General features: G+C 43.6%; 5 protein-coding genes across 21 annotated transcripts in view; 4 read left to right on the top strand and 1 right to left on the bottom strand.

The window, feature by feature from the left end:
- The window catches only part of DLK2 (delta like non-canonical Notch ligand 2), a 25144-nt gene extending 15405 nt beyond the window's left edge, over positions 1–9739 (top strand). The window contains exons 4-6 of the mRNA XM_035110518.3: positions 4455–4585; positions 5585–5729; positions 6621–9739. Of these exons, the coding sequence (XP_034966409.2) occupies positions 4455–4585; positions 5585–5729; positions 6621–7389 (1045 nt within the window). The 3' untranslated portion in view covers positions 7390–9739. The remainder of the gene's footprint in view (positions 1–4454; positions 4586–5584; positions 5730–6620) is intronic.
- Positions 9740–15133: 5394 nt separating this feature from the next.
- On the top strand, positions 15134–54245 carry LOC118082703 (zinc finger protein 318). 5 transcript variants are annotated; one of them, XM_060272915.2, is made up of 7 exons: positions 15134–15420; positions 19382–19554; positions 28708–29260; positions 31941–33470; positions 34897–34996; positions 35285–35557; positions 54111–54245. In XM_060272915.2, the coding sequence occupies exons 1-6, from the start codon at positions 15211–15213 to the stop codon at positions 35530–35532; spliced, it is 2814 nt and encodes a 937-aa protein (XP_060128898.2). In that variant the 5' UTR covers positions 15134–15210; the 3' UTR covers positions 35533–35557; positions 54111–54245. The 5 variants fall into 5 exon arrangements, 4 of the variants coding, with proteins under 4 accessions (XP_060128898.2, XP_060128896.2, XP_060128895.2 ...); XM_060272913.2 differs by lacking the exon at positions 54111–54245 and adding an exon at positions 53640–53770; XM_060272912.2 differs by lacking the exon at positions 54111–54245 and adding an exon at positions 40657–41613.
- Positions 45572–51055, top strand: LOC118081792 (uncharacterized). The gene is made up of 2 exons (XM_088666559.1): positions 45572–49077; positions 50129–51055. The coding sequence occupies exon 1, from the start codon at positions 45992–45994 to the stop codon at positions 47390–47392; it is 1401 nt and encodes a 466-aa protein (XP_088522685.1). The 5' UTR covers positions 45572–45991; the 3' UTR covers positions 47393–49077; positions 50129–51055.
- ABCC10 (ATP binding cassette subfamily C member 10) lies at positions 53120–77019 on the bottom strand. Of its 10 annotated transcripts, none has more exons than XM_088666557.1 (22): positions 76946–77019; positions 72625–72832; positions 70678–72058; positions 69759–69986; positions 68363–68519; positions 67501–67640; positions 67237–67316; positions 66548–66719; positions 65520–65618; positions 65128–65317; positions 64173–64250; positions 63210–63401; positions 62696–62828; positions 61821–62004; positions 60247–60590; positions 59927–60096; positions 58456–58616; positions 57480–57733; positions 57169–57314; positions 56514–56611; positions 55120–55232; positions 53120–54251 (listed from the first exon to the last, which is right to left on the bottom strand). In XM_088666557.1, the coding sequence occupies exons 2-22, from the start codon at positions 72795–72797 to the stop codon at positions 54116–54118; spliced, it is 4629 nt and encodes a 1542-aa protein (XP_088522683.1). In that variant the 5' UTR covers positions 72798–72832; positions 76946–77019; the 3' UTR covers positions 53120–54115. The 10 variants fall into 10 exon arrangements, with proteins under 10 accessions (XP_088522683.1, XP_034964114.2, XP_060128894.2 ...); XM_035108223.3 differs by lacking the exon at positions 76946–77019 and adding an exon at positions 76130–76255; XM_060272911.2 differs by lacking the exon at positions 76946–77019 and adding an exon at positions 76130–76255 and having other exon boundaries at positions 72637–72832.
- Positions 77020–77079: 60 nt separating this feature from the next.
- On the top strand, positions 77080–100534 carry LOC118081789 (zinc finger protein 318). Of its 4 annotated transcripts, XR_015949100.1 has the most exons (12): positions 77080–77423; positions 81477–81706; positions 85901–86504; positions 86820–88166; positions 89359–89458; positions 89762–90060; positions 92167–92367; positions 93038–93137; positions 93563–93681; positions 94331–99133; positions 99888–100191; positions 100307–100534. XR_015949100.1 is itself a non-coding variant. In XM_088666553.1 (11 exons), the coding sequence occupies exons 1-11, from the start codon at positions 77208–77210 to the stop codon at positions 100391–100393; spliced, it is 8106 nt and encodes a 2701-aa protein (XP_088522679.1). In that variant the 5' UTR covers positions 77080–77207; the 3' UTR covers positions 100394–100534. The 4 variants fall into 4 exon arrangements, 3 of the variants coding, with proteins under 3 accessions (XP_088522679.1, XP_034964112.3, XP_088522680.1); XM_088666553.1 differs by lacking the exon at positions 99888–100191; XM_035108221.3 differs by having other exon boundaries at positions 99888–100534.
- Positions 100535–109148: the final 8614 nt, after the last annotated feature.

Here is a 109148-nt window from a genome sequence, read left to right as displayed (position 1 = left end):
TTGACTTGTTTTGCAAAGAAATCTCCCTTGAACAGTGAACATCCTTCTTAATTTGATAGGTTGTTCTTTTGGTCCATGGAGAACAGATTATTTAAGCAATCTATTTGCATCTGGGCAGGGAGATCAGCCACCTTGCTATAGGCATAGCTGCCAAGTTTCCCCTTTTCTCGCGAGGAAGCCTATTCAGCATAAGGGAAAATCCCTGTAAAAAAGGGATAACTTGGCAGCTATGGCTATAGGATACTGCAGCCTCAAACAGCTGCTGAAGAGCAGTGTCAAAGGGCATTGCCTGTTCAGCACCTGCTTACACTACTGAGGCTTTGTATTGTTTTTATGGCATTTTACAGTGCAATAAAACATCCCACATACGACACTCCCCAGAATAGGTGGATAATAGCATTTCAAAAAGTTTTATAACTTTATATGACTGTTCTGTGTTACCAGCCAACATTGCACAAGCTTTCGGATAACATATGTTGAATCTCTAGAAGTTGCAGCTAGGAAATAACCTGAGCTGCTAGGCTGTTTTTGTCATTTATTAAATTTATTTTGAATTGCCTAAATAAAGGCCGTGTCTGGAAACCAGTGTTTTCAGCTGAAGACGGGAGAGGCTTTTGCATAGATTCTATTTTAGATCCTCCCAAATCCCAGGATTTCAAATGGGCTCATTTCCTACAGAACAGCTTAACAGTATCAAAGAAACATGGGTAAGATAACTTGCTACAACACCGCAATAAGTTTCAGACATTATTTTGAGAGTTTTACAGTTGTGATACAGTACTGTTGCCATCCCTGGGTTGCATGCTAGGAGCAGGCCTCCTTTTCCAACCCAGCGCTGGATTTGGCAGTAGGAAACACATCCACGCTGCATGTGTCTTGCCCTGGCACACCGTCACTAATACAACAATTTTCAAAGCAAAAAAAAGCAGTCATTTACGGAGCAACCCTATATGCACATTATGCTGGGGCTGGCAATTTGCCACTGCTGTGTTGGTGCTACAGCCACTTCTATCTAATGAAATGCTCAGCCCAGGAAGGGAAAACCACAGCAAATGTATGGTGTTGGTGAGAGAGGGAGAGAAAATAGGGAGTTGTGCCATCTGAGGGCTCTGCCAGGGCTCATAGCCTCTCTCTCTCCCCGCTGCCAAGCCATTCACCTTTGGGAGTTGTAGCAGAACTCTGTGTTTGCGGTGGCTGTTTGTTATTCTCCTTGCATATGAGCTATGTTGCTACAAAGCAGCTGCAATGCATGCAGAAACACACTTGACATTCTGACAACTGTCGACTGCCATCAAGCACAGGTGCTCCTCAGGGCTGCGCAACCTCCCAGATCTTTCCAGATGCCGTTGGATACCAACTCCCATCAGCCCCAGCCAGTAGCCAGAGAGGATGTAAGTTGCAGTCCAACAACATCTGGAAGGCTATAGGTCCCTCATTTCTGCATTATGAGATGTGTCCCTCTTTCTCTCGCTTACCTGTTCAGAATGCTCTCTCCCTCAATTGTTGGAGAGGAGGTTGGGTGTTTGAACATGGTTCCCTGAGGCAAGGTACCTGTTAGGGGTCTGGAAGGAGAAGTGTGAGCAAGTTCCCTCACATGCTCAGGAGATGACGTTTGTGCAAAGTGCCCCTTTTGTGGTGTACCAGCCAATTTTATCTAGCATCTGCTGGCTGTTGGGATTGTAACCAAAGAATGGCACCATAGGTGGCCCCAGCAAAGTCATTTCTTATGTTCTTTGACAAGAGCACATACTTAGGATCACAGACCAGTTGTATCATGGCTGTTAATAGATACTAGGCACACCCTTGTGCCATGCAATTTAACACACATTAGCTGATGAAAGGGTTTCTATGTTATATACATTTTTTTTAAGGTAGACCAAAAAAGACTGAAGTCAGCCCACCCCTGCCCCACCTGAAGACATCAGAGACTGGTAGAAAAAGCCTGTGATTGTGTAGTTCAAGATGTACCTCTTCTAAGAAACAAAAAATAAAAAAAATCCTTCCAGTAGCACCTTAGAGACCAACTAAGTTTGTGATTGGTATGAGCTTTCGTGTGCATGCACACTTCTTCAGATACACTGAAACAGAAGTCACCAGACCCTTATGTATAGTCAGAGTGTGGGGAGGGGTATTACTCAGAAGGGTAGTGGGAATGGGTGATTGGCTGATAGGAGTGGTAAACCTGTTGACTACTGTTAACGACTGTCAACGACTGCAATTGGTCTTGCAGGAAAAAGCAAGGGGTGAGATGGCTAAAGAAAGCTTTATCATGTATAATGAGATAAGAATCCAATGTCTTTATTCAGACCAGGTCTCTCCATGGTTTTAAGCTTAGGGATGAGTTGCAATTCAGCAACTTCTCTTTCCAGTCCGTTTCTGAATTTTTTCTGTAATAAGACAGCTACTTTGAGATCTTGTATTGAATATCCTGGGAGATTGAAGTGTTCTCCTACTGGTTTCTCTGTCTTGTGATTCCTGATGTCCGATTTATGCCCATTTATCCTTTGGCATAGGGTTTGGCCTGTTTGTCCAATATAGAGAGCTGAAGGGCACTGTTGGCATTTGATGGCATACACAATGTATGTGTATGCCATCTTTCTCCACTGCATCTGAAGGATGGGGGCAGACGTTGATCATTCCATTGGTCAACAGAGTTGTCCTGTGTAGACCAAGTTGGTTTTTTTGTGGGGGCCTCACCCTTGACTTTATGTTTTCTGATTTTTATCCCTTCGGCACACCCAAGGTGGATTTTTTAAAAATATAACACAGATACCATTTTTTAATGCTGTATTTTCCCCACTTGGTTTGTGGTTTGTGAGGGGTATACGTCTTGTTTCAGTGGTTCCTTTTTTGCAGCTATGCAAATGGGAGCCTGAGCCTGTGCCTCTGCACCACTCCTTCAGAGTGGCAGGAATGTGCAGCTGTGCATTTATCTGCCATTAAAAGAAAAGAACTCTGTAGGGGAGGCGCAGACGAGCAAAATCCCCACCCACAGGTATGGCGCGAAAAAGAAACTACGCCCACAAAACCTGGGCTCAGTCTTTTTGGCACTGACTCACTGATTGCAGAGTAAACACAGGACTTGCATCTAATTAGTTGCAAGGAACAGAGAGGCACGAGCATAGTATGAATCCCATGTCACTGCTTGATCTTTGGTAAGCTGCAGCACTGGGGAAACCCAGCCAGATGGGCGGGGTATAAATAAATTATTATGATGTTCTAGCTATAAGTGTGGTGAACAAGGCTTCTTGCCGTGAGCCATGTCTTGGCACATCCTTCCATTTTAGTTTTATCTTCCAATCTTTTCTCAATATACTTTAAAATATGGGGGGGGTGCTTGATATGTGTGCATTTGCTTAATTTCACAAAGAAAAAGTAGTCTGCGACATGCAATTGCCAGCAGCCCAATCTTAGGCAGGTTTATTCAAAAACAGGTCGCCTTAGTTCAGGGCGATGCACTCCTGAGTAAGGGTGTATAGCAGGGGGGGGGGGGCAATGTGATGCCTTTGGAAGTTGCTGGACTCCAACTCCCATCAGTTCAAGCCAGCATGGCTAGTGGACAGGGATGATGGGAGGTGTAGTCCAGCAACATCCTAAGGGCACCACATTGCCTACTCTCCTGGACCGCAGCCTTAAGGTTTGGCACCGGCGCGTTCCTATTCTCTCTGAAAACAGGTCAGGTGTTACTGGGATGGAAAAGGAACAGTGGTAGAAGCAGGGTTTCCTGCCGATCTTGCACATCTGGTGTACAGCCCAGATTGTCCCTCCTGACCTATGGCAAAACCCCAAGGCAAATACCAAGGCTAGAGATTCCTCTGCTGTGTCCACACCCACACATTTCTTAAAATCAAGATAATTTTCTCACTGTCCCCAGGCAATCATTAGACAGGCGGCAGTCTTGGCTGGTTGATGCTCTTCACCAAAACTTTGTGGTACTCATAAGCCCCACCCCTCCTCTTGCCTCCTGCCCAAAGTGCCTCCATTTTGCCTCACCCTTGGCTCCATCCTGCTGCTGCTGCTGCTTCCTTCAAGAATTCCCCTCACATTCTTGTGCGAGGTACTTGTTCCTATCATGCCATTGAGACCAAAAAGGATCCTGGATCCTGCCTCCACCCATCACCAGGAACAGAGACCATTGGTGGATCTACACAGGGGGGGGGGGGGACTGCTATAAATAAGTCAGAAATTAAATCATTAACCACACACACAAAAAACCTGCTATGTAAAAATCACATAGATTTTTGATATTTTTTTTTTGCTCTCTGGCACCATCTGGTGTTGCATCTTATAACGCATTCAAAACGTTGTTTTTTGACTAATGCAGCTGAGTCCCATGACTATTAAACGCCGGTCTAATGCCTTGCGATGTTTACTGCACATGGCTTGGTTAGTGCCTTTGCTTGGTGCCTGCGGTGGTGTTCTCCTGCTCTGACTTTATGGTTTTCCTTCTGCAGGTGTGACAAAGGCTGGGAAGGGGAATACTGTGAACAGTGCGTGAGGATGCCAGGCTGCAAGCATGGGACGTGCCACCAACCCTGGCAATGCATCTGCCAAAGTGGCTGGGCTGGCAAGCTGTGCAAGAAAGGTGCGTCACTCCACTTGGAACAGGGTGGGGACTTATTGAGGAGAAAGGAAGGCACTGGAGTAGAAGCTTATTGGGAAGCTGCCTTATACCAAGCCAGAAGACATGGGCTGGTACCAGCTCTCCAGAGTTTCAGACAATAGTTTCTGCTGCTGCCGCCTTGAAAGGCTGAAACTCGGGTCCTCTGCATGCACAACAAGTTCACTACCGACAAATGATGCCGTTTCCAAACAACAGCAATTCAGCTTTAACAGAAGAACCACACAGCCTTATTAGCAGCAGTAATTCGGGCGTTATCCCATTTTCTGCTTTGAGGCCTCCCAGGAGAAAACAACCACTTTTGCTATTGACTCCAATACTTCCCAGCTACATAAAGTTGTCCTAAGGCAGGCACCCCCAAACTGCGGCCCTCCAGATGTTTTGGCCTACAACTCCCATGATCCCTAGCTAACAGTGGTCAGGGATGATGGGAATTGTAGTCCAAAACATCTGGAGGGCCGAAGTTTGGGGATGCCTGTCCTAAGGCCTTGGAGAACCACTGCTAGTCAGAATACCTTGGAAGTCGAACAGAATCCGTTCTGGAAGTCCAAAATGTTCAGAAACCAAAGCGCGGCTTCTGATTGGCTGCAGGAAGCTCCTGCAGCCAATTGGGAGCTGCGGAAGCCCCATCAGACGTTTGGGTTCCAAAGAATGTTCACAAACCAGAACACTCACTTCCGGGTTTGCGGCATTCGGGAGCCAAAGTGTCTGAGTACCAAGGTACGACTGTACGCAGTGCTGGGCTAGGAGGAAGGAAGGCAGCTTCTTCTGCTCCGATACAGGATCCCACTTCCACCTTCAGAATCAGTGGCCACCTTTTCTTTGTACAGCCTCCAGTATCACAGTGAATTAAAAAGGAGAGGGAACTTTTGTGGGGGTGGGGTGGGGGTGTCTGGCATGAAAAACCAGCCCTGAATACTTTTGACCTGCATTTTCTCCTCCTCTTTCCCCCATCTCTTTCAGACGTACATGTCTGTGAGCACCAGACCCCGTGCCAGAATGGAGCCCAGTGCATTTATGACCGAGATGGGGAATATTCTTGCCTGTGCCTTGAAGGATTCCATGGAAAGAACTGTGAGCTGAAGACGGGGCCATGTGATAAGGCAGGGTGAGAGATCCTAGCAGAAATAGATGGGAGGAAAGGCAGGCACAAGGAGCAAAACCGTTTAAAGGCTCCAGCTCCTGCAGCCAATCGGAAGCTGCGGAAGCCCCATCAGACATTTGGGTTCCAAAGAATGTTCACAAACCAGAACACTCACTTCCGGGTTTGTGGCATTCGGGAGCCAAAGTGTCTGAGTACCAAGGTACGACTGTACGCAGTGCTGGGCTAGGAGGAAGGAAGGCAGCGTCTTCTGCTCCGATGGGAGTAAGTCCCATTAAACTCAGTAGGGCTTACCTCTGAGTGAACGCGTATAGGATCAGCTGTAAAAGGCTTTAAAATGCACCATTTCACAAACAAGGATTTCAAGTTTTATGACGACTTTTTGTTGTTATTTCTTCCTGTGCGGTTTATTTTTACATGCACCTTTTACGTGCACATAGAAACCCCCCAGAGTGGCTGGGGTACAAATAATAAAATAAAAATAATGACTGTTATTAGAAATGCTAATGGTTAAAGGTAAAGGTAAAGGTACCCTTGACTGTTAGGTCTAGTCGCGGACGACTCTGGGGTTGCAGCATTCATCTCACTCTGTAGGCCAAGGGAGCTGGCATTTGTCCGTAGACAGCTTCTGGGTCATGTGGCCAGCATGACTAAACCGCTTCTGGCGAACCAGAGCAGCGCACGGAAACGCCGTTTACCTTCCTTACCTATTCATCTACTTGCACTTCGACGTGCTTTCGAACTGCTAGGTGGGCAGAAGCTGGGACAGAGCAACGGGAGCTCACCCTGTTGTGGGGATTCGAACTGCCGACCTTCCGATCGGTAAGCCCTAGGCTCTGTGGTTTAGAAGGGCGGCACATATGGGTGTTGTGATCGGTCCCCATTCTCTCCTTTCAGGTCCCCCTGCAAGAATGGGGGAGAGTGCCTGGACCAGAATGGCTTTGCTAACAACTACACCTGCAAGTGCCTGGCAGGATTCATTGGCACCCACTGCGAGATTGATGTTGACGACTGCCTGATGCGCCCCTGTGCCAACGGTGCCACCTGCCTGGACGGCATCAACCGCTTCTCCTGCCAATGCCACACTGGCTTTGAAGGGCGTTTCTGCAGCATCAATGTTGACGACTGTGCCAGCCAACCGTGCAGAAATGGGGCAAAGTGCTACGACCGCATCAACGATTTTGATTGCCTGTGTCCCGAGGGCTTTGCCGGCAAAACCTGTGAGCTCCTTGCTCCGGAGCCGACGTGGGTCACCGCGTTTCACCCTGATCCCAAGGGGCATGGCAACGACGCCGTGAGAAGCACGGCCAGCAGCAACCCTTGGACAACCCAGTCTGAGCCCGTCCGGGTTGCGGTGACTGGGAAGCGGGTCACTAGCTACAGTGAGAAATCAAACGGGGGAGGGCTCTTGATCTCCGTGAAAGAGGTGGTGACTCAGCAGGACTCGGGGCTGAGTCAGTCGCAGCTGATATTAGTGCTGGTGTTTGGGCTGCTCACAGCCATCCTAGTCTTGGTAACTGTGTTGGTGCTGCTGAAGAACTGGCAGAGGGGGCGCCGGAGGTGCCAAAGCCCCTCGCAGTCTGCAAGGAAACTCCAGGACCAAGAGTGCCAAGTGGGCATGTTGAGTACGGTCTTGATAGAACCCAGGAAAACAACTGAGCTGTAAGGACCCCCTCGAGTCGGAGCCTGGCCGACCTCTATACACCCACCAGATGAGTCAAGGAATTCTCTGAGCCGCGTCCAGGGGGATGCTCTGGCCGTCCGCCTCCAAAGCACTGCGGGCTCTGATCGAACTCAAGGCCGTGCATCACCAGGGAAGAGGATGTCCATGAGGCAGCAAGGGCTTTGCTTGAAAGTGGAGTCCTTGAATGCATACAGCTTAAAGCCACTGGCTTGGTGGCAGCAACGTCTTAAGGGCAGCCAAGGAAGTGCTGGGTCATGATAAAGCCAGTGCTGGAAAGAGCAAGCAAGATGGGTGGATGTCATCCAACAAGCGCTCCAAGGGAGTTGCTAGAATGAGGCTAAACATGCCAGAACAGGTTGTAGTATTTGGCTAAGCCCTTAAGCATCTGGTAACTCTTGGTCAGAGTCATTGGGGGTATCCTATGGCCTGTCTGTTTACTCAAGGGGGCCCAGGAACTGCTCTATGTATGCCCCACCACCCTCTAGAACAGGTGATATGGGACCCCCACTCTGCCTAGAGGCCTTTCAGTCTGTTTTCAAATCCCATAAGCTCTCCTAAGGACCTTGTGGTGCCATGAGCCACTTTGCTGCCTACATTGACCATTCTAGATCATTGTCTTGCCCATTGTGTCCTGTACTATGTCTAGTTGTGATCTGGCTGCAAATGTTTGTTTAGAACCTCTGAAACAAAACCCTTCTCTTTCCCCCCTCCCTGAAAGGTTTATTCAGACCCTGATTTCACACATCGTGCTCCCTAGAACCTCATTTTCTCAGCTCTGGTGTCAGGAAAGGTCAAAAGCAAGCACCAAGCCAACTTCCCCTTCTCAGTCTCAGATTGTTGGCCTGAGACTCTTCACTTGCCGGAAAAGAAATGGCTGTGTATGAAGCTGGAAATATGAGGTCTGTGAGAGATCAAACTTGGGAGTGAACCAGAAGTAACCATAATAGCACTTTTCAGTAGCACATGTTGAACCATACTGGTGCCTTAAGGCAAAAAAGTATACTTCCGAGGATGTATCCCAAAACATTGGTCAATCAAGCTTGGTAGTGTCTGCACTGACTGGCAGCAGCTCTTCAGGGTTTCAAATTGGGGGTCTTTCTCAGCCCTTCCTGAAGTTGGTAATGATGGAGCCTGAGATCTTTTGCACGCAAAGGTTCTGATCTGTTACTACAAACAGTTATTCTCCTTCCCTAAGTGGAAGTAAAGGCTGTGGGTGATCTCATAAAACAATTCATATTCAGCTACATAGTGACAGCAATGAAGGCAGTACACATGTTTGGGAAAGGGTTGGAAAACTCATTCAAAGACCCATTTGCTGGAGGGCAAGATAGTCTGTATAGACACTGTCTTGGGTGCATGTTCTTGATGCACGTCAAAATGCAGGTGGCGTCTATGCACACTGTTGCTCACATCTCGATGCACCCTTATGTTTGTGTAGGTAGAGATGCTCATCTGGAGAGGGGTGCTTGGGATGCTCTGTTAGCCCTGCCTCCGACTCCCTCCTCTGACTTCCGCCATCCTAACTTCTGCAGAGAATCTGCGTACATACAGATCCAGCATTTTTAGGATCACACCACACAAAAACGGAAGGTACAAACTGCACATTCAGAGTCTATTTGCATCGAGCTGTGTGCACGCAGTCCCCTGCGCAGTATACCAACAAACAGAGGTCACAGGTAGGATCAGTAAGCAGAATAACATTTCGACCCAGGGTTGGGCTTCAGACTGGGGGTAATGCAGCTTCATAGTCACGACAGATACCAGCCTGGTTGCCAAGGCAACCGAGGCCTGTTCCTCCTGCTGCCTTAAAACGTTTCTGTTCCCTTTTGAGGGAACACTCCCTGGTTAAAACAATAACAATAAATCCTCCCAAAATGGCAGGTGCATAAAAATGATCATAGAACTTTTATTCCCACCCCCATTTTCAGCTCAGCCTTCAAATCTCCTGTTTTAGTAAGAAACACAACTGAGTCAGAAGGAGGTATGGTAAACAGTCCCCTTACCTTCAGTGGCAAAGTGCACTCTATTCAGTAGGGCCAGTTCCACTTCAGATATGCCAGAGACAGTGGTCTCTCTGTGAGGGTCGTCCCTGAGGCTGTGGCTTAGGTAAGCCATGCAGGTTTTCCTCATTGACCTCCCTTGTTCTTTCCCCTCTCACCCCAAAATAAGAATACATGAGCACCCTAGTTTCATGGTCAAGGTTGCTATAGGTTACGTGTCTGGAAATGCAATTTGAGTAAAGCAAAAAAAAGGGGGGGTTCACCAGAAATATTATTTTTGTAATACGCAGTTGATGAATGGTTGTAACTTTATAAAATAAATTCAGGAAATTGAATATATGAAGCAGCACCTTCCTGCTCCCCTCCATAGACTTCCCCTCTCTTGGATGATGTCATTCCATGCCTTGTCCCATCACGTACCACTGGGCCCATCTCCAAACCACAATGGTTACCCTCTAACCACAGGTCCTGACCTGCCAGAATTGCTATCATCTTTGGCTCACTGTCAGCCCTAAAAGAAAGAGGGTTACCTCCTTTGCAAAAGAATTCCGAAATCCCTACAGAGGGGTAACAAGTGCTTGAAAATCTCTCATGTCCAGATTTCAAGAAAGTACGGTACTGCCAATTTGAACTGCTCTAAAAAGTCCAGAGGGAGGAGGTGTCCAACCAAGAAGGTAAGAGTAGAATCATAGAATCTTTCTTGTAGCTTGAATCCATTGCTCCGTGTCCGCTTCTCTGGAGCGGCAGAAAACAACCTTTCACCCTCTTCTATATGACATCCTTTATATATTTGAACATGGCTATCATATCACCCCTTAACCTTCTCTTCTCCAGGCTAAACATACCCAGCTCCCTAAGCCGTTCCTCATAAGGCATCGTTTCCAGGCCTTTGACCATTTTGGTTGCCCTCTTCTGGACACGTTCCAGCTTGTCAGTATCCTTCTTGAACTGTGGTGCCCAGAACTGGACACGGTATTTCAGGTGAGGTCTGACCAGAGCAGAATACAGTGGTACTATTACTTCCCTTGATCTAGATGCTATATGCCTATTGATGCAGCCCAGAATTGCATTGGCTTTTTTAGCTTCTGCATCACACTGTTGACTCATGTCAAGTTTGTGGTCTACCAAGACTCCTAGATCCTAAAACTAAAAACCATATGCAGTAGAGTAATTTCCACTATACTTTTCCATGTACAACTTGCTTTAGAATTATTATTTTTAATCAACTGTATCTCTGTCATGTGCTGTAGGTTAAGCAGGGAAATGGAGTGACTTACCCAAAACTATCCAGTATGAAGCATGACTTAAATGCAGAATGTGAAACTGTGTACCTCCCACCCCTAACTGCTCAAACGCAACAAAGCTTTCATGTGTAGATGGCAAAGGGAGCAGCGAGGAAAGATCCCAGTTACAAATTGTACGGAATGAACAGCTGCTTCGTGCTGCCTGGGTGTCATATGTTCAAAGCTTGCTTCATTCAGAGGGGAGAGCAGCTATTCAGGCCCTGCGGAAACAAGCCTACTACCCATGAGCAGCAAATTTAGAAAGGTGGGGTCCCTTCATGATAGTCGCAACCACACCCCTTCTAAGATTATACAACCTAAGATTACACAATTTTATAATTTTAGAATAGTAATAATTAGGGACGTATTCCAACAATCTATACACCTAGATCTTGTTTTTTTCTGTGCACATATATGGGCAAATGATTTGGAGTCATGTTTACCATGAAGTTCCATTGTACATAACCAAACTCGCACACCATTCTCTTAAAAATGAAACACCTTGTGTTTCCAGCATTCCTAAATGCTTAAAAGCCCCCCTTTCATTCTGACTGGGTGGTGCTAAGATGCTGGAGACAGGGACCCCACTGCACACACTGAGAAAAGTAAAAGTTTGGGAATGACCAAAACAAGCACTCCCAGGCAACCGGCTTATTGAGCATTCCTTCTGATTTGTTTGTAAGGAGGTCAGAAGACACGGCATCAAAGCAAAGTGTTGTCTCACATTTTCCAGTCTGTTCTCCTGTCATTTTCCATATCGCAAAGAGTCCAGCCTTTGGGAGAAATAGTTGCGCAAGACCGCCACATCAACTCTAGCTGTGCAACCTGAATTTGCCAGTATGTGGTTGAATACCACCTGGAAATACCAACAGCCTGGAAGCGTCGCAAGTGAGAATTGCATCAAGTAACACGGTGAAGTTGAAACTGCGTCAAGAGAAAGCTGGTTTCTGTAACCTGTCCATACCCTGCAAAATTGCCTCGGCCTTTTTGCATGCTTTATTTTTCTTCTGCTAGATGTGGGACAGGCATAGAAGCTATATCAGGCAGTGTCATCCATCCTAGGAATCCTGCCCTCCCCCTGGTTTTTTGAGACTTCACCAGTTATTGCCTCCATGCTTTCAAGCTCATCCTTGCAGGTTTTACTAAAAAGCTGCTTAACACTATCCTCGCCCCTAGCTGAAGTCCTGAGCAAAGGTGCTAGAATCTGCACCCAGTACCAATGTCCTTACTTTTGCTCTGAAAGCATGTAAGAAGTGGCTTTCCTATGGAGACTGAGAACAAGTCTTTCTGAAATTGGGATTTGAGGGGAAATGTACAGAATTAAGAAGCAGACAAAGGGAGATTGTTACAAGCATAGGAAGTGGCAGAAAATAAAGTGAGACTGGAGAAGGGAAGAAAAACAGCTGATGGCAGATGGGGCAGAGCAGAGGGGAGGATGCAATGAAGCAAACAAGCAAAGCATCCTTTGAATATGCCAGTTTGCTGTAGGGCTTTGTTGTTTGCTAGCTTCAGATAATAAGTAACGCACAAAGGGAGAAGAGCTGTTGCATGCTGGTCTTGCTGGTGGGCTTCCTGTATGAACAAGGTGCTGGACTTGATAGGCTTTTGGCCTGATGCATCAAATGTCTTCCTATGTTCTTAGCCACTTTTACCTGTGGAGTACATATTTTGTGCAAATTAACTGATGAGATGCACAGTCTGCAGACAAAATGGATAGCCAATGTTTCCAGAAATCCATTTGGAAGTTGAGGGCAGCGGGGAGAGAAGTCCCGGGTTCATGGAATAGTAGGCAGTGGTGACAGAAGAGTGATGATTCTTAAGGGGGAAAGGCAAAATTTTAATGTTTTAAAAGCATAATCTTGTTACAGGAAAATATTTATTTCTTTATGCAAACACCACCATTCTCCATACACATACTATTCCCAACCCAGAAAGGAATACCCCTCTTTACAGGTCCCACCTTTTTCAACATGAGGCGTGGCATGAATCTACCTCTGCCAAGCTCTTTCCAGATTCCAGCTGCACAGCAACTTCCCTGATTATTCTGCAACACCCACTGCTGAACATGTCAGGTTACGTACACACAATCTCTTACTTGCTCTTTAAAAACGTCGTGGAATTCCAAACATTACTTCAAACGTTCCATTAAAGGGTACTTCCTGATGGTGATTTTGCAAGCGGATCTAGTGCACCTCCATTGGTTTCAGTTTGTACACAATTCCATCCCCTACTGATTCCTGCCTCTCTGCCTATTTACACTGCAGATTGCAGTGAAGATAGGATCCAGAGTGGACATCACAAGTGTGTGTGCATACACACACACAGACACACAACAATGTAAAACAAGTACAGGGAATGTGTGACCCTCCAATGTTGTTGGACTACAGTTCCCATTATTCCTGACCATTAACCAAGCTGGCTAGTGCCAATGGGAGCTGGAGTCCAACAACATCTGAAAGGCCACGTATTTCCTATCTATGATGTTTCCTATCACAAGTGTGAATTCCCCCAGTGTTTCCCGTATGTAAAATGAACTTGTTCTTTTCCACAATGTATCCATGCTTTACCCCTTAAGATTATGTTGCATATATTTGTGTTCATACATGAAACTTGGTACATGCAAGCTGCATTGGTGCTCAACTAGTTGAGTGGTGCACTTTTAGTTCTTTCTTTCTGCATGTGAAACAGCAGAAATTGAATCTGAAGCCATTTGCATGCAACACGTGTGCTCTACCGCTGTTTATAATACTGGTGTCTTTCATAAGATGATATGCTTGGGTTCCATTTCCTTCCAACAAGTTACAAAGAATCAACAGAGGGAGAATCTGCCAAAAAAGCACTTGAACATATTGCCAAGGTGTGCTTGAATGCAGCAGAAGAGTTGTCGGCCAACTTCCTGCATTACTACTCCCAAACATCATTTCACTGGAGTAGCTATCCTTTGTCAGAGGCATAAATCTTGCATTTGCATGTCACTGCAAGCCCTCCTTCTGATGTGTTTTGTTCTGACTTTGTGTAGGTCTAAATGTCTTCATAGTTATGTTAATTCATATTAATATTTGGTTTCTATAAAGTTAGCTATTCCAGGAAATGTACTCTTTAAGGGTGCATTCCTGTACAGCCAGGCGGCTTGAATTTCATCTACAAAACTACACAGCATTGCAGCTTAAGTTAATAGATCAGGGGTAAAGGTAAAGGTAAGGGACCCCTGACTATTAGGTCTAGTCGCGGACAACTCTGGGGTTGCGGCGTTCATCTTGCTTTACTGGCCAAGGGATCCGGCGTACAGCTTCCGGGTCATGTGGCCAGCATGACTAAGCCACTTCTGGCAAACCAGAGCAGCGCACGAAAACACCGTTTACCTTCCCGCCAGAGTGGTACCTATTTATCTACTTGCACTTTGACGTGATTTTGAACTGCTAGGTTGGCAAGAACAGGGACCGAGAAATGGGAGCTCACCCCTTCACGGGGATTTGAACCGCCAACCTTCTGATCGGCAAGCCCTAGGCTCTGTGGTTTAACCCCCAGCGCCACCTGCATCCCTAGATCAGGGGTACCACCCTGCATAAACTGGAGTGGTACCTCTACTTACGAATAACTCTATTTACGAATGTTTCTACTTACGAACAGAGCTCCGTCCGCCATCTTGAATGAGGTTTAGATAGGATTTTTTCTACTTACGAATTTTTAGATAGGGTTGCTTCGACTTACGAATTTTTTCTCCCAATGCATTCCTATGGGATTCGACTTACAATTTTTTTCTACTTACGAATGTGCGTTCGGAACGCATTAAATTCGTAAAGTAGAGGTACCACTGTACTGTAATTCGTGTCCTCAATTGCACTTTGCATTCCTTCTGGACAGATGGTCCGGAGAATAGGTTCAACCGTTCAACATATTTCAAGTTTAATATGGCAATGGCAGACTCAAACCAAAAGAGTACCATAATGTTTTAAATTCCTTTCTGTTTATCTACTGTATCTGTATCAGAACGGCTCAAGATAGGTAACTCCTGAGCCAACAACTGCAACAATTAAACTGCACTCATCTCATCCTACTTCTCTGTAGGAGCTTCTGCACTACTTGCAGACAAAAGTCAGGTCTAAAACTGTACAGGAACTGTACAGACCCCTGTTGAATACAGAGCACAGCAAAAGGAGAACGGGAAACTCGGGGTATATTGCTCTACACGTTTTTTCTCTCTATAAATTCTTAGTTACCAGGCCGGACGGAGCCCATTGATATTTTTTTCCCCACCAGCGGCTTCTAGCGTCTGGGAGGATGCCTTACAGCCCCGGGCGGGCGCAAAGGCCACGTGACTCGAGTTCCGCCGCCGCCATTTTATAAGGACGTCGGAAGGAAGCGTCTCCCCCGCCCGCCGACCCCGGCGCAATCAGCGTTTGCGTCCGGTGCTACATGCGCGCGCAAAGTTGATGTGTGCGCAGAGCGGGAGGGGGCGGGCGCTGGGAAAGGAGTTGGTGAGAGCGGCCTTGCGCAGCGGAGGCGCTGCTGTGATCGTGATGCCCCGCGCCAGCAGCAGCCGTTCAAGCAAGCCGTCTTCCAGCCGGTACAAAACCAGCGGATCCAGCTCCCGTTCATCTAGACGCCGCAGCTCGCACCGCTCGCGCTCGCGTTCCCGCTCCCGGTCTCCGCGGAGCCGCCGCCGGCACCGCTCGCCCTCCAGCGGACGCTCTTCGCGCCGGTCGACGCCTTCGCGACGCAGTAGTCGGGTACGCTCTCCCCGTGGCGGCGGAGGCTGAGGGAGTTGCGGGTTGGGGAATTGGCCGGGCCTGAACGAATTTAGGCCGCCTCCGCCTCCCCAACGTCCAGGGGTAACGTCCGCTCGCTTGCCTCAGTACGTTCCCCAGGGAGCATCCCCCACCTCTCGCACCTAACTGCCACTTAACGGAATAGCCGGCCGTTTTCCTGCCCCCAGCTTAGTTATATACAGGTGATATTCGGAAAATTAGAATATCGTCGAAAAGTGCATTTATTTCAGTAATGCAACTTTTTATTTTAATTTTAAGTTTTACATACGCTTTCATTTGGAAATTCCACAGTAATAAAAACAAATAGTTGCAATAATACAAAAATAAACATCGCTATTACATTTCATTAATTACATTCCATTTATAATTGACCCGCCTAATTACAATTACAACAAATAAAGGCTTGACATATCTTGCTTTGCATGTCATGCACCTATCTCATATATTGGTTTCACCTTTTAAGTTGTGTTACTGAAATAAATGCACTTTTCAACAATATTCTAATTTTCCGAGTTTCACCTGTATAACATCATGGCCCACATTTCTGGGCGTGGGCCCAGCAACCTTGAGCATCTCCAAGCAATCTTACCTGCGATCCCAGCCTTGGCTCTCTGGTAATGCGAAGGAGGTCCAAAGGCTTGGTGACAGCTGGAGGGGAAGCTTTGCCTCAAAGTAGAGAATCATGAAAGTTGCAGCAGCCCTGTGCATCCTACATCTGGGAGGAAATCCCCTTAGATTTAGTAAGACTTCTGAGTAGACCCGTCTCAGGTTGAGCTGCACGCTCCTTTCTTTCCTTCATTTCTACATTAAGGAAAATGGCTGGTGGTTTTTGTGCGCGCACAAAATAACTAAACAGGTTAAGGCAATACCTGTAGACTTGGCTTGTGGTGGGGAGGAGCTTAGGTTTATTTTTACCAAAGGTTCATGGATTGTTGAATTGTTACAGACAACTTAAAGAATTCAACAGCAACACCAATCCTACTGATTGATCCCTGGCAATTCACATAATAATAATAATAATAATAATAATAATAATAATAATAATAATAATTTATTATTTATACCCCGCCCATCTGGCCGGGTTCCCCCAGCCACTCACATAAACACACAAATTCACACAATCTATAGAATAAGGAACCCATAGAGAAGGACCCCGTCACACAAGCACACACCCAGTAGAAGGAACCCATAGAAGGACCCTGTAAGCAGTCACACACCCAGTAGAAGGAATCCCATAGAAGTACCCCATCACACAAGCACACACCCAGTAGAAGGAATCCATAGAGGACCCCGTCACACAAGCACACACCCAGTAGAAGGCCATCACACAAGCACACACCCAGTAGAAGGAACCTATAGAAGGACCCCGTCGCACAAGCACACACCCAGTAGAAGGCCATCATACAAGCACATACCCAGTAGAAGGAACCCATAGAAGGACCCCATCACACAAGCACACACCCAGTAGAAGGAACCCATAGAAGGACCCCGTCGCACAAGCACACACCCAGTAGAAGGCCATCACACAAGCACACACGCAGTCACACAAAAAATGTTTTAGAACTTACTGGAAGATTATTTCAAATCTCAAGTCTTTACACAGCAACAAAGTTTCAAATTCTTACTTCAGCTAAATCTAGTTAGCCCCGCAACCCTCAATTTCCCTCTTGGTTTACTATTTGGCCCACTAGCAGTACCTTACTGCCCTCTGTGACCTTTCCAAGGTGGATCAGACCTTGCTTCTCCTTTTAAAAAGGAGGTTCCCATACACCAAGAATTTCATACCTTTCTTATCTGTTGGCCGTTTGTTGCCGGGACTCCGTCTCCTCCTCAGTTAGTTGAAACGCAGGTTGGGCCTTCTTTTTCCACCACTGCTCCTCCGGGTTTTCCAGGATTCTTCCCTTGGCACGCGCTTTGAAGAAAAATCCTCCGACTCGGCCGAAGTAGTAGAAGAGAAAAATGTCCCAAATCGTCCTGCTTCAACCTTGGTACATCCGAGTCACGGCACCAAATGTTGTAAGCCAAAAATGGCTTATCTTCTGAGTTAGCCAATAAAACTCAGAGACAAGAGGAGTTAGGAGTCCATTATGTTTATTGCAAAGCAATAAGGTTACAGTCGAATCATTTCGGAATACTGGAACCCCGCCCAAAGGCCAGGCAGGGGTATTTATAACATTTCAGACAAAGGATCTCAATTTAACCAATCACATAAATCATTACATTTTATATTTAATATTCATCATCTCATTTCATATTTAATACGTACGTCATTACCTAATCTAATACGCATGCGCAATAAGCGTTGCTAACTAAACTTTGATTCTTACTGTGATCTGTTACATATTGTTAGTTTGCATGTATGGGAACCTGTGTTACGTGTGGATGTAACAATTTATGTTCTAGTTTATGAATTGCTTCTTTGTGATTTACGTATTAGCTGACCTTCTATCCCAGTAGGGACGGCTTCTTGCTGAATCATCAGTTTCTCTAAAGCAACAGGTTACCATAATTCACTAATATAAGCATATTCCAGGATTTATAGGGAATTACATTATTAACTTAATTGGGGCCCTTTGGGCCCCTGCTACAGAATGAATTTGAAAAAATAGGATGGCTGCTAAGGCATACTGGGCGCCTAAAACGTAGTTAGATTACTTGAAAATTATTTCAACTGAAATCAACACAGCTAATAATGGATAGTCATGGTTAGGATCAAACTGTGAATTTCAGAGATTAGCTTTTGGAAATGATTGTGCTTCACTTTTCTTATTTGTCAATAACCAAATACTTAAAGATCTTAAAGGCTGGGGGAGCGATGAAGAAGTAAAGAGGCTGCATTTGGATGATCAGATCTTGGCTTAATGAGCTGAGATATGCATAAATTTACTGAACCCACATGCAATTTCTTTGGTCCCTGCGCCCTTTGTTCAAGTAGGAAACATGCCAGGAAACCAGTTAACCATAGTTATTCTGTTAACGAAGAATTTGAAAGCTGGTTAATGGCTTCCAAGGAGGCTAGAAAATGAAGCCATTGAAATAAAATTTGCTTCCAGTTCCTGTCTTGTTTGGAAGCCAGTGTTTGGATGTAACAGTACACTGCTATTAGCTTTGATGCCTGGCTTGGGGAACAGGGAGCTGAGCAAGCTGCATGTGGATTTGTAACTTTGCACATATCTTGGCTTAATAAACAGAGATTTGATTCTAGATAGCAGGAGGAAGCAGAGTGAGGAGATAAAAGCTTCCAAGAGATAAGTTCACCTATCTAAAAGTGTCTATTCCAACTTGGAAGTGCCCTATTTGACTGATGGGCTTATCCCCCTGTTCAATTATTAATTAATTTTAAGAAACAACCCATTCCTAGAATTGACCGTTTTTCTGTGAAATGGTTTTTTGGTGGTCTGTATCATTGGCAATAAATCGAGAGACTTCCTATTCTTCTAAATCAGGCATCCCCAAACTTCGGCCCTCCAGATGTTTTGGACTACAATTCCCATCTTCCCCGACCACTGGTCCTGTTAGCTAGGGATCATGGGAGTTGTAGGCCAAAACATCTGGAGGGCCGCAGTTTGGGGGTGCCTGTTCTAAATGGTACAATTGTCAATTTAGCTTACATTGTCTCATTACATTCTTGGTGTACATATTATCAGATGTCTTCACTGCAGATTATAAACATTACCGGTAGATACATGTAATAATAATAATAATAATAATAATAATAATAATAATAATAATAATAATAATTTATTTATACCCCGCCCATCTGGCCGGGTTCCCCTGGGTGTTTTCAAATCCACATCAATTGAAGTAAAATTTGCATACTGCCTTAATATTGGCTTATTTATTAAATAGCATCATGAACCCCCTCCCCCATAGTAACTTACTTGGCTATGAGGATTCTGATGTCTTTTTATTTTAATTGTAGAGACGCTCTCCAGCCAAGCGCTCTCGGTCTCCAGCCAAGCGCTCTCGGTCTCCAGCCAAGCGCTCTCGGTCTCCAGCCAAGCGCTCTCGGTCTCCAGCCAAGCGCTCTCAGTCTCCAGCCAAGCGCTCTCAGTCTCTTGACAAACACTCTTCAAGTTTGAGTGATGAGAACAGGTAAGGCTTCTCTGAAGGCCAGTCTCTCATAATTATCCTTGGTTATCTTTCTTGGTTCTTGTCCCATGGGTAATGTAAAACCCCACAACCTGGTTGTAAGATGTTGTAGGAAATGTATAGGACATGCTGGGAATCTCACATATAGGACAGACATATTTAGCTCTCTTAACTGTATTTTAATTATCTCCCTTGGTATGGATTTAAAATGTTAGGAATTAAAGAGAGGTATTGAAAACATGTCTCCATTTAATTTCATACAGCCTTTTTACAAATAAGAGCAGGATGGAGATAGATAAAAAGCACATAGCTCAGTTTTGAAACCCTTTTGTTTGATTGAAATCATTAGTTTTTACATCTACTTCTTTGAATTTTTTATTTGAATGTGGCTAGTGTCCGCTCCCGGTTCCCGTCCCCAGGCTATAGGGAGTTTGTCCTTTTGCAAATTTAACAGAGTTTCTTGCAGGTTCCAATTATATATGCTTTCTTCCCTTAGTCCTGCCACTAAGGGAGGTCAAATGTTCTTTTTGAAAGTTATAAAGTTCAATCCGTGGTAATGGCTGCCGGCAAGATAGCTGCGTCATAAACCACTCGGTGAGGAAGGGACCGACCTCCGTTTTAAAATCCACTTCCTTTCGCCAAATTTATTCCAAATAAAATGATTCTTGAAATTACTTACAGGCAAATCAATGTTTTGGAGGCATCTGCTGCTCATTTACCGTCGGCACGGAGCTTTGCGACTCCGGAGGAAGCGAATCAATCCAAGGCTCCGTCCCCTCGACCTGCTCTCGGTGGCTCTAACTGGCCAACCGGGCAGTAAAGGGGACTTTAAGGGGCACTGCTGGATAACCATGCTCTCAGAAAGCCCATTCTGAGATTTTTCCGGGTAGCCACATCGCCCTTGTGGCATTACCCCCTCTCCGTAGCGCTAGGAACCTCGGAACCGAGGTGATCCTCGCCTTTCGGTAATGGCAGCAAAAGCGGAAGTGTGAATTTTTCTGCCAGTTTTGTCTTCAGTGGATTCTGAGGAAGCTGTGAGAGTAGATTTTTAAAAAAAATAATTTTTATTGGATTTTATATAAAGAAGAAAAAAGAAAAAAGCGAAAAAGAAAAAGGTACAACAATACAAAACAATATAATCACATCTTATTTCTTCATAATTCTTCACTTCCCCTTCTTGCCATCCTATTATAATTAACTCATAGCATTTCCAAATCTTAACTAAACATCATAAGATTACATCTTGACTCCCATTTCGTATTCTGTTTATAAGTAATTCTTATTCATTTTATATAACAGAGTGAAGAAAAAAATAGAAAGAAAAAACCCATAATAATAATAAAAAGACATAATCATATTTTTCAATTTCTAGTCTAAACATTTCCGGACTTCCTCATTCCCCCTTCTTGAGTTCCTTGTTATTCACTAGTTATTGCAGTTTCTAAATCTAAAATTACATTCTTTCTTCCAATTTATAACTTCTTTTTAACTAATTGCCCTTCATACTTCTCTTTACCCTTATTAACCGATATTCTCTACCCTTTTACCCAAAAATATTCAAAATTAATTTTCAAAATCTTATTTTCCCTTTTTTTATTCCCACCCTCAAAACTAAATCTACCCCCTTTCCTTGGAATCGGTGTCTCCAGAGATTTCAGCCAGCTCCTTGATACTTTCCGAGTTCAAACCATGCTTTATCGACCTGTAAAAATTACCTCAATTTCCCCTCACCCCACTCCTGCTCTGTCCCAATCTAAATTCTGCTCAACCCTTCCCCCCCTGCTGTATTCCCAACACTTTATTTTCAATCTCATTCTCTTTCTGCCCCCCTCCTGCTTCCTTCTCCCCCTCTCTCACTGGGGTAACAACCTTTTTGTTTTTCCCCTTTTTGGGGGGCTTCCGAATCAAGACCCTTCCCTGTTCCACCCCTCCCACCGGTGGAACAGTGATTTCTTCTTCGTCCTCTTCTGTCTCAAAAATCAGTTCTGTTGGTTCAGCAGACTGCTCTCCCATGATTGTTGCGTTTCCTTCAGGATTACGATTTGCCTCTGCCATTTCCAGGGTTTCCCCTAAAGTCATATCACAGTTTGCGTCGTCTTCTAGTCCTTCCTCTTCTCCCTTTTCTTCCTCTCTAGATTCGTGTAGATCGTCTGTTTCAAAATTCAGTTCTATTAGTTCATCAGCCCTCTCATCCGTGCTTTTTAGGACACCTTTAGGGTTACAAATCTCTGTCATTTCCAAAAATCAAGTTCCATAGTGTACCATTCTTCTCACAGTCCAAAACCTTCTCTTCCTTCCTAATGGTGCTCTCTGCCTCCATAATTATGGCGGAGCAGGAAATGGTGTTATTGTTGTCCATGTTTTATATTTTCCAAATATTAAAACAAATAGTGTCCCGTCTGAACTGGATCCAACCTCTAATTTTTAACTTTCTATTATTCTGTCTTAGATTCAACGCTGAGTAGCCTTTAAGTCTGTTTTTTTTAAAGCTACCTCGTTTACTTATCTACAGCTCTCAGTCTCAGAATTCACATTCTTTTCCATTATGACGTCACAAAGACGGCTAGCCGATCCTTCCTTTGACCCGACTCCAAATTCCCGGGGGGTTTCCCCTTGTCAGATCAGTCTTTTGCAGAGATTTATATACATTTTGTCTTTTTCCCTTACTCTGCATCAGGAAAAAGTTCTCAAAAGAGAAATTTCTGGGCTTTCCCCAGCTGCACTGCATCGTCCATACTCAAGTGGGGGGGGCAACTTCCTTTTTAAGCCTCCTCCCAGCGCGAGGAGCCCGAGGTTTCTGCGCCTGAAGCTGTGAGAGTAGATGTGGAACTGAAACAGCTTCTTTTCTAAAAATGAACCCCAGTTGAAAAACAAAATGATGAAATGCCCTTTTAGTAAATTTCTTTTTTTTAATAATAATAATTTTTATTAGTTTTATACAAACAATACACACAAAACATATAATATAACACTGTCCCTTCAATTTCCCTCCACCCACCCGTCCACTTCTGCCACCAGTAGGACCCGTGGGCATTGAGAATCAAAGGGGGTCCATTATAAGTTGGGTTTGACCTCCCCCCTCCCTCCTCCCCCCTATCCCCCCCCCTGCCACTGAAAGGACAAGGATGGAGGAGCTCTGAGAGTTGGTTTCCCCCCCAACTTTTTCAAAAAGAAAAACACCTTTAAACAAACACACACAACAGTAGGGAAAACATAAATTCCCAAATTCTTATTGTCTTAACATTGTAATTGTGACTTCCTCGATACTCTTCCTCCTGGTTTTCCTAACTTCTCAAATTAATTGTGGCGGATTTTCTATTCCAATTCAAAATCTTATTCTTATAATAATGACTCAATCCTCCTCCTTTTCCATGCTGCCCTCCCACAGGCCCCCCTCTGCCACAGGAGGGACCTGCAGGGCACAGCACTTCCAAGGTTCCATTTTTTGTGTCTGGGTTTCCTTCCACCCCCTCCTCTCCCCTCCGAGCACCCCCTGCCACTGGGTGTCTCCAAGTACAAAGAGAAGGGTAGGCAGCTCTCTGCCCAGACACCTATCCTCACAAAAATTAATATTAAACTACAAAATTAAATTCTTTCCTCAGCCATTCTTCTAACTCCCTCCAGAAAACTCAGGTTGTTTTTTTTTACCCTTAACATCAAATCTCTACACTAAATCTTAACCATATACTTTATTACACTCTCCTTCCCCCCTCCCTATGTCTTTTCCCCCAATTGGTTCAGCATTTCCGTTAACAAGCCAAGATTTCGAAGACCGTCGTTCTAAGCAAGAAAAAACCTTTTAACTAAAATTTTCACCCCACACCAGTTCTTTCCCAATTCCATCTCCAGGCCTTTATTCCCCCCTGCCCCTGTCCTTCCCATCCCTGAGTAACACCAATCCGCGTATTAACTCCTCCAGGATCTTCAATTCCATTAATCTTCATGTCCCTTTGCTTCTCATTTTCTTGTTTTTCTTGTTTTTCTTTCTTTTGAAATCCAAGCTTTGCTACATCCAAAATATATTTTTTGTAGTCCAAGTCGCCTTCAAAATTCTCCTCAGGTTGTTTCTCCTCGCACACAGTCTCAGAGTCAAAGATCTCAAAATCCAAATTGTCCTCTAAATCCTGAACTTGGACTTCAGCCTCTACTGATGGTAAATTAGGATGTTGCCGTTCCTTGTAAATGTCCTCCCATATTTGTAGATAGTTCAGCACAGCCTCCTGGAAGGCTCGAGAATGCTTTGTTTTCATAGTTCTCTTAACCACAGACGAACAGGAGATAGGGAGCAAAGGGTGCTGGAAATTTCCTTCCTATTTGGACGATCGACTCCATCTTGGTTGGTCTTTCCCTTTGTCTTTAACTCCATCACAAATCCATTCTTAATTTCAATTTAAATAATTCTACCTCATTTTCAATTGATTTTTACTATTCACAGCGATGTAATAAATCCACCCGGTCTTTTAACAGTTTGACAGCTTTGACAGCTGTCAAAGCACTCTTCCCCTCCACGGTGCTGTACCTCAAGGGGTGCCGGACACGGGAGCTGAGAAGGTTCCGAAAAGTCTTTCTTTCTCTCGGGTCTACCGTCCCTGAAACTTTTTCGTCTTTCGGCTTGGGTTTATTTAAGCGCCTCCCAATTTGCCATTAGGAAGAGATCGACTTCCGTTTCTTTAGAATCTCTCTTATTTTTCCAATTGATGATTTTAAAGTCCAAATAAAAATTCCACTTACTTTATGGAAATCTTTTATTTTGTTTGGAAGAACCCGCCGCTTGCCGGGTCAGGACTCGGAGCTTCACTTCTTGGAGGTAAGATGTAGCCCAAAATGGCTCCCGCGGTTCCACCCCGCCGGCTCTCGATCGCTCTACTGAGCTCTCGGGCAGCGGGGGATCCGCAAAACGGAGCAGCCGCTGGGCGCGTGAGTCACCGGGACTCTCTACCCGGTGTTTTTACGGGGAGTCCGCTCGCTCTGCGGACTCCCCCCCCCCCCCGCGAAGCCAGGGACTTCGGCACGCGAAGTCCCTGCGTCCTTCTCTCCGCCGCGACGGACCGGAAGCCCCCCTTTTAGTAAATTTCTTGTCACCCCATGACAATTTAGCTGCTGTTTTAAACTCTCATGTTCCTGCAGGTGCAGAAACAGTGTGAAGATCTATATTATAATTTGCTTTCACTGTCCAAACATCCTGTTTCCCTAATCCATTTTTAGGGGTGACTTTCTTCTGCAGATCCCCAACAGCAGGTTTCTGTTTAGAATAGGGAGATATATACAGGCATGTACATGAAAAAGGGTATATTTAGGAAAGATAATTGCATGAGTGACAGAAGTTGTAAAACACTTTCACACTGAGCAATGAAACTTCCCTGTTGCTTTTACTTCTAGAGCCGCTTCTAGAGGTAGAAGCAACGGGGAGGTTTAATTGTTCAGTGTGAAAGTGTTAAAGCTATATCAACACTAGAATAAGGAAGATCCAAATTGGACCCACAAGAAAATGTTGCCACATAGAATGTTGCTGATCAGGGTTCTCTCAGTTATTCTATTCCATTCCTCTTTGCTCCCCTACCAGTGTCCTGTGTTTTTGTCCCCAGCACACCCAATATTCCATAGTTGGAATATTACCTAGTTTCCCTTGGGCTGGTTATTTCCTTATGTCTCTCCTTATAGTTTTTGAAAATATTTTTTGTGCATATGCAAATCTTGGGATTTCCCTGAGCCAAAATATAGCCCCCCCCCTAATGTTTGGGTGGTCATTTTGGCTACAGAAGGATCCATTATTAGTTTGTTGTTAGTACAGTGGTACCTCGGGTTACAAACGCTTCAGGTTACAGACTCCGCTAATCCAGAAATAGTACCTCAGGTTAAGAACTTTGCTTCAGGATGAGAACAGAAATTGTGCTCCGGCGGCGCAGCAGCAGCAGGAGGCCCCATTAGCTAAAGTGGTGCTTCAGGTTAAGAACAGTTTCAGGTTAAGAACGGACCTCCGGAACGAATTAAGTTCTTAACCAGAGATACCACTGTATGTAGAACAGGGGCCTCCAAACTTACCGGGCTTCGGGCCGGTGCCTGCAGCGCTGATTGCGCGGCGGTATGGGGGAGCGCACGCCCATACGCGCGCACACACGCTATTTACGGCGCAATTTCAGGTTGCAGGAGCTTGTGCGCATGCAGACGGGCCTCCTCCGACCCGGAAGTGTGCTGGAAATGACACTTGTGCATGCGCGCAAGCTATTTCCAGTGCTCTTGCGACTCAGAAGTGGGCAGCTGCACTGCGCCAGTAAGAGCGGGCGGCGGGGGGGTGCCACGGGCCATATAAATGAGTCCTTTGGGCCGTATCCGGCCCACGGACCGTAGTCTGGGATCCCTGATGTTGAACATGGAAGTATAACAGCAGAGATCATTCAGTGTGTAATTATGTTGTCAGTACGTCATCTAAACAAGAGGGGGTAAGTTGCGACCAGGGAGGGTGGCATGATCTTTACTGAGATAGTAGCTGCTTTGGTAAGCTGCTTTAGAAAGCTGTCTAGCTGTGAGTGAATTTTCTTGTGGCTGTTTCATTGAATCTAAGACTGCTGTCAACAAGGCCTGTCAAAAGGAGTGCTGTGCTGGAGTTGGTTTGTTCGATAAACTTTGGCCAGTATTTTATTGCTGGGCACATTGCACAGTGTCTCTGCTAAGAGTGGTTTTAAAGATAATACAACTCTATCATGGTGATAAGAACAATGCAAATTATAACTTTTTTCCAACTGATAGCTTGATCCTATGAACTCCCCTTTTTAAAAGCTTCTAATAGCTTGAGCTGGTATAGCCCTGTGTCTTGATGGACAATTTTTTTCAGTTGAATCCAGTTTGCCATTATCTATCTTATTCTCCTGCAGTGTTCGAAAATTAGATATATAAGCTAGGCTCCCAAATGGTTCCTTAAACCAAGGTTGCTGTCGTCAAAATGGAATGCCTATTTCCATTTTGGGGCAAGACAGCTCCAGTCTTAGTTTTCAAATGATGGACTGTCCATGATAGATTAAGAGCTTTGAGAACTGAAAGAAGAAAAGCCACTTGATCCAGGGATAGTCCACATACATATATATTGACCTAAACTGACCTCTTTTTCTTAATGGTGACTGTTCTTGCTCAGGCTGCACAGAAAAAGCAATAAGGTTCCAGAAATTCATTCCGATTGTGCAGATAAAATGTAACTGATATAATTTTACAGGATGGGGTATTAGTGCGTGAAAACAGTTCAGATCTAATGATCCCCAGATGGTGATGTCAGGTGTCATCCTGGTGCCCAGGCATCTTCACTTGGTTGCAAGTAGTCAAAAGCCAGGGGCAAAATGCGCCTGGTGCATGGCTAATTTTGAACACTGCTTTGAACTGATAAGGAAGGTGTCTTCCATGTTTTGATATTTTGCTTCATACTGTTTTTGAAATATTAGGTACATGAAGATCTCTTCAAAATTATTGTTGGGAAAGCGTTCAGCAGCCTGAGTGTGATGCAAACATGTACAGTGGTGCCTCGCTTTACGAATGCCTCGCACAACGAAAAACTCGCTAGACGAAAGAGTTTTGTGTTGCGAGAGGCATTCGTAAGACGACAAAATTTTCTATGACTGCCACTTCGTCTTACGCAGCGCGGCCATAGAAAGCGGCAAAGGAAAATCAGCTGTCAGCGCGGGAAGCTGACAGCTAATCTTCCTTTGCCGGGGGGACGGAGCCGAAACGCCCCTGCCTGTCTTAAGCAGCGCCCGCTGCAATTCGGCTCCGTCCCCCGGAGCCACCGCCCCGCCCCACACCACCGGGGAAGACAAGCGGGAGGCGGCGGGGGGGGGGAGAAGCGCTTCTCTCCCCCGCCGCCACACCGCGCACCAGTGGCATGAGACGGCGCTTTGGAGAAGGTCTCCGAAGCGCCGTCTCATGTCGGGGAGGCAGGCGGGAGAAGCTCCTCCCCCGCCGCAGCCTCTCGCCGCGCACATCCGGCACGGAGCGCAACTTCGGAGACCTCCGAAGTTGTGCTCCGTGTCGGGGGAGGCGGCGGCAGGAGAAGCTCTTCCCCCGCCGCAGCCTCTCGCTGCGCACATCCGGCACAGAGTGCAACTTCGGAGACCTCTGAAGTTGCGCTCTGTGTCGGGGGAGGCAGGCGGGAGGCGGCGGCGGGGGAAGAGCTTATCCCGCCGCCGCCTCTTGCCGTGCACAGCCGGCACGGAGCGTATTTAGGTTCAGTGCTTTCAGCAATCCTCATTTAAAACATGCATGAAAGTTATTTTCAGTAGTAATTCTGAGGTTGGTTTTTTTTTTGCTAAAGTAACATGCAGAAAACAGTATGTGAAGGAAATTATTTGAGGAGTAGAGGGTGAGAAACTGCTGAATTTGGAACTACAATATTGTTGCTGATGAAAGGGGGAATTCTACTACAGTCGTCCCTCGACTTACGAACTTAATCCGTTCCGAACGCACATTCACAGGTCGAAAAGTTTGGAAGTCGAAACGCGGCTTCCCATAGGAAAAAAAAATTCGGAAAAATTCGAAAGTAAAAAAAACCCCGCATGTAAAACTTTGTAAGTCGAAAAAACTGCATTTAAAGCCGCCAACGGTTTCCGTTCGGATGTAGGAAAATTCGTAAGTGTGCAGCCATTTGTCTCGTTCGTAAGTAAAAACCTATGGATGTTGAGTAATTCGTAAGTCGAGGAACCACTGTACTGTAAAAAATACCAAAACGTTCTGTTGCTCACTTTCCCCCTAGATAGCCAGCAAGACATTTGTGTTCTTGTTTTTCATGAGACCATCTAAAAAAGCTAAACACAACCCTAAATGTATGTTTTTCAAATCCACAGTTGAAGTATGCAGGCCTTCTGTGTAAGATAAATAGACAAACTGGAACCTGAGTGCTCTCAAGTTTGGGCTATCTCCTTCTGTTCCTGTTGCATGTCTCCTATGCTCATAAATAACAAGTCTTCTGAAATGAATTATTTCACTCACTGCAGCCTAGTTTGGACTGTTGAGGGGTGAAGTTATTGCTGAGTATATAAAATCTTCAGAACCAGCCAACTTGGGTTCAAGGCAAGAAGTATTCAGTTGTCATATGTAGGGCACTTTATGCCAGTTGGAGTTCAGGGGGGGGGGTTGTTCCAAGTTGCTGATTTTGTTCTGCACCTCTTTTATTAGGGATGACTTGGCTGATGGTCCAATATTTAGCAGTGACCTTCCACGCCCTCGAAGCATTGAGCGATATTCCTTGAGCAAGGAAACTCCTTCTAGTCCTTCCAATACAGGACAAAATGAGGATTATCTCTTTAGAGACAATTTTCTCCATCAGTCAAACTATAGCACGAGCTATAACCATCTACAATATCTCCCAAGCGAAACGGAAAGGTATAATATGCTACTTGGGAAGCCATCAGAGGATACAGGGCAAGACCTAGAACTTCCTAAGCATGACACAGACGACAGACTGCTTGAGATAGGCATAGAGCCTGAGGGTTTCTTGCCTGGGTCGTGGAACTTCTGCAAACAAGATCCTAGTAGGAGCCCAAGCCTGCCATTCCACGATGTGGATTTACGTGTACTTGAATATGCTGGGACAAAAAGCAAAGAGGAGGAGCTGAGCAGAAATTTCAGTCAAGAACCTGAACTTAAATATCTGTGTAGACCTAATGAAATACCAGCAATGCCCAAAAAATCTATCCTGAAGAAACCCAGGGATAATCCTTCTGTGCAGGTTTGGCATGTATTTCTCTCTCTGGTTAAACTGTCCTTTACACTTTTTACTGCTCTTTTATTGAATCTTAAATTTTATTATATAACTTAATCTCTGTTAATTCTGAAACAAATACCCTCAGAATAATATCCAGGCTCCCCTCACAGTTGTGGAGTTTGCTTGATATAACTTGTAGGATAATTGGCATATTAGATCCCATTTTTCTTGGAATGAGGATATTTTACTAATTTTGGTATTTAGAGCATCCCACTTCATGAGCAATTCTACCTTTCAAAAGTTTTCATTCAGCTTATTCATATAGCTTTAAAATTCACACATTATCAAAATTCTTACTTATTTTTTAAAAAAGCCCAAAGTTTTCCAGAAACAGATTTCCAGGTAGTATACATAGAAATTTAAATACAGGTGATTCCCCGTTAGTGTGGAATTTGCATTCCAGGTCATTGCACATGTCAGCAATTGTGCGTAAGCCCTTTTTGCCCCGTTCCAAAGCTGAAAGTGGCGCATGAAGTGGCGCATGTCTTGGTGGTCATATGTCAGGTGGACAGGTGCAAGGTGATCGCCGGTTGAACTACAATCTAAAACATAACCAAGAATACAATAAAGTTGAGAATAGCAGCACTATTCAGCTAGATAATATAATTTGGGGTGCCTGGGTGACAAAAATATTTTTACCTGGTTCGAGCACCAGATTCACCATCCTTGGCAGTGCATTCTGTAGCTGCAATGCTACCACACAGAAGAGCCTCCAATTTGTATATGTGTAATGTTTTTCTCCTATAGATAGAACCTACGGGAAGGTGCCAGAAATGTTTTAACACCTTGACATGTGAAGGCAGCTCTGTACAGTATAGGGAAGCTCTTTAAAGTTTAACGTTTTACTATGTTTCTATATATATGCTGGAAGATGCCCAGAGTGGCTGAGGTACAAATAAATTATTATTATTATTATTAATCTGGGCATGATGGGCGGTTTTCTACAGTAGAAAAATCAGAATAGTCAAGAGCACCAAATTAAGGTGGTTCTTGGAATGGTACATCTGGGATTTGTTTTGAACTATTTAATGGTACTTGCACTGGGTTGAATGTAAACAAAACAAGGGTACTATTATTCACATCTGTGTGTAGGCTGGATTTGAAGAGTTGGCATTTTATGCAGCACATTTACCATGTTGTGCATTTTTTTAACCTGCTTGAACCTAATACAAGGATCTTAATACTAGAATTACCTAGTTGGATTGGACTGCAAACATTCTCTCAAATTGGTATGGAATGCTCTGAACAGGTGACATTTCATACTATCATGACTGGATTGTTTTTCTGTTATGTAGCTGTGGAGACTATGATGTGGCAAGTACCTTTTTGGCATCCCACTATCTCGGGGTTTCAGCATATGAAAAAATCAGTTCATTTCTGATAATAGTAACAATATGCCTGTGGGAATTTTCTTTTTGAAGCTGCCATAACCAGAGCTGCACATAATGCTTGCTTGTGAATGTTTTTGGTGCAAAAACACTTTGGGTTGGGTGGAAAATGTTGATCTCAAATCTCCAAAGGTATTGTTTTACATATGTTTGTCCCTGTCCACAGCCACTGTGTTGGGTCTCAGTTACTCATTTGACATTGTTAATCTAAGCAAATCAGGTACCACAGAATGATTCTGATGGTACTGCATAGCCCATCAGCTTTGGCTAAATGACAGTGTTATTGAGGGCAAACAATGTCCTCTCACTGCCCTCACTCTGAATGAGGGTTGGCTTGAGTAGGGGCAGGAATTGCACAGCTCTTACCAAGGTATCAAGCTGACAAACCTTACCTCGCTGTACTGGCAGTTTTATGGCTCATTAGAGCAGTGTTGCAAGCCAGGGTTGGCCTTTAGTGGGGGATAATCCGTCACTTTCTCTTCCAGTGCCCTATTAAAGACGATCAAGCAGGAGTGTTGATTGTAGGCAGTGAAAGTGACAACATGGCAAAAGTGTATAAAATTATGCACAGCATGGAGAAAGTAGCTAGAGAAAAGTTTTCTCTGTCTCATAATACTAGAATTTGTGGACATTCAAGGAAGCTGAATGTTGGAAGATTCAAGACAGACAAAAGGAAGTACTTCTTCACACTGCACATAGTTTAACTGCGGAATTCCTGCCCACAAGAGGCAGTAATAGCTGCTAACTTGGGTTGCTTTAAAAGAGGATTGACAAATTCACAGAGGTTATGGCTATGAGTGGCTACTAACCCTGATGGATATGCTCTGCCTTCACTGTTGTGTTGGAGGTGGTATGCTTCAGAATACCAGTTGCTGGAAAGTGCAGCTGGGCATAGGGCTGTTGCGCTCAGCTCTTCCTTGTGGGCTTCCCTTGGACTTCTAGTTGGCCACTATGAGAACAGGATTCTGGGCTAGGTGGGCCACTGGCTGGGTCCAGCATTCTGTTCTCACGTTCTTAAAGTATGGCCCAGCCCTAATCAAAATGGCCATCTTATGCAGAAATAACTGTGTGGTATTTTGGAACTATTTTGTCTCTTTCAATCCCACTTTTATCTTTGTCTTAACAGTTTTCTGTTAGTGTTCTGAACTACTGACTATAAACCCTTTATATTAAAATTATGTCTGTCTGAATAGATTGGGAAAGTGATTAGCCTCCTTGCAAAATGTAATAACAAATGGCAATTTCTTTCTTTTTAGCCTGAAGTCTTTTCTAGCAATTCTGCCTCTCTCAAAGAGCCCTCTCTTCTTTTAGATCATCCTCCTTTTCCCCAGAGAACCAACAGCATTGCTCCTTTTTCAACTGAGGTGGTGAAATTCCTCAAACTGTTCAATAAAAATGTAGCTGTAGAACCTGCAAATATGACTTCTGAAGGCAATGTGCATAATTGGAAGCTGTATTCTGGCCAAAAAGAAAACATTTCCCATTATAAACAGAATTTTGGGAGCTTTTTGAATCAGAGAGAGTGTCATGAGTCCACATCAGAGCCTGAAGACCAGCACAGTGACTTCTTGCTTCCTCATGAAAGAGCCAGCCAGGATGGGAACGGCTTTTCATGCATTCTGGGTATGAAAACAGATTCTACCAGTGCTCAAGAAAAGAGAAGGAACAGCTTCCTTGATGATGTTGAGGATGAAGAGAAGTTTCTTTATGGTGATAATGGGGATGACTCATTTTTTATTCAAAGGATAACATTGAGTGGTGATAAAGAACATGGAAGAAAGACAATAAACTCTCCTCCTGCTAGTCCACCTGTAAAATCAGACACTTTAGAAGAATCCAGACCAGAGCATGAGAAAATTTTTGACTTGCTCAAAACTATTGGTCTTGACATTGGGGTGGCTGAAATTGGTAGGCTTGCTGCCCGCACTCAGGAACGACTCCATGGGAAGAAAGTATCTCGTTCTCCTGATCGTCATTCAGTGGCTTCTCGTAAACCTAGGAAAGAATCTAGGGAGTCTAAGGAAAGGCACTGCAGTCAAAGTGACACTCATTCTCCAGAGTCAAGGCGGAACCACTCTCCCTCTCCTCCTGATTCTTTCCCACCATCTAAAGAGATGTCTCCTGCTTCACATTCTAAGGACACTAAAAGCAAAACTGCATCACAAGATTATTTCCCACAAGAGCCTGTTCCCATGGCATCTCCAATTCCGTCTGCCCCACCTTGTCTTCCTCATATGTTTCCTTCTCCTATAAATCCCCAGTATAGCGTTCCATCCTTCTTACCATTTGGTGCAACTCATCTGCCACAAAACTATCCACAAAACTATCCACAAAACTATCCACAGAACTATCCACAAAACTATCTACAAAACTATCCACAAAATTATCCACAAAACTATCCACAAAACTATCCACCTAACTATCCACCTCCCACAATGCCCCCTCCTAACTATAATCCATATGGACAGTATTTCACTTATGCAGCTTCTGGCTGGTCCGTGTATGCTCCTCCCCAGCAGGCTGCTCCTCCCCAGCAGGCTGCTCCTGAATTTCCAAATGAACTTGGGTGTGGTATTCCAACAGTGCCACCAGATCCTTCACTTTCCAACCTCGGAGTTATTCCAACAGTTACCACAATACGAAGGAAAAATAAATCTACGGTTGTTCAAATCCCTCATTCCAAATTGCCTCCTCAGCCTACCCACACATTGCCTCCTCAGCCTACCCTCAAAGGTGCTAAGGAAAAAATATATGATGAAAGAAAGCGAGCTATTCAGAAACAAAAGGTGAGAATGTTTATCTTACAAGCAAACTTATCTCTCCCCCCTTCTACCACATTTCCTTTTCCTATTGAGAAGTGGGTAGTATCCTTATAGACTTACTTGTGAATGCCTTACAGCAGGCACCCCCAAATTGTGGCCCTCCAGATGTTTTGGCCTACAACTCCCATGATCCCTAGCTAACAGGACCAGTGGTCGGAGAAGATGGGAATTGTAGTCCAAAACATCTGGAGGGCCGAAGTTTGGGGATGCCTGCCTTATGGTTTAAAAATATATAATACTTTTTCTACTGCACATATTTTCCTAACACATAATGAAATGTGAAACCAAGTGCAGAATTGATTCCTTATTTAAGATTATATTCTTGGATTTAATGTCTGTTGTTTTACAGAAGTTCAAAGCACATAAATTTTATTAAGTTTTTTTCTGCACTTTTTATTTGACATTGGATGGATTATAGGTTTTTTTTAAACAGGATGTACCTCTAATGTCTTGGGCTATCTAACGGCTGTTTTTATGGTACTGTGGCAAGACATACCTTGTTAATTGTTTTTGTTGTTTATTACCTGCCCTTCACCCTAAGGTCTTAAACAGTCTCTCTTTAAGGATGCAATCTACATGCAGGTTCTGCTATTGGAACACTTGGTAACTGAAATCTCAGCCAAACATGAGCAGCAGATTCAGATACCCAAACAGATGGGGTTTGCCTTCTTCATCTTTTGCTGGTCAGCAGCAGCCATTTTGGGCAGAAACCAGGGAGGGAGGGGGAGAGATCAAACAAATTACGAAATAGAAGTGTTCCCATAGGAAATAATGGAAATCTAAGCTCATTATGTGAACATACTCCTAACAAACAATTTCCTGGGAACACCTTTTGTTCAGAAAGCAGGAGCTGCACGCATTTAAACTATTAAGCTTTAGTAAGTTTTGGTATGTTTCATGTTTAGTGGCATTTAGTATGTTAGGAACTAGGTGCAATGAATCACAGGCTGAGTTAGCAAGCATTCCACTTCTCCCCCCTCTTCCCGTGCTACAGCCCTTTGTGTTCTGCCGGTTGCCCCTCACCGGCAGAGACCAGCGGAACACAAAGGGGAACCAGCTGCAGCGCAGGAAGAAGCCAAAGGAAGATCAGCTGATCTTCCTTTGTCTACTTCCCTTGCTACAGCTGGTTCCCCTTTTGCTAGGTTTTGTGATCGGAGGTTTTTATGGCCACGCTTCGCAAGACGAAGCGGCGGCCATAGAAAACCTTGTTGTCTTGCGAGGCTACCTCCAATCGCAAAACCTATTCGTATAGCGGAAAATTCGTCTTACAGGGCATTTGTCTAGTGAGGCACCACTGTACTTCCTTTCAATGATTGTTGTCGTTTTAGTTTGGTTGTAATCCATGAAAGAGGGATTTTTAATACCTTCCTTCCCTTCACAAACTTTCCAGGTATTGGAGGAAATAGGGAAATTGAAGGCTGAACAAGAACCACGACAGAAGAAACTGCATTATATGACAGTTGAGTTAAACAGACTTACAAAACTGGAAGGTACTGCACTCATTTTATGCTTCCTTTTCCCCCCACAATCCTCTTTAGTGGTGATGCTGGACATTGCATAATTTGTTTTTATCTCTCGGTATTATCTTAAACATGGAATTAATTAGGGTGCAACCCAAATCATTGCAAGGTACTGTCAGTTCTTCATACAGTAATGCAAACACTGCTTCTGGCTTTTGGGTACACCAAAACGGTACCTTATAATTGATTACCCAAAATAATTTTGCATGTATTAATGATTTTCTTATGCTTCCCACTCCACCACTTTGACTGGCTTAGGGGAAATGTCGCGGAAGATGCGTAAGGCAGAAGATCCCTTGCTGGCGGAAGTGAGCCAACTACGACAGAAGATAGCAAATGAAGTTGTTGAGCTGGAGATACTTTCTGATTTGGCAGAGAAAAAACAATCTGAGCTTGACAAGGTAGCTCTGATCCTGGGGATTGACATTTTTGAGAAAGCTGGGAAGCAGTCTTCTGAAAATAAAGACAAGTCAGAAAAATCCAAGTCAGAAAATGGAAAAAAATAAGGAGAAAACTTGCAACTCAATCCAGGTAAAATAACCAGGCGAGCTCATATAATAATTACTTAATTAGCCTGGATATAAACGAGCCTTTTGCCCACGCATGTATCACCTTCGCTTCTCCCTTTTTACAAGCTAATAAACAAACCAGGAAGTCTTCAATTAACTTCCTATTTTTTGAGTCCTATGTTGTGAATTACTGTTTTATGTCTAAAGGAAAGTAAAATAGTTGTTAAGAAGTTTTGTCTCTTGGGTTTGGTTTAAGTTAAATGCCGAAACAATATAAAACAATATAATAACTCCACCAAATAGAAGGTAAGATATCTCTAAATTTTCTAAGCCGCTCAAGGTTAATCCTAAATCATTATCTACAGTTCCTCCCCTCCTTAATGGCTCTGTTTTCAGACTACAATGATGGGAGAAACTTTTTTCACTCCCAGCACTGGGCTGTCAAAACTCAGAAGTCTTTCAGAGGTAGGAGACTTTCACATGTAAAAGGTAGCAACAGAGAGTTCTCTCCCCCGCACCACCCCTTTTTATAAATAGTTTTTACTGTCATTGCAAATCAACAGTGATGTTTTGTTTTGTTTATTAAATTTGCATACTGCCCTAAATCTATAGATCTCAGGGTTGTTCACAACATAAAAACTTGACTAGGGGATGGGAGAGAAATTTGATCAGTTCTCATTGAATGCTGAATCTATCAAATTCTCACTTTTCAAAACAATATGAGAACTGAAACACAGCCATCCTTTAAAGTTCATCCTTACCCAGATTTTGCATTGCAGTTCTCCAGCCAAACAACCAAATGCATATATTTACAAAAATGCCTCTGTTGGGGGAAAGTGCATAAAAATTAATATATTAGTAAAAATAGCATACACATGATATTAGAGGAAATTGCAAAAATGTGTCCATTAGTCAGAACTGCATACAAAAATCTCTTAATTAGAAGAAATTCACACTAAAGTGCTGGTGTATTTTTATTATTTTTATAATTTTATTTTAATAGCAAATCTTTGTAGAAACTGCATTTCAGATTAGAAAAATGGGAACAGAGAGAACCAAAATGGATAGATCCTTCTATCCCAACTCTTCTCTCTAGGGCTATATCACTTACATGCATCTGAGAAAGGATGTTATGTTATGATGTAGCATCCCTCAATAAACATTGTGAGGAGAAAACATGGCTTCCTACTTCACCCTCCCCTCCAGTGCACTTGGAAGGATTATAAGTTGTACTGTAACTTTATTGTAGGGTGGTATAGCCCCATAGAGGATTCAGAGTACCAGCGCTGCTTTGCTTTGCTCTGGCTTTGCTATAGCAGCAAATACAGTGGTGCCTCGCTTAACGAATGCCCTGCTTAACGAAATTTCCGCTTAACGAAAGGATTTTTTGAGCGGAGGTTGCCTCGCTAGACGAATTCGTTTTATGAAAAATTCGTCTAGCGAATTGCGGTTTCCCATAGGAATGCATTGAAATTCAATTAATGCGTTCCTATTGGCAAAAAAAAAATCAATGCATTCCTATGGGATTCGCTAGACGAATTTTTCGTTATAAGAAAAGACCCGTGGAACGAATTAAATTCGTCTAGCGAGCCACCACTGTACTTTAAAAAGAAAAAGCCCTCTGCTGCAAACCTTTATCCAATTATGTCCCCACTACTGAAAGATCTCAGAAAGACTTGTCAACCCAGATGTAATTCTGTCACCTTCTTTCCCATTTCCTCTTTGACCTCTTCAGTGCTTAAGGCTCATATTAATTCTACTAAATTGGACTTCTATTCAGAATAGCAATGTATATGCGTGTGCACAATGTATATGTGTGTGACCAGGAGGATGGCACCTATTATGGGTAGGATGGAAACGATCATGGCAGTTTCAAGTACAATAGTTGCTATAAAATAAATGGTAATAATATATAAATTGTACATGGCAGTACTAGAACATTTAGACCATTCTCATATATCTATAAAGAAGTTGGGAGGCGGATTCTTTAAAAGAAAAATATCGAAACTCCACTGGTTTGTGTTTCAGTTGCCCTTTGGATATTCAAGAACTGACTAATAACAAACTGATCATTCAACATTAATAGAATGCAAAAGACAGATTAAGAAAAGTCTTATTGCAAAGCACAGTTTTTACAAGTGTTATGAGAACCAAATGACAGTGAGACATCATTCACATTGTTACGAGGAATTTGCATCATAGAAGGCAAAAGCAATAAAATGTGACTCTTGCAGCCATTCCAAGTATTCAGACAATTGTTAATTACAAGTGGCGCTGTGGTCTAAACCACTGAGCCTCTTGGGCTTGCTGATCAAAAGGTCAGCGGTTTGAATCCGCCTGACGGGGTGAGCTCCCATTGCTCTGTCCCAGCTTTTGCCAACCTAGCACTTGGAAAGCACACCAGTGCAAGTAGATAAATAGTTACCGCTGCGGCGGGAAGGTAAATGGTGGTTCCATGCGCTCTGGCTTCCATCATGGTGTTCCGTTGCACCAGAAGTAGTTTAATCATGCTGGCCACATGATCTGGAAACCTGTCTGTGAACAAATGCCGGCTCCCTCGGCTTGAAGTGAGATGAGTGTCACAACCCCATAGTCACCTTTGAGTGGACTTAACCATCCAAGGGTACTTTACCTTACCATTCTCAGTAAGGTGTTTGGGGCTGCAGTCTTAATTGTGCTGTTAGTAAAAATAAACATTATTCTAGAAGCTTTTTGTGGCTGAATATCAGTAAAAATGCTTAAAATATAAACAAGCATCATAAATATACCAATAAAAAGGACTCGATTTTGCAATCAGCAAATTGTATTACGGTATATCAAAATGCTTGGTACAGAAAGCCTTTTATAATCTGATTTCAGCTGTTAATGATTCTGCCATTGTGCATTCTAGGGCTCTAAATGTATAATTAGAAGTACATGTATAGATTACTCAAATTGCTACATTATATATTCAGAAAGATACAATTGCAGAAAGATACAATTTAATACACCAGTGTGGTGTAGTGGTTAAGAGCGTTAGACTTGTAATCTGGTGAACCGGGTTCACGTCTCCACTCCTCCACATGCAGCTGCTGGGTGACCTTGGGCTAGTCACACTTTGAAGTCTCTCAGCCCCACTCACCTCACAGAGTGTCTGTTGTGGGGGGAGGAAGGGAAAGGAGAGTGTTAGCCGCTTTGAGACTCCTTCGGGTAGTGATAAAGCGGGATATCAAATCCAAACTCTTCTTCCTCTTCTTCTAACATTTGCTTAGCCAACAACTGAAATTTTCTAAAACAAATTATTGTGCATAGTGAATTTTGCAATCCGAAAAAGTATGTATAGATTTGTGTTTTTGAAAAGATACATTTTATAGAGGATTTTGTGTACAAACAATCTGTTTTTCTACTGATCAGTAACAACCTGGTCACAGAAAAATCCGTATCTTGACAGTGAGTTACAGTGGTGCCTCGCTTTACGAATGCCTTGCACAACGAAAAACTCGCTAGACAAAAGAGTTTTGCGTTGTGCGAGGCATTCGTAAGATGACAAAATTTTATATGACCGCCGCTTCGTCTTACGAAGCACGGCCTTAGAAAGCGGCAAAGGAAGATCAGCTGTCAGCGCGGGAAGCTGACAGCTAATCTTCCTTTGCCGGGGGGATGGAGCCGAAACGCGGTGGTGCGGCAGCTGCCCCTGCCTGTCTTCTCCTTGGCTCGGGGAAAACAGGCGGGGGCAAGGAGCCACCGCACTGCTCCACACCCCGACACGGAGCACAACTTCGGAGGTCTCCGAAGTTGTGCTCCGTGCCGGGGGTGCGGAGCGAGAGGCGGGGGCAGGGGAAGACCTTCTCCCACCGCCGCCTCTCGCCTGCCTCCCCCGACATGGAGCGCAACTTCGGAGACTTCCGAAGTTGCGCTCCATGCCGGGGGTGCAGGGCGAGAGGCAGGGGCAGGGGAAGACCTCCCGCCGCCGCCTCTTGCCTGTCTCCCTTGACACGGAACACAACTTCCGAGGTCTCCGAAGTTGCGCTCCGTGTCGGGGGAGGCAGGCAAGGCGGTGGCTGGGAGAAGAGAGAGCCTCTCCCCCCGCCGCCTTGCACACAGCCGGCATCGGACGGGGCTTCGGAGACCTTCTCCAAAGCCCCGTTGCGTGGCGCTGCCAGTCCCCCGGAGCCTATAGGAATGCATTAAGTTTCAATGCATTCCTATGGGAAACTGGGACTCGCTAGTCGAAAAATTCATTACACGAATTGACCCGTGAAACGAATTTATTCCGTCTAGCAAGGCACCACTGTACTCTTAAAGGCATCTGTTTTCCACTTTGTCTAACATAATTATGACTATCACATGATTTCCTGTGCATACAATGTGTACCTATTTGAAACTTACCAATTGGATACTGTCAATGTCCACCTAGGAAACTGGCTTCTTCTGGCAACAGGTGTACTGCTGCCAGGCTCAGCCTGCCTAGAGGAGCAGCTCAGAAGACAAGAGAGCAGGCAACTGGAACAGCTGAGGAGCAAGTTTTTAAAATCCATTTAGCTTCTGCTTCTACTTACCTGCCAGGCCAATGGAAGCAGTGGAGAGTAGACCTATAGTATAAAAATGTTTGGAGGTTAGCTATAGCTGAGGAAATAACCTATACTGAAAGGAAAGTAAAAAACAGATGCCTTTTGTGCCATCTGATGGCCATGTATTTCATATACATGCAGATCCTGCTTTCCCAGTGCAATGCCGTCCTCTAAACAAGAAAATCATTTGTTACATCAGCATCCACATGACAAAGCTGATGATTTCCATTACTTCCTATGGAACATTTTTAATTTGTGATTTGTCCAATCTCGAGCCTTCCCTGGTTTTTTGCCTGAAACTCCCACAGCCAATCAGCAAAACCAAACAAAAGAAAAGCTGATTTGTTCAATTTCTCTTGCTCCCTGATTTGTCTGATCTTTCTCTGTCCCTCCATGGTTTCTGCTCAAAATGGTTGCTGGCAACAAGCAGAACATGAAAAAGTAAGGAAGTGGGCGAACTCCACAAGTGTTCCAGTAGTGGACCTGCGTGTACTAGTGAAAGGGGTCTATAAAATATGTTATCTGCATCATTACAAATCTAGATGTTGTGACCATGTATCCTTCTTGATAGTTGGATACTTCAGTTGGAGAAGATGACCTCTTTGTGGACGGATGCTGGCCTACAACCCTGAAAGAATAACGTCGGAGAATTCTGCAGAAAAACGAAAAGAGGGACAAATAGTATAGGGACATGAATACTTACCAGATATCTGGAGAGATTGCCGGGACGGTGTTACAGTTATGTTTATTTGTCTAGTTATATTTTGTTATACGTATATGAAAACCAATAAAAAGTAGTTATAGAAAAAGCAGTGGAGAAAGAGGCATTTGATAGAGTAGAATGGAGATTTTTCTTTTATGAACTGAAAGTATTTGGTATAATACCCCAATTCTTAACTTGGATTTGCTGGAAGTTGGGGAAGTGTGACCCTGTTGATTATATTGATGTGCTTCCAGAGGCAAGGCTTTTTGTGAACAAGGACATTGTTATTCCTTTTGAGACTGTGGAACTAAAAGTTACTATCCATACCATGTCAAACTTTTGTTTTCATTTTATTTGATCACACTATTTCCAGTCTATACCAGTGAGTGGATCATGCTAAGATATGTTTGGAACAAAACATTTCACCCTTTGCAACATATCCATCATCATTCCTATCATTTCCCTTTTCCACTCTTGTTTCCTGACCATGAATGCATGTATTTCATAGACCTGCATGTGCTTAAAAAAATTAAGTTGGAATGCTGGTATTTCAGAACTTTGACGTTCTGTTTGGCCATAGTCAGTTCTCCTTTTCCTACTGTACTTCATTTCTAATCACAATGTAATTTGTATAATGTGATTGAAAAACAGCCTATGTCTTCTGTACAATGACACATGCACACAATGTAACTGGCAAATACCTCTTTTTACTAAAAGTTGGAACATTTATTATGATCATTCATTATAAATTGCTAACAATTGCTGGAAACCTTAAATTGCAATTTTGCAAAAAATAAATAATAAAGCTGCAGGAATTTGTCCATATACACTGTGCGAAGGTCTTCAATAAAGAGATCTCTGGAACATTATAAAAGTAATAACATGCCTGGTAGTAATGGAAAGAAACAAAATTGCATGGATGGTGTGATCAGGTGAGAGCAGAAGAGAAGAGCTGTGATTATAGGATTGCTTTCTGGAATTTTCATTTGTTGTTGTTGTTTAGTCGTGTCCGACTCTTCGTGACCCCATTTACCCAAATCCAAACCATAGCCAAATAACCGTAAAGGGTAAAAGAGCAAAGAGGCATCCATACATAAAGTTTTTTGTGGATGAAAGGAAGAAACATCGTGGGATGTTTGCACAAGGATGACAAGATGGTGTGGATGCCCGGGGGGGGGGGCACAGGAAACTGAGGAAAACTGCACAATGTCTGTCTCAAACACCGTTGATGTTTCAGGGGCTTTCAACCATGGCAGCCTTCTGGTTAGGCCCTCTTGAGTTGGAGCTGACTCCAGATGGTGGTGTTAGTTGATGATTGCTTGATCCCTTGCCAAACGTGCTTTGGGGTCCTACAGCATTCTCTCATTTCTCCAGTACCATTATACATTTAAACAAAAATGCTGGAAAAGGGTTTTGTAATTACGGAGTGAAACAGTTTAATAATTAGTCTGTAAATGGAAACTGCAAAGTTTAAAGTACCATAGTCATGAATGATTCTGGCAAGTATATGTAGAATAGATAGAAGACAGAAACATATGGTGTGCCTGGTAATTGAGATGTAACCCATGGATGTGAAACTTGTAGCCTTCCAGGTGACGTTAGCCTTGCCATCAGCCCCAGCCACCATGGGCAATGATCAGAGATTATGGCAGTTGTAGTTCAACATCATCTGGAGGGCTAAATGTTCGGTTTGGGGGTAGCAGTTGTGCATGGGTTCCATGTTTGAAGGTATAGGAGACAGGATGGATCGCAGTAAGGAGAAATGTGATTGAGAGGAGAGAGCTACTAGCAATTCAAAGAAGGAGTTCAGATTCTAATGTTTTGTTGAGAGTCCATACACAAGTAAGAGAGGTCAATGCCCATGTTCTCAAACAACCAAAAGAAGGACTTCTCTTTTCTGGCAATCTAGGATGAAGGCACTTCTAAAGGTGATTCTTTTGAACCCCAAGATTGCTCTTCTCTCCATTTTTGCTGCGGATGCCCAGGACCTTACTCAAATGGATCTTCTTATCTGCCTTATCGTGGCAGCACAGCTTACCCATTGCTAGACACTGGATAACTTTAAATGCTGACCTGTTTGAAGTGTGGTTAATGCAAGCTTGGGACTTAATTTTAATAGAAAAGGTGGCAACAATTTCAAGACCGGAGGAACAATGCTAAATCAAATATACGACATGGTTTTGGTTTTTTTGTATGCTTTGACAACAGAACAAGGCTACAGACCGCTTACAGCTCATGAAGATTTATGGAAGGACACTTTAATTTGACTTGGGAAATATTTACATGATACTGAATTACTTTGAAATGAGACCGTGCTCTGGTGAGTCTTTATATCCTTTCTTACGTTGCTCAAATGGAGAAAAAAACAAGTCATTTTTAAAAACCCAGAACTTTTTGCATCTTTACCCTGCTCCCAGCATTGACCATGGCAATCAGTCTCACTAGAGTCGATTTTCAGTCTTTATCTCTACTGGCCAGTCGGCTGCAAGGTGTATGCGCATGATTCAATCAGCAATCACTGTGCTGCTAGGTTCCACCTTGATCTCCAGCTCACACTTTTTTTCAAGCAATTCCTTCTCTTGGAGAATGAGCTTTTAGCAATTTCCATTGAATATAGCCTGAGAGGACATTCATCCCTCACCCGGAGTTTCCTTGTGATTGGCAACATTAGCCAATAAGAAGTCATCAGGACACAGCCATTTGCATGGAAGACAGGTGTTTCTAACTGATGCCCCCAACCAATCCTGTACTTGCTGTGAAACTCCAGGTTTATCCAGTTCTTGTGTGCTGCCCACTAACTGGGTCCTGACTCAGTCACACCTCCTTGGGCTAGGGTTCAGTTTGTGGTGGAGTGAGAACAAAGCAAGAGCAAAGCTGGATTGCTCAGCTACCTCCAGAGAAGCAGGCAGCAAAGGGGAAATCCCTCTTGCTTTTACAGTCCTCATTGTAGTTACAGGTAAGTAGCCGTGTTGGTCTGAGTCGAAGCAAAATAAAAAAATTCCTTCAGTAGCACCTTAAAGACCAACTAAGTTTATATTTTGGTATGAGCTTTCGTGTGCATGCACACTTCTTCAGATATCTTCAGGTATCTGAAGAAGTGTGCATGCACACGAAAGCTCATACCAAAATATAAACTTAGTTGGTCTTTAGTCCTCATTGTAGTAAACCTTTTAAGTTCTCAGTCAGGCTGGATGTTACATAAAAAGCGAGGGGACGCCGATGAAAAAACAACAATAGTACGTTGCTACTTTCTGATGTGTCATTGGATATTTAGTTAAAGTATTACATGCGTTTAAGAGTTCTCAAAGGAGGGGACATTGGTTTCTTGATCCTCTCCTTGATATGAATATGTTGGCAGGCACATAATTTGCTGAGCTATTCCTCATTTCTGTAATGGATGTGTATATTTTGATTCGGTGTTCTCAATAAACATAATTTCTATCTTGCAAAAGACCTGTGTGAGTCACTGGGTAAATCTGCCAAGATGCATTGATAACATAATTTAATCCTAATACATGGGACTCTTGGAATATGTGTTTAGTAAAAGCATGGTTCTACTCAGGAGGTGCATCAAATATGGTAGGAGATTTTACATCCATGCCGACACAACCTGACAAGGGGCCGCTCGGGACATCGTGCAAAGCATGGCCTCCATGGGGCTGTCCCTAAATATGGTTGGCCCAACTCATAGTCACGGACATGCCTTAGACCTGGTGTTCACCTCTAGTGACATGGGTGATCTGACACTAAGTAAAAGTGAAACAAAAGAAGTGCCATGGTCAGATCATTTCCTGGTGCAACTGGACTTCTCCCCAACCCTTCCCCTCTGCAGGGAGGTGGGACCAATTCGGATGGTCCACCCCCGCCACTTAATGGATCCAAATAGTTTCCAGAGAGCGGTAGGGGATGCTTTATCCCATGTTGATGGCCTTTCAGCTGATTCCCTGGTGACCCATTGGAAGTAGGAGTTAACCAGGGCTATCAACTGTCTGGCTCCGAAGCACCTTCTCCAATTGCATGGAGCTCGGACAGCCCCATGGTTTTCCTCTGAGCTGAGGGTGATGAAACAATCGCTGAGACAGGTAGATCACCGGTGGAGGAAAACTCATTCTGAATCGGACCAGACATGGGCTAGAGCTCAACGTCGAGCCTACCAAGTGGTGATGGCGAAGAAGACTTTCTTCACCGCCTCTATTGCATCTGCAGAAAACAGCAGCAGGAGACTCTTTCAGGTGGTTCGCAATTAAACAGAACCACCTTTACCATCGGGGCCTTGTAAAGACCCCAAGATCTCCTGCAACAATTTTGCAAAGTTTTTTGCAGATAAAGTCGCTCAGATTTGAGAAGAGGTAGACTCCACCTACCTATTCCAAACCCTCCCAATCAGGATTCCCCCAACCCAACTTCACAGATGGCAGAGAAAACCACTTTTTTATCTTCTCACATAAAAAACCAAGAATAAGCACCAAATATCTGCATCTCCCCACCTCACAAGGATGATGGGGAATCCCCAACATAGAAACATATTAAAGAGCCAGCCAAATATGACATATAATCCCATATATACTGGAAGATGAGACAAAACACCTAGAGAGGGACTCAATTGAAAATATCTGCACCACAGCATACCTGTTCCTCCCAAACAAACAAAGAAAAATTCCCACAATACTTAATAGGTACACAGAAACCATGTTCAAAGCATGGAAAACAAAAATGGGCAAACTATCCTCAACCCCATCCCCACTAACCCCCCTGGCTTGCCACCCATTATTCTACCATATAGGTGATATGCCCAGTTCTTTATAGCATTGCCTTGTCAGAACCATTGATAGTTTCAGGGTGGTTGGGACGGCTTTAAAGAGTTCACAGTCTGAGAAGCTACAGAAGGGGGAGAGATTTAAAAGCCCTTCCAGCAACTCCCAGAATCTTTTGCTGATAAGACTGCAGGTTAATAATATTTCCTGAACTGAGTCTCTTCTTAGTCTCTTTATCATCGTGTTTTTGTTATAAAGGCTCTTACGTAGACGAGGCTTAGAGGGAGCTTGCCTTGACGCCATTATCCCGGAAGTCCTCGCCATGCAGCATTAATAATATTAGTTATAATTAATTGTAATTAATAATAAATAAATAAAAAGTGCTAATTTGGCCTGTGCATGGTTGTTAGCATGGTTAGCATCCAAAGGATATTGCTGACAACAGTGTAATGGCTTCTAAAAGGAAACAACAGGCACCATCTTCTGCCCCTCCCCCAAAATGCCCCAGTTCTAGCGGGTCTCATGTTCAAGATGGGGCAGGGAGGTCTGGTGCGTCTTGCAATCCTAGAGCCTTGTCTCAATTTTTCTCTGCTTTTGAAATTTTTTATCAGCAGTTTAGGCTCATGGTCACTGGAGCAGCTTCTCCCATTGAGGATACCCCTGACTGCATACCAGATACGGCATCAAGCAGTGAGGAACTTCCTCGTTTTTCTGCCACCTTATCCAGCGATTCTTGGGGGGGGGGTAACAATCTTTCTCAGCGCCCCCAAACACATTCACAGGCATCGCATTCCCGATTTGCCAATCCCCGATCCTCTGGTAGTGGGGCTCGTTCTTCCAAGTCTAACCCTTTGCCTTCTCAGTCTACCCCTGACTTTCCTAGTATTCTGGAGGACTCACAACGCCCTTCTCAGGCTCTACCCATGGAAGCTGGCTCAGAAACATCATTGGAGGACAAGACTCAGGAGCAGCCGGCGGTTGCAGGACAACATCTAGTGATTATTGAAGTACAGGATAAGAGGAAAAAGTCAAAGAAGCATTCATCTAAGAAGAACCAGAGGAGTAAGCCTTCAGATACTGAAGAGGATTCAGGTACTTCTTCCTCAGATTCTGATATTGATGCCCCCTTGGAAGGGTATTGGGGAATTGGGGAGGATGTATCTGGGCTTTCCCTATGGGCTCATGAGAGAAGGGCAAACTCTCACCATGACATTCAATGGCTAGAGGAGGTAAAGACGCCCACTAATGTTTCCACAGATATCATCCTTGGGAATCACCTGTCCCGAAGGAAAAGGGCAAAAATATTGAATGGGGATTATGTGGACATCTCTCTGCTTCCACTGGCTAGGATCTCAGGAAAAGGGGAGAAGAAGCAATCCCATGGCAGGTGCAGGTACAGGGCTTCTCATGCTGACAGGACGTTCGAGAACTGGTTAGATAGGTTCCAGGTTTCTATGGGGGTGGTCGTTGCTGCTTACCCCAAACGTGCTATGCATCTCATGGCTTATATGTCCCATGTGAGGAGGGCCTTTGCTTTGGCAGGGGAGTCAGCGGTTCTAACGTATCATGAGGATTTTCATAGAAACGCTTCTCTGCTGCCCACCACACATTGGGACCTGAGGGACCAGAACTACTGGATGGAGCATGTGGGTCCTTATGTCGAGAAGCAGCAGCCTGATGCCACAAAATTTGGGAAATTCAAGGCAAAGAGAGATCCTTGCCGTAGGGTTTGTTGGGAGTATAACAAGGGTGTGTGCCAGAGGCCAAACTGTAAGTACGCACTCGAATGTGAGAGGTGCTTAGTTAACCACCCGGCATCCTCATACTTTCAAGGAAAACAGCCTTTTTGAGGCAGTAGGGGGCATTTCCACCAGGGGTCAAGAAATGCTCCCAGCCCCTTTCAAGGATCCTCCTCAAACCATTATTAATATGTCCCTTGGTCTGGCATTCTCTCCTGTTAAGCTCCCACCCTTGAGAATCCTTCTTGACAAATACCGTAATAAAGAGGTGGCAAAATACCTTTGGGATGGGTTTTCTTATGAATTTAGGATCCCTGTCTCGTACCCCCCCTAATTCTGGGGACCCCCCCAAGCCAAACATCTGTTAGGGAAATGCCAGCTATTGCAAAAAAGAAAATAAACAAGGAAATTTCAGCTGGCAGGTTGGCCGGCCCCTTCCGGGAGCCACCTATATTAGGTTTACACATTTCTCCTTTGGGTATTGTTCCCAAAAAGACCCCAGGAGAGTATCACATGATTCACAACCTATCGTATCCTAAAGGCGGCTCGGTCAATGATGCAATACCACAGGAACTTTGTTCCGTGAAATATGCCTCCTTTGACCAGGCAATAAAGCTTATTCGCAGGTTCGGCATTGAGACATTGTGACATTGAGTCGGCCTTCCGTCTCCTACTGGTTCACCCAGAGGACTTTTGGTGGCTAGGTTTTAAGTTTGAGGGTGCTTATTTCATAGACAAAGCCATGCCGAAGGGCTGCTCTGTAGCATGTGCAGCATTTGAGACTTTTGGTCCCTTCGCTTTAGAACTGGTTCTGAGGGGGTGACCCATTATCTTGATGATTTTCTTCTCGTCGCTAGTGCTAATAGCCCTGACTGTGCTTCTCTTTTAGAGGCTTTCACATCTCTTGCTGAGGAGCTCGGAGTACCTTTGGTGGCAGACAAGATGGAGGGTCCAGTTTCAACCATGACCTACTTGGGCATTGAGTTGGACATGATCACACAGACATCTCCGCTACCAAGGGAGAAGTTAACAGCCCTTAAGGAAATAATTCTGCAACTTCTTCCTCTCAGGAAGGTCACCCACATGCAGATTCAATGCCTCCTGGGTCACCTCAGCTTTGCTTGCCGGGTAGTGTGCATGATTGGCTAAGCTTTCCGCTGGACTGCGTGCTCCTCAACACAGGGTGTGCCTCTCTAAGGTGGTCAAGTCAGACCTTGAAGTTTGGTTAAAGTTTCTGAATAAGTATAATGTGGCAGGACAATTTGAAACTGTGTTCAGATTTTCAGGTACAGTCTGATGCAGCAGGTTCTTTGGGGTTCGGTGTTTACTTTAGGGGGCGATGGTGTGCTCATCGCTGGCCTACTGGCTGGCAGGGGAAATCTATTACGCGTGACCTCACCTTAAAAATCTTTCCAATCGTAGTTGCGGTACACCTGTGGGCAGATGACTTCAGGAATCACCGGGTATGCTTCTGGACCAACAACCAAGCGGTCGTCAGTATCCTGTCGAAACAATCATTGCGCTCCCTTAGGGTGGCAAGCCTGCTCCGCTCCTTTGTGCTGTTATGCTTAGAGTTGAACATCTATTTTTCAGCAAAATTTATACCTGGGGTTAACAATGATATTGCGGATGCTCTATCTTGTTTTCAGATGGACCGCTTCCGCTTATTAGCACCAGAGGCACAGCAATTGCCGGAGCCATTCCCGGAGGACCTTTGGAGCCTTGGGAACGTGACGTCTTGAAAGGAGTGTTGGCATCAGTGGCCCCGTCCGTCCACACTTAGGTCCTATAAAAAGGTGTGGTTGGATTTTATGGAATTCTGGTGCAAATCCACTAAGGCTAGGCCGGACACCCCCCCTAATAGGGAGGAGGTTCTGCAATACTTGGTGCATTTGAGGGAGTTGGGGTGCGCTGCAAATACGCTTAACATTCAGGCTGCCGTGATTGATTTCTTTCTTTTGTAAGTCTGTTTACTCTATAGACCAGGCATCCCCAAACTGCGGCCCTCCAGATGTTTTGGCCTACAACTCCCATGATCCCTAGTTAACAGGACCAGTGGTTGGGGAAGATGGGAATTGTAGTCCAAAACATCTGGAGGGCCGAAGTTTGGGGATGCCTGCTATAGACCCTTGTGTGGACTTCTTAGTCCGCAGGTCACTTGCGGGCTGGCGCAGGCTACAGCCTCCCAGCGGCGATGGTAGAAGGCCCATAACTCCCAGCGGCGATGGTAGAAGGCCCATATACTATGCCAAATCCATAAAAAATTACGGCGTATCTGTTGGTCCAAGTATGAGGCTCAACTGTTTTCAGCTGCATACTCCATCGCCTTCTTTGGTGCTCTCCGTGTAGGTGAAGTGGTTTGTGAGGGTCAACCTGATTCAGCTACTCGTGGAATTAAAAGATTTAACCTTGTCCAGAGCTAATCTTGTTTGTTCATGTCCGACATTCCAAAACTGACCAGCAAGGAAAGGGGACCATTATTCAGCTTCAGGCAACTGGTCGCAAGAGACCATGTCCGGTAAAAGACACTAGGCTTTTTTTGTACTTGAGACCAACCATTTCAGGCCCATTCCTGATACATCTGAATGGCTCCTGCCTTGCACGGCATCAGTTCATGCGGGTTATGCGAAGGGTGATTGTGGCTTGTGGCCTCCCCCCAGCTGAATTTGCTGCTCATTCCGTTTGAATCTGTGCTGCCACCACGGCGGTGCATTTGGGACTCTCAGCTGAAAGGATAAAGGACTTGGGGCAGTGGAAGTCTGATGCCTTCAGGGGGTATATTCGTAAGACCTTGTGATTTATCTAGATGCACCTGACTCGGCTTTGTTATCTTCTTTTGCTTCCAAGAGAATTTAGGGTGCACATTTGGATCATAGTCCAGAGCATCGTTCACTGGGCTTGAGCTCGCGCCTTCGATCATGGCCTGGGGTGCAGATTGGATCTACCTCCGAATGTTAAGTTTCCTGGATCGCTCAGAGGGGAATGCACTGGGCGGAATTCCTGCCAGCAGAGAAAGCCTGATGTCCTTGTTATTCAGCTGGGAGAAAATGACTTGGCCTATTGAAAAGGCGTGGACTTGATGTGGAACATCTACAGTGACTTTGACAAGCTGATTGCCTCTTTTCCAAATTTAACCCTACTTTGGTCATCGCTGCTGGAGAGGCGTGTGTGGAGGGACTGTGGGTGTCCTATTGTGATAAACAAAGCCAGGAAACTATTGGACCGTTCAGTGGTTTGTAGAGTGGCAGTGCTGGGGGGTCAGGTAATCGACCACCCCACCATTCAGTTCAGCAAGGTGGCCCTCTACCACGAAGATGGCATGCATCTTTCCAATGTGGGAAATGATGTGTGGTTGAATGATATAATTACAGGCATTAGGGATTGGTTGCAGGTGTTGAGGGTATTGGCAGCGAGGCTTTTTGGCTCGGGTGGCGGTTAAGCATTGGAATAGTTCTGTAGATGGAAAGAGGGGAGGCAGTGCCATCACCTGTCTGGCACATTGAAGGGTAGTCTGTTAAAGGATTCCGGGGGGCGTGGCCCTGTCCAAAGCCTAGGGAGGTGAGGGCCTAAGGCACGCCCTCTATCAGTGACCCTGGGGGAGCTCCTAGTTGATGTGCATCAGCAGGACTCTCTCTACTGGTGGTTAACCCTTCCCGGACTTCCAGCACATGGGCTGGAATCAGATATAGTCGGTTAGATCCAATGCCTAAGCCAATACTGCTCATCACCTGTAAACAATAAAGTTGTGGCCTGTTTTAGCCCATTAACCTTAAATAATTGTGTCATGTGTCATTTCTACCTGGGAGGGTCGGGAACTCACCACACAAATGACACCTTTGCTTCCATACTGAAAAAAGTACCAGAGCTCTGAAATGCTTATGTACCAAGTTTAGGTTAGCCAAGGATAAAATACAAGACACCTTCCTAGGGAAATGATCTCCCTTTGTTTCATACATGAACACTAACAGTGTTCTGCAGAGCAGGGGCATACCCAGGATCAAAACTAGGGGGGGGCAAGCCATGGTCGTTCAGGGGCGGGGCCAAGGCATGGGAGGGGAGGGGCCACAAAGTGGGAATGTGGGCAGGGCTACAGGGCCAGCGGGCCCGATGACTCTGCGGCGGCTGCAGCTGCTAAATGAACCCCCTAAACTCTCACACGAAATCCCCCTGCTCTGAAGCAGGGCCGTCTCTAGGCCAGGGTCCAGTGGTGCGGGGCGCCGCTGCGCCCGCTGAGAGGCGCGGCGGAGGCCACTCCAGGCGCACCTCTCAGCTGTTCAGCGGCTTCAGGCTGCTTTCCGGAGGTGCGTGGGCCTGGGGCCGCCCCCGCCGTGCGCAGGGGCGTCGCAACGGGGCGGGCAGCACCCCCTGGCCCAGGGCTGGCCCTACGGCCAGGCTGGGTTGCGCAGGGCTCCGGCCCTCCAGGCGGCAGCTGCGCAGTGAGCTGCGCCCGCTGTGCCGGGAAACGGGGCGGGGTGGGGGCACCAGAGGGATCCGTCACACCACGGTGCCAGGGCGCCAGGTATGCTTAAAACGGCCCTGCTCTGAAAACACCGCTCCCATCCATTTACGGCTACCCACCCCCCTGAAAAACCCCTTTGGGCCCCGCTTTCCCTCCTCCAGTTCTCCCCGAAGACTTGCCAGTTCCCACCCTATATATCTGGGATGGGGAAGGAGCTCAGAGGTCTGCTAGTCCTGGGGGGGCCATCCCCCCGTGGCCTGGGAGGATAATGGGGACCCTCCCGCCAAGCTGAGATCCTCAAAGAAGAAGAAGCTGCCACCGCCGCCTCCCCATCGCAAGGGAGCAAAATATGGGAAAGGTGGGGTGGCGCAGCGCAGGCGAGCGAGCCCCCCCAGCTGCGACCCTACGGCAGCTGCGGCGGCTCCCCCGCCCTCAACGCCCCTCTCTCGGCAGGGGCAGCAAGGGAGAGCGGCTGGGTGGGCATTGCAAAGAAGGAAACAGCAGCCAATGCCCGGAGAGGGCAATGCACGCAGGGGGAGCAGAGAGCTGTGCCGCCCCCCAAGGCAGCTCCTTTCCTATTGCCGGGGCGGGGGCGGCGAGGAAGGGTCACTGCCGCTGGGCTACTCCTGCCGCCGGCAATCCGGCGCAAACGCCCGCACGCAGCTTCCTTGCAGCAGCCACGACCACCGCCTTCGGACGCCGCCCCCCACTCCTCCTTTGCGGGCTTCTGCCCACCGAGGCTGAACTGGCTCCTGTCAGTGCACTTCCTCTCCCGGCCCAGGAGGAGTCTCAGTAGCAACTCCTAACTCAGGGGGGTAGGGGGTGCGGAGGGGGGAAGGGGGCGATTCCCAGCCCGCGGCGCCGATGATCGCAGTGCAGCCTACCGGGAGGCAGAGCGCGGCAGCGGCTGCAACCAATGCAGGGAGCCACTTCTCCTTCGCTTGCCAGCCCAGCAGAACTCTTAGGCAGGAGAGGTTGCCGCCCGGCAGGGCTTTCCATTGGGAGGCGCGAAGGCTTTAGTGGGCGGGAATTGGTGCAAATGTAGGCAGGGCGGGTTGAGAGGAGGAGCCGCAGCCGAGGAGCCGCGGCACCAGCAGTGTTTCCTCCCCCCCTCCCTTCCCGTGTCAACAAGCGGGGCGCCTGCGCAGGGTATTTGCTTCCCTAGTCGGGCCCGCGGTTTGGTCTTTTAGGGGGGCAGCTGCACCCCCCTGCCCCATGCTGGGTACACCTATGCTGCAGAGGGGTTTTTTCTCTTTAGAGAGAGGTTAGATTAGAGAGAGATTTCTCTCTGATGACAACAGGAACAGAGAGTGCAGTAGAATTTGGTATGGTTGATTTTATGTACTATTGCATGAAGGAAAGGAGGTGGACATTGTAACCCAAGTTTTGAATATTGTTTATTGAGTTTGTACTTCCATTGAAGAAGTTCATTAAAAAATCTTATTTTTATTTAAAAACAACAGGACTGTGCTTCCCTGTAAACCCCTCCCCCCAATCCCTGCTGTGCTTCTATCCACATATCTATTCAGTGGATATGCCTTTCTCACTGCCCCCAGGCAAGAATTAGACAGGCATTCCCAGTTGTTTGATGCGCAAAAGCCCCACACCAAATTCTGCCTCTTCCCCACAGCTCCCTTTTGCCCCATGCTTGGCTCCATCTACTTAAACGCTTCTCACCTGCCTGCTATTGCTTTCTGCAAGAACTCTAGCATTCTTATGAGAGGCGCTTATCTACATTATGCAAGAGAAACTCCCTCCACCCCCAGCATCGTCAATAATTGAGACTGTGACTGTTAGTGCAAAGCTAATTCCCTATGGCACTGCCCACCCCTTTTCCTATTTTTGCTACTTGTGATATGGTTGTTTTCTTGTTCTGACCCTCCTGTATTCTTTTTGTAGGTGTGACACAGGCTGGGGAAAGGAATACTGCAAACAATGTGTGAGGATGCCAGACTGTAGCCATGGGACTTGCTGCCAACCCTGGTAATTCAGTTGCCAAAGTGGCTGGCCAAGCAAGTTCTGTGACTAAGGTAGGCCACACCACTTGGGACAGGGTGGGGACGTCTTGAATAAAGTCGGGAAAGGGCACAGTGTTAAATGCTCAGCTGCCTTATACTGCCCACATGGCCTTGTAGCAAGCTCTCCAGGGTCTCACACAGCGTTCTTGATGCCGAGTGATCCAACTGCAACCCTTGGTAATCCTGGACAGAGAATGTTCTGTCACCTGTTCTCAATTCGTAAGCTGGACTCTCAGCTGTGTGTGGAGTGCATATTTAGTTAAGCTGCAGATATCAGGAAAGGGGCCCACATTGCAGAGGGCAACGTTCCCAGTCGTGAGGTACCAATTGTCCAGTGTTTGTGTCTCTGCAGGGACGTCACTGCTGCCCACTGTGCAGAAGATGCTGAAACAGGGAGTCTGGCTTCTGACTGAGAACGGCAGGGGAATCAAGCTCCGCCACCTTCCCAGCATGCATCACCAGCACTCGGTCCGAGTCCAGGATAGTGTTCAACCTGAAATAAACACAGCAGCAGGGTAAGCTCTTATTTTGGAAAGAGCAGAGAACTGAAAAGTGCTGCCCTCTCTTTTATTACAGTACCTCAAAGTGGGCAAAAGGGCACTCCCTTTCAGCTTCTGCTGTAAATCTATAGGCACCTAACCACTATTAGGTGGCCATCCAGCCTCTTCCTATAAGGCAGGCATCCCCAAACTGCGGCCCTCCAGATGTTTCGGCCTACAACTCCCATGATACCTAGCTAACAGGACCAGTGGTCGGGGAGGATGGGAATTGTAGTCCAAAACATCTGGAGGGCCGAAGTTTGGGGGTGCCTGCTATAAGGGATGCTGTAGAAGTGATATTCTCTGCCTTGACTTTCTGACCGTTGAGGTCCCTTGCAACTGTGTGGCTCTCTGCATCTCTCAGGTGTCAAAGAATTTATATATTTTTTGGATGCAGAAGCCTTCAAGCATGTGAGTAACAAAGCAATTTTGAAACAGCTTTGCTAGCTTGCTTGTTGTGTGTAAGAACTAGACCTAAGCCTCAGGTTTCTTATTTGTTACTCACTATTGAAGGCCTGCAAGATATAGGCTGCAACGCTGTGCAATCTCTTACTAACATGAAAAGCAGAGCTGCTCTTCTGGGGGTATTTTGCAACATTCGTATAGAAGAGGTCAGGTTGCATACACACCACCACTGTTTGCTGTCTTACAAGTGATTGCTGTAAGTCACTCTGGGAGCCCTGTCAGCTAAATAACAGGAAAACGCTCCCAGTAAATAATACATTGATACCCATGTTAAGTGATAATTATCTTTGACTACTACGAAGTCTGTTGCTGCTTGGAAGTTGGAGAACAGAGGCTAAAGGAGAAACAAAAAGGCACCTGTGAGCTATAGTCAGTACAGTTTTGTCTGCAAATCGCTGGCGGATAGTCTGTTGGAGTAATCTGTCTGTTTTCTGATCCACACTTGCTGTGGCTTCATCAATGCACAGAACCTGTCAATGAGACAAAATAAAAACACTTAGAAGAGTGTCGCTGATGAACACAACTCTTAGTCCTGCTTATTCATACTACAAATTTAATTTAACCAGGCACTGTGGAATCTAACCGTTGTAAGAACTTGAGAGCCATGCTGGGAATCCCACAAACAGGGCATGAATGCAAGACTTTCCACTGTAGCTTGGCCCCCAGCAACTGGTATTCAGTGTCATACTGAAAAAGGACATTGTCCACTGTTGCCCCTAGACTCTGCAATGCTGTATCTTTTTGCACAAGATTTCCCTGATCCATAAGGCTGAATGCTGTACCATTGTTATGTTTGTATAGCATTTTTAGCTCTGTGTAATTATATTGTTCTGGTTTTGTACCTTTGTACTCCTCCTAGAAGTATGACAGTGCTTCTTTAGATTCTAAAAATATTAAGCAATTTAGAAATACTTTTAAATAAAGAAATAAAACACTGCCTCTGAACCTGGAGGTGCCATTTAGTTAATAAATTGTTAGCCACTAACTGTCCTGTCCTACACTGATTTGTCTAAATTGAATAAAATTGCTTTTTTCAACACAGTGTGAGCACCTTCTCACTGCTTCAGTAAACATTTGGGGAATGACTTTTGTAGCCAGCTATCCTGGGGGCCACCACCACATACTGTGGTAGAAAATTCCATAAATTAATTCTGTACAGTGTGGAGAAATATGGTATTTTGTCTGTCTATCTCAATAGGTGACTCTGAGTTCTAGAGTTTTAAGAAAAAGCCTAACCTTTCTCTATCCACTTCCCCCAACCATACAGTGGTACCTTGGTTCTTGAACTTAATACTTTCTGGGAGTCCATTCGACTCCCAAAACCTTTCAAAAACCAAGGCGCGGCTTCCGATTGACTTCAGGAGCTTCATGCACACAAGCGGAAGCTGTGGAAGCCCCGTCAGACGTTCAGCTTCCAAAAATTGGAAGGTTTGCAGCATTCGGGAGCTGATTTGTTCAACAACTAAGTCGTTCGGGAACCAAGGTACCACTCTACATACTGTTATGGTCCTCCATAGTGTTCCCCCTTAGTCACCTTTTCTCTTTGCTCAAAAGACCTGAACAATGTCACCTTTCCTCACAGGGAGAATACTCTCATTTTTTATCCAGCTTTTTCCCTTTTTGTGATTGAGCTAATACATCCTCCTCACACCTTCCAAGTCTTGCAGTATGATACTTTTCCGCAGTTGTCCCAAACAAACAAACAATATCTGGCATCTTTGTGGAACCCACTTTGAGAAGACACCACTCACCTTGGCCTGGGTCAAGAGAGCCCTTGCTAAACAAACCAGCTGCCTCTGTCCTACGGAGAGACTCTTTCCTCTCTCCCCCAGTTCACAATCCAACCCACCTGCATGGAGCAAGAGAGTGGAGGAGTTAATGTAAGTTTCAAAACTTTGCCTCTACTTAACACTAGTTCAGATGAACAAGAAAGGAAAGACCTGAATGTAGGCAAGAAGGGCTGAGATTGGAACAAGAAACAAAGATCACAAACCCTCTAACCTTTGCACTGCTATGAAATCTCCCTTCAAAGTACCACCCCCAGTCTTGGGTGCCCAGACTTAGTTGCCTTATAACCCCTTTCACCCCTGGCCATTGGCCTGCTGGCTCAAATGATGAGAGTTGTAGTCTAACGACATCTGGTGACCCAAAGATGAGGGAAACTGCTTTTAAGGGTTTTACTGAGGCCATTTTATTTATTTATTTTTAAATCACAACAGCTTCCACTGGTTCCCAGCAACCTCCAGTCCATAGGTGTTTAGTGAATTTTCCTTCCACTTACTACTCTAACCAGTATTCAAGACCAATAGGTCCTGGCCAAATCTTTTCTAGGCTCTTAATATTTTCATTTCCCTCCCAGCAAGCATAACAAGCAGTTCATTTCTGTTCTCCAAACAATGCACTCACCCATCTCTGTAATCACTGCCTGCAGATGGCATTGCTCTAGGACTTGCAGCAAGTCGGCATCTGTGTGTTGCCCCTGAGGGTCCAAGTTCTCACGGATTGTCCCACTGAACAAAAAGGGATCCTGGGGGATTATGGCTAACTTAGACCTAAGAGGAAGGACAGAGGAAGGCTCACGACTGCACAGCTTAGAGGCAAACAGGGCTAATGGGAACCTGACATTCTGAGACAGCCCCTCCCCATCACATTAAATTGAGTTTTCAAGATGCTGCAACAGCGACACTGCTGCCATTGTGGCTTACTCCTTGACCTACCTCAGTGCTTTCAAGCCTACAGAATGGCTGTCAATGTTGTCCAGGAGGATCCGGCCAGCTCTCAGCTCCACCATACGGAAAAGGGCCAAGAAGAGGGTGGACTTGCCAGATCCAGTCCGCCCAACTATCCCCACTTTCTCCCCAGAGTAGATTGTGAAAGTCACCCCATCCAAGGCATTGGGTAGGTCAGGCCGATAGGCCAGCACTACTTGCTGGAACTCTATGTGTCCCCGACTTGGCCAATCAGGTGAAACCTTGAAAGAAAAGAAAATGTGTAAGCAATAATGAAGCAGCAATACTTCCTTATCCTAAATCTTTTTTGATTTGCCATCACCATGATCAACAGTGGGAGCAGCGTAGATCCAAGGGCCCCAATGTGACAATGCTTACTGTTGTCCCAGTTGCAAAGGTGACAGTGGCTGCCATTTTGAATCTATTGGTGTCCAGGTCTGGAAGTGAGATGAAAGATGACTAAGCTTCCCTGTGCCCTTGTCTGATGAGCTTTTTGGCTTGCTGTTGACTTCAGTAGGACTCTACTGTGCATACCATTGGGGAGCTTTACCAATCCAAATCAATAAAACAAGCTGCCATTGCATCAGATTAGCGGAAGGTCTGTCCCCTTCTGGTCCTTTTTTGCTGGGCTTTTAAAAATATCTCCTCCTCTGCCTTAATCCCTGCTGACAAGCTGAATGAGGAGCGAAGAGGGAAATTCTTTGAAGGCCAGATACCTCCAAAAACTCTTGTTGTTCTGCTAAAGCAGAATAAATATGGGAGGGGAACTCTCTCACCAAAAGGGGCAGGAAGTTTGTTGACAGTAGTTACCCTCTTCAGGATGCCTACCTCCTCTAAAGAAGAATGCTCAACAGATGGAGAAATAATGCAGACCAAACAGCCTGTGCATATTGACTGTGTGGAATCAGATGTTCTGCAAGAGCACCTCCAATCATTCACATGAGACCCAGCAAGGAACCCTTACCTGGAGCAGCTCCTCTTGAGGCTCCACAGGAATCTCTGTTGCATATTCCTCGGTACGCTCCACACTCACCATCATGGTCTCTGCCTGGGTGAAGCTGTTGATGAGTCCAGACAACAAGTTTGTGACCGAAAGGGCATAGGAAAGGGCCAGGCCCACAAGTCCTGTGGGGACAAAAAGGGCTTTGTCAAAAGGCACAACTCTGAAACAAGGAAAACAACAGATAAGGGCCAGTGGCCCAGTTCCAATATGGGTAAGTAGAGGAGAAAGAGAGACGTCAGCATGTCAAGAAGGTGTCCCTTGAAAAGAATTGATGGGGTGGATTTTTCTTGCACATTCAAAACCTAACTGGTATCCTAAATGATTTTTAGGGTATGTAAGACTGGATTTCAATTCTTTTCTCTGCCCCTTGATGTCTGCACCAGCTCACTTGCTTCAGCTATCTGGATCGATCTAATTATCCCATACGTACACTGGGCAAGGTGAACATTGCTTCTCTTTCCTTCAGTGTGCTTCTGTCTGCTTTTTATGGCCTAACACATTTGGGAACAGAGAACCCTGTCAAACTATAGGGGAGTTCAGCTGGATCATTGGCTTTCAACTGGGCTGGGTTGTAAACTTAGGAAGGCTGCAGTATCCCCACCCCACCCCTTTTTCTTTTTTAAAAGAGAAAGATGGGGGAGAGAGATATGTATGCAGTGGGGGGAAATAAAAATGATCCACCGCTGGATAGTTGCTGAAGAGAGGCTGGATCTTAGAAAAGATTTTGCTGTGTATTGAGTGCCGAGAAAGAACTACAGAGGAGAATTTAATGGCAGATGTCTGGAAAGTTCACTCTATGAGATATTGATGGCTGTGGTTCGCATGTTAGCTTGATAACAGCAGAATGGAACAGAACATGACCTTGTACCACTCAGATAAACACTGCAAAGAATTGAACAATGAGAGAAAGAACTAAACACTTTCAACACTCCAGGTCTGGAAGGGCTACATACATGAAATGGATGCTATATCTACAAGATGAAATTGAGGTGAAGGTGGAAAAAGCAGGCAGCTGGAAGAATGGTTAAATGGCAAGTGAAGGACTTCAGCTGGAGACTAAATAAGAAATAAAGCAGCTATGGGGGAAATCTTGGACATATGATTGAAACGGGAGTGGGAAACCTGATTTTAAGAAATTGTATTAAATTAACTTGGTTTGATTTGTAATAATTTAGAAAATCAATAAAAAATGGGGGGGGAAATGAAAATAAAGTATAAAAAATGACAAATGAGTCCCATAGTACATGCTGGTATAAAGGTAGGTCCTGGGTGGATCAAACTACTATTTAGCTGCTTTCTAGCCCTCCCAAGAGCAGAAATCCAGGATCCATGCCAGAGAGTGGTGAAAAGAAGAAGCATTCTGAGATGTCAATGGTAAAAGATGACCACCGATGAAGATGCCTCCTTCAGAGGTCATAATCAAGTGGCTCACCAGGGTTTCCCATTTTTTTCTGGTGCTGGATGATGGCGATTCCTGCAATAGCAGTGACTACAGCAACTCCAATCATCTGCAGCCGAATGTCCAACCACTGCATTGCGGTGTTACTGGCAAAACGGCAGCGCTGATTCAGTTCAAGTCGCAGCTGGTTCTCTGTCTCAAACCTAGACTGGATACAACCCAGAGGTTAATATGAGGAAGAGATCTATTGCAGTTCTCAGTACCTCTTTTCCCCAGCGGTCACAGGACCAGTTCCTCAAGTCAGCCCTTTCTGTGCATATTTAGACCTTCCCTGCCTGAAGAGCAAAACCCACCTGCCTGTGGCCCTGGTTGCTCGGATTGTGCTGAGGCCTGTCAGGGTCTCTGAGAAGTGAGTGTAGATGGGGGACAGGGTGAGACTGTAGAGGCGTTTGAGTTCGCGGGAGGTGCGCCGATAATAGCGCTGAATTGAGTAATAGATGGCAGCCAGGGGCAGCAGAACGAGGCCGATCCAAGGCAAGCCATAGGTAATCATCACAAGCATGCCCAGCAGCCCAAAGATGTTGGCCAGGAAGATGTTGAGAATGAATGGCAAGGTGTCATCCACACAGTACAGATCCGAGGAGAAGCGATTAAGGATGCGGCCTGTTGGCGTGGTGTCAAAGAAGGTCACTGTGGCCTGGCAATGGAAGAAAGAGAGTGCAGTGAACCATTGTGTGCTGTTTCACACTTTTAGAGATTCATCTGTGTCCAAAAAAGAAACTGTGTGCAGAGACTGTTTTCTGTGGCAGCTAAGTAGTTTAGAGATTATGGCACACATCAGCTGCTTAGTTCTTGTACTCAAGACAATACACTTGTGCCACTTCTCATACAATACACACTTTTCCCCAATGTGATGATGATTTGCCTTTTACATCCGTCTCAAGGAAATTACAGGCATGGCATAACCAACGCACCCCTTTAAAAGGTAGGTTTTTTTAATTTTAAAAAATACAAAACTCCTAGGGCAGAGAGGTTTTCTACAAGCTGGAAAAGCTTGTAGAAACAAAAAAATGTCATCAGTTGTTTCAGAAAAGTACAGCTAGTGGACATATCTCAACAAGGAATGCTGTTCCAGTAAACCAGGGGCAGCCAAATTATATTCCATGATATAAAAAATCCTATCACATGAAACAGTTTTCAAGTGATAACAACACTAAACAAAACCAAGGGTTTGTTATAAAGGATTAGAACCAGTTTGCTTGATGAAATATAAAGCCTTTAGCCTAATTTTGTTTCTATCTCTGGGGCAAACCTCGCCATAAGCATTTTGATGGGCCATTGCAAGGACCTGCACCGAGGTGAGTGGACCAAAGCCCAAGAGGGAAGGAGGCTAATCAGATTTTCTTGCCACATAAACTATGGAGGAGAAACAGGGGAGAGTGCTAGTTTGGGCTTGCCCAATGGGATAAAATGCTGGCTCTTTTCCCTCCTCTTTACACAACAAACCCTTAACAAGCTCAGTACAAAGTCACCTTCAAGATCCAGCCATGAGACTTGCTGTGGGAAAGAGGAGCATCCTATCTCACCCTAACCTTGGTTTGTGTGATTATTTTTAAGACAGAGATAAGGACTGTACAACACGTTCTAAACAAAGAGGAAAAATTGTGTTTCCAAACCATAGTGATGATTATTTTCTTGAGCCGTTTCTCTCAAGAGAACTCTGGGGTTTGTGGTCAACACTTCAGCAAAGGAGTAATACCTTCTACAACTGTCAATTAAAATTAAATAGGGTCTGGACATATGAACCCCAAAGAAAAGAAAAGCAGGAAGGTGGGCTTTAAGAGCAGCTTCCCCTTCTTCTCCTGCTTGTTCCTGTCCCCAAGCAGAGCTTCCAGGACCCAGAGCTGTCCTTTCTGACAGACTTTACCTTCATCACCCTTTTGAGCAGCCTGTCGTGAATGACAATTGCAGCGTGAATGGTGCCATAGGCAAAGAGGAAGGCTCTCAGCATCGTGAAGACAGAATTGGCCCCAGCAATGCAGCCGTACACAGTCAGGTAAAAGTTCACGTCCAAAGTGCCATTTGAAGGAATGGAGGCAAAGATTGGAGAGCTGAGGAGAATGACAAGATCAGTCAGGAATGGCAGCTCATCTGATGTCCAGCTCCTTTCCCAGGTCTTGAGCAAAGTCAATAGGACCGCTCTCAAAGTGTGAGGGGAAAGGATATTCCTAATAAGGCTCCATGCTGGTCCCTCCCATTATGCTTAGGCCTGGGTGTGGCATCTGAGGCAAAGAGGTAACCCAGTGTCTCCCTGACAACACCCCAGTGAGTATGGGGGAAATGTCAGGCAGTGGCAGATCAAAGGGGCAGGGAGCTGAAGCAGCCAGCCTGCCAGCCCACTTGCCTGGTAGTCCTCCCTTCATGGCCAAACCCTTGAAACGAAAAAAAAAAGTTGTGCCAGCCTGGGTGGGATTATCACCCCACCTCCATGCTTGATAAGCTTGCCAAGGAGACCCAGGCATGGGCCAGAAGTTCCCCAATCCTTCCCTGCACCCAGGTGCCCATTTCCTCTCAGCAACCCATCTGGTAGTTGATGTTTTTTTTAGATCTTTCCACCTCTTTTTCTGCCAAGCTTCTCTTTTGTTTCTCTAAGTTTTGTTGGCTCTATCAGTAGTGTTCAGCTTTCCACTCATGCCAAGGCAAGCCTTCACAAAGGGGCTGCCAAAACAAAGCCCACGTGTTTCTGCATATTCACTGACAGACTTAGTCCTCAGACTCAGTTCATAGCTTAGACCAACATACATGAGTCCCCCATGGGAGAAGAGCAGCAACTGTGAGGAAGGCAAAGCTGACAGGTTGCTGACAGAGGTGTTTTCTGGACGGGGTAGGCTGGAAATCCAGTGTGACAACCACCAATCGGAGACATTCCTAGAAGCTGTAAGAATGCACAAGTGAGATTTAACTTTACCCAATTCAAAAGTTAGCAGCTAGTTAAGAGGCCTTTCATGTGAGTTTTGAGTTGTAAAAGTTGCCACAAGGTGAATTTATCTGTCCATTTTAACTGTCCAAACTGTTAGGGTGCGATTCACTTCACGGGTCCTGTCAAAACAAGCCCTGTGCAAGGGCTTTGGCTTGTGCAATAGGCCTCCCCTCCTTCCCCACCCCTTGGTACTCCCTGAAATTGTTTGGGAGGACCCCACAGAACAGCATGTGGTGGGGGGTGGAGAGGGAGGATAGCTCCATCTGAAGAGGATGCAGAATTTATGGGAGACAGCAAGAAACCAAGACCAGAGGAGGAAGAAAGTGAAATCCTTACCTTGCATCAGCAGCAGTGAGAGAAGGATGAACAATGCCATGCAGCTGCCCACAGCCAGCCAATATGCTTGGTAGACCTGGAAAGCCACAGCCCCTTCTTTCTTCTCTTCCTCTCGCTTGAGGAGACAATTTGCTTCATTTGGCTCATTTTCCTCAGGCTGTACCTCTTCTTCTTGGCTATATTCAGTGGGTACTTAGGAGGCAGAAAACAACGACAGGTCATGGCGTGCAGGAAGGGTTCCTTGTTGGGCAACCAGGTACCCTTGAGTTTAAAGACTTCCCATTTTGTGAAATATTTTCAGTTAAATTAAAATACCTGGCAAACCCACACTTCTATCAGCTGCATCCTACTTTGGTCTGTAGACCTGGCTGTTTAGTTTATAACTGGGAGCTGTAATCTTTTCCTTTTCAGGACAGACATGTCACTCCCAAATTTGCTTAAAGCAGAGGATAAGATCTACTGTGTCTGCCCCCCCCCCTTTACATGGAGACAAAATAAAGCTTCTGAAGAAACCTCATGCTAAGGCTAAAATGCAGTGTGTGTGTGTGTGTGTAAGGCCCTTATACTAAGAATATCTGGCCCCTGGTGTCTATTTTACTGCCTGTAGTAGGTTTAGGCAATTATTTTAACTTGATTTGACTCATTTATAGACCACCTTACACCAGCTTAGGATTCCAGGACAGTTCACAAGATAATGAAGAATAATCATGCATTAAATAAAACCAGGAGCTTATAACTCTTTGCTCAAAGTGAAACAAGGAGGCCTACATGCTCAACTGGGGAGTAAGCAATGTTCCTTCTTTGCATTAGATTTCCAAACTAGTTCACTCCTCAACCTGACCAACTAGTCCCAATGGGAGGTCTAAAAGGTCACAAACAAAAAGATTCATAAATGTTTTTGCTCAGTTACCATGTATCTGGCAGAAGCATACTAAAATCCTCCTGAAAACACCCAGAACTTACTTTTATCCTTCTTTGTCTTGTCCATCTTCCTGAGTTGAGGGGCAGCTTGCACTAGTGGCAGGATCTCATTTGGAGTTCCTAGAAAAAAATATCAATAGGGTTGCATTCGGCAGAAACTTAACTTTGTATATGTTAAGTGTGATATCATCTGCCCGAGGCTCCTCTCTTTGGTCCTGAGTTGCCTTTCTGCATAAGAAAGAGGTACTACATGGAATATTCTCTAATCCAGCGTGGTCTCCTGTTGGCTAAAGGTGTGTGTGTTTTCGGGGAGTTTCACCAGTTGGCCTTTCTTTCTGCAATCCCCACAACCACTTTCCACTCTATTCTGGGGGGTTTACCATTCCTCCACAGCAGATCCTCAGGAGCACTGAAGGGGGAATTGGCAACAATGCAAAAAATGGCCTTCCCTCTTTTTCTGCAGGTAGGAACATCCTGTGAGTGGAGGTCTGTCTCTCCACATAGAGCAGCATGCCTAGAAAGATTTCTGCTCACTCTAGCTCTGTAATCTATTTGGAAACCTCATTTGCATCCCTTAACAATTCCCTTCTCCCTAATCTCATCTGCTCACCTGCATTGTTGCACTTTACCCTATTTTGGATATTTTAGTAATACAACATATTCCTTGCAGATTCAGTTATTTACTCACATTGTGGAAGTTTCTATTTAATTATTTGATTTAGCGTCCGATAAACTTTCAGGTAGCTTACAAGATACCAAATGAACAAAACCACCTTTAAAAAAATCATAAAACAACAATAAATGAAATAATTGAATCAATAATGAAAACGTATTAAAAAGTGCAGAAAAAACCCCAAACTGCACAGGGAGAACTAAAACACTACCTGTTTGATTTTAAAAACACTGTGTGGCTCACCCTCCGAATTCCCACTTTGAGGAGGGCAGCTCAGAACCTAGGCATAGAGAAACAAAAGTAGTAGAAAACACCAGGCTATACCTGTCTTGAGTATTCTGCCGTTGTCCATTAGCAATAAGATGTCAGCCTTTTCCAAAAACTCTGTTCTGTGTGTGCAAAGAATCCTGGTCTTACATTTGAGAATTCCCAGAATGCACTTCTGCATAAGGTGTTTGGCTACATCTGCATCCACAGCTGCCAGTGGGTCATCGAGAAGGTACAAGTCTTTATCCTAAGGAAAACAGCAATATAAATCTTAAGGCTTTCTGACTTTGAAATTCTAAGGGTGGTTGAAAAAAATAGAAAACAACTGAAAATGAGCTTCATTTGTTTGTTTGTTTGTTTCACCCTAGTTCTTCTTTAGGGCAGGACCTGTCACCACTTCTGTTTCAAGTTAGTGCCATCTGATACTGGTTACCCAGCCCTTTATCTACCTGGTAAACAGCTCTTGCAAGCGCAACTCGAGCTTTCTGTCCCCCGCTGAGTGTAACTCCATTCTCCCCCACCTCTGTCTGATCGCCTGATGGCAAAATCTGAAAGTTAAACAGAGAGATGATAAGTAATTTAAGAAGTGTTAAATAGATGCACTGAGCTATAGGACCTCTGACTTTGGTTCACAGCTCTAGTGTGAAGTCCTTCTGGACAAGCAACCAGGTGCCAAAATGTCTGCACAGAAACCAAGGAGATTAAATGGCAGTTGGCAGCCACTGCCAAAATCAGACCACCTGTCGGTTCTGTTAATTTTGATCTGAATCCATTGAAAGGAAGGAAAGCAGAACCTTCCTAACGCATTGTGCTTGGGACACGGTTATATCATTAGCGTGAGCACAAAGTGGCAATTGTTGACAAGAGAATATGACAAACTTGAAGTAGAAAAATGCTGTTCCAGTTCTTTTCAGTCCAAAGGCAGAGTGAATATAACAATACACCAAAAACAGAAGCTTACCCCTCAATATTTATGACTCCCAAAAAAAACATATAATTAATAACAGTACATTGACCATAATCCTAGGGAAGTCAGTTGCACTTAAGCCATTTGAAACCATGGGCCAGGTTAATCGTTTTAAATGGGGCTTTCACTGATTTTAGTGGAAAGTAAGCATGACTAACTTTTCCTACATAGGGACAACTGTATACAAAAAAATCATATTAAGAAAATGCAACACAAGATTCAAAAAGGAGGGCTCTTGGTAATGTTGCCAATTTGACTCGGTTTTGTTTACCATTGAAACAAGAAGCTAGGAAACAGCTCTGGAACTCCACATTACTAAGACTTGCATTACTAAGCTTTAGGTGGTCTTCTTAATATATTCAATTTGAGACTACACGGTTCCATATCCAGCTTTTACATCGTGCACTGGGAATTCCCAAGGGCAAGTCATACATCAGATTGTTGAATGCACATAGAGCACCAATGGTCCCTAGGGAGCCAACCTATTTTTTTCTCTCATAGAACACTCACATTCAAGTCATCAGAGAGAGCACAGGCCTCAATGACTTCCTGGTAAAACCTGGCATCATATTCCTTCCCAAAGAGGATGTTTTCACGGATGCTGGTAAATTGGATCCAGGGCTCTTGTGTGGCCAAGCCAAAACCTTTTTCCAGATCCCAGACGTAAACTTGCTCACCTCGACTGTATGCATTCCAGAGATGGGCAGGAGAAACAGACATTTAAAAAAGGAGGGATTTTAAATTGCCATTAGAGTAGGTATGGAAAACAGGCCTTTTCAGTCATTAATTTCTATTAAGTTTGATGCTGGACCTCTGTGTGCTTAGGAGTTTTCTAATCAAGAATCCTTGTCATTATTACCTAATGGTGAGGGGTAAACACTTTGAACGGGCCCAGTGAACAGTGTTGGAGAACCTGATACTGCAAGTATTGCTGAAGCTTAGAAATTGTGGACCTTGAATGGGAGACCACTAATAATTCCATATTTAAGAGGATATAAGTATAATGAACACATCAATACTAAAGAAAATCACTGCAAATAATCAGAAGCACTCTTTTATTATTACCTTGTATGCCCTGGCAGTGAAACAGGTTTTGTGGCTACACTCTGGTGAGACCAGATTCAAATTAAGCCTTAAGTCTTGCAGGTAAAATCATGGGTTCTTAAGACACAAGAAGCAAAGCAGTATCGATTATTTACCTACTGAGTTCTCCAGTGATGGCTGCCAACAAAGAGCTTTTTCCACACCCAACTTTCCCGACGACTCCCACCAGTGTGCCCTGCAGAGGGAAAGAGGCACCAGCTGTTTCGGAGTTCATTCTGCAACCTTGCTGAAGCACTTCACAAACATTCATTCATTCAGAACACATCCTTGTTCTCCCTGCAGAATGGAAGTACAAAGACTCCCATATCACACGGCTGACCCAGCGGCATTTCCCTGGACCGTTGCTCCTTGCTGCTCACCTTCGCCACCACCAGATCTTGAATAAAGAGCTGCAAACTTCCTCTGGGCATGTGGGATTCAGCGTTTTCTTTGCTTGCTGGTGACCATGAAAAGGTGGTGTGGCGCATTTCCAGGACAGAAGATGGGTCAGAAGGGCCGTCTGCAATGGAAAAGCAGCAGCACAGCTATAGGTAAATAGGACAGGATTTAACACAATGTTGTTACATGCATGGAATGAGATCTACTCACCCAGTGGTACTTCCCCTCCTCCCTCTGTGCGGCCCCTAAATCTACTCTGGCGAGTTGGGGAGAACAGGTTTAGCAGGTATGCGATTGGAGGAGAGGAGGGAAAGTCCTGCTGTGTGAAGACCTAGTTCCTCACATGCACACCACACTCAGTGCCGTGCTGACTTCCACCCATATTCAAGAGGTACATATGGGAACTATGAACTTTTGCAAGCTCTTGCAGGAAACTGTCTTGGACCATCAGCTGCCTCCTTATGATGATCCAAAATGAAGAAGGTATCCATCTTTCCATAAAACTTGCTTACCTGCCCATGGGTTTCACAACCTTGGGTGTTGAGAGGAATCTGGAGTGTTACCACTGGAGCTCCCTGCCTCTCAAAAGGTGGAAGTAACAAGATGGGAACTCTAGATTAGCAAATGAGAGGAAACTGGCATCCAGAAAAGGAGCACTGCCATCAGGATACACTTGAACACCAAATTTTGTGGTTGAGTCCATACCCAAGCAGAATACCCAAAGAAACAAGCATCTCCCTTGCTCTTTTCACATCTATTCAAAATGACTCAAAAGCACTTCTTTCCCTACTCTGGTAGTCTTACCCAACACCACCTGTTCTCCAGTTTCCCCAGTCACCATACCTCTGCTATAGTAAGCATCCAGATCCTGGTCTGTGAGCTCGAGGAAGTGCTGGACTCGATCCAGAGATACTTTGGCTTCTAAAATCCCATTCAGCACCCAGGGGAAATTATTGAGAGGTAGAATGAGCATCCCAACAAGTGCCAAAGCTGTAAACACCTATGGGGAGAGAGAATATTTCATGGGATGAAAAAGCTCAGAGGGTTGCCCACCATGTATCTAGCCATTTAAGCAAAGAACTGAAGTATCCAAAGAGAGCCAGAGAAAAGCTATTTTATTACAGTAGTTGTGAACAGTGTGATGTGTGCTCAAATGTTCAAGGGTGTGTTTTAGGTGGACTTCCATTAGGGAGCATTATCTTGGAGTCTATGTTTGAGAAACATCGGCTCAGATTTAACCTTGCTGGGCAAGCTTTAATTCCTGAACTGTGATAGGAGCCAAGGCTACAAAAGCCTAAGAGGAGGGTAGAGATGGGAAGGAGGAAACCATCACTCTGTTTAGTTAATATTTAATACTTTAATATTGTCTGCTTTCATATTATGACTTTACTAGAGAGTAATTTTTTTTATAATAGTGGACAATTGCTTCTTTATTCATCTTGTCTTCTAACCGATTCTGCTTTTATATATCAATATTTGTAACAAAAGAGTAAAGCTTGAAAGACAATTAACCTTGCTTTGTCTAGGAAATGCTCTGTATAGAGTCTGTCTTACTTGTGAAGCCACTTACTGTACTTCTCACATTCCAGGGTAAGCTATCACTCAGGTAGGAAGCCCTTACCTCTGACACTAAAAGCAATGTTATTTCCCCCTTTTTATTGCTCTTCAATAACAGCAATGTTGAAAATTGCTGGAAGTTTGCCTGAGCAGCGATACTTTCTGAAGCCTTTTCATACACCATGACAGTTTATTCATCTGTTCATTTATTTATATAAAATAAACCTTTCTATCCCATGACAATGAACATTCATCACTAAAAAAACAAAAAGAAACCTAAGAAATGTAAAGCGAACAATAAAAGCAAAATAACTTAAAACAAACAAATAGCAGTGGAGGGGGAAATACCGGAAGTATGCTGGAACAAAGTTGCCTTCAACTAGCTAATTGTTAGGAAAGAGATACAAATCTCCTGGGGTATCGCAATGGAAAATGCCCTTTTGTGCATCCCAACCAACTTCTTCTCTGACAGTGGCAGGACATACAAATGGACCACCCCAGTTGATGTCATTGGGTTGTTTAAGTATCCTGGCCCCAAACAGCGTAACACTTTAAAGGTAAACGACCAGTACTTTGAATTGAACCTGGAAATGAATGAGTAGTCAATGAAGCTGGAATAACAAAAGGAGTCAGCTGCGTATCCCAGGTAGAGGGATCGTCAAGGAATGGGCACAGCTCTTACCTTGGTAGCAGAGAGCTGGTGTCCAAGTAGAACATAAGTGATGAAGATGACAATGGAGACAACCACAGGCAATGCTGCCCAGAGGTAGACACACACAGCATCCAGGTATTTGATTGCTCGAAGGCTCTTCAACTCCTTGGCTCTGCAAGTATACACTCTGCTGGCAAAATGCTGCTCCCAGGTGTAGAACTTGATCACTCGTATGCCACACAAGAACTCCGTCATCAGCTGCAGGTAAAGGGAGATGCAACACAACAATCACTGGCATCTCTCACAAGCACAATGCCTTCTATTTCAGCTAGGGCCTGTTAGCTATATGAGACACAGCACAGAATCAAAGTCATGTTCTCTTCTTGCTTGGTGATTTATTGGGGAAACAAACTGCAACACAAATACTGGGATGATCCATTTAAAGTACTGTAGCCAGAAACCCAAATTCCTAAAGTGAAACAGTATACAAAGGGAAACATCTCCTGAGGAGGGCTAGAGCACATGCAAGAGGACACAGCTTCAACTCCTTGTATCTTGTTAAAGGACCTCCGACACCAGAGCTGGGTAATATCTCTGCCTGAGACCTGGATGTACCACTGCCCATTACAGTGTGCAGTGGAAATGTGCTTGCTCTGGATTTCCTGCATCAAGGAGGACTAGGTGGCCTTCAAAGCTCTCATTTCATGGTAGGTCAGTTTCTGGAACTTGGTGACATATCGTCTCTTGGATTTGTGTGTGTGTTTGTTGGTTAACCTATACTGCTGGTTATTTATTTCCTGATAAATCATTGCAACATCCAGTTATTATTTCTGCTACTCAACGTTTTTAACATGAATACCTAAATAAGTCAACAACTTTAAGCCTAAATCACAAGATCGAGAGACAAGCAGTACGGCAAGCCTTCAAATACCACATATCCCTGTCTCACCTTGACACGTTCATCTTTGTGCTTCAGCATTTCCTTGTTGTTTTGCATGATGCGATTGGCAACCACTTTATTGATGGGCACAAGAAGCAGAGCCAGAGCCAGGCCTCCCAGGAAAGCTATGCCTACTTGCTGGTACAGGAGGTAGAGGGTGATGGCAAATTGGAAGGGAAGACTCCACAGCTCATGGAAACTGAGGCAGAAATTGATCAAGCGGTCAGTGTCAGTGCTCATGAAGTTGACAATCTCACCAGTGGTGAAGCCAGCCAGGCTGCTGCCACTCACCCGGAGGGCTTTCTGGTATATGGCAGAGACGACTGCAGTGCGCACCATAAGCATCATCTTGTTTATCTGGTAACTGAACTGGTTACGCAATAGGGCACCCAGTAAGGTACCAGCAAAGAGTCCCAGTGCATACATTATCCCATTGCTGAGAGGTTCTTGGCGTGACTCCATGAAACTGACCAGCAGGTTCAGAAGCAGGGGCCCAGAGAATGCCAAAAGACTGCCAGCCAGTTTGAGTAGGCCCAGGGAGTAATAGCGTAGCCCAAAGGCAGCATGCAACACTGACAGGAGATGTACACGCTTTTGGGTATCACAAGGATGTGCTGGAGATGAGAATTCATCAATTCTCACGTTACTTTTGGCAAATGATCTGTCCATTGAAGATGCAGTCTCTTTATCCTCTTGGCTGAGAGCTGCTTTTTTCCGCCAGCAGGAGTAGAAGTGTTCACAGACTGCATTGGCCTGGAGTTGTCGAGGGAGCTGAAAGACATCCTGTGGCCGATTCAGCATCCACAGGTAGCCATGCTTCATCAGAGGGTTCATCCAAGCATAGGAGAAACGAGAGAGCCAGCTCTCTCCATCCTCTGCCACTCCCTGCCAAGAAGGTGCGGGGATCCCGGAGTCTGTGACCAGGGGCTCTTGCTGCCAGGAATCATTGAGAGAGCAATAGTCTAGCCTGCTGGCTGTAGGAATGATATACCCAACTACATAGAGAAGCAGAGAAGCTAACTTCAGGCAGAGGATAGACAGTCGGAAAACAGTGTCAGGTTGAAGCTGCTGACCACCCATCTCAGTCTGGCAGCGCCACACCAAGGTTATAATAAGTGATGGGATTGGAAAGAAGGCAAGGATTAGTAGGATGGTAGGGCCACGATTGAAGCTGTATGGAGACTTGTAGAGAGCAAGTAGTGCCAAGCTGTGAGTAAGCCATGCCAATGTGCCTGTGGCACTTGCTAATACTTCCAGGTACAAGGGGTCCAATTTCTGTCGCCAAATGGCTGCTGGAATTATGTCAAGGATGGACAAACCAGCAAAGATAAAGGACGCAGCAATTCTGCATTTCCACCCAGTTCTGTACACAGTCCGAGAACCTAAAGACCTAGTAAAGACAGAGGAGAAAGTATTATGAAATGATCTTATCCCTTTTTCTAATGCCCTCTCACTATTTGTTCATCATTCTTGGAAGTCTGCACGCCTCGTTGCCTGGCCTCTCAAGCATCATTCAGTACACAAGAATTGCTATACTGATTCAGGCAAAATAATTGTGCTGTCTGACACACTATTTGCGATTATGTTTTCATTAGAAGAAAAAAAGATTCAACCCTCTGAACATTCACATTTACAATTATTCCTGTGACCTCTCGCAACAATTAAACTGGCTCTGTCTGGTCTTTCTTATGTATGTTTCAGTGGGACTAACTCTCCGGTTGTGGCTTTAATTGCCTTGTTTGTAAGAAAACCAAGTAAGTTTCTCACTACATAAAGAGGGTGGCAAGGATTTCACATATATATATATATATATATATATATATATATATATATAATGGCTGAGGAATGTCCCATCACTTTAATTTTAACAGTCCACACACACACACAAAACATCCACAGAGCTTAGGCACACAATATACATATTTTGTGTGGGAATAAGCCAGATGTTGCTCACACCTGTTGCTATACCTTGGTGTTCCTATGTAGCAGGCACTTATTACGGCAAGGACCATGTGAGGTATAGTGTTAAAAATCAGCTGGTTAAAACAGTGCCCGACATTGCTGTGGACCCAGACAGGGAGTGGATTTACGGGACTGGTCCCACACAGATTGGCTAGGATCTCCTCCATCCTCTGTCAGGAACAAGTACAATGGTCAAGAGTTTCTAAAGGAAAAGACAGGAAAACAATGAATGAAGCATTTAAAAAAGTAATTCATGCCACAACCTGAACATTCTTGCAATAATGAATAAAACCATTTTACCACTATATTTCCCTCTTCTTTGTACAAGCATTGCAAAATGAGATACACCAATTAATTCCACCTACCATTTTTCCAGCTGTCAGGAAAAGTAATAAAATTCATAATTAATCTCATCAAATACAAAATATTGTATGTTGGAACTTTTGAGAGGGAGATATTCTGCTAAAGTTTCCAACATGACTGGTGACGTTAAAGAGGTATCCAGGACGGTCTAATCTGCATAACCCCACCCCACCCCAATCCCAGGATGCAGGAGTGGTGGCTGTAGTCATTCCTCCAAGTCCTTTGTGAGAGAAATGCATTTCCACAGAATCTTCTCCATTACTGCAGGTTTCATTGAAACTGTCAATGAGTACTGGTTTGCCAACACTTCAGATCTTGTATGGCAGGTCCATACAAGGTCAGGATCCTAAATGCAATCAATTGTTTTACAACCCAAACAGCCAAGTAGATGTTTCTCCTTTAAGACCTAAAGCTTCCAAAGTGCTGCTTCTTCATACAGGCACTAACCTCCACCCTCTATCAAAGTCAAAGCCATGCTCCCCGCCCGCCCCCATTATTCTTATATGGAAAGCAGAAGGAAGGTCCTCTTTTCCCTTTCCACTCTGCAAACAACCACAAACTACGGATTTCCTCAGAGATCACACAGATCTTTCTGGTGCCACCTTAAAATGAAGAGAACGCGAACAGCAACTGTTTGCCGGGCAGCCAGGCAAGAGCAGAATTGCTTGGGCAGCTGATTTTTTTAAAGGATGGGGTAAAACCTTAAAAAGAGGCAGGGGCAGGGCGCCTCCAATTGAGGGCAACCTCATGTGAACGATGCCTAGAAATCATGGCCTCGGCCTCAAGCTCACGGTAAAGCCCGGTGTGGGGAAGGCCTTCGCCTTCGCACGAGAGACTTAGCATGGACAGATGGATGATGACATGAAGGCTTGGAGTTTATCGTTACCGTCTGTTCTGAAACGTGACCATAAAATTTCCGTTGCACGTTGCAAATGCCTTTTCCTCCGTAGGAGCAACGGAGCAGTGCAAAAGAGCCTCCAGGAAGCTGTGAATGCACATAGGAGAGGCGGAAGCCTACTCTACCAAGCAGAGCGAGAGGGTGCGAGAAGCCCAGCGGCTCCACTCAGCCTCCTCTCCGGCGCTCTCCTCCAGTCGTTCCCCAGCCTCACGGAGGCTTCGGTCGACCCACCCAGAGACGGGATGGTTCACCCACCGAAGCCCTTTCTTTCCCAGGCAGTACCTTGACTCGGCGGCAGAACCGGAACTCCAAAGCCGGCTCCACCAAATAAATAAATAAATACAACGCTGCGCTTCCTGGTTATTTTTGCCACGATGCTTTGCTTTGCTTTTTCATACTTCGGAAACGTGAAAGTGACAGTTGCTAAATAGGAAACAACAGGGCAATCCGTGATTGTATCATAGCTGTGCTTTCTCCTCTCTCCCCTCGCCAACTGAGCAAACTAAAGTAGAACTGAAAGCAAGAAATAACCCAAGTGGGATCTGCAACGACACCACACGTGTGCGTGTTGTGTTAGGTTGGTTTTAAAATTTAAGCAGGAGCGAGGAGGCTGGGATTTATTGTGCTCGTACTGCGGGTTATCTCCTGTTAAATACTCCTAGTGCAAGGTCGAGTGGCTGAGAGTGATATAGCAGTTTTGCAATACCTTGTCTCCTTGTTGCAAGTGGTGAAACGGGCAGTGTGTGGCTTACAGCACCCCTGTTATGTAGACCAAGGCTGTATCCAACTTTATACGTTTTGCTCAGAGGAAACCCACTGAAATTAATGCGCCTGCCCTTTGTCATGCCTGCTCATTTCAACGGGTCTAGTCTGAGTGTGACTAACGTTGGATGCAACGTTTGTTATCCTCGGACTCGGGAGGTATTTTGATCGCCATATTGCACACGAGACTGAGGTTCCTCGTGTTTCATAGACAGCTTTGAGAACTTATAACCTGTTACTCAGCCTTTTGGCAAAATGCAACGTCAGGGATGCAATCGTCGGCCGAGCAGAGACATAGGAGAGCAACAGCATTACAGGTATTTCAGGTGAACTCGGCCGCGCTGGTGTTTTAGCACACAATTGTATGAAAAACAGAATGCAGAACAGAAAAAGACAACCCATTCAAAACATACCTCGCGCAAAAGCAAATGTCAGTTGAGTGGTCACTTACATCGCCCCCATCAAACCCCAGCCCACTTTGACCCGCGCTTCCCTGAATGAGGACGCTGTTTTCATTGTAAAATGAAAGCCCCCCCCCCCGCCTCCAAAAAACAGGAAGCTACGGGTATGTTGCTCTATACCTTTTTTCGTCTATGGGCATTTCGTTCCCCTGCTGCAACCAACTTACTTTCCCTCTAGCGTCCTCTAGGTGGGAGGGTGTCCCGGCATGTTGGCAGGGCGAGCAGAAGCTGGCAACGGGTGAACTAATCGCGTTGCTGGTTATGTAATGTTGAGATCCTTTCCCATAGTTTGACTTTACAACCTTCTGGGCTGGGCAGAGGGAGTCTACCAACCATCCCACCCACCCCTCTAGGGCAGTGGATCATGAGAGTTAGAGTGTACACAAAATTATTGAAAATAGAGCAGAACATAAATCACAGCTCTAGTGTTTGGCAGCACCACAAAAAAATTGGTCCAAGGCAAGAATCCTCATGATTTTTACATATATTGACAAAAAAGCCACCAAGAAATCACAGAACATATGTATGCGGCAGTCTATGATTTGATGGTGGTTTTGAGGGGATCCTTTATAAGTACTATGATGATCCATACGGATCTCTTTTATAATAACTGTGGCTTGGTTTTTTTCAAAAATGCCCAAAGGCAAAATGTCAAGTAGGATTCAGAGAGGAAAGGAAGCTGCCTGATACCGACTCAGACTATTGGTCCAGTTAACTTACCGTAGTACTATCAACACTTGACAGGCAATGGCTTTCCAAAATTTCAGACAGAACACCTTCCCAGCTCTACCTCAAGATTCCCAGGATCGCATGCAAAGTGCTACAGCTCTGGCAGCCCCTGGGCCAAATTTGCTTAGTTGGTGGGCATTATCTGCCTGCCATCCCAGCACAGTAGACAACAAATCAGTTGGCTGGTGAAACTTGCCTGTCATTCCTCACTGCCTTCTAATTCCTAATAAAAAGGTCAGAAGACCTCTCAACTGAAAATTCAACACAAAAAGTAATTGACACTTACCTAAAATCTTCACTGCATTTTAATGATCTATAGTAACCTCCGAACAGGTGGTTAAAAACTACTAGAGATTCGCCATTTACCAATGACTTCCTATGTACCGTAAGTGCCCTCAGCCTTTGAATTATGGTACTGTAACTCCTTTCACATTCGACTTTGTTATACCTTATCTTGTTTTCGCGATATTACTGAAGATAAAGATACATTTTATGATCAAACTTTCTCCGTGACCAACGGCATTAAGAATGTTTATTCAGAAGTATTTTGTTTATTTACTCAAAACATCTATGCCCTTAACTGCCCGTGAATGGCCCCCAGAGCAGCTTGCATACGATATTAAAACAATTCAAGAGAACACAAAACTAAAATCAGCAATGAGAACAACATCACCATGAACAACAGTTAAAAACTGATCAGAAATCCTTCACAAGAATTGAATCTATGCATCTAAATTGATATCCCGAATGAAGCGTGTAACAGGTATGCATTCAACAGATGCCGCTTCTCCTCGTTGCTAAGAGCTAAACCTCTCCTTAGTTTACTAAACTTTTCCCAGTAGACATATTAAGCCCTCAGAGGACGTTGGCAGGGGGAGAGTTAGGGCACACATGGGAGGCGGAGATTGGACTGGGATCCTAATAAGGCGGACGGCGCTAAGCAGCAGTGCACACTGCAGTTTACACTGGGGACCACCTCTCGTGGCGCTTTATCTTCCTCCCCTATCACGTGACTCAAGGTCCGCCCCCCGCCATTTCGTCTGTCCGTGCGCCGTTCGCAGGGCTCGCTGATGGTCTCGCGACGCATCTCCCCCCCCCCCACCTCGCCTCTTCCCTCGCCCTCGCACGCGACACGTGACCCGCGTTCCGTATTCGCCATTTTGTCGGGGCGGCCAGAGGAAGCTTTTTATAACCTCGGGCTCGACGCTCTTGCGTTTGCATCCGGTGCGCGCGCGCAGGCACGCATGGAGCGTGCTGGGGGAGGATGGTCAGCAGGGAGGAGCGGGCTCGGCAAGGAGTGAGGGCGGGCGGCCTCCGGGGCTCCTTGAGCCGCCGCCGCCACTACTACCACCGACGGCAGCGCCATGTACCGTACCAGTAGCGTGTCTTCCTCCAGCCGGTCCAAAGAGAGCAGTAGCTCGGGTTCGCGCAGTTCCCGCTCCGGTGCCTCCGCTTCGACGCGAGGCCGGAGCCCGCGCCGCTCACGTTCGCGCTCGCCTTCCCCGCGAGGCCGCCGGAACCGTTCGCCGTCCAGCAGCCGCTCTTCTCGCCGCTCGCCGTCCCCGCGCCGCAGTAGTCGGGTACGGTCTCCGTCCCTGGGGAGCCGGAGCCTCGCCGGCTCAGAGCAGACTTGCCCGGCTTAGCGACCTTCTTGAGGTCCGGGCCTTGGGAATATTAGTCTGCCCTCCCCTTTATTTCCCCCCCTCCCACGGCCATGGCAACGGCTCCCTGCCCGGTCGCTCGCTTGCTCGCCTGAGCCACACACCGAAGTGGTGACGAACGGAGTACTGTATATCCCCTTTGATCTCTTCCTGTAGTCACCTTTCCTGCAGGTTTCTGGAAATGCGACCCTTCCTTTCGCGCCCCCGAAGTGCACAAAGACCTCTCACCTCTCTGTGCCAGGGCCTAGCAACCTCTTGCATCCCCCAGCAGTTGTACCTGCAAGCACAGTTTTGGTTCGGGGAGGACTACCACAAAGGCATAGTTCAGCCAAAGTTGGCGGGCCCCCCCCCACAAAAAAGTCACGGAGGACGCAATCCTATGCACACTTACTTGGGAGTAATTTAATTTAGTAAGACGTCTCAGTAAGTTTAGAGCTGGCCTAAGACGTTGCCTAAGGTGGAGGAGCAAGTGGGTACACCTGCCCTCCGTTTATGGTTCATGGTATCCAAGGCTGGTTCAGGGATTTTGGTATCCAATGCTGTTCAGGGGTTTTGGCACATGAAACAGAAAAGCCAGAAAAACCTCTTCCACCCCACTCGCTGGCAGTAGGAAGATAATAACAACAACAACAGACTGTACTTAAAATTCGCTGCCCTTCCATTACCCTTAAAAGCAGTTGCCTAAGGCACACTCTTCACTTCCTAATGGTAGGGTTGCCCAACATGTTTTTGGGAATTTATCTTCAGGTTCCTTGGTCATTATTCTTTTTTTAGAAAAGCAGAGAATGTGGGTTGTGGCAGTTGAGTTATTTGCGGATTGAATAGGAATGTAGGACTATACTAAGTTTGAAACTAAACATAGTATAGGTCAGGCATCCCCAAACTTCGGCCCTCCATATGTTTTGGACTACAATTCCCATCTTCCCCGACCACTGGTCCTGTTAGCTAGGGATCATGGGAGTTGTAGGCCAAAACATCTGGAGGGCCGCAGTTTGGGGGCAATATGTAGAGGAATGAAAAGTAGTTAAGCAGTTGTCCATATATAAGGCTGCAAATTACCTAACTAGGAAGCAAGTCCCACTAAACATAGTGGAGTCATTCTGAGTAAATACGCACATGATGATAGTGATTGCAAGTGTAATTGCTTTGGTTCCCAAAGTACTTGACTGATCTTTCGGCTTTTGATTTTCAGAAATTCTGCTAGTTTGAAAATTATTTCAGCTAAGCATCTGAGGAACAGTTTCTTAGATGGTGATATTAAAATTAAATAGATTATTTAGGAAGTATAAATGTTTTATAATTGATTTTGAACGTTATTCTGATTGTTTATAGGTATGAAACCCAAATAAATTTTAAATACTTATGTCTATTAGCCTTTGGCTTACTTCACAATTCATCATCTTTTAATTTCTGCTCTACTGCTTTGCAGTTGTAACCTTAGAAGAGTTTTAGTATATTTGTTTTGATTTAAAATCTTCCAATGCTTGTTGGGGATAGCAGAATATAACACAATCCTAAGTATTACTGACTCAAAAATAAGTCTACCGTATGTTCAATGGGATTTCATTTCTAATAACTGTGTTTTTATGATTGCTATTACCGGTAGACAAATTAAGTTTATATAATGAAAATATATAAACTAGAAAATACTTATGCTCTGACTGAGGGAAATAAATCAGTGGTTTTTTTAGCCTAGCACGTAGATGGTACAGGCAATTCCTTGGAAATTAGAGGTGGCAGTCTCCAGTGTTTTTCAAACTTGGATCCACAGTTGTTGCTGAACTACGACTCACATCATCCTGACCACTGGTTCTGCTAACTAAGGTGATGGGAGTTGTAGTCCAACAACAGCTGGGGACCCAAGTTTGAGAAAAACTGCCGTAAGCAGTGTGGGGGCCAAACCCTTTCCCATCATTACAGATGAATTTAATGGTAGGGTAGCATTTAATGGTAGGGTAGCACTTTTTTTTTTAACCCATGAGCCTTTAACCAGACCTTCAGGGACCTCATGCCTGTGGCCACCCCACACTTCCATACCCACACTCACATGTGCACACTGGGCACATAGGCCCTGGCCCTTAGCTGTTCCCCAAGCTGGCCCTCACATTCCCCACTCCAGCAGGGACCTCCCTGCTCATCAAGTTATCAGAATGATGGCTGAGTATGGATTGATTGGGTCGCCATCAGGGCACTGGACAGTGTGTGTGTGTTTTTTTTTTACTTCACCCACCCCAATATTATGTCTGTTTATTTGCTCCCAAAATTGGTAGGTTCTTTAGAGGGCCAGGGAAATGGTTTGGGAGGCTTGATTCAGCTTCCAGGCCAGGGGCTAGCTACTTCTGCTCTAAGGAAAATAGTGCTGGGGGCACAGCACTGATGTTAATATGTAGGTCAAGAAAACTGAACAGAATTGTGGGGACCTTTCATTGAAGATCCTAGAGTATGAGTAAGGACCTGCTACTGGTCATTTTGATCTTCTGGCTTAGAATGAGCAGAGCTGCTTGTGATCAACCCAACCAAGTGAGCAGGAGCTTTCCCCAAATATTCAGCAGCATAAAAAAGGTGAAATTGACTCAGGCCATTTATAAAGCAATTGTACTATACTCAGACAAGAGTCCTTGAACTTAATAGTACTGTACAGTGGTACCTTGGTTTAAGTACACAATTGGTTCCGGAAGTCTGTACTTAACCTGAAGCGAACTTTCCCATTTAAAGTAATGGAAAGTGGATTAATCCGTTCCAGACGGGTCCGCGGAGTACTTAAACTGAAAGTTCTCAAACCGAGGCGTACTTAAACCGAGGTATGACTGTATAAAGATTTTCCTGAAGATCCAGACTGCTGACTTGCTGCCCAGTGTTATGAAAAGGAAAGGTTGAAAACTTGTGATAGCTGGGGAGTTAAAACCCAACTTAGAGGTGAACAGTAGCCTACTTGAGAGGGGCACAAGTCACTTCCAGGTTAGATGAAGGAGCCCCAAACTGCAATTATGGTTTCATATCTGCTCATGGCATAAGTGATACATTGTTGGAGTTTATAAAACTCTACCCATATTAAATTGCATATTTCTAAACATGAATTCACTGGTAGTCATTTACTGTGGCGAAGCAGTTATGTTAGTTTTCTGGATAATTTTGAATCAGAATTTTTCAGTGCCTTAAATTGATTCAGATTGGATTTAGTTTATTTGGATTACAGTGGTACCTCTGGTTGCACACGGGATCTGTTCTGGAGCTCTGGTCGGATCCCGAGGAATTTGCAACCGAAGATTCTGCCATGCACGCAGCACGGGAGAGCGCTTCTGCGCATGCGCACGACGAAACCTGGGAAAATACTTACTGGTTTGCCACGTGTGTAACCCAAAGGATACACAATCAAAGGTATGTGTATCCAGAGGTACCACTGTATTTGGTCTTGGGGATTTAATTAAGCGTTGTTTATACATGCATGCTTGAGCACACAAATCTACAAATCAGTAGTTCTCATGTGAGAGAGAAGATGCTTTCTAGAGACAGTCATCTAACTAAAAAAAGTGTTGTTGAAACTTTGAAATGCCCCCAAATTGACTATTCTTTCCATACATTTTATTACTAATTAATTTTATGAAACAATATATTCCAAGAAAGTGAGAATATTCTGTGGAAACAAACATCACTGGGATATTTTCTGCCCTACATCACTGGCTGCAATTTTTCTTAATGGTAAAGTTGTCAATCTAGTTCCATTGCCTACGCATGTGTTCACAGATGCCTTCAGTGCAGATGAGTGCAAGTTTGATGTGCACTATCTGATTTGAGTTGGCGTTGACACTGTTTAAATTGCTTAATTTCACAATGTTTTTGGCTTGTTCCTTGAATTTAATTTGATTAGTTTTCATTTCAAAGCAACAAAGGTGATGTCAAAGCAGCTCACAACAATAACATAATCTATCCTAATAACTAGCATGATGGAACTGTATTTTTCTCCAATTGCAGAGACGTTCCCCAGGCCGGCGCTCATGTTCCCCAGGCCGGCGCTCACGTTCCCCAGGCCAGCGCTCACGTTCCTCAGGCCGGCATTCTCCAAGTCGACATTCTGAGTCTTCAGTGGAACAGAATTTACGGATCACAGTTGGCAATGACCGTTACGGCATTGACACACCTGAGAGAAAGAGAATATCTGATAGACTAGGCTCACCAGTTGATAGTCTGAGTGATTTGGACAGGTATGCCTCTGAAGAATAGCCTTTCAGAATTACACCTTTTAGTTCTTGTATCATAGGTGATATAAATGATCACCAACTTGCTGTCAGATGGTATGGAAATTGTATTGGATGGAATATATCAAGAATCCAATATCTAAGAGATGTTTAGCTTTCTTCACTTTTACGTTGTAGTATATTGGTACTCTCAAGTAGTTGCCAAAACCCAGGGGTAGTTCTTAAACTAAAATTGTGCAGTAAGATTAGATTCTGAAGAACTGCATGCATACAAGTTTAGGAATAATATGAATGTATGATTATTGTTGCTGTAATGTTAAACATGTTGTTGATAGTGATGGAATATATTAGAAGATAAAAAAACATAAATTAGGAAGTTAACAGCTAGTTGACTAGGCTGAAGGCAACATAAGATTCTCACTAGATCAACACTTTTGAGTTTTTATGAGAATTTATTTCAGTGGTGAACTACTGTGGATAAAGTTTTTGTGTGTCTCAGTTGCTGGTAACAGTGGACTGTCCTTTATAACTGAATTGCTAACAATCTCAGAAAATATTTTGATAGATTAATTAACCATTGCTTAAATTTGTGAGATTCTGAAATTAAAACATTTGTCATATGTACCATTGCTGCTGATATTACTTCAGTTAGCATGCCATATCTATATCAGTTCTTAGACACTATGATTGCAGCAATCCACTTTGTACAGCTTGTATTTTGTAGTCAAGTTTGGTAAACTTATACTGCAAGCCTATTAGAAGTAAATCCCATTGAGTTCACTGGGCTAGGTAACTGTCTCAGGTTCCAGCTACTGTTTAACCTATATCATCTTAAAAGCAAATTGCATAGTATAAACTAGGCTTAAAATTAAGTGAATAGGTGTCAATTTACAGCTTGCATTTAGTCCCAAACAGTCCTTTTTGCAGTTTGTGTTCTCTTGTTAGAATCTTGTGAAGCATAATTTATTTTTAATTTTTATTTTTAATTTTTATTATTTTTTAATTATTTGACTGGAGGGGTACATTTAAATTTTGTTCTTCCCTGCTGTATGGTGATATTCCCAGTATATATAAATATATAGGAGAGTGTATTTTATGAAATCTGCTGAATACTTTTTCTCCTTCCTGTCATACTGGCTTTTGTGAAGGCAGATGCTGCATTATTAAGAGTGGAAAATGACTAATTATTTTACTTGAATATAGGGGAGGAATCATTTAGAGACAGTTAACATATAATGTTATCCTTCAGAGAAGTTTACAATAACATTGACTGCAGTGACTGCAGTGGCAGGAAATAAAGTTGCTTTCATCCAGGAATTGTCAAGGAGTCGATCATTTACAGTTTAGTGAGATTGTAATCATAAGAAATTGCTGAGTGCTTGTTCACATGTAGTGCTATATAGGATGGGGGGGGGGGTCATTTATTTATGCGCCGCCTCTATATGTAGGACATGTAGTGTGAATTGTGGCCTGTTGGTATATGTTTGTAACAAGTGTGTTTCATTCAGTCTGTGCACTCTTCATAGCAAACATCACTTTAGCAGGGCCTAGTTGGTATGAATATTTAGTAAACACCCAGGACAAGCTACCGGAATACCACTCTTGCAGAATGTACACAATATTGCCCACAGAATGGAAAACAATAGATTTAAAACAGCATCTTCTGCTAGCATCGATGGTAGTATTATGAGAGGTTTTGAAAATATGTCTGCATCTGAGGAGTGTGGTGCATGCAAATAATTTCACACAACCTTTTCTGAAGAAGAATGGTGGGAGATAGACAAAAAGTACAAAGCTAGTTTTGAATAATTTTTCCTTAATTGAAATCATGAGTTTTTAATTGTTCAATCTACAGTACTACTTGTTTTTTCTGTTCATTTTATTTTTAGTGGACTCTGATCTAAGAGGTTAGCAATAACAGCAAATTTGGAACTGAAATATTTGCTTTCTGAAAATGAATCGGAAGTTTAAAAGAGAATGAAGCACCCATTTAGTAAATTTACTAATTAGTGCTTATTGGGGGAATTACTATTTCTAGGATGAAACTGCTTTCATTTTCTTTATTTTTTCTGATATTTCTTGTGAAACGGAAAAGTCTTTGAGACATAAAAAGCAACAGCAAAATCATAAGGATGGTGCAAGTTGAGCCTGTAGTTGAGTGCCCATGCTTAGGGTGCTAGTTGTCTATACTTGTTTTCAGGATTTTCCTTCTCTGTCCATGCCCCTCAAAAGGGGTTCAGTATTTGTTGTCTACAGCAGGGATGTCCCAACTCCCAAGAGACTGCGATCTACTCACAGAAAAAAAATATGGCAGTGATATACCCCATTTGGGGCAGGGCGGGGTCAGGTCATTTTTTTAAGGGAGGGAAGTCAAAGTTGTTGACCTTTGGGGGTTCAGGTCAAAGTTGTTGAGCTTTTTTAAGTGGGGCGGGTCTAAAATGTTGAGCTTTTGCTTACCAAAAGATTGATCAGGAAACAAACTCCGCCTTCTGTTCTAGTGATCATAAGCAATAGGGGGACGGGGCAAGGGGCTGGGTCCAGGTCCTCTTTATCCCCCGCAAAGGAAAAATCGACCACAATTGACTCAAACCTCCCGGGGATCGACCAGTCGATCACGGTCGACCGGTTGGACATCCCTGGTCTACAGGATATACTCAATTGTCATTTGGATTCTTTTCCCTTAAGTCTTCTGTGTATTTCTACAAATCTTGGGGTTTTCCTGAGCCTGCTGACAGTTGCCTCGTGTGCATCAGTGCTGCTCTTTTGACTAAGTAAATTTCTATGCTGGAGAATTGAATTCACTATTTGTAATAGGATACTTGCACTGTCCATTGTTTGTAGCTAGTTCAGAGTGACAACTTAATCTTGGTAACAAACATAATTTTGATTGAAACTCTCTTCCAATTGATATCCTGATCCTATGGAGTTGGTTTAGGTGTAATTGGGTCTATAGTGGCTTAAGTGCTATAGCTAAACCAGAGCACTGTGTTTGATAACTGAGTTCATCAGTTGAGTCCCATTTGCCATTATCTACCTTATTCTCCTGGGAACTAACTACCTTTTGGTTGCAGATGCACACAATAGATTGTGAAAGACCTTAGAATGTAATTCTGTATTATTTGCTCCTGTCAAAGTGGCATTGCTGTTCTGTTTTAAAGGCAGTTCATATTTGAGGTTGGGACACTTTGGTCTGATTAGTTGAGCAGTTTCTGTGATGAGCTGCTCATAATGTCAGACCACAAGAAATCAGCAAAACCACATTTCACTGTTTATTCACAAATTACATTACAGTACATGCATATAGTATATAATTGACTGTTTTTCTTGAAAAATCTTTGAATTGTTAAGGACAGTGATATTTTGTCTTCTAAATGCTGGGTGCATTGGGGAGGGGGGGGAGAATATCAGAAAGCAGGTTTTGAAAATACTAGCAGGGAAAATGCTTATGTTCTCTTCTATAATATTGTTGCTGATGATGGAGGAATCATAATGGCCATGGTGTAAAAATACTTATAAGTAATGTTATGTTGCTCACTGATGATGCTAGTGCTTCCCTAGATGGTCAGTCAGACATAAGAATGAATGAATGAATGAATGAATAAATAAATAAATAAATAACTTTAAATGTATGTAGTCCAAACTAAAATAAAACAATTAAGGTGTGTGTATATATTGGAAATAATTTTACAAAAATTACTAGCCTGCAGGGCAAAGGAGGGACAGAGAACTGTGTTTCTGTGCTGGGCGCAGAGGAGGAGGCTTTCCTCTGGCAGCCTCTGGGTTGGACTCTGTTGGACTCAGAAGTAACAGAACGCTATGTTCCTCCTCTGCCAGCCTACTCACTCACCTGCATGCAGCCCGTTGTTGCCTGTGGCTGCCAGGCTAATGCTTAAAAGCTGTATAAAATAAAGATACTGGGTTGGATCCAGAGTTCTGTGGGCAAACTTTCACTCATGGGACAAGGTTCTCTCAGGTTTGGATCTCCCCTTCTGTTTACGTTGCATGTCTCATGGTCATAAATATAAAGACCTCAAAAAAGAGTGGTAAAGGTATTGCTGAATATGCAGCATCTCCAGAACCAGCAATCTTGGCTTCATGCATTTTACACCTTTGGAATCATGCATTTTACACCTTTCTGAGTTTAGGGGATGCTATTCCAAGTTGCTGACTTTGTTGTAACTTATGTGCCTCTCTTATCAGGGATGACTTGGCTGATGGTCCAATATTTAACAGAGGCCTTTCACGTCCTCGAAGCCTTGAGCGATATCCCTCCTGTGAGGAAAATGCTTCTAGTCCTTTCAGTATGAGACATAATGAGGACTCTCACAGTAGGGATGTTTTCCTCCACCAATCAGACTATAGCATGAACTATGACCATCTACAGGATCTCCCAAGGGAAACTGATAGGGATGGTATACCACTTAGGAAATCCTTGTATTCATCAGAGGATAGAGGGCGAGAGCCCAAACGTCCTCGATATGACAGAGACGACAGACTAATTGATATGAGCATAGAGCCTCAGGGTTTCTTGCCAGGGACACGGAACTACCGTAAGCGAAGTCCTAGTAGGAGCCCAAGGCCGCCAGATCTGGATTTCCGCGAGCTTGAAAGTGCTAGGAGAAAAAGAGAAGAGGAGCTGAGCAGAAATTTGAGTCGGGAATTGCCTGGACATGGTTATATGATCCCTGACAGGAGCAACCCACTGCAGTCTTCTGAACCTCGGTATCTCTATAGACCGGATGAAGCACCAGCAATGCCCAAAAAGTCCATCTTGAAGAAACGCGTGGACGATCCTTCTGTGCAGGTTTGGCCTATTTTCTTTTCTCGCCTTACTAAACTATCAGCTCCACTTTGTTGCTTTTTAGTAAATCTTATTTTACTTAATCTCTGGAGTAGATACCCTCAGAACAATACCCAGGTCACCCTTGCTGTTGTGGAATATTAAATGCCAAAATAACAGCATAATTAGGAACTGCTGTTTCTCTTTCACACCTTCCTACAGTTGACTGTTACTGTTCTAAGCCACTGGCTACGATCCTGGTGTATCAAAGTTTTGTCTGTCTTATTGGTTAGCACTGAATGTATTCACAAATGATAGTTCATTTCTTTTTTCTTTTAGCCTGAAGTCTTTTCCAGCAGTTCTGCCTCTGTCAAAGAGCCTCCCCTTATTACTGATCATCCTCCTTCGCAGAAGCGTAGCAGCATTGCTCCCTTTTCATCTGAGGTAGAGAATTTCCTCAAACAGTTCAACAAAAGTGCAGAGTCTCAAGGCAGTATGCATAATTGGAAACTAAATTCTGGCCAACAGCAAAACACTTCCCCCTTCGAACAGAATTTCGGCAGTTTTTTGAAACAGAAAGACTATCATGAGCCCATATCAGAGCCTGAAGACCGGCACAATGACTTCTTACTTCCTCATGAAAGAGCCAGTCAGGACGGGAGTGGCTTTTCACGCATTCTTGGTATGATGGCAGATTCTACCAGTGCTCAGGAAAAGAGAAGGCGTGGCTTCCCTAACATTGAGGATGAAGAGAAGTTTCTTTATGGTGATGATGAAGATGACTCTACCATTAATTTCCCCCCTACTCAAAAGCCAACACTTAGTATTGGTAAAGAACCTGAAAGCCTGAAAGAAAGCTCTCCACCTCCTGCTAATCCTTCTGTAAAACCTGAAAAATCCAGACCAGAGTATGAGAAAATTCATAACTTGCTGAAAACTATTGGTCTTGACATTGGGGTGGCTGAAATTGGTAAGCTTGCTGCCCGCACTCAGGAACGACTCCATGGGAAGAAAACATCTCATTCTCCTGATCGTCATTCAGTAACGTCTCATAAATTGGAATCTAGGGAGAGGAGTCGCAGTCGTAGTGACACTTACTCTCCAGAATCGAGGCATCACTCTCTCTCACCCTCTGGTTCTGAGCACACAAAAAGCGTAACTGTAGGGCGAAATAATCCCACTCCCATACCAGAACAGTCTGTTCCCCCAATATCTCTAATGCCGTCGGCTCCACCTCTTCCTAATTTGTCTTCTACTTCCACTTCGGTTTCCCGGTATAGAGTTTCTCGCTTTTCACCATTCACTGCAACTCAACTGCCACAAAACTATCCATCTCCCACAATGCCCCCTCCTGGTTATGATGCATATGGACACTATATGGCATATGCAGCATCTGGCTGGCCCATGTATGCGTCTCCTCAGCAGGCTGACCCCACACTTTCAGATGTACAGGGGCTTGTCACACTGACAGTACCACCAAAACCCGCGCGACCCAACCTCCGAGTAATTGAGACGGTTTCCACAGACAAAGGGACTCCTGATACCAAGAGAGATGACTCTGTGCTTGTACAAATCCCTGGTGCTACGACTTACTCAAAATTATCCCCTCAGTTTTCTCAGCATTTTCTTCAAAGTGTTAAAGAAAGAATATCTGATGAAAGAAATCGGGCTTCTCAGAAGCTAAAGGTAAGTATTTTTAATGTTATTGATAATTTTGTTTCTTACAACACACAATCTAAAGGCACAAGAATGCTGAGTATCTGTGTTTATTTTTCAGTCTTGACACTTTAGCACTCTCCACATGTCAGAATTTCCAGTGTTTAAAAATATTAGACTGTTCAATTAATTTGTGGCAGGAGATGTATTATAAACAATTGAAACAAGGGCACAGTTTATTACTGAGTTGAGTTTCTTAGTGTTTCAAGTACCATTTAAAATTCTTGAAACAAAGTGAAACAGATCACAGATTCTAGAATAGTAACTAGTATAAGATTAAATTCACCAGGAAAACAGGCAAATATTTCCAAAAATGGATCCTTAAATATTATTACATTGCAGTAGATTATGGCTACGTTCCAACAGAGTTAATATGTGCTGCAGCCCATTGATTTCAGTGGGCTTTTTTTTTTGTACCCCTGACCATTAGGTCCAGTCGTGACCAACTCTGGGGTTGTGGCACTCATCTTACGTTATTGGCCGAGGGAGCCGGCGTACAGCTTCCAGGTCATGTGGCCAGCATGACAAAGCCGCTTCTGGCAAACCAGAGCAGTAGCCCGGAAACGCCGTTTACCTTCCCGCTGTAGCGGTACCTATTTATCTACTTGCACTTTGACATGCTTTCAAACTGCTAGGTTGGCAGGAGCTGGGACTGAGCAACGGGAGCTCACCCTGTCACAGGGATTTGAACCGCCAACCTTCTGATCGGCAAGCCCTAGGCTCAGTGGTTTAGCCCACAGCGCCACCTGCGTAAACATCCAGTTGTGTCCCTCCTTTGACTGAAGATTTTTTCAGACTGTGGAGGCTTCTGTGGGCAGAAAGGGGTGTGTATGATACTTTTAAAATAACATTTTCCATCTGCTGCCCCTTCCCTCAGTTCAAAGAAGTTCCTTTGTAGTTGAGAGGAAAGCAAAATTATTTAACTTTTATTTTGATTGAAAAATCAACATAGATACAGCATAGAATAAATGAGCTGCAACCTCTGAGCAGAGATGCATTTGCATCAGATACTAATCCACAAGCCTACTTTAACATGATTATTGGAATTTCTCAAATTCAAGAAAAAGCATTGGTAGTCATCCCAGTGGTCTTTGCAGTGTTTCTTTGACTGGTCCATGAAAGAGGGTATTTTTATACCTTTGCTTCTTCGTTAACTTTCTAGGTAATGGAGGAAAGAGAGAAGTTGAGGTCTGAACAGGAAGCACGACAGAAGAAACTGCACTATCTCAGGACTGAATTAGATCGACTTTCAAAACAGCAAGGTACTGCTTTCTCTCATTTTATGCCTCATTTTCCCCTGTGATTCTCTATAGTGGCGATACCAAGTGTAGGATTTTTTTTACTACTACTGACTTAGGCACCCCTAAATATTATCCTAAACAGGAATTAATTTTTGTGGATCCTGTATTGATTATTGCCAGTTCTGCATTCAGTAATGTGGACAGAACTTTCTGGCATTTGGGCCCAACAAAATGGTGTGGGATACCTTTAAGTACATAAAATAATTTTGCATGTGTTAACATGATTTTCATATGCTTCCTACTCCACTACTTTGACCGACTCAGGAGAGATGCTGCGGAAAAAACGTAGGGAGAAGGATGGACACAAAGACCCTTTGCTAATAGAAGTGAACAGACTACAGGAGAACATTGTGAAAGAGATTTCTCAGCTGAAGTTACATGCAGAGGCTGCAGAGAAGAAACAATCTGAGCTTGACAAAGTAGCTCAGATCCTGGGTATTCATATATTTGAGAAGTCCCGGAAGCAATCTTCAGAAATTAAGGACTCATCAGAAAAAAACTCATCAGAAAAAAACAAGTCAGAAAATGCAAAAGGTCAGGAGAAAACTTCCAACTCAGTCAAGGTAAAATTCTAATTGCTGATTCTAACTGATGTTCTCATGTTTGGTAAAAACGGTGTTTGGAAGAATTTCTTGCCACCCGCAAACTTTGTTAAGCTGTCGCTTTTATTTGACATAATTTTTAGTTATTATTACTATCCTGACTTTGGGGGTCAGAAATTCTTACCATGTGACTTAAAAGTAACATTAAATTTGTAAAAAACACAATAAACAATATCAACATAGAAAAAAATAATCAAGATCCTTCCCACAGGGAAGTTGGTGATAGAAAGGCCTAAGACAGGGAGGTAATAGTATTTCCTGAATCCTTTCCACTGGTCCAGGAGTGGAGGGAATGATTTTAAGAGGTGGCTGGTGTTAGAATAATCTGATGACATTCTACAGAGTAGGGAAAAAAATAAGATAACAGTTATCAAGTAATTTCTGAAGGACCATGATTGTTGAGTTTTTCATGGAGCTTGTAATTTTAATTTCAAATAGCTTTCTGTGTGGTCCAGTTTTGAAAAACTTGCATAAATTGAATTAAATATAATGTTGATTTTTTTTCTCCCCTTCAGCCTGAGGAAGTGCATAAAGAGAGAAATCTATGTGGTGCTGAATATGATTCATTCCTGTTTTTTTCTTTAAAAAATTCTGTCTTAAATAATGCTATGATTATCTTCTGACTTGAAATTCTCTACCTCAGGCAGATTTTTCATGTTTCTGCAATAGCCTTCATTTTCTTTAATAAACATTTCAAAAAGGGAAGAAATCATTGTGGCATTTTCTGGTTTGATGTAAAGAATCTGATAATTATTATGGAAGGAGACAGTGTGCATGTTTTTTCTTGTTGATCACAAGTGTGGAGTAACACAGTCTCTGCAAAAATGACAGAAAAAACCCAAGAAAATTTAGTGGGAATGGGATTCTAATTTGGGTTGCCTTCCAAAACCTAACAGCCTGCTTGCATCAGGATGGATTTTCCCTTCTGCTACTCATTAACTTGGAAACTATGAGAGAAACATTTCCAGCTCTTCTGAAAGTGAAACACTATGGAAAACACTGGATATGTGATCTCCTTAAGTCTGCTTTGCCGACCAGATCCTGCTTGTAGGCTTCCCACAGATAGGATGCTAGACTAGATGGGCCATTGGCTTGATCACAGCATAGCGGCTCTTATAATCATGTAAAGACAACTCAGTTGTTAGAGCTCACAGCCCATTATTTGTGGGAGCAAGCAGATCAGTGGAAGACGAGGGGGATGTCTATATAATGCCAAAACATTTTTTATGATCCTCAAGGAAGAGAGCTAAAGGATATGAGCACACAACATTAAACATAATGCTTTTCTTCACTGATCTAAACATTTTTGGAAGAAAAAACTATCTTGATTGGTACACAAGGGTACCCTGGTCTCCTGATCCAGTCAGTTCTTACAATAGGTTGGAAGAGCAATTTATGTTTCCCTTGCAATTCTTTACAACTCGTTTAGGGAGGCTTTCCTAGGGATGTGGAGTTTTATCACATATATTACACTTCTAGGGGATCAAAGAGTCAAACAGCATAACATAATAGACCCTATTTCTCATGTATGTTAAATGCAGAGTCAGTAATTCAAGATTTGAGACAGACCAGATTCTTCTGCTGCAAGCTTTCTTCAGTGACAGCTTAGAATCTGAGCACTTGCGTTTTGCTACAATATAGAGTGTATCATATAAAGTAGAGAGAGTATGCAAAGTGACTGGCTTTTTCAAAGACTTTTAAATGCTTTTGAGAACTTACAAATACTCATTGGGAGTTGCTAGTTATTTTGTACTTAAGTATTTTGTACTTAAGTAAGCATACTGCACACATGCACCTTGTACTCCATGGGATGTCACCCCTTGATTGCTTAGTACCTGCAACCTTGGCAACATGCTTGATTCTCGTTGGAAGTTCTTTCCTGTTGAGTGAACAACATCTGAGTCAGCAGTGCCAGCTCACTGAAATGGTGGAATTATCCTGGGCATTGACTAGCAGGTGATATATAGTTGCATATATGTATATTTTGTGTGGTCTCTACTAAAGGCTAGTTTTGAGGCGCTGGCTGTTATTCCACAGTTAGTAATGTTTCATTTTTTTTCAATTTAGGATTTAAAAACTAATGACAAACCTGAGTGCAGGAGCCCCAAGTCTACAGAATCTCATTTTCAGCCATCCAAACAGCATTCCCAGGAAATCAATATTTATGACTATTATGACACGGGAAACCACTGGTGCAAGGACTGCAATACCATCTGTGGGACCATGTTTGATTTCTTCACACATATGCATAATAAGAAGCACAGGCAGGTATGTGCTATCAGGTTTTCATTAAGTAGTTTTAATTTGCTCTTACAAGTTGTAAAATAATGTTTTGTAGAAAGCAAAGAACTACATGTCAATCAACTTTCCTTTAAAAAAAAACAGTTTGGAATAAGTTCTCATTCCTAATCTTTTTGGGATGGTTTGTCACTTAGCGTGGTGTAGTGGTTAAGAGCGGTAGACTCGTAATCTGGGGAACCGGGTTCGTGTCTCTGCTCCTCCACATGCAGCTGCTGGATGACCTTGGGCTAGTCACACTTCTTTGAAGTCTCTCAGCCCCACTCACCTCACAGTGGGGGAGGAAGGGAAAGGAGAATGTTAGCTGCTTTGAGATTCCTTCGGGTAGTGATAAAGTGGGATATCAAATCCAAACTCCTCCTCTTCTTACTGTATTTTTCCATGTATAAGACATCCTCCTTTTTTGAACCCAAAATTAAGAAATCAATATTTTAAACATCAAACAGAAAAACATATATTTTCTTAAATATTCAATGTCTGAGGGTAACTATTTGAATCACAGCTTCATTTTGAGTGTCAATATGTGAAACTGTTCGGTACATGCCTACTTGGTATGTATAGTTCTGTGTTTCCTCAGTGCTTTTAGCATTTGGCAGGAAAGCAGACCTCATTTTAATATTTCTTTTGTCATTGTAAATAGACCTTGGATCCATATAACAGACCTTGGGCTTTGAAGACTGAAACTGAAACAAAGCAAAACCTTACAAAACGCATTGACAAGATACCAGTTCCTGCCAAAGGTAAGTTGCTTTTTATAGTTTGAGGTTAAGTGTTGTTTAGTAGGGCCAGACTGTTCACCCTACTACCAAGAAATGTTTTGTTTTATTAGTGTCAACAAAAGATTGCCACTTCTAAGTAAACTTCTGATAGCTATTTTGTCTGCATTAATTGCTCTGTTACTGAATTAGGTGGGGATTGAAAAGCAACATAAATTTGTATTTGAATGATAAACAAAGTCTATAGTGATAAGAATTGTTCAACAAGTGTAGGTTTCCATTCTTTAAATCAGTTTGTTTCAAGTAGAATCTATGGTTAACTGGCTCATTTCAATTGTAGGGCTTTTTTTGTCTACTTTTAGTGTTTCGTTTGGTTTTTTTGGTTGTTCAGAGCTGTAGTGTGTCTTCCTATCAATTTCTGTGATTGATTGTTTTGGGTGGCATTTCAGGTTCTGAATTTCTAATCCCAGTCACTGGATATTACTGTCAGCTGTGCCAAGAATTTTTTGGAGATCAGATATCAGCAGAACAACATGTGAAAAATTACCCACATAATGAGAAATATAAGGTCAGTGTATTTGTTTTGAATAAAAATGTTTAAAAGTCATCTTAGTGAAATGTCTTCTGTTGTAAAATTGAGGAGAAGCTATAGATAAGTGGCATGACATGCACTTAATATGCAAAAGGTTCTGAATTCTGTGCCTGGCATCTCCAGGTAGAGCTGGGAATGACTTTTTATGTTTCTGAGTCTCTGTAGATAGTATTGTTTGACTGTATTCCCAGTTGACATTTTGGTTGTGTGTTACTAAAATTTTACTGTACTGTACTAGATTTGTTTTATGCTGAGGTTTTGTCACCTCATTGGAATAAAGCTTTTCTCATATTACTTTATATAATCATAAAATTGTAGAGTTGGAAGAGACAACAAGGGCCATCTAGTTCAGCCCCCTGCAATGCAGGAATCTTTTGCCCAGTGGGGCATGAACCTATGATCCTGAGAGTGTTTCATGCTATACTGATTGAGCTTTGCTAATGTAGATATTCTGAATAATAATTGTCTAGGAAAACCACTCTTTCTCCTCCCTCTTGCATTTCTCAGCAAGTACAATTAGTAGTGGGGTGGTGATGAGGAAGATAAAATATTAAGGAAGATAAACCTGTATCACTACTGAAATTTCATATTAAGTAACAGCGCTGAAACTTCCTTGTCTTCACAGAAATATGTGGATGAAAATCCACTCTATGAAGAGAGAAGGAACATTGACCGTCAGGCAGGATTGTCTGTGATTCAAGAAACAGAACGCCGGTTGAAACGGAAGTTGTGTGAAAAGCAAAAAGAAGAAAGAGATGAAAAAGCAGTGAAAGTGGCAAGGAAAGAGGAACCAAAAAGTAATGAGGAACCAAAGAATTCCAAAGAACAAGGAGATGGGGATAATGAAAATGAGTCTAATAAAAGGAAAGGAGTTTCTAATGACCAGAAATATGGGACAAAGCTTAAATTGAAAAAAGATGACAAAGAGGTTGAAAAGAAGGAAGGGAAAAAAGAAGAACCACCAAAGGAGTCAAGAATGTCATCTTTTGGAAAGTTCAGCTGGAGGAAGACTGAAAGAGATGAAAAAAATCAAGGCAAAGATGTAACTGTCTCTAAGGAGGAGAGTATTGAGGAAAGTAAAGATAAAGAAAGCAAGTCACAATCTGGAAAACAAAATTCAAAGCCAATTGCAATTAAATTGTCTGGGAAAACTGTTATCCCACACACTAGTCCCTGGACACCAGTTGTTTCAACATCATCACAAGCAAAAATCAGGCCCAATTTACCAGCCCCCATGATGGTTCTCAGAAAGTCTGCAACAGCAACAGTAAGCAAGCCTGCACCTTTGAATACTTTCTTGTCTATAAAATCCTCTGGTGCTAGCACCAAGCCACTTCCTGTTGTAAAAGAGGGTAATCCAGAACTTGTTCTGCCTCCTGATATTATTTCAAAAGCATTTGGGGGAGAAGTAGTAGTTTTAAAGAGTTCACAGGAGAATGCAATGGTACCAGAACAAACAGAGGAACCTGAACATGAAGATGTGTCCCGGGTTGTAGAACATGCAAAAGCTGTGGAACATGCAAAGGCAACTGCAGCAGTAGAGGATCAAGCAAATGTTATGGCAAAAGTACAAGCAAAGGCACGGGAACTTGCTGCTGTGATAAAGGAGCAAGTTACAAGATTGGGCATTTTTGAGAGACCTAATCGGCATCCTCTACATCCACCACCACCAGGACCACCGCTGTCAGTAGCACTGCCAGTACCACCAGTAGTGGTATTCCCACCTCCACCTGCAGTGCCACCAAAACAAGCAACCATCCTTGCAGATGACATGGCTCCTGGTGTGTCTGAGGATGATAAAAACATACTGGCAGTGCCCATGTGCCCCCATCCTTTGCCACCACCAACTATTTTCAGCGACCATGTTAAAAAACTGGAGAAAAAGAACTCTTGCCTAGCAGCAGGTAATGCCAAAGATCTATACAATATTTTCTACAACTGCAGTGGGAGGAGTCCAGCTGATAGCAAGTCTGTGAACTCTGCAACTTCAGATAAAATCAAATCAAATCCTGTTGAGAGACAGAAAAAAACAGACCTGCTGACAGATCCCAAACCAAGCAGCAAGCCTGTCACACAAGAAACTCTACAAAACATACACAGTACTTCAGGTGTTAGCAAAATCCCTTTAAGTAACAAGACCCCAGAAACAGATGATGCTGAAGTTGAGAAACTTTTGGCAGCCTATGAAGAAAACTTTAAAACTAATGTTCAGAGGGAATCAAAGAAAATCTCTCTTTCAAATGCACAGTCAATATTAAAATATGAATCCAATGATTTTTCAGTAAATGCCCCTGTTTCCCTTCAGAACAAAGTAGAAATGGAAACTGCTGATCCAATTGAATTTAGTAAGAAATCACCAGACTTTGAGAAAACAGAGTTGGCAATACAGATACCTAAAAAGAGCCTTCTTTCTTTGGATAACCTTACCAAGAAACCCACAGGCATTGAGACAACAGATTTTAAATCTGATGATAAAGAATTAGCAATGCAGTTGTCAATAGATCATGTTGCTCTTTTAGAAGATGTTAGCAATAAACCATCTGAACTTGAAACAATAGAATTAGCTATGCAGTTGCCAGAAAGCAATGCTTCTCATTTGGAAGAACTTTATAAGAATTCCTCAGTATGTGAAGCAACAGAGGTTAAATCTCATGATGATGATGAATTAACAATGCAATTGTCACTGGAACCTGGTACTAAGCATCCATCGGAGCTGGGGACAGCAGAATTTGTGCTGCAGTTGCCAGAAAGCAGTGTTCCTTCTTTGGATGACTTTAGCAACAAACACACAGATCTTGTGACAACAGATTTTAAATCTGATGATGATAAAGAATTGGCAATGAAATTGTCAGAAAACCATGTTGATCTCTTAGAATCTGTTAGCAAGAAGCCATCAGAGCCAGAGACTGCAGAATTAGCCATGCAGTTGCCAGAAAGCAATGCTTCTCCTTTGGAAGAACTTCACAAGAATCCATCTGTGTGTGAGGAAGCAGTGTTTAAATCTCTTGATGATAAAGAATCAGCAATGCAGTTGTCACAGGAACATGATAACAATAAGTCATCGGAACTGGAGACAGGAGAATTTGCTATGCAGTTGCCAGAGAACAGTGTTCCTCCTTTGGATGATCTTACCAAGAAATCCACAGGCCTTAAGACAACAGACGTTAAATCTGACGATAAAGAACTAACAGTGCAGTTGTCAGAAAGTAGTGTTTTTCCTTTGGATGATTTTAGCAACAAACCTGCAGACCTTGAGACAACAGACTTTAAATTTCCAGATGATAAGGAATTAGGCTTACATATGTCAGAAGACCATGTTGCTCTTTTAAAAGAGCAGGATGTTAGCAAGAAACTATCTGAATTTAAGACAGCAGGATTAGCCATGCAGTTGCCAGAAAGCAATACTACTTTGGAAGAATTTTGTCAGAATTCATTGGAGTGCAGGACAGCAGAGTATAAATCTCCTGATTATAAAGAATTAGCACTGCAATTGTCAGAAGACCAGGAGGCTCTTCTAAAAGATGTTAGCAATAATCCTCTGGGGCATGAGATGACAGAGTTTAAATTTCCTGGTAAGAAAGAGCTAATAATGCAAATGGCAGAAAATGAGACTGACTTTACTGCTGAAGATGTTGGTATGGCAAGTGGCACAGACATCAGTGATGAGTCACAAGACCAGCAGAAAATGGATAAATCCAAATCAAACAAGATCAGTAAAAGTTTGGAGATGAAAGCATATTTGACAAGTTTAGGTGAGAGAGATGTAGGAGGGGAACATTCAGAATTTGCAGGACATCAGCTTGTTGTTAGTCAGGAACATGAGTCTCGGTTATTTGATACCCCTATGGGAGAAGGCCATACTATAACAGAAGATAAGCAAGTTGTTGAATCTGAATCAACAATTTCTATGTGGGTTTCAGAGGTGCGTGTTCAGAGTCCGCTGGCATGGGAGCCAGCCTCATCTTCAAAAGTGAATAAGGAAAAGCCTCAAATAGCAATGATAGATCAGAGTTCCAATAAAGAACCATTACTGGATCTAAAACGGGGAAATGTGGGCCTTGATAGGCTTGAATCAGCAATCAGTGATGAAATTCCGCAGACTTCAGAGGTCCAGAAGATAGATCCTGGATTGAAGCCTTTAAATACAGATGAATTTAATAATTCCTGTATAAATAATGAACAAAAATTGTTGACTAGCTCTCAACCAAACGATGGTGAAAATTGTAATGTAGTTGGTGCTCCAGTATCAGAACAGATGTCAAATGAGTGCCTTGCTAACGTAACAATGATAAGCAGTACACTAGGGAAACATGAAGAAATTAGCCAACATCCATTAAGCTGTGAAACCAAGGATTCCCAAGCTAAGGGAGCTGAAACTTTGGGCAGTATGTCTTCTGCAAATGATGAACTTAGTTCCAGTGCAGAATTAATGTTTATAAAAAATAATGGGTGTGGGTCTTCTGAATCTGATCTCAATTTAAATAACAATGCAGAGAGAGGTTCTGTAGAAACATATAGCACTCACTTTTCCAGTGTTCAGCCAGAGATGGTTCAAGAACCACTAGGTGCTCTTCCAACAGAAATCAGTGTTGAGCATCTTGGAGAGGTAGCCCTTACATTCACAGACATGAACACTGAGATCTTGGATACCTCAGCAGCTGATGACTTGGACTTGAATAGCACTTATTCAGAACTTAACTTTGATCATTCTACAACCCCTTCTCCAAAGTCTGGAGAAATAAAGCCTAATGATTCTCTTAGATTGAAACCAAGCCTGGAAATAGAATCCATAAATTTTAGTCTAGGAGATATTGAGGTAGAACGTGAACATCTCGGCATCCTACCACCTGAAATTCTGAATGAGGATATTGTAGGGAGTCCAAAGTTAGAAACCATTCCATCCATTTCTTTAGGGTCCAACGAAACTAGAGAATTGGGCATTGAGCAACCTACAGTTGAACCAGAAATGATTGCTTTTGTTGAGTTAGCATCTGGTGACGAAGAAGATAAATTTTGCTCCTTGGTTTCTGATGTAATTGTCCCAGACATAGTGTCTCCTGCATCAAATGGCAGCACTGCTGGACCAAGCATGTCACTCATCGAAATGCAGGACATGCCTCCAATTTCCATGGTATTGCAATCAGATGTTAGCAGAGGCAGCACTTCTGATATACTACCATTGAGTAGCGATGAAAAAAATGTACAATGCCAAGCAACTGAGTGCAAGGAGTCCTTCCTTCTAGATCTACAGAAAACATCTGTAGAAGTGGGGGGCTCAGGTGACAACGAATTGCACATTGTCAAGAATGATATGCAGGCATCTGCAAGGGAGTTAAACAAGACAGAGGAAGTGGAAAATAATGATAGTATATGTGAGATTAACAGTAAGTTGACTTCAGAAGTAACTGAAAGCTCTGCAGAGTACCTGGTAAGTTCAGATAATATTGATACTGATGTTTGAGTAGCTTTTGTGTAGATTTTGTAAATATTCTGTTTGAGTTTGACATGTTAGATATTTTGAAGCTTGCAGTAGATATTTGCGAAAGCCTGAACTTCATTTGCCCTGAAAAATATACACCTTTGTACATATTGGATTGTATAAAAATTTTTTTGTTGAACTTAGAACATTTCATTTCTATTCCTTGCAGTTAAAATGCAATTACTCATCTATAACTGACCTTCACATATAATACAAAAGCGTGGTTTAGCATTATCAGGATGCATAACAGTGAACCTTTAGCTTGCACACTTAATTTTACCTCTCCTCTGGTGTGACTGTGAAGAAATTGAACGTTGCATTAATCACAGTTTCACATTATGTCTGAAACACAAACTGTGGTTAATCTTAAGCTTCATAAATAAACTATGATATGAAGTTGGCTTGTTTCCACCAACCATAGTTAGGACTAGCTGAATTTTCTCTGGATATGGACAGCAAGACAAGCTAAGCTACAGTTGGTCTAAAATGTAAGTGAAAATTTCCAAACGCCATGACTGTACTGGAGGAAAAGGGTAGCAAGTGAGCACAAGGCTTGCTGCAGATTTTCCTTGTTTGGCATTTTGTGGGAATGCAGCCAGTGTGTATGTGGGCCTTTGGAGGGTTTATTGCTGTTGGGGGGATATATGGGTTTGTTTGTTTTGCATTTTTCTTTGACTATTTTAATGGTTTCTGATTTACACAGCTTTTGTAAATAACATTCCAAGTGCAACAGTGACAAGCGCAAGAACACCTGTTCAGAACTTGAAGAAAAAAGAAGGCTCTTGCTGAAACATTTGAATAGAAAGTTTATTTGAAATGTTATGCATGTTTTGTTGCACAAAATGTAAAATCCATAAAGATTGTTCTGCATTTTTGACTTGTAATTACGTTGTTGAATTGCATCTGTAATCCAGACTGTAATGCCATGTTACTGTATGTGTGGATATCATCTCGCTGAGCAAAGGAGAAAAATCTACCAACTCACTTTTGGAGACGGAAACTATTTGGTAAGGCTGTGGCCCAACAACTGGACTCTGCATATTGAGGTCACTTACTTGATTTGAAATCACATTTCATTTAATTGTATTGTAATGCAGTAACTGTTTGTGTTGAATTGTTTAGCAGCTGCCCAGCACAGAAGAAATAGAAGATCTCAACTTTGCTCTCAGGATTGGATTCACTTCACATACCCAGACATTACATGCCTGAATGAACCCCTGAGCCGCAAAATACTGTTTTGTGAAGGTTTTTCACTTATTCAGCTTGTCAAGATATGAAGTAAACGTTTGCATGGATCTATATAAAAGGTTTATCTGTAAATCTAAAATAAACCCAATATGATCAAAGATATTGCCGTTTTCCCGTTTGTTCTTTAAATAAGTGGTTCTACAAGTTGTTGTTTTTTGTGAACATTCAGACAACGGGTTCTTCAGTTAATTTCCCATTTTCACCACTCTGGAAATTAAATCGAGCCATGAATTATGCAGCATTATGAGAAAACTTTGCTTAAATATTCAGCAAGTTAAACATTGCGTGTAACTTGCGTTCTTTCAATTTTAAAAGAAAATAGTATGGTAAAAATGCTTTGAAAACTTCTGGTTTCTTTTCCATTATGTTTTAAAAGATCCAGGCCCAGGATCCACAAATAAAGTTAGTGTTTGTAAAGTGGGATATGAGTGAACTGTTAAAAAACAGGAAAAGGGTTTATGCTAATTTAAAATGCAGTTGAATAAATAAGTATTTATGGTGGAGATACAATTAACTTGTATTATCAGTTGTTCAGCCTACACTGTTGCACTAGCACTTCTATGCTGACCCAGAACATTACACAGGTACAAAAGTAGGAATTGCTGCTAGCAACCACCATTACCAATATCAGAAGCAAGATAGCATAAAGGAAGAGGTGGAATTGTGGTTGCTTTGCCTGTCTTTATCCATAGGTTACTGACAACTCGGAAGCCAACTTTGCTGCTACAGTTCTATAGACTGCTTGATGATACAGTATATATAAACAGGATTTCAGGTGGTGGGGCAGCACAAGACATGATACTTACTTTGCTTGTAATATCAACAGGTGCAGTAGAGGTCACACTGCTGTTGCAGCTGCACACATCTCTGGATTCGTGGTTTTGATCAAAGAAGTAAGTTTAGTAAACATTTTCTGCCTCTCATAACTTATTCCAGTGAATCCAATAAACTGGTTTCATCTGATATTTCTTCCAATTTTATCCTTCCTTCAAGGAATTATAGGTACTCTTTTCTGTTCATTTTATAATAAACAACAGTTTTTTGAGGTATATTGAGCTAAGAAATAGTGACTGGATTAAGGCTACCCAACGAGCTTCAGAGCTAAGGAGGTATCTCTTCCACAGTGGTGTTATCCAATGTCTCCCAGATGTTGGATTACAGTTCCCATAATCCCTAACCAAAAGCCATGCTTTCTGGGGCTGATGGGAGTTTTAGTCCAACAGTGTCTGGAGGGTGTACCACATTGGCTATCCCTGTATTACACCACAATCTCTTGTTATTTTCTTATCCATATTGCCTACCATGACTATGCTTTTTCCCTCACAAACTTGGATTGAAACTCCTACTACATGTATAAGAAAGCTCCAAAAGGGAGGGGAAAGAATCTTTTTTTATTCTAAATGCCTTCATTTTATTGATAGAATTATAGTTTAAAAATGTAACAGGTAACTTAATTGATGTTAATTCATGTTGAGAGAAGTTATTTTAGTTCAGACAGAAATATGTGAAAACTGCATTACAGTATAAAATGATACTGAATAGCAAGATAGTAAGAGTTTGCCTATGCATATGAATTGACAATGTGGTGAAACGGAAACAAATTGCAATGACAAAGGATTGCCCTTATTAACAAAAATTAACTAATCACAGGGTCTGGGTGGCATTCATCTGGCATTTCTTAAAAGATTTCAAATGTGAAAATGCCGATCTTTTAACAAAAATATATTTCCTAAGATCAGACACTCTCTGAGGACTATAAAGTAGCCAATTTTTTTGGGGGGGGGCGGAGGGAAATAACAGGCCAGTTAGCTTAAGATCTGTTCTACGGTAGGAAAGTTGGTGGAAAGCATTATTAAAGATAGAATTGTGAGGTATATAAAAGTACAAAACCAGCATGATTTCTGCAAGGGTAAGTCCTGTCTCAACTTTCTAGAGTTCTCTGAGAGTGTCAACAAGCATATCGGTTGAGGTGACCCAGTTGATACTTCTAAAAAGCTTTTGATAAAGTATCTCACCAAAGACTCCCAAGTAAGCTTAACAGACACGAAATGAGAGGTCCTCTTATGGATCAGGAATTTGTTAAGTAGCAAGAAGCACAGAGTAAGAATAAATGAACCGTTCTCCCAATGGAGGACTCCCAAGGATCAGTATGGGACCTGTACTTCTTTATTCATTAATATTCATTAATTATCTAGAGTTTGGGTTGAGCAGGGAGGTAGCAAAGTTTGCTGCTGATAGCAAATTGTTCAATGTGGATAAAAGGAATTGCAGGCAGTTCCAAAAGGATCTCCAAACTGGGTGAATGGGCAGTAAAATGGCAAATGCAATTCAAAGTAAGGTGCAGAGACATCCTACTTTTAAGTGTTCTATATGCTAATGGGACCTGAATTTTCAGTGACAGGCCAGGAATATGAGACTGCGGGTCATAGAGGATAAGTGTGGACCAAATGGCAAAAGTGATGTCCACGTTCAGGATCTTTAAAACTGCCAATAAAATGTTATACATAGCTGGTGATACCACACTTGAAATACTGTGTGCAGTTTTGGTCACCTCAAGCTGGAAAAGGTTCAGAAAAAGGCAACCAAATTGGATCAAGGGACTGGAACAACTGCATGAGGAAAGGTTAACAACATTCAGGGCTCTTTATTTTAGAAGAGAGGTGAGTACACTTGATCTTATCCAAAAGGCCAAGAAGTGATGATAAGGATGTATAGAATGATGTATGGTAGGAAGAAAAACTCCATTCTAGAATTTCAACCATCAGAGTGAAGCTGAATGCTGTAAGTTTCAGGACAAACTTTTTCTGGTCCTAGAAAAAGGGATAGAAATGGTGTAGTATACAGGACGGCTGGTTGTGTACAGGTGTAGTGACACATGTTGATTTCTCTTGTCAAATACAATTTAATTTTCTTGTAAGCACTAGAAAATATATCTGTGGTCACCAGCTACCTTAGTAAACAAAGATCACTGAGGTAGTTTTCTGTAACTTGAATGAAGGTTAATGTTTAAAGTTTATGCAAGCTGAATTAAGTTCTAGGAATTCAGAATAAATTGTTTCAGGTTATTAACATGTGCATGCATCTACAGTGTTGTCTTTTTTGTTACGGATTTGGGATTCTTCCTGTTAGTTGGGGAGACAATGGCATAGTTGCATTGAGGCATATAAGTAGCCTCTTGAATACTGTGGGTATAGTTCTCTGGCACATTTCTTATTCTCATCTGAATAAGAGGATTCTCATAGAATGTGACTGCATAATACATGTGCATTAGTGTGTTGCTACATTTGATTTAAGTCAGGGGTAGGCAACCTAAGCCCCGGGGGCTAGATGCGGCCCAATCGCCTTCTCAATCTGGCCCACGGACGGTCCGGGAATCAGCGTGTTTTTACATAAGTAGAATGTGTCTTTTTATTTAAAATGCATCTAGGTTATTTGTGGGGGCTGTCTGGTGTTGTTACATGAGTAGAATATGTGCTTTTATTTAAAATGCATCTCTGGGTTATTTGTGGGGCATAGGAATTCATTCATCCCCCCCCAAAAAAATAGTCCGGCCCACCACATGGTCTGAGGGACAGTGGACCGGCCCACAGCTGAAAAAGGTTGCTGACCCCTGATTTAAGTGGTCATATGCCACTTTACTAACGCCAAGCATTTGCTTAGATTTGAGACTTAAATTTTAAATACTTGGGGGCAAATAAATATTGGTATGGATACATTTCAGGGCACTTAGGTGAAATCTACACAAATATTAAAATTCTGAAAATGCTTTTTTTTAAAAAAAATTTAATACATTGAATTTTCCATAAGGCTCACTATCGCTATCTAATGTCACATTGTATATTGCACTTAAAACACACTTAATATGTTTTATTTGCAGCTATATAGCTGAGTCCTTAGATTAAAAAGTACAGGTAGTTAAAGTGCAAATAAGCTATTTTAATTCATTTTTTTCAGTGAGTCTTATGGCTAACGTTGGATAGCAGTCGAATTCTTTCTAGACAAGGAGTTGTTTATCACATTAGAGTGATTTAGACTTGTGTACACACACCATTTCAAGTATCCTGGGAACTGTAGTTTGCACCTCATGGAGCTACAATTCCCAGCACTCTTATCAAACTATTCTTCAGGTGTGTGCTTTAAATGTATGGTACATATGCAGTCAGTGATTTGTGTCACATCCTGATGTTTCGCAACTTGTTGAATCATTCCTGGGATCTTGCCCGTTAGCTGCTGAATTAGTGTGTCTTCCCGTCTCTCACTGCTCTAATTGCAGGGGAGCCTGTTGGTTACTGCATGGAGATCCAATGTAGTGCTTTCCAGGTGTTTTGAACTGTAGCTCTCAGCCAGCATGGCCTGTACTTAGGAGTGATGGTAGTTGTAAACACCATTTGGAGGGCACTGCATTGACTACCCCTTGATTAGTGTCTCTTGAGAGCACTTAAAGAACAACACATTCTTCCTCCTGCTGGTGTCTGACATTTACATTTACAGTTTTAAAAGTTAGGGGCGGGGATTGCATTCTTCCATGGATAGGGATTTTGCATCTCCACCCTCACTGCAACTTAAAATATATATATATACCTGGAAAAGCTACTGGCAGTCTCCATGCATAAAAGTTATATTTTCCCTCCACCCCAGCAAACAAAACAAAACAAAACACCATCAGAACAAGCAAAGCACAATGCTGATTCTCAAGTTTTTAGCTTTAACACTGGGAGGAAGTTCTCTGAATCTTGTTTAACATTTAGTTGAAAAGTCAGCAGCTGAACATAGGTTTGTGGAACAGAAATAAGACTGGTTGCCAAAATACCTGGCAATATTAGAATGGGGGGAGGGGAAAAATATTTTAAGTAACTTCCAAGCTGCTGTTTTTAAAAGCATGGAAACAGGGCAATCCAGGATGCATTTCAGGCCTCGGGAGCAGAGTAATTTTTATGTTGTGACCAGCCAGTACTTTGCAAGAGACCTTGGCATTCCATTCTAGAGAAGCCTTGGAGAGGGTTGCACAGCAGAAGCCTCTAGCATAGACAAAAGATTCCACCTAAACATTAGGAAGAACTTCCTGACAGTAAGAGCTGTTCGACAGTGGAATTTGCTGCCAAGAAGTGTGGTGGAGTCTCCTCCTTTGGAGGTCTTTAAGCAGAGGCTTGACAGCCATATGTCAAGAATGCTTTGATGGTGTTTCCTGCTTGGCAGGGGGTTGGACTGGATGGCCCTTGTGGTCTCTTCCAGCTCTATGATTCTATGAAAAAAACAAGGGTAATGACAGGGCAAAAAGAAATGGTTTGATATGCAAAGTGTTTACTCTTGATGACCACCTTCTTATTTCTAGTTTGAGCAATTCTGATACTTCCTGAAAATATTTGAACAGATCCAACAATAACAAGGTTGGTATTTATTTGCATGAACTTTGTCCCCCCCCCTTTTTTTTGGCTGGTGGCAGTTTTCCTGCCCAGTTCTTCCTGTCCTGAAGGTATACTGGAGTGGAATATTTCAGGTGAGCTTCAGAATGTAAAAGAAAAAGAGGTAGATAACAAAAATTAAGGTTAATTATCCATAGTTACCTGTTACTATAAAATTTCTGATATTATCACTGAAATGTGTCAAATCACTGTATTTTAAACAAATACATTAAAATGCTTATTGTAAAATTACTCTGGTGTCTGGGTTTTCTTTTTGGACTATGACATTATTTCAGCAACTTTTTTTAGTAACTACATCAGTGTGGCGTACCTGCAGCCTCAAATGTTGGGACTCCCGTACATCAGTCCTGGCCAACATGGCCAATGTTTGTAAGAGACTATGGGAGTGGTAGTTCAGCAACTTCTGGAGAGCAATTCCCCCAGCCCTGAACTACATAATTAACTTTATTTCAGTGCAAAGCACAAGTGTCTTATTCCTTATCTCAATGTGAAAACTGATTAATAATCCAAATGTTAAATGAGGACCTGATTGATACAGTGCTTCCAGTCACTATTTCATGAAGCCTGTCTAGCAATTGTTTTAAAAATGATGCCTTGGATCCAGGGAAGCATGGGGCTGCTGAAGCATGCCATGCATGGTGCTGTAGAAAAGGTGGGTGGGTCTCCCATAATACTAGACTCTGGGTTCAACCATTAAAGTTGAATAGTGAGAGATTCAGGACAGACAAGAGGAAGTACTTCTTCAAACAGCATTCCGTTTAACAATGGAATTCACTGCCAGTGTATCTAGTCTGATGCTTCTGAAAATTAATTGCTGGGAAGCATGAGTAGGAGAGAAGGGTGCATGCTGCTGTGCTCATTCCTTGCTTGTGGGCTTCCCATAGGCTGGCTACTAAACAGAATAGGCTTGGATAGGCCTTTGGTGTGATCCAGCCAGGGCAGGGAGGCAACATATCTCTCACGAATCTCCTCCAACACAATTATGTTTCAGGAAGCTTGCCCAGAAAATGCTAGATCACACAGGCCTTTGGTCTGAGCCAGCAGGGCTTTTTTCTTAGGTCATGACTTCCCCAACCTCTTGCTGCCAACAGTTTTCCTACTTTCTCAAAAAAAACATCCTGAGGGTGGGGAAACACTCCTGGATGGGTGAAGAATGGTTCATGGAAAGTTATGGTGATTCTTTTTCCTATTCAGGAGGGTCACTCAAGAGAGGATTCTTGGATAGCTGGGAAAGTCACCCTCCAACAGCCTCTCACCAGTGCTTTGATTGCTCCAAAATGACATCATGCTAAATAAGAGAGGTTCTGATTCTGCTAGCTGATGTAACAGATCTTGGATAAAATTATCTTCCACAATCTAAATCTGAAAATATGGCAAGGCAGTACCTCTACAAGTGGCATCATTCTGCATTTTGGGATGGCCAACTGCAGCCATATAAACCTGAGGTCTTCTGGTTCAATGCCAAATCATATCTAGATCACTTGGTTGTTTAGGTCTCTGGTGTGAGTCCAGCCTCATCCTACCCATGTGGTAGATTTACTGTATTGTCCAGAAAATTGGCTGCACTACCCCACCCCACCCCCAGGTTGGTATTTTGCATAAAACCTTTGGAGCAGGCCAGTTCTTCATGGCTACAAATTATTTGCCCACTATATCTTTTCACCCAAGATGTGTCTCAAGCATGTAAATTACTTGTAGCACATTTTGTTTGAGCTCAAAGTGGCATTTTACAGTTTATCTTAGAACATTTGTGAACTTACGGTTCCTTTTCAAACATACTGTATACCATGAAGCACCTTTTCAGCTAGTCTCCCAGGGCCCAACTAGATAGGATTTGCTCTTTCCTAAAGAACACCCTTGACATTGATAGCTTTGGGTTGCCTCGTTTCTGCTGTAGCTGCTTTCTTACCTGGGATCAACACTTTGATCTGTGCAAACCCTATTTTTCCGTTTTCTTGCTATAAACAAATGAAGTATTCACACACACACCTCCGCCTATGTTATTTAGCAAACTCACATAAAACATGTTACAGGTAGGTAGCCGTGTTGGTCTGACGTAGTCAAAACAAAAAATAAAAAAAATCCTTCCAGTAGCACCTTAGAGACCAACTAAGTTTGTCATAGGTATGAGCTTTCGTGTGCATGCACACTTCAGTGTATCTGAAGAAGTGTGCATGCACACGAAAGCTCATACCTATGACAAACTTAGTTGGTCTTTAAGGTGCTACTGGAAGGATTTTTTTTTCCACATAAAACAATTATCATTTGACAGTTCTCACTTTATAAACCATGACAGGAGGAAGATGGGTGAAGTTGGCAGAATGAGAGAAAGTGGTCATGGTGGGGGCAGGGAGTAATAGTGCTAAGAAATAAAGCACTAAAACTGCTACTGGACTATGCAAGGCAGATATACTTTGCAGTTATAGCCTGACTTTGTTCCAAGGAGTTCATGGTTGTGTACATGGTTCTTCACCTATCCTCACAACAACCCTTTGAGGTAGGTTGAATTACGTTGGGGGTGGGATTTATACCGGTACATAGAATCCAACATGGAGCAAAGACTGGTTGTTGGGCTCCCATCATCCCTGACCTTTGCCTTAGCTGGCTGGGGCTGATGGAAGTCTGAAAAGTCACAGGTTCCCTCTTTGCATGTTAAAGAAATGGCTAGCTGTTCTCCTTAACCTTGATCTATATTACAATCCTGTTTTCATAAGATGTGTGACTAGCAAAAGAAAAATAAAATACAGCGGATGGAAACGGGCCTTGCCATCTCTTCTTTCAGCATCCTACAGACTGGCTGGGTATAAATGGAAGGCTTAGGCAGGCTGCAATCCTATACTTGCTTACCTGGGAATAAGACTGCTAGAAGGCAGTGTGGCTTATTTCTGAGTGGAGATAACATTGCAGTGTGTCTCCACTCAGGGAGGTCAGTGAGCAAGGTCTTCCTCTCTTTCCTGATTATCACACCTGCAATCTGAAGTGGTACAGTCCTGGAACAGTTTTACCTGCTCATCTACTTTTTTGTGCTCCTGAAAAGGCCCCCGTGTCATACTTTTATTCCCCCGTTTGCAAAAGTGGTAATAGCTACTGCAAAATTACCACTTTTCGGGGCTGAAAGTGGTAATTTGCAATAGCTATTGTTGGCCCGCCACTCTGTACTATTTTCATCATGCTTCAGCAACCCTCAATAACTAGAAGAGATTCCATTTCTCACGAGGGCGCCAATATTTGCTCCTTCAGTGCAGCTTCCATAAACGCTCTACGGCTACAGGTAGGTAGCCGTGTTGGTCTGG

This window comes from Zootoca vivipara, chromosome 3, assembly GCF_965207765.1.
Source record: "Zootoca vivipara chromosome 3, rZooViv2.hap1.1, whole genome shotgun sequence".
In the NCBI taxonomy this organism is placed as follows: domain Eukaryota; kingdom Metazoa; phylum Chordata; class Lepidosauria; order Squamata; family Lacertidae; genus Zootoca; species Zootoca vivipara.
Note: the sequence above shows the minus strand (reverse complement) of the source record. Positions and strands in the feature narration are given on the sequence as shown.

Bases quoted from the DNA above. Each gene is read 5' to 3' on its own strand.
- LOC118081789 (XM_088666553.1), top strand. From the start codon at position 77,208: ATGTACCGTACCAGTAGCGTGTCTTCCTCCAGCCGGTCCAAAGAGAGC. The intron at 89,459-89,761 runs GTACTGCTTTCT...TGACCGACTCAG, and splicing joins TCGACTTTCAAAACAGCAAG to GAGAGATGCTGCGGAAAAAA. The intron at 93,138-93,562 runs GTAAGTTGCTTT...GTGGCATTTCAG, and splicing joins GATACCAGTTCCTGCCAAAG to GTTCTGAATTTCTAATCCCA.
- LOC118082703 (XM_060272915.2), top strand. From the start codon at position 15,211: ATGCCCCGCGCCAGCAGCAGCCGTTCAAGCAAGCCGTCTTCCAGCCGG. The intron at 19,555-28,707 runs GTAAGGCTTCTC...CTCTTTTATTAG, and splicing joins AGTTTGAGTGATGAGAACAG to GGATGACTTGGCTGATGGTC. The intron at 33,471-34,896 runs GTGAGAATGTTT...CAAACTTTCCAG, and splicing joins GAGCTATTCAGAAACAAAAG to GTATTGGAGGAAATAGGGAA.
- ABCC10 (XM_088666557.1), bottom strand. From the start codon at position 72,797: ATGGAGGAGATCCTAGCCAATCTGTGTGGGACCAGTCCCGTAAATCCA. The intron at 66,720-67,236 runs GTAAATAATCGA...GAATGCATACAG, and splicing joins ATCACTGGAGAACTCAGTAG to TCGAGGTGAGCAAGTTTACG. The intron at 57,315-57,479 runs GTAGGTCAAGGA...CCTTCCTCTTAG, and splicing joins GTAGGCTTGAAAGCACTGAG to GTCTAAGTTAGCCATAATCC.
- LOC118081792 (XM_088666559.1), top strand. From the start codon at position 45,992: ATGGCTTCTAAAAGGAAACAACAGGCACCATCTTCTGCCCCTCCCCCA.